Genomic DNA, 143586 nt, shown 5'->3' with positions numbered 1-143586 from the left:
AACCTTATGCCAAAAGTTGTATTCTCCATAGAAGAAGCTCTCTTTACCTCCTGGCTGAAAAGGGCTTAGTTTGAAGTGTGCCCTGTGCAAAACCACCTTGATTAACTATCAGCATCGTTATTGTCTCTGTTAATTATTTCTATAGCTTTTCTCCATTTATAAAGTAGGGATATACAGATTGTGTTAAATCCATTCCATCTGTGTTTCAGGAATTGTCAGGCATCTTTTGTTCTGTCATCAACTCATTGGTGGAATAGGATTTGTTAAATCAGAATGATGTTCTACTTGTGCTAATTCACATTCCCACTATAGAATCCTCAGGTCAGCTTCATAGAAATCTAAACTCATTTAAATGTATTGCAGACTTCTCCAACATCCCTATTATAAAGTCAGTTACCATTTTTATCTGATCTATCCTCATGGTAACCCTGTGCTAACTGATAGTGAGTGGTCCCAAATCATCCAATAAGCTTCACTGCTGATCCAGGATTTAGATCTTCCAAATTCACAGTGAAAAGGCCAGCTACAGCACCATTGCAGCTCCCAGTTAGTTGGAACCAATACTTAAACTACCCAACATCTATGGAGGAACTATGACACTGCTTTTGCTCAGACATAAGCACATGGTAATTTCAATTACAGGAGAGGGATCTTGTGTACTACAAGCCAAAAGAGCCCCAGAAGTCAAATTTAATGGGGAAGGGCCATCCACCAGTGGCAAAGCACATGCTTTGTGTACAGAAAGTCCCAGATTCAAATCTGTGGCATCTCCAGTGAAGGCTGGGAAATGCTCCTGTCAGAAACCTGGAGAGTTGCTGCCCATCAGTGTAGACAAGAGCAAGCTAGGTCAGCCTCCTTCCCACCACGTGCACACACACACCCCTGGTGCCCTCCAGATGTTTTGGACTACATTTGCTATCAGCCCTAGCCAACATGGCCAATGGTAGGGAATGATGGTAGGTGCCATCCAAAACATCTAGCAGGCACCAGATTGGGGAAGGCTGAACTAGATGGACAAATGGTCTGACGGTATAGGGCAACGTCCTATATCCCTAATGTTGTCCTTTGTGCTTTAATTGAAACTGAGTATGAATTCATAAAATATGTGTAAATGATATCTTTCTTTTAGCTTGGGGGGGGTGTCAATTTGTTTTTTATATTTTCTTCAGTTATGTTGGGGTGAAAATCAACAACTTTAGAAAGAATTCAAATTTTGTTCTTGCTTTTTTTAATGTAAAATTTATACCACAAAACACATGAAGTTGTTAAAATGTCCTCCAGGTAGCTGCCTATGGTGTGATTTCTTTTGTTGCTTTCTAATTATTATTATTATTTACTCATTGATGTTGTTGTTGCTGCATTATTATTATTATTATTATTATTATTATTATTATTATTTACATTTCTGTACTACCCCATAGCAATGGTTTGCAAAGGTAAAATGTTAAAAATACAATATGAAAAAATTTAAATATAAACAAAAACACAGTATACACAAAGACAACATATATCTAACAACAACTTTGGGCAATCAGCCAAACCATACAACAAATCCAGGATCAATTAAAGCTCATCACATGCTGCCAAATGCCTGGGGAAAGAGAAAAGTCTTGACCTGGTGCTGAAAAGATAACAATGTTGGTGCCAGGCAGGCCTCATCAAGATCATTCCATAATTGGGAGGCTACCACCAACAGGGCCCTCTTCCTTGTTGCTATCTTCTGAGTCTCCCTTGGTAGTAGGCACCCGGAGGAGGACCTTAGATGTTAATGGGTATGTTTGAGCTGGGAGAAGTGCTCCATCAGGTATTGCGGTCCTGAGCCATGTGAGGCTTTATAGGTTAAAACCAGCACCTTGAATCAGGCTTGGAAACATATAGGCAGCCAGTGCAGGCAGGCCAGAGTAGGTTTTATATGTGTGGACCTCCTCATCCCCATTATCAATCTGGCTGCCACATTTTGCAAGAGCTGAAGCTTCTGAGCTGTCTTTAAAGGCAGCCCCACATAGAGTACTTTGCAGTAGTCTAACTTGGAGGTTACCAGAGCATAGACAACTGAAGCCAGGTTATCCCTGTCCAGATTGGGGCATAGCTGGGCTACCAACCAAAGTTGGTAGAAGGCATGCCATGCTAAGTGACATGGATGGCCTCAAGTGACATGGATGGCTCCAGGAAAACCCCCAAGCTACTGACCTGCTCCTTCAGGGGGAGCGCAACCCCATCCAGAACACATTGAACACCCTCCATCGAGCCAGAAGAACCACCCACCAACAGCATTTCAGTCTTGTCTGGATTGAGTTTCAGTTTATTAGTCCTCATCCAGTTCATTGTCACAGCCAGGCACTGATTTAGCACATCCACAGCCTCACCTGAAGAAGATGAAAAGGAGACATAGAGTTGTACATCATCAGCATACTGATGACAATGCATTCCACATCTCCAGATGACTGCACTCAACAGTTTCATGTAGATGTTGAACAGCATGGGGGACAAAACGGATCCCCATGGAACCCCATACTGGAGAATCCACAAAGCCGAGCAGTGTTCCCCAAACACCACCTTCTGGAACCTACCATCCAAGTAGGAGCAAAACCACTGCAATGCGGTGCCTCCCACTCCCAGCTCAGACAGTCATCCCAGAAGGATACCATGACTTATGGTATCAAAACCTACTGAGACATGAGGGAGAATCAACAAGGTCACAGTCCCCCTTTCTTTCTCCCAACATAGGCCATCATACAGGGTGAGCAAGACTGTTTCCATGCCAAAACCAGGCCTGAACCCTGGCTGAAATGGATCCAGATAATCATTCTCATCCAAGGGTGTCTGGAGCTGGCTCACAACCACCCACTCAAGGACCTTGCCCAGGAATGGAACATTTGCCATTGACCTGTAATTATTAAGATTTTCCAGGTCCAGGGAGGCTTTCTTCAGGAGTGGTCTCGCTACTGCCTCTTTCAGGCAGCTCAGGACCACTCCCTTTCTCAGAGAGGCATTACTCACTTCCTTGGCCCAGCCGGCTGTTCCCTCCCTGCTAGTTTTTATCAGCCAAGAGGGGCAAGGATCCAGTACGGAAGTGGTTGCACAAACACAAATGTCCAAGCACCTTGTCCATGTTCTCGAGCTGTACCAATTGAAACTCATCCAAGAAAACTGGACAAGGCTGTACTATGAATACGTCACCTGATTCAGCTGCTGTAATACTGGAGTCTAAGTCCCGGTGGATGCAAGAGATTTTATTGTGGAAGTGCCTAGCAAATGTATGACAGCAGGCGTCAGATGGGTCGACAGTGCCCTTGGGGCCAGCATGTAATATTTATTTTATTATTAATTTTATTATTAAATTTATTAATCACCCATCTGGCTGGTTACCCAGCCACTCTGGGCGATGTACAACACACAATAAAAACAGTTTAAAACAATAAAATTCTACAATAAAAACATTTTCTAAAATACCCTACCCCACCCCAAACGCCTGCCTGAACAACAGCGTTTTTAATGCACGACGGAAGCTCATTAAAGAGGGGGCATGACGGAGGCCCCAGAAAACTGAAAAGGCTTGCTGGGTGGCAGATAGATGATTCAATCGAGGCAGCAAGATACTGGGGGGTTTTGCTGCCCTCACTGCTCCTGAATATACTTTATCGTAGGCACATGCCAGTGTTCGATTGCATCCACTAGGAGGTCTTCTCCATCTGCACTCAAGCCATCTCCTTTTTTTTTTTTTTTTCATTGCTCTCAGCTTGGGTATACCATGGAGCAGTTCGAGCTCTACTCAGGAGAGGACTGTCAGGAGCATTTGTGTCAACCGCCCAGGTCATTTCTGCATTCCACAGATCAACCAGGGTTTCAACAGGAGAGCCCGCCATATCAGCTGGAAACCTCCCCAGAGTCCTCTGGAAACCATCCAGATCCATTAGCCTCCGGGGGCAGACCATCTTAATAGGTCCCCCAGCCTTGCAGAGGGGAGCCACTGTTAGTCTAAACCTCAGCAGGCAATGGTCTGACCATGACAAAGTGACTGATGCAAAGTCCCCCACCTTTAGATCACCATCTCCATATCAGTTGAGAAAACCAGGACTAGCGTATGCCCCACTACATGTGTTGGGCCAATTACATGTTGGGACAGTCCCATGGTTCTCATGGAGACCATGAATTCCTGAGCTGCTCCAGACAAGGTGCCTTCAGCATGAATGTTGACATTCCCCAGATCCAACAGTTTGGGGGATCTCAACAGTGCACCCAAGACCACCTCCATCAGCTCAGCTAGGGAGTCTGCTGAGCAGTGGGGTGGGCAGTACACCAACAGAATCCCTAATCTGTCCCGCTGGCCCAACACAAGGTGCAAACACGCCAAACCAGTAGTCACATGGACAGGGAGCCTGCATTGGAAGATGGAATTCCTAAAGACCACAGCAACCCTCCACCCCCAGCCAGCAGGTCTACCCTGATGCTGAACCAAGTACCCTGCTGGGCAGTGGGCATAGCTGGGAGAGACAAACTCCTCCCTGCTCACCCACTCAGGTCTCAGTTATACATGCCAGATCCTCTGCTTCATCCACTATTAAATCATGGATAAGGGTGATCTTATTCTGAACCGATCTGGCATTTATAAGCAGCATCCGGACGCCCAAGGGCAGGCTGTTAGGGCAGCCACCATGCCTGCAGATGAGGGGAGGGCCAGAACACAGCACAGACATTAACTGTCTGGGCCGTGTTCCCTTTACATGGCTAGCCCTCCTCCTAATGCCGTTTCTCCCTTGACCCTGGAAGGTATTTTAGGACAAACAGCCAACCCCACACATAAAAAACTGCAAGCCGGGTGGCCCTTGCCCTTGCCGTCCCCCTGAAATGGTTCCCCCCAAAGGGTGAGCCTGCTTTTGGCATCCGGCAGGCTCACCCTTTGGGGGGAACCATTTCAGGGGGACGGCAGATAAGGAGAGCAGTTCCAAGCACCTTGAGCACATCTGGCCCAAATCAGCTGTAATTTGCCTAGGAGACTGGGGGGGGGGGTTCCCCTTCAGCTCCAGCCTTGGGGGTAGCTTCTCACAGTGCCAGGCAGTGCCAGAAAGATGGTAAGTTGGCCCACCTGCTGCTGTTGTAGGATGTCCCAGCTGCCTGGCTCTCCTTGCTCCAAATATAAAAATACAACTTTCCCGCACTATAATAGCATGGTTATGGCTTATCTTTTCAGGATCAAGCAGAAGATTACAACTTCCAACAAACCTTTAAGTATACAAAGGAAGATACCTCCTTTGTCCTTACAAAGCGTATACTAGATACTAACTTTCACTTAAGGCCTTTGATTGACATAAAACTCAACAGTAATTTCCTGTTCCTGTTCACATGCCATTGCATAAAACCCAGGAAAATGTCATTATTTGGCTAGAAAGAGCACATTTACCAGCACAACCTCTGAAAGCCAGGATGTTGTACACACAAGTAGCTTGAAAATCAAAGCAGTCGACCTATCCACAAGAACCTGGGAGCAAATCCTATACCATTCAGTGGAACTTTCTTCTGAGTAAACATGCATAGGATTGCACTATAAATTCATTTATTCTAATAGTTGTTGCAACAAGATTTCAATGCTCAGCTCTGCAGCAATCTGATTACCAGTACTAGTTCCAGGTTTGGTGGGGGGAGGGCATGATCTTTCAGTAGTACTGTCTCCCTCCTCACCACTGTCACCTCCCAGAGAGGGAGAACAAGGTGTGTAGAAGTTACTGTGCCAAATTGTGCAACGGGCATAGCTCAGTCGTAGAGCACATGCTTTGCATGAAGAAGGTACCTGGTTCAATCCCAAGCATCTCTAGATAGGGCTGGAAAAACCCTTGCCTGTAACCCTGGAGAGCTGCTGCCAATCAGTGTCAACAATACTGGGCTAGACTGACCAATGGTCTGACTGAATATAAGGCAGCTTCCTACATTCCTGTGTTCTTCTCTCTGCTTATTCATTTAGAGAGGGCAGGTGAATAGCCAGCAACAGCAAGGTGCATCAGGGCCAGGATGCTCCACGGATTGGCAGAGGGGTCCCTGGTGGGCAAAGCCAACCCATGACACCGGCCCTGTGATCATCTCCCAAAATATCTCTGCCAAACATCTGATATATTATATCTTTAAAATGTGCCAATATTCAACAGTTTCTCTTTTCCGCAAAGCTAAAAATAAACACAGTAGCCAAAAGCTAGCATTCCTGTGTGTTACATAGGAATGTGCATGCTTTATTCAGTGCAAGCAGGAGAAATAAACTGGAGCTGTCAGTAATCAGTCTTTTAGAAGTAATTCTGGCCCACCTTTCACAGGTAGGGTGATCAGTTTGGAGCATGCAACAGAAACTATAACTGGGAACCACTGTTATAAGGCTGCACCACTCCCATTGCTGTCAATTCTTCCCTACAAGAGAGTTTCATACACATTTATGGAGGCAGGTGATGGGTGGTTTATTTATTTATTTGATTTATATCTCACCTTGATTTATATCTCACAAAAATGGCACTCAATGAGGCGAACAATAAAATCCAGATTAAACACAACATCTTAATTCAAACATAATATAAAAACAAATACATTAAAGACACAACAATGAAAGAAATAAACAGCAGCAACCCATTAAAAATACCCTTGGGCAACCAACCAGTTTATATGCCAAAGGCCTATAAGTCTGTAAGAATGAAAGAAGCATCTGCTGTAAAAGTGGCTACAGTGATTGTCTATAGTGCCTGAGAGTAATGTCTGATGCTGTTATCCAGGCTGTGGTCCCCTTTCTGTCCTCAAACACTGAACCGTTGCATTGTGGCACAGGCTGGCCCTGTCATACAGCTGGGTGTGATCTGCTTCAGGCGGCACTGTCAGAGGAGGATCAAGGAAGGTAAGAAATGTAGTCTGGATAGTCCAGAAAGGCTTTTTAAAATGTTGACCATGGTAGGACGATGCCATTTGGGCTGTGCTTCAATCGGCAAAATGTCTTGGGCCAGCATTGTCTTGGCCCCCAAAGATGGCGAGGGAGTACATCTCATGACTACATCTGAGAGCCATCTTCCAAGTTTAGTTTTAAGTCAGAACTCCATTCACATCCCAGGACTTCACTGCCACTTATCCAGACAGCAGTGGGGAATTATGAGGCACACAGGCATACCTGAACGCAGCGATAAATCCTATTATCTATCTGTTTTAAAGCTTTAGGCCATAGCTTTCAGTCTCTATGGTGGCTTACAACACAGTAAAATAAGGAAAAATGAACCTAGCACCTTTGTTCCTCTGACCCAGGGGTGCAGAACCTCAGGCACTGAACCCAAATCTGGCCCTCCTGAGGTGCCCACCCAGCCCACAGGGTTCCCCAGATAGCCATGCGCCTCCCCCTGACCCCACCCCCTTTCTCCCAACTACCACTTGTTTGATAGTTTCCTGACTTTTGTGCAGTTTTCCCCGTTCACCCCCCGTCCTTTACAAGTGGAAATGTAGTAGGGATGGCAGAGAATTCCGCCACGGATCACGGTGAGGCCGAATGCCAGTGCATTCGGCCCCCCGAACTCTATGGCGGAACGGCCTGCCACCCCCCTGCCCCCCACGGATCTCCCCCGGGACGAGACTCACCTGGGGTGGATCTTCCGGGCGGCGGTGGCAGCAGCATCGGCGGAGGCGGCTCTGGCGGTGGCGGCTGCAGCCGCTGGTCTTCCGACCGGCTTGCTGCCACCGCCATTTCCACTCTTGTAAAAGAAAAAAAAAAAAGAAAGAAAGAAAGAAAGAAAGAAAGAAAGAAAGAAAGACAGACAGACAGACAGACATGATAGGCTACGTAAAGATTTACGTAGCCTATCATGACTAGGTTTAAAAAAAAAACACAACGTGATAGGCTACGTAAATCTTTACGTAGCCTATCAGGGCTGGGTGGGTTAAAAAAAAAAACGCCTACGCAAATGGCGGCGGCTACGGCCGCTGCCATTTGCGTTCCTTATTTTTGTCCTCTTAATCTACGTAAATATTTACGTAGACTATGACGGCGAAAATCAAGGGGAACGCAAATAGCGTAGCGAACGCTATTTGCGTCCCTTTTTGATTCCCCGTTTTAGCCTATGTAAATATTTACATAGGCTAAAACGGGGAATCAAAAAGGGACACAAATAGCGCCCGCTACGCTATTTGCATTCCCCTTGATTTTTGCCGTCATAGTCTACGTAAATATTTACGTAGATTAAGAGGGCAAAAATAAGGAACGCAAATGGCGGCGGCCATAGCCGCCGCCACTTCTGTACGTGTTTTTTATGTTTTGTTTTTTACCCAGAGCCCTCCGCAGCTGGAAATCCGGCTGCAGATGGCTCTGGCCTGGCCGGGCCTGGCCGGCTGCTCCGTGGAGCTGCCGCGGAGCACAGCCGGCCTCGGAGAATTCCGGGGGGGAGGAACGGAGCGCCTCCCCCCCCGGCGAGGATTCCGGGGGGAGGGACAGAACGCCCCCCCCATCAACATAATCCGCAAACAGGTAAGCGACTTTCGTACATCCCTAAAATGGAGATCCTAAGCCTTAGTTACTGGCAGTTAGCGCTTTAAGATAAAATATGCTAGCATGTTTTTGTATATGGGGAACTGCCCCTTTTTTCTTTGGCCCTACCCACCACTACAATGCAGCTCCCACAGGCTTTTCTGAAATAGTGGGAAAAGCCACAGTCTCCTCCTCTTGTTTCGGCAGTCCCAGGACAACTGGCTGTTGCAGCCGAGTATTCCTCCTGGCCAGGAGAAAGGAAGCTGAGATCAAGCTGGCTTCTCCTTGCCTTAGAGGTCTTCTTGGGAGGCAAGGAGTAGAACTCTCAGTGGCTCTTGGTCCCCTGCCTGATGATGGAAGCTACTGGTTGCTTCCCATCCATTCTGCAGTCGCAGGCCAACTGACGGTGGAGTCTAGTGTTCATTCCACAGGGAGCGAGCAGAAGAAGTGAGCCGCACCTTCTCTGGCCAGAGACTGTTTCCCCTTGCCATGGTGTTATCCCTAGGAGAGAGGAGATGCAGCCTCCCAATGGTTGCATCTCTGAATGGCAACAAACTATATAGCTTGCTGAAGTCTCTCCCACCGGCTACTGCCATCAGCTGACCAGCCATTCTTCTATCCCACAGGTATTTAAGAGCGGGGGCTGCCAGAGGCACGCGCCTCAGCATTACACAAAGTGCGACACTCAGTCAGGGTGGAGACTGAGCCAATAGAACCCCAGAGCAGTTCTGATTCTGAGGAGGATCAGCAATCCATGGGAGAGGAGCCAGCTCATCCCTCACAGGCACAGCAGCTGGCAGAGATTCCTCCTGCCAGCATTCCTGAGATAGATAGTGATCCTAGCAGTGAAAAAGTGCGGGAACGGGGCTTGCTAGATGCTCAAAGCAGATGCAGGGAGCGACGAGCGAAGGAGGGCGCAGAAAGGAGGTGTAGTGCCCGTTTGACACGCAAGCAATGGCCGCCTCCCATGGACCCAAGGGAAAGAGGGAGGATCTCTCCCTAGCCCATAAGTTCAGGGTCTTCAAGTGACTCTCCTTCAAACGGGGACCAACTGCCTACCCGGAGCATAGGCTACTCTGCTGTTCATTGCTTAGTCACTGGTGATTAGCATCTGAAAGAGTCATTAAGTTGTAAAAGGATTAAAGCCTTGAAAAGAATCCTTTCGTCTGTGTCTTGAGTTGGCTATTGGAGTCTACTGAAAGAGGCCACTAGGGCGCTCCTGACAGCGTCGCACTTGGAGACACACTGACACTGGGGAGTATATGCAAGACCTGCCCACCACCTCTCCAGAGATACCTGCAACCAGCTAATAGCAGCAAATAGCAGCAGCAGGGAGCAGCAGCTTCATAGAACAAGAAGGGGCAAATGCAGATCTTCACTTGCTCCTTCTTAGCTGTTGCTCTCTTATACTGTTTTATATTTTATATTTTAACATTTTTAATATGTGCCTGGGAAATACATGGAATAACTCAGGGGGCCAGGGGGGGTGCCACCATAACTGTGATCACGGGTAGGGGGAGGTATGGTTTTGGGGATTAAGAGGCCAGCTGAGGAGAAGAGGAGCTAGATACCTTATGGCTATGCCCTCTTCTGGTTCTTCCCCCAACGTGATGGTTCCTGGAGGCCTCAGGTCTGATGGTGCTGCTGCTGAATGCCAAGTCGGTCCAAAATAAAATCTCCCTCATCCATGATTTGATTGTCGATGAGGGGGCCAACCTGGTATGTATTACTAAGTCCAGGATGGGGGAACTGGGAGCAGTCACTCTCTCCCAGCTGTGCCCTCCTGGGTACTTGATGCAGCACCAATAACAACTGAAGAGTCGGGGGCAGCGGTTGTGGTCTATAGGAATTCTATCTCCCTCTCTAGGCTTCCTGTTCATTTGAGCGCAGATCTTGAGTGTCTGTACCTTGTGTTGGGTACCCGGGACAGATTAGGGATTCTGGTGGTGTACCACCCACCCATTGCCCATCAGACTCCCTGCCTGAGCTGACGGAGGTGGTCTCAGACCCCTAGGATGATGGTCCTGTTGAGGACCCCTAGGATGATGGTCCTAGAGAATCTCAACTTCCATGCTGAGGCCGCTGTATCCGGGGCAGCTCAGGACTTCATGGCCACTTCATGGTTGGGTTGTCCCAACATGTCATCAGCCCAACACATGTAAAAGACACACGCTTGATCTGCTTTTCTCAACTAGGCAGGAGGATGGTGATCTGAACATGGGGGAATTAACGTCTGTCCCTTTGTCATGGTCAGATCACTTTCTACTGAGGTTTAGATAGGGATGTACAAAAATTCCGCCACGGATCTCGGGGAGGCCGAATGCCAGCGCATTCGGCCCCCCAAAATCGGTGGCGGAACAGCCCCCGCCCCCCCGCGCCCCCCGCGCCCCCCCGCGCCCCCCCGGGACAAGACTTACCTTGAGCGGATCTTCCTGGCGGCGGCTCCAGCGGCAGCTCCAGCGGCGGTTCGGCAGCGGCGGCTGTGGCAGCCAGTCTTCCAACCAACTGCTGCCGCCACCATTTCCAGTTAAAAAAAAAAAAAAGTGATAGGCTACGTAAACATTTACGTAGCCTATCACAGCTAGGTTTTTTTAAAAAAAGTGATAGGCTACGTAAATGTTTACGTAGCTTATCACGGCTGACTTTAAAAAAAACAACAATGCGCGTATGCAAATGGCGGCGGCCGTGGCCGCCGCCATTTGAGTTCCTTATTTTGGCACAACTTAGTCAACGTAAATCTTGATGTAGACTAAGACGTGCTAAAATAAGGAATGCAAATGGCCGTGGCCGCCGCCATTTGCATACACGCGGTTTTTGTTTTTTGTTTAAAGTCAGCCGTGATAGGCTACGTAAACATTTACGTAGCCTATCACAGCTGACTGCAGGGACACAAACGGCGGCGGCTATGGCCGCTGCCATTTGCGTCCCTGCTAGCAAGCGGCCGGATGTCCGGCTGCTGGCAGAGCCAGCTGGCGGCTCCGCAGAATCCCTGCGGAGCACAGCCGGCCGGCCAGGATTCCGGGGGGGGAGGAACAGAGTGCCTCCCCCCCGTCCAGGATTCCGGGGGGAGGGACGGAGCACCTCCCCCCCCCACCATCAGCATAATCTGCGAAAGGTAAGTGATTTTTGTACATCCCTAGGTTTAGATTGTCAGCAGCCTTTCCCCTCTGCAAGGGTGGGGGACCTATTAAAATGCTCTGCCCCTGGAGGCTAATGGATTCTGATGGATTCCAGAGTGGTCTGGGGGGGTTTCCTGCTGGTATGGCTGGTGCTCCTGTCAAAGCCCAGGTCACTCTGTGGAATGCAGAGATGACTTGGGCGGTTGACATAATCGCACCCAAGCACCCTCTCCCTCTGATCAGAGCCTGGCCAGCTCCTTGGTATACACCTGAGCTAAAGGTAATGAAGCAAGAGGGGAGATGGCTAGAATGCAGGTGGAGGAGAACTCATGCTGAGTCTGACTGAACACAGATTAGAACTCATTATTGAGCCTACTCTGTGGCAGTGAGGGTGGCAAAGAGACAGTTCTTTTCTACCAGCACTGCATCTTCTCAGTGTCATCCAGCAGAGCTTTTCTGAGCGGTTCACGGACCGTTACATTCTGGGCCAGGGAGAGAGACTGTGGAACCCTTGGTAGCACGCTGTGACGAGTTTGCACGGCACTTTGGAGATAAAGTCGCTCAGATTCATCATGAATTGGACACCACGATTAATGCAGTTCCATTAGTAGAGGCGTCCAGAGCACCATCTCTATTCCAGTTTTATTGGATGAGTTTCAGTTATTGAGACCTGAGGATGTGGACAAGGTGCTTCATGGCTTATTACATAAAACAAGGAGGGGATGTCTGGCTGGGTCCAGGAAGTTGTAAATGTCTCAAGGGGAGGGAGTGGTGCCGGTAGGGATGTACGAAACACTTACCTGGTTTCGTCCAGGGACATCCGTGGTGGGGGGGAGGCATTCTGTCCCTCTCCCAAAAATCCTCGACGGGGGGGGAGACTATCTGTTCCTCCCCCCCGGAATCCTGCCAGGCCATGGAGCTGCTGGCTGGGCCAACCCGCAGCAGGGCCTGCAGCCGCTGCCGGACTGCTGCGTTCACAAATGGCGTCCTGAGTAGGGGACACCATTTGTGTCCCTATGGTAGCCCGTGATAGGCTATGTAATATTTACGTAGCCTATCACGGCAAGCAAAAAAAAAAAAACAGCGTACACAAATGGCAGCGGCTACGGCGGCCGCCATTTGCATTCCCTTTTTTCCGCTGTTTTAGCCTACGTAAATATTTACGTAAGCTATTACGGCAAAAAAAAACAGCGGACACAAATGGCATAGTGGGCGTCCCTGCGTTAGCTGTGATAGGCTACGTAATTATTTACATAGCCTATCATGGCTATGATGAGGAAGCAAATGCTAGGAATTGAACCTGCGACCATTCGGAAGTCAGCGCGGACAGCACCAGGTAAGTGCTCCGTTTCGCACGCCTTTCGTGGGGGGGGGGCTTCGTTCCACCATGGATTTCGGGGATTCATTCGGCCTCACCGAGATCCGTGGCAGAATTCTCTGACATCCCTAGATGCCGGCCTCTTTAAAAGAGGTGGTAATCAGGCCACTCCTGAAAAAGCCTAACCTGTACCCAGAGGATGTTAACAACTATAGGCAGGTGCCCAACATCCCCTTCCTTGGCAAGGTGCTGGAGTGGGTGGTTGCAGGACAACTCCAGGCACTCTTGAATGAAATTGATTATCTCGGTCCATTTCAATCAGGCTTCAGGCTGATTGAAACAGCCAGGCTTCTGTTTTGGCTTCTGTTTTGGAACAGGCTTCTGTTTTGGAACAGAAACTGCCTTGGTCACCCTGTGGGATGACCTCTGCAGGGAGAGGGACAGGGGGAGTGTGACCCTGTTGATTCTCCTGGACCTTGCAGCGGCGTTCGATACCATCGACCATGGTATCCTTCTGGATTGGTTGTCTGGGTTGGAAGTTGGAGGCACTTATACAGCAGTGGTTCTGCTCCTACTTGGATTGCTGATTCTGAAAGGTGGTGCTGATTGCTCTGTGCCTTGACAATTATGCCATGGGGTCCCACAGGGCTCTATTTTATCTCCTATGCTGTTTAACATCTGCATGAAACCGTTGAAAGTGTGGGCTGAGGTGCCATCAATATGTGGATGACGCCCAGCTCTACCTCTCTTTTTCATCAAACCCAGGTGAGGCAGTGGCTGTTCTGAATCATTGCCTAGGCATGGTCATGTACTGGATGAGGGCCAATAAACTGAAAGACAGTTTATGCAGACAAGATGGAGGTAGTGTTAGTGGGTAGTTTGTCTGCCTGGCTAAGTGATGTTCAACCTGTTCTGGAGGGGGTTCCACTCCCCCTAAAGGATCAGGTTCATAGTTTGGGGGTGCTCTTGGACCCAGAACTGTCACTTGAGGCACAGGTGAACTCAGTGGCATGGAACACTTTTTATCATCTTAGGCTGGTATACCAACTACGCCCTTATCTGGACAGAGATAGCCTAGCTACAGTTATCCATGCTCTGATAACCTCTTGTCTGGATTACTGTAATGTATTATATGTGGGGCTGCCTTTGAAAATGGTCCGGAAACTTCAGCTAGTCAAAAATAGGGCAGCATGATTGTTAACAGGGACTGGCCAGTGAAATCACATTATGCCAGTACTTTTCCAGCTGCACTGGCTGCCAGGCCATTTCTGGGCCCGATTCAAAGTGCTAGTATTAACATTTAAAGCCCTAAACAGCTTGGGGCCAGGTTATCTGAAGGATCGCCTCCTCCCATATGTGCCTATCTGGACCCTAAGTTATCCTCAGCAGTCTTTCTCCATGAGCCCCTGCCAAAGGAAGTGAAGCAGGTGGCTTCCAGGAGGAGGGCTTTTTCTACTGTGGCCCCCCAGCTGTGGAATGAGCTCCCTAGAGAGGTTTGCCTGGCACCAATGTTGTTTCCCTTTCAGCACCCGCTGAAGACCTTTTTATTCTCCTAGTATTTTAGCATTTCAGCTTCCTAGCTTTGGAAGCATTTTAGCTTTGGTGTTTTAAATCTGTATTTTAAATCTCTGCATTGCTGCTAGGTTTTATTCTGGTTGTACTGTTATATTGTGGTTTTAAGCTTTCATATATTTATATTGTTTTATGCTGTGCTTTGTGGTTTTAATTTTTGTGAACTGCCCAGAGATCTTCGGCTATTGGGCGGTATAGAAATAAAATAAATAAATAAATATGTTCCTCTGAATAGCAACAAACTATGTGGTTGCTGCTGAACTGTCTGCTGGGGCCAAAATATGACCCTGAATCCACTTTACTGGAACGTCTGCTATTCCTTTCTGAGATTCAGTGTTGTATCTCATAATGTCCCATAATTTCATTAAAAAAAAACCCAACCTTCTGCATTTGTTCTACCTTATACCAACCATAGATCATCTAACATGGTAGTCCTTTTCACACACACTGTAGCAGTGTAAGAGCTATTTCCCCGTAGAGTGTGAATTAAGAAACCACATGGGCGGGGCCAATCACATGCGTCTTTACCACCTGCAATTGGACCCTCCCATCAGCAGCTCCATCCATGTCTCAAAAGTGCCAATCAAGAACTATGAGGACTGTAACAGTCAAGCAATGACACACACACACACACACACACACACAGCCTTGTATCTAGTTTGAAACCGTGGGACAATTTTTCTCTTTATATAAATGCCTCCTACTGTGTCTAAATAGATACTGGGACATCGTATTGTGGCATCTGTGACAATATATTGATAGTAGGGAGTTGTGACAGACCATATACTTGTCAGTAATTGTTTTTGTTTTCAACAACAAAAAAACCTACAAAGAACTTTCTGTGGCCCACATTAGGGTTTGTTGTTGTTCAGTCGTTCAGTCGTGTCCGACTCTTCGTGACCCCATGGACCATAGCACGCCAGGCCTTCCTGTCCTCCGCTCTCTCCCGGAGCGTGCCCAAGTTCATATTCATTGCATCGGTGATGCTATCCAGCCATCTCCTCCTCTGCCGCCCCCTTCTCCTTTTGCCTTCAGTCTTTCCCAGCATCAGGGTCTTTTCCAGGGACTTTTCTCTTTGCATTAGGTGGCCAAAGTATTTGAGCTTCAGCTTCAGTATCTGTCCTTCCAATGAGCACTCAGGGTTGATTTCCTTTAGGAGTGACTGATCTGACCTCCTTGCAGTCCAGGGGACTCGTAAGAGTCTTCTCCAGCACCACAGTTCGTAATTTAATACCCAAATATCTTTAGTATTTATTGTATAAGCTGAAAAGATTTAACGTATGTAGTGATTTTCACCAAGTAACTTCAAACCCTTCCTGAATACAAATATGCTATTTGTCACCATTAATGCAACCTGATTAAAATAAAACCTAGCTACTAAGTCATGCAAATCACTTCCCCCTCCCCCTTAAAAATGTAAGCGCAAACATAATGCTTTGTACTCTCCAAAATGCTTGCAAATTGGTTCTATATCTCCACTACTGCCTGAGTCTGAAACTAGATGCTCTGGGTACAAGAGGCTGCTGCTGACCCACATGTTCACACTGACACCTAGTAAAACATGATGCCTACCATGACATCATCACAGTCGTTGCCTCCTCCCTCCCTCCTCAAGCAGCAGTCAATGAAGCAGAATACGGGTGAAATCACTCTGAGCATGATGATGTCAGGACGTGTGTCATTTTACTTGATGTTACTAGGAAGCTGCCTTATACTAGGTAAACCATTGGTCCATCTCACTCTGTATTGTCTACTCTAACCAGCAGTAGCTCCAGAATATCAGACAGGAATCTTCCCCAGCCTTACCTGGAGATGCTAGGAATTGAACCTGCGACCTTCTGCACGCAAAACCTGTAGTCTACCACAGAGCTATAGCCCTTCCCTATATCACTACTAGGCAACAGCCATGTATTCCTTAACATCTAGTTTGGGTCTGATCAGAGCATGCCATTGTATGAATAAGAAAAATGTAATCAAAGACAGTGTGTAAGTAATTGAACTTTATTATTTTTTAAAAGAATTCGAATTAAAAAATATGAATCCCAATTTCAATGCAGATAGAATAAAGTAATAAGTACATGTAATCTTTTTTTTTAAGAGAGAGAGAGAGAAAAAACTATGAAAAATTACACTAAACTGCTGAGAAAAGGGCAGAAGGTTTGTATGCTTTAAGAAAAGTTAGTGCTCTCCCAAGAATACCACAACAAGCTTTTTTTAGAAAGGAATCCATAAAACAGGAAATTTACCGTAAAATTGAAACTGTATCTCACATGGGATTTAGTGGTTGTTTCAGAGTAACTGTACGTGCTTGATTTAGTGAAGGAACTATAGAAAAACTTAGTTGTGACTTGAGAGTGGGGGTTCCTGGCGTGGGAGGAAAGCAGCTTCTCAGTTGGTACAATGCCCCTATTGCCTTAGGATGCTTCCAAGCTAATGGCAGGTTAAAGCAGCCACTTTGGGGGGATTAGATTTGCATATATATTATTCATGTATTGACACTGCACGCTTGCTAACACAAAGGCTAAATTCTGCTTTGGTTGTGTAAGAGAGATTCTGATTAACATCAATGAAAATTGTGAAGAAAGGCCAAATCCACACTGTATCTCCCTGAGGTCACTGTAATGTATGTCTTAACGTTGGTGAAAATCTCCCTCGAATAAAAATGAAAGTCATAATAGAAATGTTTTATAATGAAATAACTGTAATCTCTAGAGGCCATAAGATCACATTCTTTGTTTCCCCTGAAACCCATTAAGTAAGTGTTCACTTCTTAATGCTTTCCATTGTTTGAGTGCTTGTGTTTTTCTAGTATCTTTAAACATGACTCAGTAATTTGCTGGTTGAGAAACCTTTAAAACTAGACAGGTATCTATGTTTTTAAATATCTGTCTATTAAATATGTCTGAAGATGTAGATATATACAGAACTGGCAAAGAATAATGGCTACGAGACAAAACTATAACTCACAAAGTCGCTGGTTTGAATATTGCCTCTTCCATGAACTCACTAGGTGGCCTACTTAGGCAAGCAATTCCCTGTCAGCCTCAGTTTCCACCCCCATCTGCAATTCAAGGGTTAATAATACTGACTTACCTTACAAGATTATTGTAAGGATCAAACTAGGACATGCATGTGGAGCACTTTGAACACTTGAAAGTGTAATACAAATGTCAAGTATTATTACTATTATTAATAATATTATTATTCTATTATTATTGTTATACTCAGACGGCAAAAAATACTGGTGAAATATGAAAGCCTTAAATAGATCTCATACAAATAGGAATGCGTGTAGAATAACTTCTGTACTACAACCGTCCTCAACGAGGTGCCCCCCAGATGTCTGAGACTATAACTCCCATCATCCCCGGCCACTAGCTATGCTGGCTGTGCTGATGGGAGTTGTAGGCCAAGACATCTGGAGGGCACCAGATCATACTATAACAGCTAAAAGTCAAAATATTAACAAAGAATAAACCACATATTCATTTGTCTGCATTGCTTTGAATTTACAAACAGAGGGCACGATACAGTCAAAGCTAAGCATTTTTAAGTCCTATTAATTTCAGTAAAAGAAATGTAAGCAGCTTTTTAACTCTTCCACTCAAAGTAGTAGGGCTTAAAGGGTCATAACTTTGGCTGGATCATAGGCTGCAAATCTGTCCATGTACACTTACTTGGAAGTAACCCCTCTGACCTCAGTGGGACTTGCTTCTGAGTAAGCATGCAGAGAGTCAGGTTATAATGTTTTAAAACCAGAAAAATAAAACACCAATTTATTAATTTCCTGCGGCTATTCCAGAGAAACTTTCTGGGTTCCAGTTTGCTTGTTTCTTGCAGTGTTTTGTGCTATCAAGAAAGATGATTCATAATATCTGGAAACTTTGATGAAATGGGGTGAAAAGGTTCATTGGACCATCCTAAAAGTATGCACTCTGTCAGTGTTGTCATGGAAATATGGTAAGCACAGTTCTTACAAGATTTCTTTTCTGATACGTTTCCCATTTGTCCAGCCAAATAAAATGGCATTAAACAATCCTTGCCAGAAATACTTGCTCATTTAAGTTAAGAATGCATTTCTGCATGCAAAAATGACTGTTTCCCAACTCCAAACAGTAATTACTGAACCAGCGATATGGCATTGCAATGGTTGGTTCATATCACATGCCATACAGTACTAGCCTTGGGGAGGATTTTTCATTAATGAATAGTGATTCTGGGGTGAAATTTCCTTTCTAGAAATGAAGAGCTTTTTGCTCTTAGTTTCAGCGTCCATTTTGGCATCAGGAATATGATGAAATTACTGGAGGTTCAGATATGTTAGAATAACTGGGCTGCCTTAGTGGCTTCGAGGTTTCTGGGAAGGAAGTCTCAGGCAATGTTAGCTTATTTCTTGTACTCTGCACTCCTGAGGGAAAGTTGACCTTATTTTCATTTTCCCACTGAATGTCTCTTTGGTGTGCTGTGGAATTCCAGGAAGAGCATCCTGCAAGAGAACAATATTTGGCACTCATTTAGCTGACTAAGTAAATGAGCTAAACGCTAAGCAATATGCTTGCACTAAAGGAGAGGTCAGACTCTCAACAAATCCTTGAAGATAAAAACCAAAAACCTTTCAGGAAATATGCAGAGGGTTGAAGACTCTCCCTGAGGTATACAGTATAAATAACAAATGGACAGAAAGTTCTGAACAGAAATGAGTATAATTGCTACTATGTTACTACTAGTTGTGGCAGTACTACCATAGTGCTTTATTGAATCTGCGATGTTTACCAGTGTAAAATTAAATACACGTGTGTTGTTGTTTCTAAAGGCTTCCAACAATTTTCAGATTTTAATTTTGGAAGGTATTTTGTTATAGATACAGAGAAAACAGATTATCTCTAAAAAAAATACTGTGATTATCAAAATGTCCATATATGTTCTGCAGTATGGAAACAAAAAATGTGGTATAGCCTATGTTAAGTCAGTCATGTACAGTTTTTATGACTTTACCACATCCATGGTTCATTCATATGGACAAGGCATAATGGTGATTCCATCATGTAAAATCAGTTCAAAGTCTAGTGTTTTGGCCATTCAAACAATACATGTCAATATAATTAGAGAAATGCTGAAAATTAGATCATAGTGATGATCCAATCTTATATTTAACTCCAGCTAGTGCTCTTTTCTTATCACCCAGCGATATGTAACAGCAATGCCACATGCCACAAACTCATTATTGGACTATTCGGGGTTACCACAGTAGTCATTCATAACCTCCCTCACCCCTATAAGATATCCAACAGATCCATTTTCAGCAGTCTTCAATAGCTAAGAAAAAAGAGTCTACCATACATTTGTATGGCCCAGCATAAATTCAGTTTTAACTTCCTGGATCCCAAACCATACAAAGTTAAGGGCTTCCAAGACAGATGGAAGTATCAAATGACTGAGGACCATACAAAATGCCATGGGCAGAGATGACCCAAGTCATTTTGGTGCCTGAGGCAGAAAATCTGAATGGCACCCCCAATGGTGGTAAAATTATAAATAATAATTGGCCATTTCCTTCTCTTTAACTTATAGATTATTTGTGAAGATGGCATGACACCTTTACTGTCTAGTCAATGGCGAATGCATTTATGTATTTAATCCCAACCCTTCATCATCAACGTCATCATTACTATTATTATTTACACTTTGATACTGCCCCATAGCCAAGGCTCTCCCGGCAGTTTACAAAGATTAAAAACATTTTTAAAAGGATACAAAAGTTTAAAAACAATTTACATAAAACACACAAACATTGTACATGAAGACAACATATATCTAAAAACAATGTGAACAATCAGCGATAATGATAAGATAAATCCAGGACTGACTGAAAGCTTCTCATATGCTACCAAATGCCTGAGGAAGGAGATAGGGCTTAACCTGGTGCCAAAAAGATAACAATGTTGGGGAGATCATTACACAGTTGGGTGGCACCACTGAGAAGGCCGTCTCCTGTGTTGCCGCCTTCCAAGCCTCCCGCAGAGGAGGCACCTGGAGGAGGACCTTAGATGCTGAGTGTAGAGTATGGGTAGGTTCATGTCCCACAATGGTGGGACATACACAATGGCAGGATGTGGAAGAGGGTCTTCTCTGCTGTGGCACCCCGGTTGTGGAATGCCCTCCCCTTGGAGGCCTGATTGGTGCAGACGCTGGTCTTGTTTTGGCGCCAGGTAAAACCATTTGGTTTTTTTACCAAAGCCTTTGAGGGCTAAGTGCATTCCCTAGCACATTGTTTTAACTGTTTTATTGTTTTAGATATTAACTGGTATTAACTTAATTGTTTAATATGTTTTTAGGTGTTTAAATTATTTATTGTTTTCTACTGTTCAAATTGATTTTATCTGTACGCCACCTTGAAATCTTAATGATATAGGGCAGGATAGAAATGCTTAAAATAAATAAATTCAGGAGAGGTGCTCCATCAGGTATTGCAGTCCTGAGCCATTTAGGGCTCAGGACTGCAAGGCCTCAGGTCAAACAGCAGCAATTTAAGAAAAATCTAAAATAGAAACAGAACGTCATATACATATTGGGTAGTATCCAATGCTGCTCGTCACCAGTGGGACCCATTCCTAGCGCAATGGGACGCTAGCGGTTCGTAAAGCAACTGAAAATGAATAGAAATGCTGGTTTCCAAAAGGGGCAGGTCAGTGGAGCTCGCAGAAGGGAGCTCTGCTGACCTGTCCTGATCTGGAAATGAGAGTTTCTGCTCATTTCCAGGATTGTTTCAGGAAATGCTAACTTCCCATTGTGATAGTGGTGGATCCTGCTGGTGAAACAGAATGAGCAGAAGCTCAGCGTCAGTATTGGATACTGTCTCCTAGACTATGATTGATGGTGTCAGCTGCTGTAAATAGACTCTAGAAGGAGGGCTCAAGCAAGTTTGGCTTAGTGGCTTGTACAGCTACTCCATTGCTGTTCCTTAGTCAAGACAGCCGAGATTGTTTTTTGAAGCCAGAGAATAGCTCTTGTTTGGCAATAGACTTGGGCCCTGACACTAGGGAAGCAATACCTAATGCTGACCCAGTTGAAAAAGTAATGGAAAATAGTCTATGTCCATAAGTGAAAAGTTTAAATTGTTCTGGTGACACACTTTGAAAAGAGGCACGTTTGTTTAATTTAAAGTTAGTTCTTCTCGGAAAGAGAGTCTAAAGCACCATCATTATATCACCATGTTTCCTTCACATCCAGCTTGCACTAAGTGTATGAATGAGAACCTAGCAAGGACCACCAGAATAGGTAGTGCCTAGAAATGTCTGTTATCTTTTTTCAAACCTCGTAGCACCACCATGAGCCTAACTTCAAGCAGTGAAAATCATATGTTTTTCCTTGTAGGTCTGAAAAAGATGCTTACCACAGTACCATCCCCTTGACATTTCCATTTTGAATTTAAAATCAGAAGGCCGTTTGAAAAACTAGAAACCTGAGCATATTTTTATAGTCAGATCCATGATGCATTTGCCAGGCAGATATGAATGAGCAAGCCTGCACGATTGTGCTACATTTTCCGTTTCAGGCTCTTCAGAAACAGGATTAACTTGAATGTTAATGTCTTACTTGATTACCATTTGCGTATCTTTTAATTTCAGCATTTTAAACCTGCCTTTTAATGTGTGTGTGTGTGTGTGTATGTTTGTTTGTTTGTTTATTATTTATTTATTTATTTTCAAAGTGGCAAACATACATGCACTTTTTTTTACTAACAGTTTTTTGCACCTGGCAGGAATTTCCTTCAAGGCCTTAAGAAAGGTATGCACAAACTGGGAATAAGCTCCCAGGACATGAAAGTCTGAAAGCATGTTCAAGCAGCCATTTTGCCGAAGGTAAGCCAGTCTGAGGATGGTCAGTGCCTGGCTGGAGGATTACACACAAGAACATAAGAACAGCCATGATGGATGAGACCAAGGGGCCATGTCCAGCATTCTGTTCACACAGTGGCCAACCAGGTCCCTGTGGGAAACCCACTAGTAGGACATGAGTGCAATAACACGCTCCCGCTCATGTTCCCAGCAACTGGTATACAGAGGCATACTGCCTCCGATATTGGAGGTAATTTATTTTTGACCATTTGTTGTGGGGAGGGGTGAGAAGGAATTGCACCTGAAAATTGTGGGAAGGGGTGACAATTTCAGAGAATCTTCTCAGTTTGCAGGGCTTTCGTGTTTACCTTACTGTGAGGAGGTGGCTGAGGGTGGTGGTAGTAGTGGTGTTTGCGCTCTTTGTTTTACAGCTTTTATCCCGTTCCGTCCTTGCAGCCTCTCCAGCTGCTTGTGCTTTCTGAAAAGCCCCATATAGGACTTAATTAGGGCCCCATCTATATGGCACCGCTTTGACCCCCCACCCCATCGCAACTGTGCAGCAATGCGGCTTTGAGTCAACATGCCCTGCGATACACTCACAATGTACTACGCACTTCCCTAATCGACTCTCCGTGCCCAGGGTTTTTTTGGTCATTTTACTGAAATGCGCAGCTGTGCAGTCCCTTGAGTGTGGGGGTGTGACACTTCAGTGGTTGTTTTGTATTTGAGGGGCTCTGCTGTGTCTTTCCGTCCTTTTTTAGGTAAAAAGTGGGTGTTTTGTGCTCCTTCATTTCCACACCATCAGTTTGACAGTTCCCCAGCCCGGGATTCTCGTGATGGTTCACACCCACAAGCGTGAGCGCTACGTGCCTAGCCATCGCTTCGAAATGGTGGCCAGAGCAATGTTGGTCCTTACCCAAGACACACACACACACACACCAGCCCTTGGGTACCGAGTCCACAACCACTGCGAAGATACAAAGCTGCAAAACTGTGTGAAAGTGTGATCAAATAGATGAAAACGCCCCTCTGTGCCTCTGTAACTGCACAGCTGCGAAGGGATGGGGGGAGTAAAGGGGCGTCACAGAGTGATGCAGGCACTACGCACGCCTACAATACTCCCACTGCAAAATGCAGTAAAACGACTCCTTGGAACTCCGCATTTTCCGGGCGAATACCACGGATGGCTCTGAAGTCGCAACTATGTCATCTATCACAAGGGACCTCGACTCGCACCTGCCCCAGAGTAAATGCCCAGTCTAGATGTCTTCCTCCTTTAGGGCTTTCCAGTGCTGCTGTCTACTGAGTACCTGAAAGCTGGGTGAGGAGTCCTTCTCCTTCTTCTTGTTAAAAGGACTACTAGCAACAACAAAACCAAAATCAAAATTCTTCACTCAGGTTTCAGGCATGCTGTATACATGCCAGTGCTAGGGAAGTGTTTGTATGCATGTTAGCTTCCCTGAAAAATGAAACTGAACCAGCTAAAGATGCACACTTTTATATCCAATTTATTTCAATATTATACATGGTCATAATGCTGCCTTTGAAATCAGTGGAATCTCTCCCCTGCTTTTTTTTAATGCTGTATTCCATGTAAAAAAAATGTCCCCACTTTCTGAAGCAAACTTACTCCTGTGAAAGGAAAAAATCAGCAGAATGGAGGGCAGACTAGTAAAATTCTTTGGAACTGGATGCTCCTGAGCCTTTTCAGGAGGCTTGTTACTGCTGAGGGCCAAAACAGATATTACTTTAATTGTGTGTCTAGCACCTATGTCTTCTTCTCAGTTTTATTCTAGAGCAAAGTAGAGTAGAGGTGCAGGAGGTGCAGGGGGGGCCAATCCAGTTCTTAAACGCCCCCTACCCCTCCTTGCCAATGCTATGGTCTCAATGCAGAGGCCTCTACACCTACTCTAGAGTAAAAATGAAAAAGAGGCAGTTGCTAGATACACATTTGAAGTCATATCTATTTTGGTCCTTAAAACTATGGTTTCCAGTGTCTTGTGGGCCAACTCATTCAAAGAGGAAGCATTGAAAACTACAATTCCCATGCATCCCAGCAATGGACTCTCCTGAACATGCTCTGGAGCATCCAGGCCTTAAGGATGAGGCCTAAAAGCTTGCCAGCCCCACCACTGTTTTCCCCTCTTCACAAAGGTAGCTTTGCCTGGGAAAGGGGGACACCAGAGGGGAGGCCCGTCCAGCAGTGAGCCCATTGTGAGCTGAGCCCAGACTTCCTTGGAACTATGGGCTTGTCTTGTAATGGCTTTGTGTCTTATATTCACCATTATGAGCCCCCACATTCCAAACTTTGAGTGCATCACCAACTGTGACTCCCATTTTTGCAGGAAACTATAGTGTGAGGAAGTGATGTTGTATTTTTTATGTTCTTATTTACTGGATAACTTGTTTTTGTTGTCTTTTTCCATCTTTATATGTTGAGTAATGTTACAGGATATATATGCTCTGAATGAATGGCTTCTCCTGAGAGCTCATATAAAGCGGATTAGAGTTTAGTTGGTTCTTTTCCATTCAAGGTATTGTAACCTGTGCTTTCAGACAGAAAGGAATGATATTAAAATGTGCAAAATGGTAAAAGCCTGGAAACAGTGATTGCTCTCAGCTGAGTTTTTAAAAAAGTGGAACTAAATAGCACAAGGCAATTGAGTCATAGGCTGCTTTGCTTTAAAGGACATGCCTCTCTTTAAATTGACATTGGAAGTTGGATTAATAATCAGAGCTCCATTGCAGTAATTATCTCAAACCAAGCCTGGGAAGGTACAAGTGTTCTAGAGAGAGCAGTTGCCCTTGAGAGGAAGGAAGGAAGAAAAAATGGATAAGATACCCTCCTGAACCATAAGCATATGCTTCTTGCTGGGGGAGGTGGGGAGACTGCCACTCTCACAGCTCCCCTGAAGGTGAACAGCCAGCTGTGTAACCCTTTGAAACCTGGCAGGCACTTTCTAGGTGAGGTTAATAAAGAAGCAGCCATCTAGACAGAACGGCTGCTCAAACAATCTGCAGCAATTGCTTCAAAGTATTTTTGCACAGCACTTCTCCCTCCTTCGTTAAATATGAAAATCTTGTAACATCTTGTATATTGCACATGCTTTAATTTACTATAATACTACCACCAATTAACTCTCTTAGAAGCCCCATTTCATAACTGAAGCATTACGAAAAGAACAGGCTGCTTCCTACATATGTTTCTGGGCTGTATTTGCTTTTTTTTTTAATAGCTATGGTTAACTATGGTTAGCATGTTAGGAACTCTAGAGAGAAGGCTGTTTTTCAGCAAACAGGTATTCCATGTAATAGAAAAGAAAAATCAGTATGTGTATGTTCATAGTGCTGTAACTATCCCTAGTTATGTACACAGCTCCATATCCTTTAAACAAATTCATTACATTCATACGTCAGTTATTCTTAAACAGCTTGGTTAAGAGCTCTATACCATTTGTAGAAAAAAAAATTCCAGCTCTCCCAGAAGCTCACATAGCTCACATCTTTAGTCCTTAAAGTGGATGAGATATGTGTTACAAAAGTTTTTGAAATTCCCAAATCTTAGCCATCGGATATGGGGCAGTATAGAAATGTAGGGCTGGTTTCTCTATCATCCAAAAGTTAGCAACCAGATTTTTTTCCCTGCTACATGTAAATAAAAGATGGCCTCAGCCTTACAGCACTCCTTAATATTATTGGGATAGGCTAACAAAATTACTCTTGGATTATGTGGTAGCTCAACATAGGCAATTTCTTTTTGGATCGCTCCCTGTAATAGCAAGCTCAGCTAGTGAGTACTGATAAGGCTGGAGCTAAAGTGGGGGTCACTGAGAAACAAGAGGAAGACATCAGCATGCTTGGGGCAATTCCCAGATTTAGGGCACAATCTCATGCATGTTTGGACATAAAAAATAGCTGACTGGGGCATGCTGGGAGTTGTAGGCCTTTTTTAAAAATCTCTAAATATGCACAGGATTGCACCGTTATAGAAGTTTTTTAAAAATATATATTTTAACATTGCTGGGGGCTGGGATTTCAAAACAGGCCAAGGAGGACTGAGCACATTTAGTAGTCATAGAAGATGAACATAGAAAGATGCCTTACACTGCATCAGACTATTGGTCCATCCAGCTCAGTACTGTCTACGCTGGCCTCCAACCTAGTGTTCTCCAGATGTTTTGGACTACAACTCCCAGGGTCCTGACCATTAGTCATGCTGGTAGGGCTGATGGGTGTTGAAGGCCAAAACATCTGGAAGGCACCAGATTGCGGGAGACTGATCTACACTGACTGGCAGTGGCTCTCCAGTATTTCAGGAGGGAACCTTTCCCAGTCCTATCTGGAAATGCCACCGATTGAACCTGTTACCTTTTGCAGGGAAAGCATGTGCTTTACCACTGAGCTATGGTCCTCCCCCCCTCCAGTGTTAATTACCAGTTTAAACAATAAAATAGAAAGGGGATGGTGGATTGTCCTAGTTGAACCCCTGACAGCTCCTGGCAGAGGTGGAGGTGATGGTAGGAGTTTTGAGCATCCACAAGTATTTTGCACACGTGCACTGAGCACACTCCAAACCTCAATCATTTATATGATCTTGATTGGATGGTGCACAAAGGATCAAGCCCCAAGGTGAGCAGAGGGGTGCTTATGTCAATTATGTCATGCATCCCTATTTGTATCTATTCTTCCAGATAGGAAAAAATATCAAGGACTTTTTCCTATGTCTATTTCTATCAGCCAAACCCCATTCTCTATATTTTCAGAGGGTAATCAGTTCCTATTGCAACTTCTTAAATAATTTTCTAATTAATTTACCATAAACCATATGAAGTTTATTTGATCAGTTTCCTCAAATTCATTATTGCATAACCAATCAATTCACTGATGTAGATCAGGGATAGGCAAAACATGGATCTCCAGAAGTCTTAGACTTTGCCTCCCAGAAGCCCTTGCCAGTATGGCCAATGGTCAGGTCTGCTGGGAGTTGAAGACCAAAACATCTGGAGATCTACTTTATGCCCACCCCTACTGTAGATAATAATCTTCCTTCATCTACTTAGGCTACAGACCTATTCAACCTACCCGAGTAAGTCCCATTGAACTCAATGCAGCTTATGTCTGGGTAGACATGCATAAGATTGCACTGTCAATTACTTATCCTATTCAATCAAGAATACTTGGACTATTCAATGCTGGATTATATTAAACAATGAATGAAAACCATAATTTCCTTATTACTATTTCACGTGTTATTTTATACATTCACACAGACAGATCAGACAAACTGAGGCTATGTTCATCAGGTCATCTGTCAATCATTTAATCAAATAAAATTACATATTATTAATAATACAATCTGTGTGCCCTCCTCACTTTTCTTTAGATAAATACTGGTATCCAACCTATTTCTGGAAAGGCCTAAGAACCAGAATTAATAGCACATCTTTGCTGTAAGATAGTGGGTGTCTTACAATTGCCATAGCCCAAAGAATTCATTCCTGTTGTTGTTATCTTCTGTGATTGTGCCTGCTGTCCTAACTCTTTCCTGATCAGTCTCCAAAGACCTAACATTTGGTGTAGCCCTCTGGCACTACTCTGCAGCTTATGGCACAGCCTTAGTCCATGAGCAGTTTTTATAATCGGGACCCAGCAGAGATTCCCATAATCAGGGCCGATGTCCCCGCTTTCTTGACCACACACACCAAGGATTGAGAGAAAACTCTGGGACTGTTCACACAACACACTAACCCACACTCACTGGTTGAGTGTGGGTTGTTATTGAACCGTGGCTTGTTTGTTGAACTGTAGGTTAGAGGGTTGTCTGAACTCAGGACATTTTTCACCAGGGAGGCTTGTTAACCATGCAGTGTGGCTTTTTAGCCACCCTGAATAACCCAGCAACAAATCATGGGTTCTCAAGGTGGCTTGTTTGAGAAAAATAACCCAGTCTCTGTCTCTCAACTACAGCAGCAGCAGCTCAGGGCACCATCTGGGGAAGGCTGCTGATCGCTTCAGCAACAGCTCTTGCCTCACAGTCTTGCGTTTTCCAGAGAATGCTGACATAATGTGTGGTGGGCAAACTGAATCTGTAATTTCTTTAATGAAACATGCAGCAATCACTAAGGCAGGTCTGCACAACTTGCAGTCCACTGAGCTGATCACAGCCCACCAGGAATGTATTGTGGCCTGCTAGCTTCTTGAAAATCCTGTTGTTTCTTTATTCCCTGACAGGCAGCGCGCGCTCACACACACACACACAGTGCATTTATTGAGGCCATGGTGAGCTGTGATGCTCTACTGGGGTGGGGGCTGTGTTTGATCAGTCAGTCACAAATTGTTTAGGCCTCCACTAAGAATAGTATCCACTGGAAAGTTTTCCAGTACACATGCCTCACTGAAACAAGTGGGGCAATGCTAAGAGCACTACAATGCTGCAAGCTGTCTGCTCTTACCCTGCTCTTATCCACTGAAATGAATCTTGCATAGGAGAACTTCCCAGCTGATTCTGGCCAGTAACTATGGCTGTTAACAAAAGGTAATTTTAAATCGGGTCAATGAACCATGTGGGTGTTAAATACTTCTGCAGGCAGGCAGGCAGGTCTGTTCACCGCTCTTCTGACCTTTCCAGCATTTGTGACATATAAATTATTCAACTCAAATTTCTCAACAGCTAAAGTTTAGAATACGTTGCTTACCCTAAATCCTAAAAAATAAACCATGTGAAAATGACAGCCGATCCTGTTTTTAAGAAACGTGTCACTGTCACACACAAAAACTGTGCAACACCCGAGCTTAATGATGTTTCTTACAACTGTTTTCCAGCATATTTTTACATTGCATGCATTTTCACTTCCAGCAAAAGCCATGAATCTAGTATTTAACAAGACAGAAAATTAATAATTCAGCTCAGCATACTACTACCAGGTAATGCAGTAACACGGTAAAACTCACTTTCCCTTTAATCTCTAAATGGGAGTCTGGAGCAGTAAAGTGACCACAGCCATTTCACTGTTATGTAATATTAACGCCCAAAAGGTACTTTTATGTAACACTGATAGGGTAGAAATCAACGGAAGTGGAAAATTTCAAAGCTCACATTCTATCTATAGCTTGTTGCACGGTGCTTCTTTCTGCAGCACATATGGCACTAGCTACTGAAGAGAAATCTGCAAAGATTTCAAGCTAGACATTCAAAAGAGTTGTTTGGGTTTTTTTCTTCCTCTTGGAGTACTCTGATTTTTGTGAAAATTTAGCTATATAGGTGACATAACAGGGGAAGTCAAATGAAATTAATCAATTTGTATCAAGCACACAAATATACACACACATATACAGTGTGTGTGTGTGTGTGTGTGTGTGTGTATATATATATATATATATATATATATTTCCAAGTGTCAGCTATTGGAGTGGGAACATTCCATTTTGAAAACATTTCGGTACTTTTGAAGGAGAAAAGGCTTGGGGTTTTCCCCCTTGTCTTTTCTTTCTACAGCCTCGTGTGGCGCAGAGTGGTAGGCGGCAGCATTGCAACCGAAAACTCTCCCCACGACCTGAGTTCGATCCCAGCGGAAGCCAGGTCTCGTGTAGCCGGCTCAGGTCGACTCGGCCCTCCATCCTTCTGAGGGCGGTAAAATGAGTACTCAGCTTGCTGGGGGAAAGGTAGCCACGACTGGGGAAGGCAATGGCAAACCACCCCGCTACAGTCTGCCATGAAAACGCCAGCGAAAGCGGCGTCCCTCTAGGAGTCAGCAGTGACTCGGTGCTTGCACAGGAGGAACCTTTCCCTTTTCCTTTTCTTTCCGCTTTCTCACTTTAATACTTTCTGATTGCTGAAAGCTTGAACTACAAACAAACAAAAGTTTTTAAAAAGGAACACTAATACGTTTTTGGAAAATGAAAAATTCAAGAGTGTTGAGTGTGAGCATGAAAATGTGTACACAGATTTTGAGCATATTTCAATTACACCATTTAGCCATCCCTCTCGATCCAATATACCATTTCTGAGCTTAAATAAAGGATAAGATCTTTCAAATCTCCTAATTTTGTAGTTCACAATTCTGGTGGGTACTAGGTGGGAGAAGCAGGGCCAGCCCTCCCATTTGGCAGAGTAGATCCCCTGTCTCAGGTGGCAGAACAGGAGGGGCGGAGCACCCCACCCACCTGGAAGGCCCACTGCCTCCTGGCCAACTCCACTCTCCCACTGTGGCAAATGCAGCAGGGCCCTCCAGAGCACCTGCCTGCTGGATCTCTCACTCCCTAAAGGGGTCCTCATAGTGAAAGATCAGGCAGCTATTGTGGCTTCCGCAGTCAGTACCCAGGGTCACTTCATCTACAATGCCTCCCTCTGAGGAAGTACCTTTGGGCCTGGCCAGCTCTCCAGAGATCCACTTAATCTCTTGCTCTGAGGGAGTCTTCAGAGCAAGATGGGGGGCATGTGGGGGAAGCAATGGCACGTGATCTCCTTCCTTGAGCAGTGGGACATCTTGCACCATCACTGTTGCAAAGGCTGACCTAGACTAATGTAACGGAATGCCCACTCTGTCCTGATTACCCAGCACCCAGTACGGACACTCTAGGTTGAAGAGGAACTTGATAGGAGTCCAGGCAAGCGGAAAAAAACCTTAGAGGCCACCACCACCCCTTTGCTGGCATTGCACAGAGAACCCAGGTGGGCGCAGCTGGGAGACATCACTTCCTCCTGGCTCATTCCCCCCAGATCTCGGTAATGCATACCAGGTAGGCAACAGAATCAAATTGTGTGAAACTGATGTTTCTGTGTAGACCAACGTGACATTTAGCAGCTGCCCCACCAGATCTAATTTTGGTATGAGGGGGAAAATTTTCCCCTGCTAGCTGACGTGAGGAGGCTTAGATTATAAAAATAAACTATTGCTACTGCTACTGCATTGTTTCAGCAGCTCATTAAAAGGCATCAAATCAGTCCTAGCATTTGGAAATGTAAGGAAAATATTGTAAATCTTTGAAATCACCCATAGTGTAAAACTACTGTTTGTACTGAATTATCATTAGGGACAAAATATAAAGACACAGTAATGGTCATCAGTAGATGGCCATTTATCACAGGGGCTGGAAAAGTCATCTCAGAAATGCCAGTACCTGTACAGCGCTAAGAAGCAGCACTCTTCTATAACAACATTCAAAAGATGGCCCATTTACATAAAGTCCTAATGCATGGTAATACATGTAATATAACTCAGTCAAAGGATGAATGAGATGAAGCTGTTTCCTTGGCTCTGGACCGCCCTGATGAGGGTGTTATTATCACACAAATTAGTATGACTTGAATGTCTCCTTTTAAATGTATTAGGATAACAATAAAGACAGTTCACCCTAACGTGACCTCCTTCTTCCATAACATTTAACACAGTCAAATTAAAAGTGCAAATCTGTTACCACTGCCTATAAAAATAATGTACCTCATATTATTTTAAGACTCTATTTATTTTTGCAAAGAATAGAACAGGAATGAATATAAAACCGATCTCCTTTCAACTGCAAAAAAAGTAATTTACAGTCTTTGAACACAGATAGATGCCATATTGTTATGTATAAGGTTTGTTGACTTTTAATAAACAGCCTAATTAAGAATTCATAGTTTTAAAATGCCGGCATCACTTCACTTCAAGTAGCAGCCACTTTCTATGTTCCTTGCTGTGTTTTAAAACATTTTTACTTTTATTTCATTTGCAATTGGTGCTAAGATTTTGCTTTTTTTTTCCTCAGTGAAGATGGACAGTCCAAAAAGATTCTAATTTCTGTGTTAGTATTCCTTATCGAACATAAAAACTTTGTGTTGAGGCCTTCCCTAGCAGCCAGGCACCATGGAGAGTCAACCTCTGTAGGACAACCCTTGCCTACCACTGACACCACCAGATGGAGGGAGAACTCTATTCTTTTCACATTCTGACATTTTAATTTCTCACCCACAGGAGGGGGTGAGGGAGCCAGCAGATCATGGAGGAGATGACATCCTGAGGGAAGCAAGTAGGCTCAGAAGACTGAAGAAAAAAGTATGCAATGAGCCCTGGGGGAAAAAATCCCCTTTAACTGCTTGAGCCAGTGGTCTAGAGAGAAAGCTCTTAAGTGCTCACAAGATAATAACAAGGCTGATTTTATTTCTGAAAAGAACTAGACAAATAATTCAGCACTTCGGTAGTAGCATTTTCAGAACTTTCCGAGTGTGCTAGCAAAGTGCTGGGCCATTTTCTAATCCTTTTCAGAAATAAAATGCATCCTTCTTATTACCTGGAAAAGTCTCCAGAGTTGTGCCCATCTCTGTAGACCACTTGCTCAAAGCAGTTAAAAGGGGTATGTCCCCCACAGCCTACCCACTAAAGGTTTAAAAAAAAAACCTACAAACCCTCTGAAGATGACTGCAAACTAGTAGGTGTATATTCATGGAAGGGGGATCAGGATCCCACCTAAAAAGCACTTTTGCACAGGGACCTTGGCACATACAGCCCACTGTACTGTAGGCACTAAATGCATAACCTGTATGCTCTGTTTCTGCATGATACAGATTATAGGTTCAGAGTGTTTGTGCTTAGACCATTGTGCAGAAGTTGTGATCTGGTCATGGGAAGTGCCAGAAAGCACAATTCCTCCCACACATTTGTTCCCAAGTTAACCATCTACACCAGCCTTGCCCAGCCTGGCTCCAGGCTAGCATCTCTGCAGAGGGAGTTCCACAAACTTATCCGGGAGTACCCCCAGACTGCAAACTCATCCAGGATCAGCCCTGGATTGCAAATTTATCTAGAAGTACCCCTGGATTACAGATTTATCCAGAAGTATCAGATTTATTAGAGGCAAGTCTCAAATTCAGCAAATTTAACTCTGGCACAAAAAATAACACAAACTTGCACCATTTGGCATCCTAGACAAGACACAGAGGAAGAGATATTATCTAAACTCTGTTGGGCCTAAGCCATTGAGGGTTCTACAGGTCACAACTGCATCATTAACTGTGTCCATATTTTGGAACTTTGGTGCTCCTGGGAATCTGCACCTCTGAGAAGTGGGGTGGAGGGTTGCCATGTTCTGCACCAGCTTGAGCTTTCAACGAATTATCAAAGGCATCCTCATATACAGTGTAAAACTGCCAAGTTATTGTATAAGCGAGTACAGCACTTACTTGCAATTAAGATTTATTTTATAAGGAAAGGGGCTTCAGGATTTGCATTAGGGAAAACATGTATGGCTGTGAGAGCTGGACTGTAAGGAAGGCTGAGCGCCGAAGAATTGATGCTTTCGAACTATGGTGCTGGAGAAGGCTCTTACGAGTCCCCTGGACTGCAAGGAGGTCAAATCAGTCAATCCTAAAGGAAATCAACCCTGACTGCTCATTGGAAGGACAGAACCTGAAGCTGAAGCTCAAATATTTTGGCCACCTAATGCGAAGAGAAAACTCCCTGGAAAAGACCCTGATGCTGGGAAAGATTGAAGGCAAAAGGAGAAGGGGGCGGCAGAGGATGAGATGGCTAGATAGCATCACCGATGCAATGAATATGAACTTGAGCACACTCCGGGAGAGAATGGAGGACAGGAAGGCCTGGCATGCTATGGTCCATGGGGTCACGAAGAGTCGGACACGACTTAACGACTGAACAACAACAACAAAGGAGGGGGGATGATGGTGAACTCCTGTAAAATCCTTGCACAAAACAATCTCCCTGAAGTGAACAGGGCTGAAGGATTTGCAAAAATGGTGTTGGGGGGGCGTCATCCTTGTCATGATAAAATACGCCATTTTTATGCATGAAACAGCAGCATTTGAATAGGACTCCTTGAGGGTTTAAATTTATTTTATTTATTTATTTATTTATTAAATTTATTAATCGCCCATCTGACTGGTCACCCAGCCACTCTGGGCGATGTACAACCCCCATAAAACAATTTAAAACAATAAAATTTTACCATAAAAATTTTTTTTTTAAAATACCCTAACCCACCCCAAATGCCTGCCTGAACAACCACGTTTTTAATGCACGACGGAAGCTCATTAAAGAGGGCTTAAATCATTAAATTGACTTAAAGCGCTTATGGAGAACTCTCAGAAAAGGCCCATGGTGGGCCTTATAAAATCAGTGCCAGCAGATGGACATTTGGCACACGCAAATTGGGCAATCACATGCCTTGATACCCATTTGCACATACTATTTCCTGATTTGTACTTTTCAGGACAGGCCTTGCAGAGTGCTAGCGTGGGCCTAATGAGAGTCTGGGATGATGAGGCCAATGGGCACAGCATCAGGCCCTGACGTAAGACCTGCTCTCATGTAAAGTATATACTAAATATATATATCCATCATAATGGCACATGTTTAAGAGCTCACACATGGATGTTTGCCCCTTAAAGACACTGAGGCGTATTACAGCCACACTGTAGTTGTTTCCAGCATCACTTCAAAGTGTAAAATATTTCTATTAAAACAGCACTATGTCTGGCTAATGGCTTTTAAAATGATGGAAGATGTTTGGCTTTTCAAGAAAATCTAAGTTTAGAAAAATATGGCACCGTTTCTATGCTCTCTCTTTTTTAACAGTCATATGCTACACATTTCTGCAGTCCAAGGCTGAGATCAGCCCCACCTGTAAAACATGTGTAATGCTCTGATAATTTTAAATCACTTTGCAGAGTCCCTATCACTTTCAAACTGAAACAATTTTTATAAATATGCAAGGTTCCAATAATGTTAAATCATTGTATACTGTACATGCTCTGAACCAGAAATGCTGCCAAATTCTAGGGCATATAAAATTGTGAAAAGCTTCAATTGTTTTAAATCACCCTGTGCAGTATTAGAGAGTGATTTAAAATTGTTGTCATGCCTCACATTTTTAAAGCACTTCAGTTTGGAAGTGAGTCAAGCAGCAACCTAATACTGGAGCTCAAGACATATTGGACTTGGAATCTGCAAAGTAACCTCCAACAGTGGAAATTAATGGCAACGACGGCTCATTTTAAAAAAAGAAGTAAACATAAATTGAAAGTAGTTATGGTGCCTATTCCACATATTGGGCTTTGAGGGAGGGAGGGCTGAAAGCTTTAGTCTGTAATACTGTACATACTGACCTGGGAGTAACTCCCATTGAGCTCAATGAGGATTACTTCTGAGTAGACATGTATGAGATTGCACCCTTTATCAATTTAGTCAAGTCAAGCTTTAGCTGATCAGCGCTCAGGACCGAGATTTAAAGACAGTTGTTTCTCCCTTGATGCTCTTTTGGTACTGACAGAAGGGATGAAAAAGAAAATCTGAAAGACCGCATCTACTATTAAGAAAGAGTGATCACTTTTGTTCACTGAGTCATCTGTTACCTCATGTTCCCTTCAGTATTTCAGATAGGCTCCTGCATTGACATTTTGGCAAAAAAATGCAAATTTATTTAAATGTACTCAATTAATCATCTACCTTTTAAGTGATTACTCATCTAAAAAATCCATAACCAGTTAAGAGCCATAGACAGCATGGGGGGGGGGGGGTGCTGTTGGTGGTATATGCATATATTATTTTTAATGCCTTATTTTATTCATTACTTGGCACAAAATTGTGTGTGTGTGTGTGTGTGTGTGCGCGCGCGGGGGGGGGGGTTAACTTCGTATTTGCCTCTGTGCTGCCTCTGGCTTTCACATCGAGCTGGCACTGCCCAGCAAGCAAAGCATTCTTCATAATTCTGCTTCACTGAAAACATACTGTCCTGCAGTTAGTAGGAAAAATGTAGAGAGAGGGTGGGGAGGGAGAGCCTGAAGGCACTGGAATAATTAAGCAAATGCATTGACAGCTGTGGCAGGTCCTGGGCAGGACTGGCTCCACTGAGCTGAATTAATGGCATCAACAGCCCAGCATCTCCATTAACATTTGATCATTAATTATTACCCTCTGACAATAAGATTTGAAACCTTCTTATGAGAGTTCTGTTATTAATCTAGCTTACCTGTCCTGGAAAAAAAATCCAGCATGTCTCTCACCTCCACAGAGTGCTCTGCATTTTTTTTTTCTCACATTGCCAGTTGCTTTCAGAATTGCCTTAGTAAGAGAGAGAGACAGAGAGAGAAAATATATATATATATATATATATATATATATATATATATATATATATATCCGTATAAACACAGCCATGCTTTTAAATTAATCAGGCACAATCTTTCCACATCAGCAAAACTCCTATCACGTTGCTTAACATATAATTGCTCCTGCCTTTATTTTTATTAGCCGTTGTGCTTTTAACATTGCAGAAAGAAATAGACATTTATGCTTCTGAATTGCACATCATAACCAAAAAGGAAAAGGGGGGCAGGGGGCGAGAAAGAAAGAAAGAAAGAAAGAAAGAAGTGAAATAATGTTTGGTTGCTAAGCAAGGATGGGAGTGTAAGTTTACTTTTGCACTAGATTTGTTGCAAGCCAATTCCTAAGAACCAGTGGCAAGAAAGAACAATGTTCTCAACAGTGAGTAGAGAGGACGTGAGGTTAGAGACTGCCAAGAACAGATACTTCCTCAGTAGATGTATGGTTCTTTCCTACCTATTGTCTACTCTGAAGTAAGTCCTACTGAATTCAATGGGACTTACTATCAGGTAAGTGTGTACCAAATTGCAGCCTCAGAGGTCCATTTTATCCATCTCTTCTCAGTGTTAAGAGCAGGGAGGGGGGAATAGCTGGTCCCATAACATGTTCAAATGATTATCGTCTCAAATCAAAATGCCCACGGATTCACAGGCAGGCTTTCCCATTCATTTCACAGAAACACGGAGCAATGGCCCCTCCACGGAAATGAAAGGAGAACTAATCTGTATGTGAACCTCTGCAGCTGATCAGTGGATCAAGGCAGGATTCCAATCACATGGCGAGAGCACTTTGCCAGTTCAGCTGTATGCTCTCTCTATACATTCTAATGCAGAGGGTAGGGATGTATAGATTGTGTAAAATCCATTCTGTCTGTGTTTTATAGATTGTTGGGCGTCTTTCATTCCATCATATGCTCTTCGACGGGATCAGGGTTTTTTGTTTCCAGATTTGCACAAAGTTGCATGTGCAAAAATGCACAAATTCCCCCCAAATGCTCAAATTCCTCCAAAATGCACATTTGCATGCTTTAGCCTATGGGGAAGGTGTTCATTTTTGGCCAGGTTTTTTTTTTAATTGTGCATATTTTTCTGCTATGAAATCTGTGCAAAATTCCCAAATGTTAGAAAAACAGTCCACACGTCTGCAGAATCTGCCAACATTGGAAAAAGCTGGTTTGCTGCAGAATCCATGGGTCAAATTCATAAAAATCCAAACTCATTTGATTCTGTTGCAGATTTCTCTGACATCCCTAACAGAGGGTCACCTGTTGGGGGCCGCATGTCAGGGGTGGATGGAGCCAAAATCAAAAGGCACTAGGGCCACCCCTTTTTTCTCTCTCTTTCTGCCACCCCATTTTCTCACTCACTCTCTTTCTGATACTCTCTTCTCTCTCTCCCTCACCTCCCTGCCTAGCAGTCTTCTAGAACATCACTCTTGCCAGAGATCTGCAATGACCACCGGCATTGTTCTGTTCCTGGGGGGTGGGTTTTTCCATTTCTCCCTCCTGCCCTCATTCTATCCCTCTCTGCTCCCCCATCCCCACCTGCATGAAATGCCCATCCCTGTTCTAATGAATGACCATAGGTCAGAGGCAGAGCTTGTTGCGTGTGTGATGACACATGTACTCATTTAGCCCTACAATAAGAGGGACGTGTGGGTATGTGTAGCAGAGGTGGGCAATCTGTAGCCCTCTAGTTATTTTTGGATTGCAATTCCCATCAGCCCCAGCCAACATAATCAATGGTGAGAGATGATAGGAGTTGCAGTCCAACAATATCTGTGGGACCACAAGTTGCCCACCCATGGCATAGAGGAAGATACAAAGAAAGATGGGGACCAAGCAAGTTTAGAAAAATCTCTAATTCAGTTACACTTTGAAGTGTTATTCCACAACCATACAACTTACACTATTATTTCCCCAATGATTTGGAAATCGAAATTCTCATCATTCCAAACTGAATTGCTGATGACCACCTCAACTGGTAGGGACCCCCAACTAAAGGTATAGCCCAACATCCAGGAAGCACTGTGCTACAATAGGGATTGTAAATAAATTATATATTTACAAATTATATAGGTACAAATTATGTATGCACAATTAAATATATATACAATCATATATATTTGCAAATCTAATACAACAGAAACACACGCACGCACACACAGAGGTACAAGCCAACAAATGCCATTTCCTCATTCAAAAAGGGCAACAGTGATTCTGGAAATCCATAGAAAAAACGAAATTGAGAACTTCATAATCTGTCGAAACAGCTTTCAGCACTGATTCTTTTAAGGCCACTTCATGCTTTACAGTTTTCACTGGATACGTGAAAGGTACTTGGGCATGATGCATCCCCTCCAATGGACACAGCTCAGACAGCAGGGGCTGAGCTATGAACATAAAACAGGGATCCCCGTAGGGCAGTTTTCCCCGTCCTGGTGCCCTCCATAATTCCCCACTGCCAACCTGGCTGGGCATGATGGGACTTGTGGTCCAACCCATTTGGAGGACACCATGTTGAGGAGTCCACAGATCCTTTCCCTTCCCCAGCTTTGGGTGTATCTGTTTCCAGGCTCACTTCAATGTGTTCAGTCATTACTGTGAACGTGAGGCCCAGTGAACCTCACAGAGAAGTATCCAGGTCCCTTGTGTAGAGCAGGGTTTACTTGGGCTCCTATTCAGACTAGCTTACATGTCAGGGCCCTGGAGAGGAGCAACCACATGGAGACCTTTATGGGAGGCTCAGAAGAACCTCTTGTTTGCAGTGATGTCTTTCCCACATGAACATGTGATCTGCCTCATGAACATGTGATCATGTTCCCACATGAACATGTGATCTGCCTCAGAGGCCCTTCTCCAGAAGCTCATCCCATCAGAGGTGAAACAGGTGATGACTGAAGATACAGCCTTTTCCATGGTGTCCCCTTGGCTTTGGAATTCTGTCCCTAGAGATGTTCACCTGGCACTGACTCTGTTTTGCTTTTAGCACAGGGAGAAAACCTTTGCAATCCCAGGCCATTTAGATCTGTGTTTTTAACGTGGATTTTACCTGGTTAGGCTGTTGCGGCATTATCATGGCCAGTGTATTTTATGGTGTTGTTGCTTTTATATTTTATTTACTTATTTGTTTTAATTTGTTTTAGTATTTGGAATTTGCTTAGGGAACTTGTAGGTGTAGTCCAACACATCAGGAAAGCCCTGGATTGGGGAAGACTGACAGGCCATACAGGAAGCTTCCTTCCAAAATATGTCAAAACATGGAGGATATATTATAGTACTGCAGCTGGGATTCAAAGGGCCATCCATGTTGTTTTGCACACGCACTGAGTTTTTCCCATCTATTCCTTCCCGCTACAGCTCCTCCAATCCCTCCCCACCCTCTTGCTCCTCACAAAATGCTCCTAAAGGTGGGATGACCCTCTGGAGCTAAATGTGATGCATCTCTGGGGGAAGTAGCTGGGGGGGGGGGAATCAGCGAAGCTATCCACCCCCACTTCTGTCCATGCATGCAAATGCGTTTTGCATGGGTCTCTATGCATCCTGGCTTATGTTTTATTTTAAGTAACTTTAATAGGACATTTTTACTATTCTCTGAGTCTTCCATGGAATGTAACACCGTGGCTAATTTCTAAAAAGGGTTCTGTGGATCAAGCTTGCCTGGAAGCTATACCCTCTAGCTTGTGGGCTGGGGGCCCTAGTTTTTCATCTTGGGTGCACAAGGGCATGATATGGTTATTCACAGGTGAGGGAAATGCACTCTTCACATGCTTAAAGGCACTGCCTTCTTTATGGTTGGCCCTAGATTTGAAAACAAGTTTTAAGCGTGCGCTCTGGATAGAAACATGTGGGCTAGCACAACCAAACCAAAATGCAGCATAATCAGCAAACCCTTCCTCATATATGAAATGTACTCACCGCTAAACTATAGCAAATCTACCGGTGTTAATATCTCATTGTTAATGTTATGCAAAGCAGACCTGACAGATGTCAAGAGATTTATTTCTGACCAAATGGTAGGGACAGATTGTGCCAGCCCATTAAAGACTGCAGGCCAGGGACTTCTGCTAAGGTCGGGAGCAAGAGCAGAGTTGCCACCTTTGTAATGGTGCCTGATTTGGTGCCATTAATAGCAGTCTAAATCCAGCAAGTGATGAAGTTTCATCCATCATTTAGCGGGGGAGGAATGAGCTCAAATGGCAGCACGTTCACCTTGCTTAACATGCCACATGTAGCAGGTTCAGCAGACAAGGGCTGTGGCTCAGTGGCAGAGCACCTGCTTTGCATGCAGAAGGTCCCAGGTTCGATCCCCGGCATCTCCAGGTTGGGCTGGGAAAGAATCCTGCCTGCAGCCCTGGAAAGCTGCTGCTAGTCAGTGTTGACAGTACTGTGCTAGATGAACCAATGGTTTGACTACATATAGGGCACCTTCCTAAATTCCTGTTTTATCTCAGTGCCAGGAGAAGTTTCATGTGCTTAACCTCTGCATCCCTGGCTGCTGTTAAAAGCCACAGGACCAAGGTGGCAACCTTAGTCCAGCACAACCCTCGCCAACCTGATGCCCTCCAAATATGTTGGACTACAACCTCAGCAATCCTCAGCCAGCCAGCTGAGGGCTGTGGGAGTTGTAGTCTACCACATCTGGAGGGCACCAGGCTGGAGAAGTCTGGTCTAGCAACACCAGATAAATTCCTTCTGAAGCACCTTAACAATTCAAAAGGCAGCTTTTTATTGGATTCTAGAAGTTCACCATTAGGAAGGAAAAGCTCCACCTCATAAATCTTTTCTTTACAAAAAAAATGGCAACTTTTGAGTCCTCATTTCTTTTAGAGGATGTGCCCATTAATAGAAGCTCAGCCTGCATCTAACTTAAACTGCCCAAAGTGACTAGTTAATATCGGGTAAATGAGAAGCCATTGTTCATTGCTCATCCTGTGGCTCACATGTCACCATACATAAAATCTGTTACCTTCTATAGCTCAAGCTTTTTTTCCCCCCTCCTCTCTTCATTTATTATTTAATAAACTGTTTATAGCATCCCTAATTACAAACATTTGTTATAGAGACCCAAGCAGAAATGTGTGAGAATATGCTCGATTGTTTCCTACCTAAAGTTTTAATGAGATGATAATACCTCCGGCCCATATGCTTTGAAAACGTTATCCTCAATTATGTAATTGGGGGTGGGGGAGGTTCATGGGAAAGGAGGGGCTGCTGCTATCTGTTAACAGCGAGAACAGCTGTGGTTTTTTGCTTTTTTCTGCACTGTGCAGGAGAAAGAAACAAGTTTAGCTTCCTTATTTTTTGTTGTTGCAAAACCTCCAGGCTCAAACAGGTGTGTGCAATCACGAACCACAGTGATGAACCCAAACTGCTGCCTTTCTAAAAATTCCACTGGCCAATGACACACTCTGGTTAAGGTTGCACAACCTTGTTTTCCTGTGTGTGTGTGTGTGTGTGTGTGTGTATATATATATATATATATATATATATATATATATATATTTCTGATGATTCATTCCCCTCGTGGAGGTGAATTTCAGTGATCGTTAATATGCTCCTTTGCTGATACAGTGACTGAGAGAGATTCCTCATTTCTCTCCCTCTCCCTCTCCCTCTCCCTGCTTGGGTCTAAACTTTTGGAAAGATGGTAGCCAGACTGTTCAGGGGCACAAAGATCTCACATTTCTCCAGCAGACAACAGCAATATATAAGCCTCCCAGGTGTGTGGGGCCTGATTCATCCCTTCATAGCTTGCAGCCTGTCTGTTTGTCACATGTAGAGCCTACCTTTCATCCAAGGATCCCAAGGCAGTGTACATTATCCTCCTCCTCTCCATTTTATCCTCACAAGAATCCTGTGAGGTAGGTTGGGCTGAGAATCAGTGACTGGCCTAAAGGCACCCAGTGAGCTTCATGGCCGAGTAGGGACTAGAACCTGGGTCTCACCACTCCCAGGCCAACACCCTAACCTCTATACCATGCCGGCTCAGCTCTCTCCTTTGAACTGAGAATTCTTTCAGTCAAGCGCACTCCAGCAGCTGTGAATGGTGGCATGCCAGTAGGGAATTCTACCCACTGCGGTGGTGGCTTGGCACTAACTAAAAGCTCATACAAGGAAGGATGCACAGGCCCTCCTACCCACTGCAGCCCCCTGCACCGTCTAAATGGTGTTCCTGAGGGTTGGGAGATGCTCCAGTGCAATCTGGACTATGGTACGGAGGGCTGCAGTAGGTGGGTGGGATCTGTGAAAATCAGGCACTCCACCTTTACACAAGCAGAAGTGCTTTCTGCTAGGGCAGGCATGGAAAACCTGTGCCCCTCCAGATGTTACTGGACTACAACTCCTTGTAACCCCTGACCCTTGGCCATACTGGCTGAGACTGATCTGAGTTGGAGTCCAAGAACATCTGGAGGGCTAAAGGTTCCTCACTCCCTTGCTAGTGGAAAGCCACCACTAGATACCATCCGAGGTTGCCGGCTGACCAGAACATTAACAGCAAGGCCTGTTCTTGTGCCTTTAACAGAAGAGGGATGTGAAGAAATCTTCAGGTGAATCTTTTCACTGCATGACAGTGGATATCATCATCTGCTAATGTCTGCAGATCAAGGTGCTGTTAAAAAGGCACAGCTATACAGCAGGCAGGTGAAAAGGTCGACCCTATCTGTTTTGTACAGCTAGGCAGCAAAAACTGGAAATTTATTGAGCTCAACAGCCATACAAGGATCATAGGCTGTGTTTAGGGATGCTGGAGAAATCTGCTGCAGACTCCAATGAGGCCAGATTCCCAAGAAATCAACCTGTGGAGTGCACAGCGGACTGCCCCCCCCCTTACCTGCATGTCCTCCAGATTTTGCGCGGGGCAGCTCCAGCTTTATAAAAGGCGAGATAGGTTAATTGTGGCAGCCATCAGCCTATCATGAGAAAATCATGGCTGTAAATGGCATATTTTATGCCATTAGCAGACATAGAGCACTTACTTCTACCTAAATTGCAGCCATAAATGTAAGTTGCAGCCATAATTTCCCCATGATAGGCTAATGGCAGCTGCCATTAGCTATCTTGCCTTTGTAAAGCTGGAGAGCTTCCACACAAAATCCAGTGGATGCACCAGGGCTTTGGGGAATTCCACAGGGCCCCAAGCGGCCTGGATTTCCCTGTGGTGGACACACTCTCCCACCCCCCAGACCAGACACTGGGAGCTTCATACATCCTTAGCTGTGTTCTCTTGATGAGCCACAAGTTGCACAGGTCTGGCATAAATACAGCATATCTGAGGCAGTAAGGTTTTCAGGGCTCACAGTATGCCCTATATCTAACATTCCTTTAAAACAAAAAAAAACCTCATAGGTTACTTGGATGGCTGGATGGCTGGATGGATGGCTGGATGGATGGATTTCCAATATCATCCAGCAATGGCCATTCCATCAGTCTCCATCAGGCCAAATTCCATTTCAGACAAGTTTTCAGGGGCTGCATTTCTAGTGGTGGGCTTGGCCAAGGCAAAAGAGGCAAGGCTAAAAAGACATAAATGCCAAAAATCCCAGCATATTTTATCTTAAAGCTCTTACTGTTAGTACCTAAGCCTTAGGAGAGGCATTCCAACCTTTTAGAATGGGGAAAATTCCTTTTTTCATGTACAGTGGGATAAAATGTAAATAAATAAATATTGGAACTGCCCACATTTACAGGCTCAATGGAAGAATGACCTTGCTTGGAACACACATTCAACTGAAAGATCAGCTAGATCCATGCTAGCGCTTTTTATCAGTATTGAAGTGCACTAATGTGTTGGGGCACATTACATATTCCATATTATCCAGAATACTGCAACAGATGTCATTGTGTGTGCCACGAGGTACAAACGCACAAAATGCGTTACCATGACGGGTTCATATCGGTATGGCATAAGGTGTAGATCTGCTGCTCTCCCATTTTCTTCAGCATGGTACCAACATCCAGACGGGGCACGCTGGAATTTCAAAGGCACTCTTAGTGTCACTTCTGAAAAAGCCCTGAGTCCTTTGTTCTACTCAAGCTGTAGCACATGCATCCATTTATTTCTGTTTCCTTTCATCTTCTTTTCACTTCTGACTTTCAAGAAATTGGAAGCACACAAGATATTCAGATGCTGTGAAGTTCAGCTACATGAAGGAAGCTGCCCACAGAAGACATCAGTTGCCCAGAATTTGCACTTAAGAGCCCCATGTGGCCATGCCCCCTTCCCCTGGCCCACCCCCTTTCTTTCAACATGCTGGTTGGGGAATGCTGGGAGTTATGGGACTTCTTTTCTTCTCAACGTGCATAGGATTGCCTTCTTAACTTCCCTGGACAAGGAGTCTCACAACCTGCTACACAGAAGGCCCTGTCTTGGGTCCCCACCAGCCTCACCTCTTGAGGAGGTGGGACATGCACAGGGCCTCAGGTGGAAAACATAGGATCCAGGCAAGTTCGGAGGGGAGGAGGCCATCCACACAAGATGGTTTAGACGTTAGGGGCATTTGTTCACTCTAAATAGACAAAAGAGGTCAAAACTCCCAACCAGTCCCACACACATATTGATCATGCTAGTGCACTTTTGCTTGATGCAACTGAACCAAAGAAAGACAACCATCCCCTCCAAAAATGGCGGGTGCATGAAGCCTGCATTTTGATTTCAAGGGGGATGATATTCAAAGAGGGAAAGCTAATGGGCAGGTCGTGTCACTCTCAATGTGACAAAAAGTAAAAAAAACAACAACAGTACAACTGAAGTACAGAGAGCCATAGAAAGGCAACATACTGAATGCTTGTCCATATTCACCTAGTCAGCCTGGATTTTTTGAAGCAAAAGATTATAACAAAAGGAAGAAACGGAGCATTTCAAGAAGAGCATGTTTTAAGAGCCAGTGGCCCATTCCTCCCGCAAGTAGTACATTTTCTGTCCCTAATCAAAACGGGCTTTCTTGAAAACCATGTGGCCTGCACACCTCTCATCAACAGTTTCCTATAAAGAAGGTATGTGGAAATCGTTGCAGAGTGGGGTGGAGAAGAGTCCGTTCAAGGGAAGCTGGATGGCAAAGTTCAGTATGTCCAAGAAGAAGGAACAGAAACTTTGGTGTTTCTAAACTCTTCTCTTGAAATCTTATGACCTTCGATTTTGCAAGCATTTCAGGAAAATTACGTGTCTGCTGGGTGTAAAGCTGGAGAACCTGGCTGTGATTCACTGTCTTACAGTCTGTGTAGTTAACTCCTGAATCATTGCAGGAAAGTAACTCTTTCAACTCATCTCTGTCTAACAGCCCCAAAGTCAGATAAGCAGCCAGAAGATCAACATATGCAGAAAATAAGTTTGAATCCCAGGGGGATCCTGGGCAATTCATGGGGGACAGCTAGCTGCAACTTCTTTTCCTTGAGATTCCTTCCCATATTATCACTTGCGTACTAACTAAAGCACACAAGAAATTTATGCAGTATATTCCCTCCTCTAGTTTACCTACATGCACCCTGAATCACTATGTGTACATGCTTTTATTAGGGGGCATATTTTTAATCATAGCATTCCTGTATACATCTCTCACATTTGGAGCAGGGTGTGTGCAGGGTGTGAGATAAATAGAAAACTCACTCGACCTCTGTTTGTCTCTATTGTACTCCCTTTCTGTAAGATTTTCTTTCGAGGGGCCGGATCCCTGTTTTCTTGACAGAGGTCCACATTGCTTATGTGAGATGTCAGCCAGCAGCAGTAACGCTCCTGACGGTATTACTTCAGCTGATGTGGAAATAAAACAGATCAGCCAGAGTTTATCAAGGAAACTGGGATGATGTGCTGTGTGTAATGCAGGTTCATGTTGTGTAACCCAGGTCAGCATGTGTACAAAAGCACCCTAAAGACACATCTAGGGGTAAGCCTAAGGTATTTGTATGCAAACGTGCAGAAATGTGTGGGAAAAGCCACCCTTTTGTTATTCCTCAATGGCCTGATGGTGGCTCAGGCAGGGCAGTTAAAATGTGGCAAGAGGCTGAAATGACTGCTCTGTTGGAACGTGATCTTGGCCACATGCCCTTAGGAGTGAAACCCCTTGTTAGGAATTAGAAATGAACTGATCTATGTTCGTTTGTTTGTTTGACGGTATATTAAGGATGGGCTGCAGCTCAGTGGTAGAGCATAAGCTTGCAGACAGTATTGCCAGCATCGACATCAGGTTCATTCCGTGATATCTCTGGGTAGGGCTGGAAAAAGCCGCTCCCTGAAACCCTAGAGGCTCCAGGTTTTGAGGACCCTTGGGCAGGACACCCTCAGTGGGCCCCTTCCCTCACTGAGTCAACCTTCTCACTGCTATTCTCACAAGGTGCTGTTGCTGCTCCTCCTCTTTCTCAGCATCGGCTACTGCATCTATGGCTCCTCCATCACCACCATTGTCTGGGCCAGAGTGAGAAGCAGGTGAATGTGCAGGCTGCAGTGGTGAAGAGGGGAAGCAACTCCAGGGGACTCTTGTCAGTGGGCCCCTGCTGGGGTGTGGGCCCTAGGCAGGTGCCCACCATGCCCACCCTTGATGCCAGCCCTGCTTAGAGAGTCACTGCCAGTGAGTGTGGACACTACTGATCTAGATGGCCCCGTGGTCTGACTTGATGTAAGGCAGCCTCCTTTGTTGTGTTTAAAATACTGATATCACACCTTTCAGTTTTCAAAAAACTTTCCAGGCAGCTAACAGGTGTCGTCTTTTACAGGTACATTGCGTGGAGCAGTTCTCTCCAACTTGATGCCCTCCAGAAGTATTGGACTACAACTCCCATCATCCCAGGCTACCTGTGGATGATAGGCCATGCTGCCCAGGGATGATGCCATGCAGTGGTGGTGGAGGAGCCTTCTTTCACATAACACTGAAAAGTCTCTTCTCTTCTCTTCAGATCAGTTCTCTCACCTGCTCAGTTTGCTTTTGAGCTCCGAAGAAGCCTGCTTGCCTTCTCTGTGGGTCTGCTCCACTGCTCCTCTGCTCGCAGAGAAGCGGTGGGACGTTCCGAGCAGATTGCTGAAGGCAAACTGGAGGAGTAGGTCCACTTTTCAAATATCAAGCTCCTTGTTTTCTCTTTCCCTACCTGAAGTGCAGGTCTGCAAAGCTGGCAATTTAACTATGCATATGCGCTGATTGGCAGCACTTGGCACTGTGAAAGGTTATTTATTGCTGGGAGCTGGGAGTAAACAAGGCGAGGTGGATCACTCCAAAAATGCCCTGGGGCTCATGAACAGACATGGAGTAGGTAGACGTGACACATGTCATTGGATCAACTACGGTCGCTGAAAGCCAAGCTTGCCTACCTCTTCTCTAAGCACAACGAGAAGCAGAAATAAGAAAACTGCAAGTATTTATATAGTACCTTCCACAGAACACCCAAGTTTGCTAAAACAATGCAAGACAGCTTACAGTATTTGATAGATTTAACAAACAGACAGCCTGACTCAGAAGCCAGTAATGCAGTACATGGATTTAAGCAATTTTGCCCGCTGAAGACTAGTTAAAGGCCAGCATTCTACTTGACAAATTTTGCTTGAAAGGGATTTGTTAGACGATAATTCTTCAGAAAACGGACGGGGGTATGACAGAGCTGTCATTGTCTGCAGTTTCCATGTTTGTCTTTTCTGTCCAACAATGTTCTCTGTCAAACAGGTTTGCCAGGTTTTTGCCAAACCCTGCCAAAACTGCTTCAGCAGAGACCTCAGTGAAATAAAACAAACAAAAAATGTGTGTTTATGGGTAAATTATCTAAAAACATAGAAAGATTCATGCTGAATCAGACTAAGGGCCTATCTAGTCCAGCATTCTGTTCACATGGCCAACAAGATGCCTATGGGAAGCCATATATATCCTCATAAAATAAATTTAGGTGTTTCACATTTTAAAATATCATCATCATTGTACAATTAAGACTGCAATATTTGCTTTCCCTTTCCTACCTGAAGTGTAGGTCTTCTGCAAGTCCTGCATGAAGGTCTTTTCCAAGTGTCTGAAAAACTGATCTGTGTACACACAGCCCTTAACACATTTATTCAGCTCCCATTGAGCTGCTAAAGTACGCTGAGGATCATAGCCTTTTGTTTGAGTACATCAACCTCCAAGCCTTGACGCCATTGCTGTGGCAAGCTAACTCTAGCATTTGGGGTTGAGCCATCTATGGTGGTCACTTCCCAAGGAGACCTCCTCTGCTGCTTACTGTGAGGAAATGCTGCCCATCCAGTTTGCATGGGCTTACCATTGTCTCAGGTGTCTTCTTTAACAGCTAGGATGCCACATAAAGGGGCAGGGCGTAGCTCAGTCTTCTACCACTGGTGCTCTGCAGGAGCGCCTCTGTAGCACCACTAGAGCAAAAAAGGGAGGGCTGATTCTGCAGGCTACTGCCAACCCAGCGGCAGGCCTGTAGACAAACATTCTCGGGGGGGAGGGAGTAGCAGAGGCAGTTCATCTGGTCTGCAGGCATTTCAAAGACAAATTTGTAAACTGTTTTTTCAATTGTTGGTTTGTAAAATATTCTGGGGGGGGCAGATAAAATTTAGGGAGCCCCCCCCCCCAGCTACAGGCCTGCCCAGTAGCACAGATGGCCACTGCTGTCCCAGCATCTGGTCTATGACCTGTTCATATACTGCTGAATGAAAGACTCAGAGAAGACTGATAGACAAGGCTGGAGACTTCAACACCAGGTCAAAAGATCAGATCATTCATTTGTACATAGGCATTTATCTGTAAATTCAGGATCTAATTTAACTTCAGGCATATGTTTTTATTCTGCTGCTCCCCCCCCCCTTTTTTTTTTTTTTTAAATAAATCGGTCTAGGAGTTTGGCCTTTCTGTGTCTGCTGATTCTCCCCACCAAATTTACACCTCCTCCCCGCCGCTATTTTTCAGGCTTAGCTCCCATCTTGGAGCCCAGCTGGGGGGAGGGGGGAACTGGTGAAAAATAGGTGGGGTATTTGTGTGGACAAATCAGTAGGCGTGGTTTGTGTTTGTGGACAAATCTCCTGATTTGTGTGGACAAATCAGGAGATGAGGTAAGGCAGCCTTCTCCAGCCTGGCACCCTCCAGTTGTGTTGGACTACAGTTCCCATTATCCCCAGCCATTGGCCATGCTGGAGAGTGCTAGGTTGGGAAGATAGGATTAAGGCAGCACTCCCCTTCTACCTTCTAATTCTCCCCTCTAAATGCCTCCGCACCTCTGTATTAGCATTATGAGGGGAATCCCATATATTTCTCTTGTAATACATTGTTAGCTTCTTAGCCATTCTGAGCAGAAGAGAGACAAATGAAATGAAACAATTGGTTGGATCAGGATTGCTACAGTTATACTCTCCACTTCCTTAGAGGGATTTGAACTCTAAACAGCAATGTACAGGAGCATTACAATCCAGTTCAAATAGAGTAAGCAGCAGTAACCCTGACCAATATTATAAGGGCTTAAGTATATATCAGTTCTATTAGAAGCCATATTTAGCTGATGGTGTCAGCAATGTATCATTCTATCAATACAATACCATATTATCTTATCATGATCACTGATTCACCACTGCTCCCAAGTGCTATGCCATCTGACTTGCTTCTCTGAATCTTACAACATTTCCTTCCATCATGTTGTAACCACCTGTGTCACATCCATCTGTGCAGGTTTGTACCACATTTCCTATTACAAGTTTTATATAAACAACCTTTCTTCATTAACCCTTGAGCTACAATTTCAAATAAAAAAGAGGTGTTGCTGCCAAAGAAGACCAGCATACTAGAGTTGCTAGTAAGAATGTGAGCCTCTGACATGAGCTCATTAGGTGAACTTAGGCACGCTGCCATCCCTTGTGATAGTGGCGTAATTATGCCACCCTACGAAACAGGGTTGTTGTAAAGCTTTCTGAAGTTTTTTGAGCAATTAGGAACAATTGCTCAAAATAATAATAAATATATTATTCCTACATATTAATGCCTAGGGGTTAAATGCCAAGGTTTCCTAGTTCCTTGTACTTCATCAAATTGCTTTTCTGTACTGCCTGAGTCATTTCTTGAGTTCTGGAATCATGTTCATTCCTTTAGATGTGACATGCTATGATTTGGATGCAACACCAAACATTTTTGCCTGAGGCAGAGGACAAAATGGCACCCCCTCCTTTCTATCTATGGAAGCTAACCAGACTGGCAGTTGAATCTTATTCAATACTGGTGCTGGGACATCTTCCACCTCACCTGTACACGCCTAAGCTAGCCTACTGAAGGCAGTAGGCTAGCTTAGGAGGTGCAAGGCAAGATACATGGAACACACAGCTCCCTCCTCCAACGTAGCGGGATGGCCAAGGGCCTGCTGCCCTCTCCACACCACCCATCATCTGCCACCCGAGGTTACCACTTAACGCTGCCTAACGGTAGAGCCAGCCCTATTTCGATGGTGTGGTTTAATCTGTCCAGGAATTGATGTGTTGCCTGGATATTCATGTGAGAAGGATGTTGTCTAAGGCAAGATCTACACTACTGCTTTATGGCGGTACTGAAGTGCATTGATAACTGTTGGGGCACATTACACATTCAATATACTGCTTTTGTTGTGCTATTTCCTGGTTTTTAATCCACATTATCCAGTATACAGCAGCAAATGTCACTGTGTGTCCTAAGAGGTATAAATGCGCAAGAGGGATATAGCGTTATCATGATGGGATTGTAATGATACGACACAAGGTGGAGATCTGGCCTAAGGCAAGAAGGCAAACTAGAGGCTCTTCGCGTTACTTCCTGGCCTCTGATTCTGGAATTCTAAATGTGATGCCTCCACACAGATGATGGCTATCCAAGCCTGCTAAAAACTACTCACAGAGAAACTCCCCTTGGCATGAGTCAGTATTGGGTTTGGCAAACCAAGTTATTTTCCTAGACAATTGGGAAATGGTTTGTTCTTCAAGCCCAGTTCTGAATTCAGAGCCCATCATGCTCCTGATGACATCATTCATCGTGCGGTGAGGATCCATATGCCTGCAAACCCCCCACTGCCAGAGCAGGGAGGGAGGGAGGGAAGTACACCAGCTCAGCTCATGATCCAAGATGAAAAATAATTTCAGAGGTAAATGGTACTCAGGCTGAAATACAGCAAGGCGTTACAAGATGGACAGATTCATGTTCCAGACCAAGCAATTACAGATTTCAGCAACATCACTACTAATACTTTGTTTCCCAGATTATACCCTTTTAGAACAACATATGTGAGACGCATAAATTGTAACTGCTAAGTTGTGCCCCAACTCCCAAATAGTTTAACTTAAAGGGCCCCTCAGCAGTGATGCACATTTCTCAGGATTTCGGAGCACAATTCAACGCACGCTTAGCTTCCCCTTCAGTCCATTGGACAAGCATGCTTTGTTGCAGTGGATGCACCCATGAACTTAAAAATATTGTTGACTTCAAGCTTTGTCTATCAAGCCAGTCTCAGTCAATGCACCTAACAGTATTTATCCATCTGTTGAGAGAGGCAGTCTAGCAAGTACACTGGAAAAAAAGAAAAAAATATCCTCAAATTTGCTGTGCCAACATAGATTTGGAACATTGATTTGATCGCTGGGCCAGTACAATAGCAGAAACCATGATGTTAAAGTAGGCACATATACAGTCCCAAATTTACTGCTGCTGTAGACATACATACTACCTCCCAAATGTCTGGGATCAGAAGAACTAGTAGATCCTGTATTGCCATTCCAGTGCAGGGCTCCACAGACACGTGTTCAATCCCCCACATCAGCCTGTTTGGAAGTGTATTCCTATCACTGCTCCCTAAGATCACCACCCAAATCAGTTCATTATTTCCTATGTCATATATAAATGACAACCCATAACAACCCTTTCGACTGTCCTACACAATAGAACAGAAACACAGCTTGTTATACTTTGGATTTCTATGTCTTTGCATGACTCAGTTTCTACCTTACTGCATGTTCTCATCATTGCTTCCTCCCTACTTAACTTCAACTGGCTGCTACAGCCTCTTGCTATCTTACCAAACAATGGCCTTGAGGGCAAAATTAGGGTGGCCATGTGTCCTCTTTTACAGTCCTCTATGTGAAGGGCTACCAGAAGACTGTCCTCCATTTTCAAGGCATCCACTATTTGAAGGGCTGACCAGACCACATCTGGTATATAAACCATCAAAAGGAAGGAGTTGGCCTTATAGTTGCCCATCAACAGCACTTGGACAGCAGACTGAGCAAGGCAGGCACACAGGTCACCTGGTCACAGTGTTCTGCACTACGGTGAGATAGTCTGTATTCAGTTATAATAATCATTTCTAAATCTGCATCGATATATAAAAATTAGCACATGCACATTTTATGCAAATTGGTACCCTTTGTGAGGGGTGATGCATGTGGACTTGGTGATTCAGAAATGGCCATGCGATCTGCAATACAAATGGCCACTCTATCTGCCTCTGGCACTAGACAATAAGCATGTCAACGTTCTGTTTTATGGGTGGAACACAGAAAGCTGCCTTATACCAAGTCTGACCATTGGCCCATCTAGCTCAGTATTGTCTGCTCTACACTGACCGACAATGGCTCTCAAGGTTTTCAGACAGGGATCTTTTCCAGCCCTACCTAGAGATGCCAGGGATTGAACCAGGGACCTTTTGCAAGCAAAACATGGCTCTGCCACTCAGCTACAGCCCTTGTCCATTGGCTAGTGGTGGGCAACCTGTGGCCATACAGATGTTTTGGCCTACAACTCCCAGCATCCCTCACCATTGGCTATACTGGCTAGGGCTGATGGGAGAGGTAGGCAAAGCAGCTGGAGGGACACAAGTCACCACCCTTTCTGTAAGCAAGCCAGCTTGTCTAAGAGCACATATGACAGAAGGAAAAGAATGAAAGAGGAACCACTTCCTTTCCTGTATTAATTCCATACACCTAGGACATTTCTATCCGTTAGCTTCCTCCTGCTCATATGTACTCAATAGACAGACTTACCAAATGGAGCCAAAGTTGATTTCAGCCCTATTTCTCTCTCCCCCACCTCACCCCACTACTTTGGAGAAATGGCATTGATGTTCGGGGTATCTTTATTTCCCAGGGCATGTCATTACCAACCTCTATGTTCAATTATATTGTCTCTTGGCATTTTGAAGTGGAGGTTTTAAAAAGACAGCATAATCACAAGCTCCGAGATCAGATAGATGGGATCATTTTGGGCAGCAAGTTGCCAAGCTAGTTTTCTGGCAATGGACAAGAGAAAGGAACCTCAAATAAATGATGGGTGTTTGGAATGTGGCAAAAGCAGCAAGGCCTGGGAGCCATCCAAATTGTATTCCTGTAGCTTGGCTAATTTCTAAATTGTATTACGCAGTATTGTGTATTGCATTCCATAAGCATGCTATGCTATTGTGGAAGGTCAGAAGTAGGGTATTTTTGAAAGAACAAGTATCCCTTTGGAGAACAAAGGCACCATGGCTTCTCTTCCTCTTTATAGATTCCATTAGAACAGAGCAAATGTCAGTAAGGTGTATTTGCACACATCTTTCACACAAAAAAGAGAGCCACTTTGAGTCAATTTGGCTACATCTGTAGCAATGTGTAAGTGTTTGTACTGTTGGTTAAATTCTTTGATTACTTCTCATTAGGGATCAGTGAGTAGCATTTTAGTATTTCAAACAGTCCAAGTTCAGGCCAAAATCAGATTTATGTCAGTCTAATGCAGGATTTGTGATTCAATTTAACGCCATGACTACGACTCACAAAACTCGAGGTGTGTGATCAGATTGCATATTGGGCACCAAATTGTGGAAATGAAGCTAGCTGTACGACATCAGCTTTGCCATGAAAAGGAAGGGCACAAGCAATTTTGTTGCCGTTACCTGCTTCAGAATTTGGCTGGCAAATTACTGCATGCATACAACCCATGCTTAACTGGCCATATAAAATTATCTCAAGCAAATCTGGTACTTTAGATATGAATTTGGGGCAGGATTCAGCCAAAGTTAAGTGCATTTAAAGGTGCACTCCTATGCAAATACAAATCACCTTTCATGCAAATGTGCTCAGAATGGGGTTTTTCTCATTGGTTTTAGTATTCAATGGACAGTTCTCATAAAGTAAGCAGTGGGGTCCCATGGTGAACTGCTTTGGAGATCTCCAGTGTTATTTAACTTGTTCATAAATGCTCTAGAGTGAAAGATGAGAAGTGAGGCAGTCATATTTGCTGACCACACAAAATTATTCAGAGGGATTAAAACAAAAAGGGATTGCGAAGAGCTCCAAAAGGATCTCTCCAAAGTGGGAGAATGGGCATCAAAGTGGCAAATGCAGTTGAATGTTAGCAAGTGTAAAGTGATGCGCGTTGTGGCAAAAAATCCTAACTTAACATACAGGCTTATGGAGTTTGAGCCAGTGGTAGGGATATCAGAGAATTCTGCGACGGATCTCGGTGAGGCTGAATGCCAGTGCATTCTGCCCCCCGAAATCCATCGCGGAATGAAGCCCCTGCCCCCCCCAACCCACAAAAGGTGCGCGAAACAGAGCACTTACCTGCTCCCATCCGCACTGCTTTGCGAATGGCGGCCGTCCTGCAGCCACCATTCGCTTCCTCCTCTTCATAGCCGTGATAGGCTACGCAAATACTTACATAGCCTACCACGGCTAACGCAGGGACGCCATTTGCATCCCTGCGGAGGCTGTGATAGGCTACATAACTATTTACATAGCCTATCACGGCGGGGGGGGGGGACTCAGCGTACGCAAATGACGGCAGCTACCGCCATTTGCGTACGCTGGGGTTTTTCCCCCTGCTGTGATAGGCTACGTAAGTATTTACGTAGCCTATCACGGCTCAATACAGGGACGCAAATGGTGGCAGCTATGACAGCTGCCATTTGCGTCCCTGCAGGACTGCCCAGCAGCCAGATGTCCAGCTGCGGGCGGCCAGGGCCAGCCAGCGGGGAGCGGAACTGGCCAGGCAGAATTCCAGGGGGAGGGACGGAGCGCCTCCCCCCTGTTGAGGATTGCCTGTTGTGGAGCCAGGTAGGTGTTTCATACATCCCTAGCCAGCAGGAACTGACCAGGAAAGGGATCTTGGGGTGTTGTGCTGACAATTCAATGGACGCGTCAGCGCAGTGTATGGCTACTGTGCAAATTCCATTTTGAGGAACATTAGGAAAGAAATTGAAAATAAAACTGGCTGCCTCAATTGCCATTTTTTGGTATAATGGGAGGGTACAAATTAAATAAGTAAATAATAAATAAATCACAATGCCTTTATACAGTTGGGGTTACTGTGCCTCAGAAAGGATATTGTAGAGTTGTAAAAAAAAGTACAGAAAAGGGCAACTAACATGATCAAGGGCCTGGAGCAACTCCCCTACGAGAAAAGGGTATTTTTAGCTTAGAACAAAGTGGACTGCAAAAGAGTTCCAAAACGACGTTTCCAAAATGGGTGAATGAGCAACAAAAACAGAACAAAGCACATCTCATGCAAGGTGCCTCTTCCCAATTTTTGGTGATCCCCCCCTCCAGCAGTACCCATGCCTCATCCCATCCCATTCCAGAGGGCCATCCCACCCCAGCAGCAGCTTGGGGGGGGGGGCAGACACCTGCGGGGAAGAGGAGGGATTGGACATTTTCCTTCTGCAAGCTTCATTTGATTCATGGATCTCAAGATCCAACCCAAAGTATTTGAAAACAATGAGCTGTATCCAGACTAAGTTGGCTGAACTTAAATCCCATTGAAATCAATGAGACAAATTAGTCATGACTTATGTCTGGTTGAATTCAATGGTAACTAAGTACAACTAACTGAACCTGGATCCAACTCAATATATTTGTTAGGGTTTTGTTGTTGTTGTTAAAATATATAATGTGAACAATAGATGAAACACACTTAGGGTCAAACTAGATGTTGTAAATATGGCTTCGAAATTGCACCCCAGTGGGTAAAGCTGTGCCAAAAACAAGGACCACAAACTCAAAATTGAAACTGAATTGAATTAAATGGTGTACTGAAGCACAATGATCAATACAGGGACAATAAAGAAATAAATAATGAAGCAAATAGAGCCAATAAAGAACTAGTTAAAAATCCAATAACAAGACAGTAGATGACAAAATAACCAAACAAATAAAGACAATAAAGAATTCATTATCAACAAAAGTCATGCTGACCCTCAGTCCGCTTCTCTGTAGACCAGGGGTGGGAGGGAACATATGGCCCTGGAGACCGCAACTCCTATCTGCCCCAGCTAGCATAGCCAATAGTGAGGGATGATGGCAGGTATTCTCCATCTCTGCCGTAGAGAAAGGTTACACAGAGCCAAACCTTTCCACTGCTGTCGTCTATTTTGGTTCGTCATTGGATTGCTAAATCCAGTGGTCCTTCAGGCCTGGTAGGGCTGGATTAATATAAGCAATGTTAATTACATGAATGCAGTTGACATTCCCAGTTCTGTTCTTTGGTTTTTACATGTAGATAGGAGCAACTGGGGGCCTGAGCAGCTTTGGGACAGTGGAGGGGGAATGTAACACTTTCTCCCCCTGCCACAGTCCCAACAAAAATCACCTCTCTGAAGCTGCTATTTCAAGGGAAGCGCCCATCAGTGGTTTTTGTCAAGGCTGCAGCAGGGAGATCTGCGCTTCAGCTCCCCCCATCCCACAGTCCTGAGGCTGCTCAGGTGTTGCCATGCCTGCGATTTACACAGCATGCTGCTAATATGTTTAGTCTTTCGATTTCTGTTGTTTTAAATCTGTTACTGTATTTTAAATCTTTGCACTGCTGCTAGGTTTACTTTTGGTTTTTATCTTTATTTTATACTGTAATTTAAACCTTTAATATTATATTCTATCATGTTGTATTTTATGGTTTTAATTGTTGTAAACTGCCCAAAGAGCTTCAGCTTCTTCAGAAATGTAATAAATAAATAAATAAAGATGTATTTTTAATTGATGAGATTTAATGTTTTAATGATACCTCTTGCTATTTTATCTGTATTTTATTGTTAGCGGCCTTGAACACTATTTTTAGTGGAAAAACTGGAAATAAATTTAATAAACAAACATGCACATTAATTGTATTTACATAATTAAGAGATTTTTTAAAAAAAATATGGTAAGCGGTACATACATCTATTAAATATATAAATAAAGTAATGCCTAGATTGGCCCTTAGTTGACTGACATCTTTATCACTAATAAAAAATGTATATTAACCTAAGAGAATAGGCATTCTGAGACACTGGAAGGGACAGAATTGTCTACCAGCTGAATTTGTATAATGATTGATAACATGTCCCAAATTTTACCTGAAAGATCTTTGATATATGTATGTCTACATGAGGGTGCATAGAGAGTGCACTTTATAAAGGAGTCTGCCAGTATTGTATTCCCCATTAAAAGCGGAAAATTGACCTGGTACTGGCTGGGGACCAAGCAAAAGTGCTCTATTGACTCCACAATGAACAAGTGGAAGAATGGAAATCAGAAATAAATCTTATGTTCCTTCAAAAAATATCTAGAAATAATCAACTGCAATAGGTTGTATTGCAGTTAGAGATGTGTGAGATATTTGTTTCAGTTCAGTTTTGGTGAGGATTACTAAATTTGTACCTCCCAGACTGAACCCAGACTTGAACACAATCTGTGATCAAAGTCTGTACATTTCCGAGCTTGTAATGTGATTCACAGACCCCAAAAATGTGTTCAACAGCGTGCATACTTTTGGAAAATGCACACAAAAGCACTTAAATCCATGGAAGAAGCATGCAGGCATTTCAAAGATGTGCACAACTGATGCATATATTTGGGAAAATATGCAGGAAAAGACACATCACTTTTCATGCGAAAAGAAAAAAACAAAACATTACAATCTGAAATGGACATGAGACAGAACAAGCTTCAAGGTGGAATCTGGAGAACATCAATAAGTTTGAGTTTTGTTTGTACTCTCATCCCTAATAGCAATACATTCACAGGCTCAATGTCTAAGCCTGATTCCCACTCGCAAGGTATGCCACTTTATACGATGCCTGAATCTACGATACTCACATGTGGACTTGGCAAACTGTCTCAGTCAAAAATTACTGTGCACATAGAAGAGCTCTGCTATTTATTTGTTTGTTGTTTGTTTGTTTATTTATTACATTTATATCCTGCCTTATTTATTTATTATAATAAATAAGTAAATAAATACAATTTCTCTATGTATTTATTTCAGTTATTTATATCCTGCCTTACAGGAGACAATCCTACCAAGGCAGGTTATAAGTAAAACAGCAATACATTAATAAAAAGCAGTATAAAATGATATTAAAAATAAGCACTCATATGGATCATTCCCACAGGAAAAGCCCTGTTGGGACAGTCCAGCTGGAGGAGTGACCTGAAATGATCTTCTTAGGGACCGATCCTATGTGGATAGGTATCTGCCTCCAAATTCGGAGGCAACTGCCTATCCAATGCAGGATGGCTGAAGCATGGAGGGGATCTTCTCCTCTATGCTCCAGCCACCCTGAATTACTGGCTAGACAGCCAATTTTGCCTGTCTAGCCAGAGCGGTTCAGGGCAGGGGAGGGGATGATGGACAGTGCATAGGAAGCCTCATAAAGAGGCTTCCACCATACCCGCCCCTCCCTGCCTCTGGGACCCCCCCCCCTTTTGCCCCACTCCATGTTGCTCTTACGAGCACGGAGCACAGGGACATTCCGTGCTGCCTAGAAGGTGGTGGACGAAGGGGCGGGGAGGCAGTTCTCCAGGAACTGACCTTAAAGCACGGGCTCCGGGGTCAGTTCCCAAAAACAGACCAAGCCTATGGCTGTCTAGCCTTTGTCTAGCAGCCATAGGATTGCACCCTAAATATTGCATTTATCGTGCAATAAACATGAACAGGTGGCCATACATTCAGGGCTAGTTAACATGTGCATGTTCATGACTTGATGACTACAGCTTCAAGTGATGACTCATATGTCTGAATCAGCCATCAGAGATCTAGCACCATAGACACAATTTTCATACTGTCCAGTGTGTCACGTCAAATGCTTTTCAATGGGTCAGTTCACATGACCAGCCAGTCAGTCACCAAGTACTGAAAGAAATCAAGGGTGGAACCCAACTAGTTTCCTTCTACAAACAGAAGGCTTCAGCCAGCAGAACAGGGAGGGAGGGGGAAAGAGATTCCCTCTACTCCCCACAAGACCTTATGCTCTGCAAAATCTGTTCCAGAGGGTTGGTGAACCATCTGCAGCAGCTTGTGGAGGGAGGTGCTGGTGGTTGCAGAGGAAATGGGAAATTGCTGAAAATTGTGAACCTTCCTGTTCTGCTGATGTTGACAAAGGAAAACTAGTTGGATTCCATCAATGTGCATGCAGGTGTGAACCATCTCATAGACTATGATTCCGCAAAACAATGTATTCCAAACGATTATGATTAGTGAAGTGAAAAGAAAATTAGGTTATGGAGGGAGGGTGTTCAATGATTTTATAAATATTGAAAAGTGCCAGAAGAATAGTGCCAGAACATGTGTACACTACGATTCTGCAGGAGACCCCCCCCCCCAAATTGAGCAGTGTGCTCATGAATTCAGCTTCTAGCAAGGCGGCAGCAGGCTCCAATTCTGGCATCTTCTGGGTGGATTAAATGGCCTGAGCTTTATAGCTTCACATTGACACCCTTGAGAGTGGCAGAGAGACTGCAGCTGGTCAGCCCAGTTGGATCAGGTGATATGGAGAACCAATTGGGGCCCTTCTGGCTTTATACAGCAACTGTCCCATGCTTGGCTTCCCAATCTCAGCCACCTGTCACAGAAAGCAGCAGTACCACCTCACTATGCCTCACCTCAACTGCCTTCCAACGCCAGACCTCCTGCCTCTCTTGGACCCACATCACCTGTCTGTAGACCTTTGCACATGACCTCTGTCTTTCCTGGGCCATACTGCTTGTGTCTGATCCCACTTGACTCTGACACTTTTACTTCTTTTCAAAGACCAAGTTCGAAGATCAGTTTGTCAATGTTTGCTGAAAATCACAGATGCCAGAAGGGTGGCTGAATAACACTTTTAGCGGTGGGTGGAAGGCTTCAGTGTCCTTATCCCTCCCATGACTAATAAAACCATGACAAATTAGGTAAAGTAGTTTTAAAAAGTACAGCATATCAAATGAGAAATTATGCTAACTTTCTTAGGCCAGATCCATACCTTGTGTCATATCATTACGATTCCATCCTGGTAACGCTATATCCCTCTTGCACATTTATATCTCGTAGGACACACAGTGACATTTGTTGCAGTATATTGGATAATGTGGAATAAAAAACAGGAAATAACACTACAAAAGCAGTATATCAAATGTGTAATGTGCCCCAACAATTAATAGGTCACTTCAATACTGCTATAAAGCGGTAGTGTAGATCAAGGCTGAATCTACACATAGCATTTATACCATTATCAAACCATTATCATAACTATTGGTACACATGACACCAATGGGCACCAATGGTTATGAAAACAGTATGATAACATTATAACTGCTATGTGTAGATTCAGCCCTAGCCATAGTTTCTTTAATTTATACAGTTATAATATATAATTAGAATTAGAATCTCAAAATTCTTCATGAAAAATCTGGTTTGTATTTGGAAATTGAATAACGTTGTTGTTGTTGTTGTTGTTGTTGTTGTTGTTGAGCTCAAACAGCCCTGACACTAATTCACAGTATTTACTGATGTCAAAAGAATGTGAGAAATTCAAGAAAAGGCTGAACAATATTTCGTGAGATCTTAAGAACATACGAAGAGCACTTTGAGCTGAAACCATAGGACCATCTGGGCCAGCACAGCAGTCTATTCACACAGTGGCCAACCAAATGGCTGTGGGAAGATCACAAGAAAGACATGAGTGCAATTGCACCCTCCTGCTTGTGTTCCTCAGCAACTGGTACTGAGAAGCATACTGCCTTTGATACTGGAAGTAGCCTCATGACTAGTTGCCACTGTCTGATCCCCTATTAAAGCTTCCAAGTTATGACTCAATGCTACATCTTGTAGAAGTGAATTCCATTATTTAACTATGCCACTGGAGCACCTTTCTAACCTAAGTCCTTGGCCTAGTCATCACTGAGGTCATAAACTTCTGTCTGGGCTGTGCTACTTCAGACTGCAGGTGGGAGCTCACATGACAGAATGCTCTATACAAAGAAAAAACCCTTCACATAGAAAACTGGCATGCCAAGGCTAGACAAGAACCCTTGACACTGGCATCTAGTTTTCTATATGGAGGGGATTTTTTTCTATGGAAAACAATACAGCCATCTGAGCTCCTATCTGAAGTGGTACAGCCCTAACACATGTTTACCCCCCAAGTGGTACCTAGGCCAATATTGTGACACTCAATTTACTTAGCTTCATTGTGTCACCTGAGAAGAAACACAGAACAAAATGTTAATGGTTTCAGAAACAGAGCAGTTCAGTTGTCTCCATCTAGTTAATGCATACTAATTATATTTAGAATTTATACTCGTCATCCCCCTGATCCAAGTTCAAAGGTAATTAGGGATGCTGGAGGTAATGGGTTTCTTTATTAAAATATTATCAGGCATCTATATTTAGAGTTGCTGCTTTAGACTGCATCACAATGACCAAACAAAAGACAGGGAACATGGGTGATAACTCTTTGTTGTTGTTGTTTATTCAGTCAGTCGCTTCCGACTCTTCATGACTTCATGGACCAGCCCACGCCAGAGCTTCCTGTCGGCCATCGCCACCCCCAGCTCCCCCAAGGTCGAGTCCGTCACCTCCAGAATATCATCCATCCATCTTGCCCTTGGTCGGCCCCTCTTCCTTTTGCCTTCCACTTTCCCTAGCATCAGCATCTTCTCTAGGGTGTCCTGTCTTCTCATTATGTGGCCAAAGTACTTCAGTTTTGGCTTTAATATAATTCCCTCAAGTGAGCAGTCTGGCTTTATTTCCTGGAGTATGGACTGGTTTGATCTTCTTGCAGTCCAAGGCACTCTCAGAATTTTCCTCCAGCACCACAGTTCAAAAGCATCTATCTTCCTTTGCTCAGCCTTCCTTATGGTCCAGCTTTCATAACCATAGGTTACTACGGGGAATATACCATTGCTTTAACTATGCAGACCTTTGTTGTCAGTGTGATGTCTCTGCTCTTAACTATTTTATCAAGATTTGTCATTGCTCTCCTCCCAAGAAGTAAACGTCTTCTGATTTCCTGGCTGCAGTCAGCGTCTGCAGTAATCTTTGCACCTAGAAATACAAAGTCTGTCACTGCCTCTACATTTTCTCCCTCTATTTGCCAGTTATCAATCCAGTTGGTTGCCATAATCTTGGGTTTTTTTAGGTTGAACTGCAACCCAGCTTTTACACTTTCTTCTTTCACCTTCGTCATGAGGTTCCTCAGCTCCTCCTCGCTTTCAGCCATCAAAGTGGTATCATCTGCATATCTGAGATTGTTAATGTTTCTTCCAGCGATTTTAACTCCAGCCTTGGCTTCATCAAGCCCAGCACATCGCATGATGTGTTCTGCGTACAGGTTGAATAGGTAGGGTGAGAGTAGGGATGTACGAAAATCACCTACCTTTCGAGGATTATGCTGATGGGGGGGAAGGCGTTCCGTCCCTCCCCCAGAATCCTCGCCAGGGGGGAGGCGCTCCGTTCCTCCCCCCCCCCCGGAATTCTAGCCAGCCGGCTGTGTTCCACAGCGATTCTGCGGAGCCGCCGGCCGGCTCCGCCAGCAGCCAGACATCCGGCCGCTGGCTAGCAGGGACGCAAATGGCGGCAGCCATAGCCGCCGCCGTTTGCATCCCTTCAGTCAGCCGTGATAGGCTATGTAAATGTTTACATAGCCTGTCACGGCTGATTTTTTAAAAAAAATGTGCGTACGCAAATGGCGGCGGCCATTTGCGTTCCTTATTTTGGCACGTCTTAGTCTACGTAAACATTTACGTCTACGCTATTTGCGTTCCCCTTATTTTCACCGTCTTAGTCTGCGTAAATGTTTACGTAGACTAAGACGTGCCAAAATAAGGAACACAAATGGCGGTGGCCATGGCCGCCGCCATTTGCATATGCGCATTTTTGTTTTTTTGTTTTTTAAGTCAGCCGTGATAGGCTACGTAAATCTTTACGTAGCCTATCACGTTTTGTTGTTGTTGTTGTTGTTTTAACCTGGAAATGGCGGCGGCAGCAGCCGGTCGGAAGACCAGCTGCCACAGCCGCCACCACCGAACCACTGCCAGAGCCGCCGCCGGAGCCGCCAGGAAGATCCGCCCAAGGTAAGTCCCATCCCGGGGGGGTGGCGGGCCGTTCTGCCACCGATTTCGGGGGGCCGAATGCACTGGCATTCAGCCTCCCCGAGATCTGTGGCAGAACTTTCGTACATCCCTAGGTGAGAGTATACAACCCTGCCGTGCTCCTTTCCCAATCTTAAACCAGTGTGTTGTTCCGTGGTCTGTTACCGTTGCTACTTGGTTGTTATACAGATTCCTCAGGAGGCAGACAAGATGACTTGGTATCCCAAGAACTTGCCACTATTTGTTATGATCCACACAGTCAAAGGCTTTAGAATAGTCAATAAAACAGAAATAGATGTTTTTCTGAAACTCCCTGGCTTTCTCCATTATCCAGCGGATATTGGCAATTTGGTCTCTAGTTCCTCTGCCTTTTCTAAACATCCTGTTGCCCTTGTAACAGTGTTGAAGTGGAATCTGTAATACATGTTTTGTTCACTTGCTGTTACTATCAGGGAGTCAGAGATGCCCTGATACTTCCAATTACTCAATATTTTCCAGGTCGATCTTCAGAATTTCTTATGTGTATCTTACTCAAAGGATCCACTCAAAGGTTAATTACCAAGTGAGTTGCTAAATTTTTGAACGTTGCTATTTTAATTAGATCCTCTATGGCACTGTGACTTAATCCTGTGATGTAGAACAATATATTTTATTGTTATCTGTGTATATTTTGCTAGTGGTCAGTTGACCGTAAATAAAGGATTCAATCATTCTTTTTAATTCTTTAATTTCTAATAAAAGAGTTTATTATTAATATAAAGAGAATTGACTTTGTTTTCTGAGATGTACTTTATTGTCCACACTGCAGTTCCATTTAGATGAAGCAGTGGAAAGATTATTTTTTTAAAGTGTTGTAAATAAAACACACAGAGAGTCTTGGATTTATATCTTAGAGGCAGGCCAACCATTCTGAAAAATACCCAGGCAAATGGACAAATTCGCTGGGCAGCAGGGCTGAATTCACCACCCTTGACAAGACTGCATACCAGTTTGTGTGTGTCTCTGATCCTGTACAGTGCAGGCATTGGCACTGTGTCAGGTTACATTGTGTCGTGTCTTGCCTATGATGCGACATAACGTGACATAACTCAATGTGATGTGATGCACAGAAGAGTCAGGTGCCCACAGGAAGCGTATATGCTCTATGACTACAAGCAAGTTGCTCAACCCAGCAGGTAAAGTGCTCTGAGCCTGTTCACACATCCATTGATGTAGATAATTAGTATACAAAGCAATGCTAGGACTGTGTGCTCATTCCAACTCAGCTGCTTTTCCCATAAAACATACTCTTAAAAAATATTTTATGGTGGCTGTTAGCTGAGATTATTTCACATTTGGGTATTACGATACCATTAAGGGGAGTGAAATCGCCTGCATCGATATACAGTGACGCACCTCAATCCTTCTTCAAATGCTTGTATAACAAGAAGGGTGTACTCAAGTTCATTGGGGGGGATCTATTATGGTCTGGAAAACATGGCAGCTTTATAAGCCTTTTGCTATTCCCTCTCTGAAAGACAATTTTGTTAAGCCACACAACAGCCAGTGATTAGCCCAGAATGGCAATAGCCATTAAAACAAATACACCACAGTAATAACATCAGTGAGGCATCATTATGATCAAAGATTATGTTGGAATGAAGCATGGGAAAGAGACTGTGGGAAGGCAGAGGCCACAAAATTTGCAGTATTTAATTTTTATCTGCTGGGTTTTCTTGCTATTATGCTGGTGCCACTGGTTTCATTGGTTGTGTATTTTAAGCTTTGCAGTTATTATAGTGATGAATTGATTTCTTCTATTTGCATTGTTTTGGTTGGGTTTATAAGCTGCCTTTGAGGCTCTGCACATAAAGGCAGGATACCATTTCTTAAATAAAATACTGATCAGGTAAAAATAAACAGGGAAAGGAGGGGGGAAATCTTTAGTGAAGACAAGGCCACAGGTACTTTTACATGATGTAAAAACTAGTCCCAGAATATGGATGGGTGAGAATTTCAGTTCAGTTGTCTTTTTGATAAGCATTTCCCAAAATTTGCAGATTTCTCCATATTTGGGACAAAAAGAAGTTGAGATTTCAAACATTTGAGTTTGGGAGAAACTGAAAATGACAGATTCGTCCATCCAGGCCCAGGGCTTTGAGTGCTTTGCTCTTATAAGTCTGGGTTCGAATCCCTGTGTATTCAAAGTTGTTAGTGCCTAATTAGGTTTGCCAGCTTCTTTTCTGACAGGCTTCTCATCCTTAAGGGCTATATGGCAGGCAGACACCTTATGGTCCTCTCCATGCTGGGAATAGCTGCACCTACTTCTTTTGACTGGTGCAGATGGGTGAGAATCTCGTTTCAAATCTTGATCAGAATTTATCAAAATGCACAAATTTCTTCATATTTGGGACACAAAAAACTCAATACGTAAATAATCCAAATGTGGGAGAATGCAAAACTGACAGATTCACCCATCCCTAACCCAGAATGACACCAACCTGGGGGACTGCTGAGCATCTGATGCTCCTCTACTAACACCTTACGGCACAGTATGAATTTCAAGTTTGAATTCATAATATATAGAGAAATGGTGCTATAGTCTGTAACCGGGTTCCCAGATTAAAGACAGCTGCCGTGACCCAGTTTATCCTTAACTCCCTCCCACTGGAATCAATAGGCTGTCCCAAAACACCTTCACTTGGGTTGAATCATGACCATTTTTTCCCAGGCTTCCCTAAAATGTCTCTGGAAAAAATATTGGAAAATGTTAGACCTTAAAGCCATGCTGATCTTTTATCCAAATTATAGCAAATCTCTTCATTTTCATTTTAGAGGGTGTTTCTTCCAATATTCCCTCAGGGTGGGAGACTTTGATAGCAATCACTCATTACTATATTTTTCTCCTTTTTAAAACTTTTTTTTCATTTCAGAGGGAGACATAAAAATAGGGGGCATCTCTGGAGAAAATTACAAGTATTTCTTTCTCTTGCCTCTGTTTTGGTAGGGCTTCACAAAGGTATTTAACCATGTGTGTTTCGGAAAATGTGATTTACTGGGGAAATGGACAGTGTGCAGTGACCCTCAAACATACCACCTGTGTGTAATGGACTATGGTCAGGACATTAGCCCATTTAAACACACACATACAGAGTTTGACTGAGACCTGCTTCGAAGTGGTTATTTTTTTCTTGCTGTGTGTTCCTTGGCCTCTCTAAGTGTACTTCATGGCTCATGAATTTGTAGAAGGGAGGAGAATAACTTTGAAAAATGGCTTAATACAATGTTCCAAATCCACATTTTGTAGATTATTAGGACCAACCAAAATTCCACAAAACTGTGCAACTTTTTCTAGTTCTTCAGAACTTCTATCACTTCTAGTAAAAAAGTGGGATTCACATCAAAATGTTGTGAAGTTGCCCCCTGTTCAGGATTCCAGCCACTCCTTTCCATTCCTATTTCTTCCTTCTCCCTACCCCACTCACCTTTTCTGTGTTTTTCCTCCAATGGTCTGTCAGCATTCTGCAGCCACTGAGCATGCTCAGTACTTATATATGTATCTGTTTATGGCATTTTTATACCACTGTGGCCGCGGTGGCTCAGTGGTTAAGACGCTGAACTGCAGACTGGAAGGTCGGCAGGTCAGCAGTTCGAGACCCGAGTGCTGCGTGACGGAGTGAGCTCCTGTCTTCAGTCCCAGCTTCTGCCAACCTAGCAGTTCGAAAGCAAGAAACTGCAAGTAGATAAACAGGTACCGCCTCGGCGGGAAAGGTAACAGCATTCCGTGCACCTCGGTCTTCAGTCATGCCGGCCACATGACCACGGAAGCGTCTTCGGACAGCGCTGGCTCTTTGGCTTAGAAACGGGGATGAGCACCGCACCCTAGAGTCGGACACGACTGGTTGGGGACACCTTTACCTTTTTTTTTTATCTGTAAATACCTCCAAGGTGGTGAATAACCAATCAAAAAAATAAGAAAAACATCATTAAACACACACACACACAATAAACCCTCACTAAAACATCACTAGTAAAATAATTTAAAAGACCAAGTTAAAAAGATGCACCTTGGCACCTTTTCTAAAAGCAGAAAGACTAGGGACCAGTCATAACCCTGAGTGGAGTGCATTCCTCAATTTGGGAGCAATGCAGAAGAAATCCCTCTCACCTATGCCGATTGGGCAGTTTTGGGGGTATCCCACACACTTAGATGTTTTCTTTTTCCTTGAAGGTTGGTTGTTGTTGTTTTTTGTATTTCTGCTAATCTCAGGGTTCCCCCAAACCTGCTGCTTGTGCGTGGATGATATCACTGTGCCTACATAAGCAATGACACACTCAGCCTGGACATGAGAAACAGAGCAAACAATTCTGTTGAGATGCTACAGTGGAGATAAAAAGATGGAAAAAGAGCAAGTGTGTTTGTGTGGAGCGGTAACAGGAATAGGCAAGGAAGGGGTGATAACAGCTTGAGTTCATGAAGCAGTCAATTCAAGGTGCCCTTGTTTCATAGTTAGGTATTTCTAGCCAATAGATGTTCATGTTTTTCTGCTTAGGTATTTCTTGCCTATAGTTTTATAAATGTGTGTGCTCGGTGAACAGATATAGATATCCTTAAGGGGAGATGTTTGCAACAGGCCAGAGGGGCATTAGCGATGTAACCTAGCATGACAAGGCCGGCTAGCATTACTTCCCCACAAGAGATGGAAAGAGGTGGATGGAAGAGGAAGACTTTGAAAGGTATGTAAAAGGCTCCAAGGCCTGGCAAGCCAAGAGTGAAGAGGAAGCTCAAGCAATCCAAGATGCAGCTCCAATAAGTTAGGAGTAGCTTATTCCTCAAGGATTTGTCTCAGCAGTCATGGCAGCCCGTGAAGAGAGTTTGATAATGCTATGTACTGGTTTGATGACACCCTTAAAGTTCAAATGGTTTCTGAACAGGGAATTGTTTCAGTTGGTCCAAGAGAACCATGTTGTATTCACCTAGCTGTAAAAGGGAAATGTCTTTCAGGCGTGCCATCCTAGAATTCAGGAAATAGATTGGAACACTGAATGACCAACATACTGGCCACTAGGGATGTCAGAGAATTCCACCACGGATCTCAGTGAGGCCGAATGCCAGTGCATTCGGCCCCCTGAAATCTGTGGCATAACAGCCTGCCACACCCCCGCCCCCCCGCAGATCCCCCCCGGGATGAGACTTACCTGGGGCGGATGTTCCAGGCGGCAGAGGCTCTGGCGGCAGCTCCGGTGGTGGCTCCGGCGGCGGCTGGTCTTCTGACCGGCCGCCACCGCCGCCATTTGCAGTCTGGGTTTTTTACAGAGATGTGAAAGGCTACATAAAGATTTACGTAGCCTATCACAGCTGGGTTAAAAAAAACAAACGCATACGCAAACGGCGGCGGCTATGGCCACCGCCATTTGCGTTCCTTATTTTTTGCCATCATAGTCTATGTAAATATTTACGTAGACTATTATGGCAAAAATGAAGGGGAACGCAAATAGCGTAGCGGGTGCCCTTTTTGATTTGCCGTTTTAGCCTACGTAGCCGCCGCCATTTGCGTACGTGGTTTTGGGGGGTTTTTTACCCAGAGTCCTCCGCGGCCGGAAATCCGGCTGCGGATGGCTCTGGCCTGGGCCTGGCCGGCTGCTCCACGGAGCCGCCGCAGAGCACAGCCGGCCGTCGAGGATTCCGGAGGGGAGGAACGGATCGCCTTCCTCCCCGTCGACAATTCTGGGGGGAAGGACAGAACGCCTCCCCCCCCCACCATGAACATAATCTGCAGAAAGGTAAGTTACTTTCGTATATCCCTACTGGCCACACAATCTGGCCACACCAAATAAGCCCCTAATAATGACACACTTCAAAAACATCATCATCAATACTCAAAGTACCTCATAAACTTTGTCTGGTAATATGTGCAACAGCCCTGTAAGGTAGGTCATTATTGTCATCCACATATTCCAAATGGCAGGCTGACGGAAAATCGCGTAAAGCAACACAAGAGGCAACATTTGAGCGGTGAAACGTCTTGATTTATATCAAAATCTCTTAGCCGCTATGCTATATCAGCCTTCTGCAGATTCTTGCTTTTGAAACCTGTAGCTTATATGCCTCTGAATTTTTTTATGAATATATTCAGTATGTACAATATATTCTGCACTTCTATACCACATCCTATGGTAGAGTGAAAGAAGAGGAGAATCGAATCCAAATAGTTTTCTAAAAGCAGAGCATGGGCTGTTAGATTTATTTATTTTTTTACTGATAAGAATTCCTGTATAATTTCAATTCATTGCTTTTGAACTCACACAGCCAAACTTTTATCGATTTTAAAGGAGATCTAGTTCTCCCCCTAAAAAGCAGATTAAACTATTTCTGGCTGTAATTTTCTCTGATAGTTCTGTCGAACATTTTAGACACATTTTGGTATTTGCTGGTATGAAATACCACGGGAAAGTATCTTCCATTTACAGAAGCCACCTGCTCCCAACAGCTTTTCAGAGATCCCTTTTTTAAAAATGTGTAATACAATACAAACATGTGTGTTGCATTAAGTCAGGTTATACCAGGTCATGCCATATGACACAATATATCCCAGTATAATCTGATGCAATGCAAATCACTCACTACAGCATAAATTTGAAGAAAAGCTTTTTTCCCAACTCAAACAGACAACAGCTGCTGTAGATAAAGTGTCCATACTATCCCACATGGACAGGTATTCATGACTTGATATTATCTGAATTAACGATAGATGGTTCTGCTTGGCTGTATTAACTCCCCACTGTAAATCCATTTAGAGCACTGTGATTGCTGCTTTTAAAAAAAAAAGTTGTGGCGTTAATTTAAAGAGATATTTCATATCAAGCCTTTGGAGTTACAGCTTCAGCTCAGTGTGTGATGTAGAGCTCAGAGCAGCCTTCCCCAACCTAGTGCTTTCCAGATGGAAAACTACAACTCCCATCATCCCTGGCCATTGGCCATGCTCTTTGGGACAGATGGAAGTTATAGTCCAAAATATCCAGAGGTCTCCCAGACTAGGACTGGGGAGACCTGGGTTCAAATCCCTACTTAGCCATAAAGCTCATTGGGTAACCTTTGGCCAGTCACTATCTCTTAACGTACCTCAAAGGGTTGCTGTGAACATAAAATGGCAAGAGACAGTCATAGATACTGTCTTGAGCTCTTGGAGGAAAGGTGGAATATAAACATAATCAGCAAATAACTCTTCTTTCCACGATTTGTTTTCAAAGCCAGAGCTCAGCCATGGAAAATATGAAGACAGAATATAATGGCAGTGAGCATATGCAGAGTGCCTGTCTTCATCACAGAAGCCTGGCTTGCATATGCATGTTTGTCACAGAGTGATGATTTGCATTTGTGTGAATGTGGACCACCAATGATAGAACTTTCAAATTGTCTTGAACATAGCACTTTCAATTTTAGGGTCAGACAGGGCAATCCTATGCATGTTTACTCAGAAGTAAATCCCTCTGTGGTCAGCGGGGTCTATGTCCTTGTAATTTTGTTTAGGATTGCAACCTCGGGGTCCTGGGACATTGGTGGGGTTTGGGAAGATGTCAAACTGATATTAAAACTTGGAAATCCCACTCTTCACCTGACATTGATGACCAGACAGTGACATTGTGAGAACAAGTAAAATATATACAATTAAAGTATATAAACACCTTGCATAAATTTAATGGCATATGGGATGCTTTACTGGAGTGCTTTGACAGCAACACTATTGTCCACCCCCATCCAGACAACACTTGCTGCAACATGTGATCTGGTAATCTGACTCCTTGTGCAGCTGATGCTCACAGAAACATACCACCCATCCCTTCCTTCCCACCTCTTCTTTCCTTTCTGTCTTCTTCTGCCTTTTCCCTCATCTTTCTGCTTCTCTGACTGAAAATAGAAGACCAGATTTCCAATAATTCCACTACTGTAATGAGAGGGGCATAATTTAATTATCAGAAGCCTCTTTTCTTCCTGATAGGTGCCACCCAAAAAAGACATATATAGCTATATAGATATAGATATAGATATACACACATACATATACATATATATATATATATATATATATATAATGCACAACTTTTAAGTTTTTGTTCTAATTTTAGTTATTCTTCTCCTTTAGTTCTTCCTAAATGATGACAGAGCAACAGCATGGAACCAGAGGCCTCCCTTCTCCCTGAGGAGCGTGCCCATTTTCTTATATCATCATCTGAAGTCCTATTCCAGGTGCCCCTGCCTTCACGGTCATGCAGTTGGTAGCTGGGAATTGGGCCTACTCTGTTGTAGCCTCCTATCTTTGGTACAGTCTCCCCAACTGATCGCCATAAATGTCCACCTGGACTCCAAGGAGCTGGGAGGGGAGGTGGGGACTGAGTTAGGTGAGTAGAAGCAAATGGTTAGGATCCAGAGGACAAGCTGCAGAGAGGTGCCCAAGGGCCTCACAGTGTGTAGTGGAAAGAAATAACCTGTCCTGAAAACAACCATGTGAGGAAAGTTAGACTGAACCTCATTACTGAGTGGGGATTTGAACCTGGCTTTCCACACTCCTAGCTCTCATCCTGATTTCTTACAAAATTATCTGAGGCCCTGTTCCCAGTGTCGGCTGGTGGCTCCAATATCAGTGGGGCAGTGAATCTGCTCTGGGTTTCAGTCAGAACTCTAAAGGAGCTGGTTCTGACTGAAACCCGGAGTGGATTCACCACCCCACTGACATCAGAGCCACCAGCTTCCACTGCCTACTCCAGTTGTCCCTCCCAAGTCTTAGGGCAAAACTAAACAGTCTTCTAAATGTTTATTTACTTCAGAGTAAGCATATATGGTCCTGGGACCATGGTGCTCCGGAAGGGGGGTTAAGCTCCCCGCCCCCGTGACCCATTTCCATCCTGACATTCCACCACAGCCCCATAGTGTGGGGGCTTTAAAGAATGCCAATGATTCCAATGGAAGAATTTTTTTAACCCCCCTCCCGCACGGTGAGGGGGAATTTTGGGATGAAAACGGCTGTGGGGGAAACTTAAACCCCTCCTCCTGGAGCACTGCAGTCTCAATCCAAGTCAGGGATACTCTGCTCTGTGTGATTAGAAGAATAAACTGAATAAATTAGAAGAATAAACTGAGGGCCAATAAAGTAAAACTCAATCCAGACATGACAGAGGTACTGTTAGCGGGTGGTTCGTCTGCCCGGCTAGGTGATATTCAACCTGTCCTGGAGGGGATTGCACTAAGAACGTAAGTACATAAGAAGAGCCCTGCTGGATCAGACCAAGGGTCCATCTAGTCCAGCATTCCATTCACAGTGGCCAACCAGCTGTCAACAAGGAACCCAAAAGCAGGGCATGAGCGCACTCCCCCTGAAGGATCAAGTTCGTAGTTTGGGGGTGCTCTTGGATCCAGAACTGTCACTTGAGGCACAGATGAAAGTCGCACGGAGCACCTTTTATCAGCTTAGGCTGGTATACCAACTACGCCCTTATCTGGACAGAGATAGCCTAGCTACAGTTATCCGTGCTCTGATAACCTCTCGTTTGGATTACTGCAATGCATTATATGTGGGGCTGCCTTTGAAAACGGTCCAGAAACTTCAGCTCATCCAAAATAGGGCAGCAAGACTATTAACAGGGACTGGCCAATGAGCTCATATTACGCTAGTACTTTTCCAGCTGCACTGGCTGCCAGTCCATTTCCGGGCCCGATCCAAAGTGCTGGCATTAACATTCAAAGCCCTAAATGGCTTGGGGCCAGGTTATCTGAAGGATCGCCTGCTCCCATATGTGCCTGCCCAGACCCTAAGATCATCCTCAGGGGTCCTTCTCCAGGAGCCCCCGCCAAATGAAGCAAGGCTGGGGGCTACCAGGAGGAGGGCCTTTGCTGTTGTGCCCCCCCCCCAGCTGTGGAATGAGCTCCCTAGAGAGGTTTGCCTGGCACCTACGTTGTTTCTCTTCCAGCATCAGCTGAAGACCTTTTTATTATCCCAGAATTTTTCTCTCATTTTAGCTTCTTAAGCTTTTAGCTCTGGTGTTTTAAATCTGTATTTTAAATCTCTGCATTGCTCTAGATCCCCTTCATGGATGGATCACTGCCTTGTTGTGGCGAAGGGGCTTGCGTAACTCAGTGGAGCCATAAGCTATGCCATGCAGGGCCACCCAAGACGGACAGGTCATGGCAGAGAGTTCTGACAAAATGTGGTCCACTGGAGAAGGAAATGGCAACCCACTCCAGTATTCTTGCCAAGAAAACCCCATGGAACGTATCACAAGGCTAAAAGAGATGACGCCGGAAGATGAGCCCCTCAGGTCGGAAGGTGTCCAATATGCTACTGGGGAAGAGCAGAGGGTATTTCCAAGTAGCACGAGAAAGAGTGAAGCGGCTGGGCCAAACCCGAAAGGACACTCAGCTGTGGATGTGTCTGGCGGTGAAAAGAAAATCCGATGCTGTAAAGAACAATATTGTTTAGGAACCTGGAATGTCAGATCAATGAATCAAGGTAAGCTGGAGGTGGTCAAACATGAGATGGCAAGATTGAACATCGACATCTTGGGAATCAGCGAACTAAAATGGACAGGAATGGGCGAATTTAATTCAGGTGACCATCATATCTACTATTGTGGGCAAGAATCCCTTAGAAGAAATGGAGTAGCACTCATAGTCAACAAAAGGGTGGGAAAAGCAGTACTGGGGTACAATCTCAAAAACGATAGAATGATCTCAGTACGAATCCAAGGCAAACCATTCAACATCACAGTAATTCAAGTCTATGCCCCAAACACTGATGCCAAAGAAGCTGAGGTTGATCGGTTCTATGAAGACCTCCAACACCTTCTAGAACTAACACCAAAAAAAGATGTCCTCTTCATCATAGTGGACTGGAATGCTAAAGTAGGAAGTCAAGAAATCACCGGGATAACAGGCAGGCATGGCCTTGGTGTACAAAATGAAGCAGGACAAAAGCTAATAGAGTTTTGCCAAGAGAACACGCTGATCATAGCAAACACTCTTTTCCAACAGCACAAGAGACGACTCTACACATGGACATCACCAGATGGTCAATATCGAAATCAGATTGATTATGTCCTTTGCAGCCAAAGATGGAGAAGCTCCATACAGTCAGTAAAAACAAGACCTGGAGCTGACTGTGGCTCAGATCATGAGCTGCTTCTTGCAAAATTTCGGCTGAAATTGAAGAACGTAGGGAAAACCCCTAAACCATTCAGGTATGACCTAAATCATATCCCTTATGAATATACAGTGGAGGTGAGGAATAGATTTAAGGGATTAGACCTGATAGACAGAGTGCCTGAGGAACTATGGACGGAGGTCCGTAACATTGTTCAGGAGGCAGCAACCAAATCCATCCCAAAGAAAAAGAAATGCAAGAAAGCCAAGTGGCTGTCTGATGAGGCTTTACAAGTAGCTGAAGAAAGAAGGGAAGCAAAAAGCAAGGGAGAAAGGGGACGATATATCCAACTGAATGCAGAGTTCCAGAGAATAGCAAGGAGAGACAAGAAGGCCTTCTTAAATGAACAATGCAAAGAAATCGAGGAAAACAACAGAATGGGAAAGACTAGAGATCTCTTCAAGAAAATTGGAGATCTCAAGGGAACGTTTTGTTCAAAGACGGGCATGATAAAGGACAAAGAAGACAGGGACCTCACAGAAGCAGATGAGATTAAGAAGAGGTGGAAAGAATACACAGAAGAACTATACAGGAAAGATCTTAATGTCCTTGATAGCCATGATAGTAATGTCCTTGATAGCCATGATAGTGCGGTCACTGAACTTGAGCCGGACATCCTCGAGAGTGAAGTCAAGTGGGCCTTAGGAAGCATTAGTAACAACAAAGCTAGTGGAGATGACAGTATTCCAGCTGAGCTATTTAACATCCTAAAAGATGATGCTGTTAAAGTGCTGCATTCAATATGCCAACAAATTTGGAACACTCAGCAATGGCCGCAAGACTGGAAAAGGTCAGTTTACATTCCAATTCCAAAGAAGGGCAACGCCAAAGAGTGTTCAAACTACCGCACAATTGCGCTCATTTCACATGCCAGCAAGGTGATGCTCAAAATCCTACAAGCTAGGCTTCAGCAGTATGCGAACCGAGAACTACCGGAAGTACAAGCTGGGTTTCGAAGAGGCAGAGGAACTAGAGATCAAATCGCCAACATTCGCTGCATCATGGAGAAAGCAAGAGAATTCCAGAAAAACGTCTATTTCTGCTTCATTGACTACGCTAAAGCCTTTGATTGTGTGGATCACAACAAACTGTGGCAAATTCTTAAAGTGATGGGAGTACCAGACCACCTTACCTGTCTCCTGAGAAACCTGTACGAGGGTCAAGAAGCAACAGTAAGAACTGGACATGGAGCAACCGAGTGGTTCAAAATTGGGGAAGGAGTACGACAAGGCTGCATATTGTCACCCTGCTTATTTAACTTATATGCAGAGTACATCATGAGAAATGCCGGGTTGGATGAATCACAGGTCGGAATTAAGATTGCCGGGAGAATTATCAATAACCTCCGATATGCAGACGATACCACCCTAATGGCAGAAAGTGAAGAGGATCTAAAGAGCCTCTTGTTGAGGGTGAAAGAGGAGAGTGCAAAAGCTGGTTTGAAACTCAACATTAAAAAAACTAAGATCATGGCATCTGGCCCTATCACTTCCTGGCATATAGAAGGGGAAGAAATGGAAGCAGTGACAGATTTTACTTTCTTGGGCTCCAAGATCACTGCAGACGGTGACTGTAGCCATGAAATTAAAAGACGCTTGCTCCTTGGGAGGAAAGCTATGGCAAACCTAGACAGCATAGTAAGAAGCAGAGACATCACCTTGCCAACAAAGGTCCGTCTAATCAAAGCTATGGTTTTCCCAGTAGTAATGTATGGCTGTGAGAGCTGGACTATAAGGAAGGCTGAGCGCCGAAGAATTGATGCTTTCGAACTGTGGTGCTGGAGAAGACTCTTACGAGTCCCCTGGACTGCAAGGAGGTCAACTCAGTCAATCCTAAAGGAAATCAACCCTGAGTGCTCATTGGAAGGACAGATACTGAAGCTGAAGCTCAAATATTTTGGCCACCTAATGCGAAGAGAAAACTCTCTGGAAAAGACCCTGATGCTGGGAAAGACTGAAGGCAAAAGGAGAAGGGGACGGCAGAGGATGAGATGGCTAGATAGCATCACTGATGCAATGAATATGAACCTGAGCACACTCCGGGAGAGAGCGCAGGACAGGAAGGCCTGGCGTGCTATGGTCCATGGGGTCACGAAGAGTCGGACACGACTGAACGACTGAACAACAGCAAATTGCTCTAGATTTTATTCTGGTTGTACTGTTGTATTGTGGTTTTAAGCTTTTATAATTTATATTGTTTTATGCTGTACTTTGTGGTTTTAATTTTGTTAACCGCCCAGAGATCTTCAGCTATTGGGCTGTATAGACATTAAATACATACATACATACATACATACATACAAATGTTTAGTTTGGCCCTCAGTCTCTAGGGTACTACTGGACAGTACTGAATGGGAAATCCTGTTATGTTACTTCAGCCACACTATGCAAAGTGATCAGGCTTATGTCTGTGAAGATAATAAGGCTGATCAAAGGCCTATCTACTCAAGTATTCTGTTCCCACAGTGGCCAACTAGATGCCCATGGGAAACCCACAAGCAGAACATGAGTGCAACAGCACCCTCCCACCCATGTTCCCCAGCAACTGGTACTGAGAAGCATACTGCCTCCTCTGATACTTGAGGTAATATGCAGCCATCATTGATAGCCTTATTTTAATTTCTATTTATTATTTATTAATATTTTTATACCTCATTTACACAAATGTCACCAAGTTGATGTACAACTATTCAAATGAAAACAATAATACATAAAAACATATTAAAACAGCACTGAAACATCTTTCATCCTCCATGAAGCTGTCTAATCCCTTTTTAAAGCCATCCAAGTTGGTGGCCATCACTACATCTTACAGGAGCTAATTCGTTTAACTTCCTCCCTATCCACTTTTCTCACAAATGAATACTTTTATACACTTCTACCATGTCTCCCCTTATTTTTTTCTAAGCTAAAAAGCCCCAAACATTGTAATCCTCATAGGGGAGTGGCTCTAGGCTCATGAGCATTTTGGTTGCCCATGTGGCATGAGATCACCTGAGGAAATTAACATGGTTATTTACCAGGATTAAAATAAAAGGAAATAATTTTCAGAAATTAGACAATTAAGCTGCCAGCCTTGCGGGGATGTGAGATTGTGGAAGCCACTATATAGCTGGTTACTTGAGGAGGGGTTTGTAAATATTCATTCAGGGCCTTTTTCAACACAAAAAAGCATACTCAATTTGTAAAGTCTGTAAAACAGTTCCAGTTATTGGGGAGAGAGGATTCTGCCTGGCAATCAGTGCTGTGCTCGTCCCGTTTGTGGTGTAGATGCACAGAAACAATTTTCCCTGTCCTCAACTCTGAAACTAGCAGATACATGGGACCAGAATGTGGAGGGTGTGCTTTCAGAATGAGTCAGCTGTACATTCATACAGTTAATGCACATGAATGTACTTTTGTATGCACTGTAGAGAAGCAGAGACTGGCATATTCACATCACACCTTCCATGGTTTCAAGTTGCACTCAACTTGCTCCAGAGAAATTAATTTATCTTTTGTGGATTATCTCAGGAAGGAACGGTTTATAGATTGAGTAAAGAAACAACAACCCTGTGCTGTGTCAGAATAATGGCTGCAGAACCGGAAGCAACACATTTGCAAATGTAAACTCTGGGGGTGGAAAACAGATATCTGAGTGATAGTGTTATACTGTACAGATCTTCCAGAATTGATAGCTGAAACATGTTGCAACTGTGGTCATCTTTTCAGTTCCACATTTTCTAAAACTATCCGTTGTATATTGAATACTAGACAGTCCAATGCTGACTTTAATTTAATTGCCCACAGTCCTGTGGTTTATGGTAACAGAAGTTTTTTGTGTCCAGGCAAGAGCAGGATTCTGAAGGAACAATATAACCAATGCCAAAATAGACAATTATTGGCATTCTCTAAGATACGTGTTCCCAACAGCCAAACAGCAACCGCCCACTCGTGATTTAGATTTATGCCGCACAGCTAGCTTTCAACTCAAATTCACACTAATGCCTGCACTGTAACTACAGCTTGAACCCTTAATTCAATAATGAGCTCAACAATTACACTTAAGATTACTTACTCCTTTGGCAGTGTGAACACAATCCTTGTGTGCAGCAATACTGTGCTATTCATTATCTTGTCTGCTGATTAAGCAGACTGAAACTCACTTGTTAAGCGATTATAAAATGAGGTGTAATATTTATGCTACCTTCTGAAGACGTCTACAAGCAAATTGGTGTGACCCAAAGGTAGAAGGGAAAATGCTTTCAATAGCTGTTTTTTTTTTTTTCTCTTTCGTAATACTAAACTGGTTTTACAACAATGACGGTCCTGACCCTGAACCTGTATTATCTAGGAACCTGACATCTGCGTGCCTATACATATTAAAATATATGTTTTCTCCTGCTAATTTGGCTTCATCCCCTTCATCTTATTTCCTGCAGCCAAATGGGGACCTGATACTCGCAAAACGCAGGGGGATCGGAGTGGATGTGCGGGAGCTTTTAATGCAATAGAAAGCAAATGCAATTATTTGATGCAGGGACTTGAGAATATCCTAAGTTGGAAATATATCATAAAGACATTGTGCTTGGCAACTGATCATGTAAACATTTCCACAGATTGTCTTTCATCATATGCAGAGGATGCTTCCTCTGACCGATATTGTCTCCTTTTAAAATGTCAGCCCTGCAACTTTGATGCTCGTGCGCTCTTTCTGTAAGTGTCTGCTCAGGCAGACAGTTTACTAATTTGAGGCTCAGCAAACCTTTCGCTGCACGGAACACCTTGAGGTTAGCGCATCTCTAATCATTATTTGATAACAGAAATCTGTAAGCATCACATCCCTAGTAACGAGAACATTGTATCTTAGCAACCAGCCTTGATAGTCAAACAATTTCATTAAAGCGTAGCACCTCTTAGCAGGTGGGTGAGTGCGGGTGTTGATAAACATTTATAACATGATCAGCCATTGTGTTTGCCAACACTATAATCAGCATGACAAATTTATGAATTTGTTTACAAGCTCTTCAATAGCCAAACGAAGTTGGAAAACTACCTTTCAGGCTGGTTGCTGCTGCTGTAGAGGCATTCAGAGATGGGAGGTTTCTTTCCATCACATAGATAGGATGCAAGGGCTGGCAAACAAGCACAGAAGCAAAGAACACATTGCACCATATTAAAAAAAATCATCACTTAAATTACAACACAAAAGATGTGCAAGAGTGAAGGCAAGGATTAAATTTTAAACCCCCCAAGAGACGAAGGGAATTTCAAGCTGAAACCTGGCCTATTAATTTATTGCTGTCTTTCTAGTACTGCAAGTTTGTAGGAAAGAAAATCACACATATGGCATTCACAAAGGTGGTTCACACATGAACAGGAGTTTGCGGTCATTTGTTGGCACAGGATTCCATGGTGCGGCTTTCCTCGACCTGATGCCCTCCAGATGTTTTGGACTACAACTCACAGCCTTCTTGACCACTAGCCATGCTGGCAGGGGCTAATGGGAACTGAAGTTCAAAACATCTGGAGGGCACTGTTCCAAATCTGCCTTCTAAAAGCGCATCAGGATGGATACATGTTCTGTATCTGCACTGCCCAAGAATTTTCAAAATAAATAAAACAAGACAAATAATAAAGAGTAAATGGCTGTATTTCCCCAACCCTTGAACTTGGATTATAGTTTGCAGTATTTGTCCTAGACTGGTTTACACATTCATGCTCATTGCTCGATGACTGCAACATCATCATGATTTGCATGCATCACAGATCATAGACTGCAGATAGCACATTTATGTCACCTGATATTTCTTGAAACACAATCCTTGTCAGTGGAGTCAGCTCACATATCCAGCTACCTTCCATGAACTGGAGAATATCTACAGAAAGACAAATCATGCTGAATGATAAATGCATGTGTGGACTGGAGCAGAGGCATATCAACATGGGCATGATGATGTTGCATCCCTGCATGGAATATCTTTGTCATATTTTCACCAAATCCCCCTTCCCTTGTTCCCACCCCTAAACATTGCTTTGAAGGTTTGGGAGATCCTCTTGAGCACCTTTGGGGCTGGGGGCTGCAGGGGAGGGGGCCCAGTAAAGATCACCTCCCCCTCTACCATTCATGGTAGCATCCACTGGAAGTTCACAGAAGGACTCATTTCATGAATGGAAGGGCATCTTTGGATCCAACCCCCTATCTTTAGACCAGGGGTGATGTGACCCTGCAGATGTTTTGGTCTACAATTCCTATCATCCCCAGCAAGCATAGCCAATGGTGAGAGATCACTGGAGTTTCAGGCCCAAACATCTGCAGGGCCTCAAATCGCCCACGGACAGAGCCAAGATGGGTAGCAACATTTTCATGGGTTTACCTCCTCATTAAATTATCAGTAGGTTCTAGCTGAACTGCACCCTGATATAACAACTAGCTCCCAATCACCCAAGCAAGGCTTGTGAGGGACTGAGCACACTATATCTGCAAGCCTTATATGTCCTTCACTTTCCCTACAACATTGCACCATGCAGTGCTTCTTTGTAGATGAAGAACAGAGGCCGAGAGAGAATGGTTTGCCAGAAAGATCCTAAGGCACACTATTGGCATGAATTAGGAGCATTCTTAAGCCAAAGAAGAGGTCAAGGCATCTGCCACATCACCATCATGTCAACATGGTTGTGAGAATCAGATCACAGTGAACTCTATATTTGATTAGCAGAATCAGGGCGTTGGGAAGGAAAAGTAATGGAGAAAAGAGGTACCAGCCAAACTATACATCAGAAATTAAGGGAAACACTAGCTGGAAAGGGATTGGCCACATGAGGGAAAGGAGCAGTGTAACAAAATGTACTAGAGACAATATGCCCCTTTCACTACCATTGTGAATAGGAGATTCTATGAACAGAAAGAAAGCATGTTTTGAAGATTTAACGTGATGTATTCTTCTTTTTAAAAATCTTCGTAAGTGCCATGCTGTATTATGCAGTCGAAGAGTACATGCTACATACAAACAATAAAAGCAATGTTTGATCCACACTGATCCCCGCAAGGTGGAATCCAGTCCGCTGAAGCAAATGGCAAAATTCCATGTGGTGTTATTTGTTGTGCTTTGCATGGTTTGCCTGCCCCAGTTTTATGGGCCCAGTTTTTAGGAATTTGGGAGCTAATAAGGATAATTAATTTGTGTGAACAAGGCAACAAGTGCTGGACTCTTTTCCTTAGGTTGCAGTCCTAAGCATATTTATGTACTCAGTAAGTCCCAGTATGTTCAATGGGGCTTACTACCAGGTAAGTGTGCATAAAATACAGGCTCAATGTGTTAGTTTGCCAAGCTTCCCTAAACTTGCAACAGCTATTTTAAACCTATTAAAACCACTCATGTGACTACTGAACTTGCTACAGTTTGCAAAACAGCAGATTACTCATGACCTATCTAGCTCTTACAAGGAGAATTTGATAGCTCTGATCCAATCCAAAGCTGCCACCAGGTAACATGGAACATGAACCCTGCCAGTTCGGCAAGTTAATTGGTTCTAGAAAGGCACAGATGAAACTGCTAGAGCTTAATATACAGTAGACAAACTATCTACTAATAGTTTACTCATAAATGTATTGAACAATGTAAATCTTTTACATTTCAAGAATGTGGTTCCTTTTTCTGCTCCTTTAAAAATCATATAACTATTGCTCACCTCACAACTAAGTTTTGTCTCTTTTTAAATTAACTTCTTATTTCATTTATTGGGTTGCAATTCAAGAATACGAAAGAGCCACCTGAGATGCAAATAATAAGTCCCATACACAGCATGCAGGCTCCAGGTTTCTGAGGGCCCTTGGGCAAGGCAACCTCAATGGGCCCCCTCCCTCAGTGAGTCCACCTTCCCACCCATTGTCACCAGGTGCTCTCGCTCTTCATCCTTTTTCTCATCATTGCTACCACTTGCTTGCTCGACAGGCTGTGTCACCTACTGCTCCACCTTCTCACCACCACCGTTGTCTGGGCCAGGGCGAGAAGCAGGTGAACAAGCAGGTTGCAATGGTGAAGAGGAGGAGCAAATGCAAGGAGCTCTTGTCAGTGGGACCCTGTTGGGGTGTGGGCCCTTGGTAGATGCCCCACCATGCCTACCCTTGATGCCGGCCCTGTATGCACTCTCTGTCCTGCTTTTTCTCCAGGTCCAAATTCAGTTTAAGAGGGAACTACTAACATGAACAAAACATCATGTCAACAAAAGCAAGATAGGAAAAAGGAAGGGAGACATAGGGGCCAGAGGGACCAAATGATCACGACCCAGTTAAAGTAGGCAAAATGATCACAACCTAATTAAAATCACTCTAGCCTACTTTGTTGTTCAGTCACTCAGTCATGTCCGACTCTTCGTGACCCCATGGACCATAGCACGCCAGGCCTTCCTGTCCTGCGCTCTCTCCCGGAGCGTGCTCAAGTCCATATTCATTGCATCAGTGATGCTCTCTAGCCTACTACACCTTCCTAAAAATGCTCCAGAAAAGGAGTTACATATATCATGAAATGTTTCCAGTTTGTTCCCTTTAATAAACAAGTATATAAATTGGTTGAGAAATGATTGATTGATTGATTGATTGAATACATTAAGGGTGGATTCCAACCAAGACAATGCATTGTGCTCACCCTAGATGTACTGAGGGCTATGTATATGACTAAGTAAATAGTCCTTTCCATAGTGCCATCTCACAGCTGCTTGGTAGGAACCAAACTGCATCTCTAGCAGTTTCCAATGAAGACAGATACAAAAACACAACAAATGTGGAAAGCTGATTTTCTTTAGAAATAGGTTTCACTTCTCACTTTGGTTTCGCTCTATAGGATCTGCAACTTGCCTGATCAGCAGGACTGCCAGCGTCCCCTTTTTTGACACTGTATCACAAATGAAAGTTGGGCCATTGATCTACACTAACAAAGTTGAGAGGGAGGGAGAGAGAGAGAGAGAGAGAGAGACTATGAAGAACAACTCAGCACCACGGTTGTGAAGCTGCTCATTGTGCAAAGATGTCATCTGGGCATGTTTGGAAGTTATTATTTATTTGTCTGTTTATTATATTTTTAATCTGCCCAATAGCAGATGTTCTCTGGGTAGATTATAAAAACTAAAAGAATAAACTGTATTGTAAAACCACAAAAGCTATAAGTACAAAATACAATGCAAAACAACAAACGGCATAGGAATAAACATAAAATATGTAAAGTCTGCCATAAAATCTAAAACACCTAAACTCTAAAATGCCTGGGAGAAAAGAAAGGTCTTTGCCTGGCACTGAAAGGAGAACAATGTAGGTGCCAGGCAAACGTCGTTGGGGAGTTCATTCCATAAGTGGGGCACCTTTCTTGTAGCCATGTGCCCAACTGCCTTTGGTGGGGGCACCTGGAAGAAGGCCCCGAAGATGACCTAAGGGTCCAAGTAGGTACATACTGGAGGAGACCGTCCTTTAGATAATCTGCAAACCCTTTCGGTGCTCTGTTGAAATACATATGGTCTGAGTCTGTGCATGAAATGCAATGCAGTTTTGCCTGTAAAGCATATTTTACTTACCTATCTGCACTTTTAGCAGGGCCAGCCCAAGATATTTTGCTGCCTGAGGCAAAAGACAAGATGGTGCCTCTCCTTGTTCTAGGTACAGAAGCCAACTGGCCTGGCCATTGACTCTTCAGCACTGCAGATCAGTGTCCTCCAGTACACCTGACGGCAGCACAGTAACTTAGGGGGTACAGAGTGGGCTGCATGACATACACAGCAGTGTCCTCCATCCATCACCTTGCCATTGCTCCCTACCCCTCAGCAACTGCTGCCTGAGGCAGCTGCCTGCTTAATGCTACAGCCAGCCCTGACTTTAGCACTCCTTTCACATCACTAACCTGATTCCCCAGTCATGTTGGATATATCTCATTTCCACCTGCAGCAGCTTCAGTGGGTTAAATTCTGGTCCTCCTTATCTAAGTGCAACTTATTTGACTCAAAGGGACTGTGCCGTATGCACCACAGCTGCCTGATAGGCATGAAGTGAAAATGTATGGCTAGGGTTGACCTCCATTTCTGATCAGCATACAGTGAAAATATTGGGTGGGGGGCAATTCCAAAGGCCATTGTACAGGTTGTTGGGTTTTATTATTTATTTATACCATTTCCTTTTAAAATAACAAACAAACCAATGCCCTATGTTACAAATGGCTTGAATTGTTTGATGTTTTTGGTGTGGGCAATCATTATATTATGGGAGAACAGGGTCTGTATCCCAAGTGAATGAGTGGGGAATGCATTTAGAAGAATGCAAGCTGTAAGATCATGTGTGGGCACAGGGACCTGGAGTGGGGGGAGGGAGTCGAAAACTTAGGGTAATAGGTTTGTATTTATATTGTCCTGTTTTCATTGTGTTCCCATTCCTTTGTCCCCTTCTTTTCTCAATCAGGTGTAGATTGTGAGTCTTTGGATCAAAGAACTGTCTTTTATATATGTGTTTGTACAATGGCATTTTCCACCTAGAGCCTTGCCATAAGATGGTCTGCCTGTCTAAATAAAAATATAGCCTTTATTACAAAGATTGAGGTCTGGATAGAGTCTGTTGTCTCTTAAAACAGTTTGTAACTTCTGATGTCCAAGCTACAGGGCTCTGGGTTCCTCTGCGCATGGAAAAGCCCCATGTGCATATGTCATGATGTGTGTAGGGGGGCATGACCAACATGTGTCAAGGGGTGTTGCTAGCTGGAATGACACCACCCCCTCCCAACCCCATCATTCATGCTTTCATTGCATAAAGCAGTTCATATGAACCCACCTGCTATTATGCGTATTTGAAGAACTTGTTGGGATTTGGCCCCATCTGTCCTCAATTATTACAATTACTAGTGCCTATAATTGAGAGAGATATGAAGTTAAGATATATGATTGATCAATTGTACCTGTAGGGCACAAGCAATCACTTGAATTACAGTGCCTAAGAATGGCTAGAGCTTTGGCTTTAAGGGTGTAATCCTAAGCACGTTTAGACAGAGAAAAAGCCTGCAACTCTTGCTGGCTGGGGAATGCTGGGAGTTGTAGGCCTTTTCTCTGTCTAAACATACATAGGATTGTGCCCTAAATGTTCCATCACATCCATCTCTTTACTTTTGTGCTTTGTGTAGCTGCACTTTCTCATCAGCGTAAGCCTTTTTGTAATTACTCAAGTTCAGTGTCAGAAAAGCTCTGAATAAAAGTCCTATCAATAATATCAACACTATCATGTCTGTGATGTTGTTGCTCTTGATTCATTTAATACATTTCTGTCCCCCTTTCCAGACAATTTGAATCCATACAATGTAGGCAATTACACAATCACAAGATGATGATGGTGATTCATAGTCCAAAACATACACGAAACTGCAGAAGCAAAACACTTCAATCCCTAGAGGCAAGATGAAGACAAAATGCAAGATAGCGGCCAGAGTGGGTTTCAATGGGGCAGCACTCCACAAACGGGATGTGACAATGAAAAGGTCCTACAAACCTTGCTTTACCCAAGGAAAACATTCTGGGCCCCACTGATGGATTGAAGTGTCCAAGGAGATTCATATAGCAAGAAGAAATCTTTAAAGCAGGAGTGGGCAGAAGGTAGATCTGGCTCTACTGGTAGAGCTCTGGGTGATTTGCAGAAGATTAGCAAGGATTTCTGATGCTCAATTATTGAACAATAGCAGCAGCGAAATGATCCCCCCCCCCCTGATTATATTGCTGAAATGAAGAAAGCTGTGGGTAGCCAACAGTGGATTTTTGTATGGAAGGACTATGAGCTCAGTTCAGTTATGATATGCAGAACACATTCCTGGGCTCCAAATGCTTTAATTCTAAGGGTGCAATCCTATGCATATTTAGACAGAAAAAGGTCATACAATTCCCAGCATGGCTGGCTGGGGGTTAATGGGAGTTGTAGGACTTTTTTCTGTCTAAACATGCATCAGATTGTACCTTTAGGGTGCAATCCTATGCATGTTTAGGCAGAGAAAGGTCCTACAACTCCCAGCATTGCCCCGCCAGCTAAACGTGCATAGGATTGCACCTTTAGCATATGTCTTTTGTACCAGGCTCCAGTTGGTGGTTCTCGGAGTTCTAATAAAGAACAAAGTAGATCCCACAAGACTGAAGTCTGCCAGAAAACAAAGGTGCTGCACTTGCTCTAGGAACACTGGTGGATGGGCTAAGATTGTTTAAATTTTACCAACCATCTAAACTCTCATGCAAAGACGAAAGGAAAAACAAGAGACTTTTAAGGTTAGAAGTTTGTACCTTGTACCTGTGGCATCCAAGGTAACATCCCTGCATCACTGACTTTGCACTGTAGAGTGAGACATTAATCTACCTGAAATACCTGTGGTGAAGTGAGGCATTCTAGAATAGGTAACAGAGACTCCCACCTTTGAAACTTAAACCAGTCACTATGAAAAACACATTTATTGCTGACGCGTATTTCTTCAGTGTGTGTTTAGTTTGCCTCCCATCACCAAGGACTTGACAGGTAATAAAGTCAGCAATGCACAGTGGAGCTGGGAGAGATAACTCACCTGACAATTAAGAGCAGTGTTTTTACATAAGCTCCCAAGGCTTGTAAAACCAGTGGGAGCGTAGTGAATGTCACAGAAGATATTAAAGGCAGGCTACACCAGTGCCCAGGAATGAGACTGGAGAAATTATTCCAAGTATTCCTCAAGTCACTGCCCACACACACACACACACACACACCCCCAAACCGCACAATAGGAGGAAGAGAAGGATCTTTCTTGTGCATGAGGGGAATTTGAGTCAGACCGTTTTGATTTGCCACAGACTTCCTGGCAGTGTTGAGAGATCATGTAAGAAGTGGTGTCCAAAGATGAACACTTGCCTTCCCCACTTAGTCACTTGACAACACTTTTTTGTCTACATGTTTTCCTGAGTAGTTCTGTGCCAGCGTTCTCCACATCTCCTGGGACCCCCAGTAAGCAAACTCACCAAGCTGTGAGCAATGGTTGGGGTTTTTTACAGCGGCCTTCCATGGCTGCTCAGACTCCCAGCTCTATTCCCTTGCCCAAAGGTATTTCTTCTTCCCCCACCCTCCATTCCACTCCAATCACCTGTCAGACTCATCCAGTGACAACACTCTTCCGTCTCTGCCATGCAATCAAAGACAGCTGGGATGGGAGATGGCAGTGCAGCACTACGGTGGCCGAGCAGCTTCTCTCTCTCAATCCTCAAGGGCTTGGGTGCTCTTTTCCCTGACCCTCTAAGGCCAATAGAGAGTGTGTGCAGCTGCCATAGCACTGCGCTTCTGGAGTACCGGACTATCTCCACTGCATGCCTCCACTTTAAACATCCGTGCCAGAGAGGGAGGATAGTGTCGTCCTCCACCAGGGAGAAGGAAGACAGAGTTGCAAGTTGCCACTAGTTGTTGCTGCTGAGCTACGACTCAGTACAGATTTCCCCTTTGATTTACGTACCATAATTGGAAGTGGGGGGCAACTGATAGTCCCTTGTACCTTTTAGGGAGACAAGTTAGTAGGGAAAGTCAGACTATGAGACCTAAAAATGCTTCACACCCTAGGCTACCCCCTGCATCATCACTCAGCAAGCACAGAGGTTGTATAGCATTGCGGAACACCGCCTAAAGCTTTAAAGTCTGGAGTCTACCCTTTCCTAGATCAGCCTTCCATAACCTGGTGCCCTCCAGATGTACTGGGCTGCAATTCCCATGGTGGCAGAGAATTATGGGAGTTGCAGTCCAACACATCTGGAGGGCACCAGATAGGGGAAGGCTGACCAAAGGAGCCAAAGGAAGGAGCCACTTCAGCCAAAGGAGACATTTTCCACAGGCTTCTTTCCACAGAGCTTTTATCCTGCTATTGAGATTGGTTACTCACGGAAGTTTGCGGGCCCTTTTGATGATGTTGTCAACCTCCAGGGTGTCTCCTGCACTAAATGACCTTTATTCCATTTTTTTTAAAAGATCCAAGATAATGAGCTATCAAAGTACTGCGCCTGAGGTCCCTCTGTGAAAAGAGGGACCCATTGCAATAAGAGGAGCTGGACCACAGCACCACCTAGCAGCTGCATAATGAAACATATGGAAGGCTCAGATAAGGGGGGAAAGGAGCAGGGGAGGAAGTGCGTGTAAAGGGAGTCCATCGTGATCCTGCATTTAAAACAGAAGCAGAAAGCCTCATTTTAAATGCAGCATTTTAGGCTGGTGTAGAGACGCTCACGGTGATCTCTCCCAATAGCTACTGAGTTTGAGCCAGGGCCAGGCAGTGGGAGAAGCTGAATGCTTCCTGCCTCTCTAACAGGTGCACCTGTACCTGTTACAGGGCACCTTCCTTTCTCCTCCTTTCCTTCTCCCCCTTGTAAGGCAGCCACCTGCAAACACCCCCCACACACACACACACACACACAGCCCTACTGCCCTTGCACTGCACCACTTTTGCCATGCCACCAAGATGGGGGAAATAGTAGACGTTATGGTGCACAGTCTGTCTCCTTGCACGAAATGGCTTGAGTGACAATCCCCTGGGAAAGACCCATGTGATCTGCCTTTGAGCACAAATGGCCTTTCAAAATTCTCAAACCTATTTGTGGGCAGAGAACTGGAGTGACAATTTCACTGGATTTCTCCATGGGAAGGAAGAATTATCCAACAGTTTCTCAGAGGTAAGGCTCTCCATTGGCAGGGGTTGTAGCACAGCTTTCTTTTTTCATAAGGGTTTTGTTTTTTGCAAATGGCAACAGCATCCCCTGTGTTGGCAGCCTGGCCCTCATTTTGCATCCACCACAATGCAGGTGTGTGTGTGGGGGGGCAGTGTTGTGTCAAGTTCCAGGGATTAGGTGGAACTAGTGCTGTTCCAAAATATGTCTTCCAATTTCCTGAACGTTTTCTTCCCCATGAAAGAGGCTTCCATCATTCTGCCTCAGTCTCAGAGTGTTGTATAACTTATTTCTGTGGTGTTTTTGAGCTTGCCTAATCACTGCAAGGCAGCCACGGTTGCTGTGTGTGTATTTTATCTTTCTATTACACATCACTCCATTGCTGTGCAGTCTCCCAGGCTGCCTGAACTTCCTGATCTGGGAGGAATCACCTCACAATGTCTTCCCATGAGCTTTAATTGAAGTGTCCAAGGAGGCTACAGGCTGCTGGAGAGGTGATTGTACAATGAAGGACAAGAAGACACTCACGCATATTCCTTGGGCACTTCCTAAGTAAAGTAAGCACAGGAAACCCAACCCCAGCCCATGAGAATTTCTCCAAAATGTTCTTTGAATTTCTTTTTGAAAGCAATTTCTTTTCTATCAAATTGAATGAGAATGGTCCAAAAAAATGGGGGAGAAATTTTCAGCACAGCACTAGTCAAAACATCATAATGACATTTAGGATATTTTAAATGTTCAAAATGCTTCCTATACACCAGGGTTGTTGAACCCCTGTCAGCCCAAGGGCCAAATTCCATTTCAAAGAAGCTCTCAGGGGCAACATCCAGTGAGGGGTGGGCCAAAGGCTGCAACACGTCACCCAGGGTGGCTCTCCAGATGTTTTCGTCTACAATTCCCATGATCTTTCAACAACGGCAATGCTACCTAGGCCCGATGGGAGTTGTAGGCCATAAAATCTGGAGAGCTGCATGTTGCCCACCCCTGATGTAAAGAGAGAAGGTTTTCCCTTCTCCCAGCATGCCCATGGCTAGTGCATGGACATCCCCTAATTGCTTGACAAAAGAGCATGTGTGTTTATCTCTAGCTTCCTGAGGTCTGGAAGTGAAGTGAGTGATTCACTTGACACCACATAATGACAGGGGATCTCTACCATTCTTTCCTTCCCTGTCCTAAAAGCCCATTTGCATCCTTGATTGTCCATACCCAGAGAGATTGTATTCATAAATAAGATAAACACTTTAAATAGGGCACTGTTCTATCATCAGGGGTGGGGGTGGGGGAATCTTCCCAACAACAGAATGAGAAGCACATTGGATGATTATATGGATTTTCATAGAATCCGTTTTCGTCTGTCAGGGACACAGAAAGCAAGAAAAGCCGAGTGTACCATACCTTTAAAATCTGCTTTTCGCAAGTCACTAGGGATGGGGGAGAAATCCTCCATGGACCCCAGTGAGGCTGGATTCAAAAGAATCTGGCCCCCTGGAGTCCGTGGAGGATCAGAAGACTTACCTCCGCCTCCTGAAGAAATCCTCACAGGCTGGATCCTCCCTGCCGGCCGGCTCCGGAGCACCAGCGATACAGCCGCCATTGCCATATTGCTGGCTGAGCTGATTAACTGCGGCCGCAAATGGCATCCGGGATGCCATTTGTGGCCGTAAAGGCCTTAGTTTAAGGTAAATGTAGCCGTAAATGGCTGCATTTACCTTAAACTAAGGCCTACGGCCGCAAATGGCATCCTGGACGCCATTTGCGTCCATGCTTTTACTTGACGCGATAGGCTACACAAATATTTGTGTAGCCTATCGCATAAAAGCAGGGACGTCCCTGCTTTTACGTGATAGGCTACACAGATATTTGTGTAGCCTATCGCGTTAAGTAAAAGCACGGACACATTTACGGCTGCATTTACCTTAAACTAAGGCCTTTATAGCTGCAAATGGCGTCCCGGACGCCATTTGCATCCACAGTCACTTCCCTCCCTTCAATCAGCGATACGGCATGGTGGCCATATTGCTGGCACTTTGGAGCCGGCCGGTGAGGATTCCGGGGGAGGAGGGACCTCTCCCCCCCCCATGGAGCCCTGCGGAGCCCAGGTAAGGGGATATCGTACACCTCTACAAGTCACACAGTGATTGAAAGCATCACACTTCTGGACTGGGAGGGGAGTATAACTGAACGTCATTAGCCCAGCAGGTCCTGCTCAACCAATGAGAGAGGCTTGTTTCCTGCCTGTCTCCAGGTTCCCCCGCTCCCAGCTACCACATTATTATCCCCGACAACATCTGCAGGCTCCCCATGAGAGCACCCCAGCAATGCAATTTTGCTCCATTCCAGCCAACGGTCAGGGAGTTAGAGCTCCCACCCCCTTCCTCCTTTTCCAGGGAGTAAATACAAGGATCTAGCTGCTTCACCCATTGACAGACTGCAGCCTGTGCTGTCCAGTCATAGAACCCCAGTTGCGCACTTCCAGGGGGTAAATACAGCAATCTACCTCTCGTTTCCATCTGCACATCCCAGGAAGGCTATGGAACTCTTGAACCAGTGTCTGGAGGCTGTTTTGGGATGGATGAGGGTGAACAAGCTGAAATTTAATACAGACAAGATGGAGGTACTGTGGGTTGGGAAACCAACAACTTCAGATGGAGGTTTACAACTGGTCTTAGATGGGGTTGCACTCCCCCTGAAAGACCAAGTGCACAGACTGGGAGTCCTCCTGGACTCTGAGCTAACTGGGGAAGCCCAGGTGGCTGCAGTGTCCAGGAGTGCATTTTACCAGCTTAGGCTGGTGCACCAGTTGGCCCTATCGGGAGAGGGCGGATCTTGCCTCAGTTATCCACACACTAATCACGACTAGGCTGGACTACTGTAATGTGCTATACATGGGGCTGCCTTTGAAGACAGTTCAGAAACTCCAGCTTGTGCTGGAGAATGCAGCTGCCTGACTATTGGTGGGGGCGAGGCGATTTGATCACATAACGCCTATACTGCACCAGCTGCCCTGGTTACCAGTGTGTTTCTGAGCCCAATTTAAAGTGCTGGTTTTGACCTTTAAAGCCTCAAATGATTTGGGACCAATTTACTTGAAGGACCGCCTTCACCCATATCAGCCTGCCCACACTTTAAGATCAGAAAGAGAGGCCCTTCTTACCTGCCTACCCATGAGAGCAATTAGGTGGATGACCACATGTGAGGGGGCCTACTAGGTAGTGGTGCCACACCTTTGGAACAAGTTGCCATCAGAGGCCTGCCATGCTCTGTCATTGCAGACTTTTAAGAAGGCCTTGAAAACATATTATTTTACCACGGTCTTCTCTTGATCTGATTGCTGTTGTAGCTGTTGATGGTGGTTTGATTGTCAGCTTTTATTGTTGCTTGTATAACTATTTTATTGTGTTTATGCTTTATCACTTTGAATATTTTAACTGTTGTTATGTATTTTATTTCTGTGAGCCACCTTGGGAGGGCTTCTGCCCTGAAAGGTGGCTAAGAAATTCTATAAATAAATAAATAAATAAATAAAGCTGCTTCACACATTCTCAGTCTGCAGCTTCTGTTGCCTGCTTTCCTCTCGCTCAGAATCTGTAGTGTCTCTTTCCCATTGAGAAAATCAGAGCCACCCTGTTTCAAATACTAGCTATCTAGCAAGAGGTGGCGGCCAGGAACGGGAGCCTGCAGCCCTGGTATTTCACTGTATCAATACCGTGATACACTGAAAATGAAAGAATGCAGAGAGGGAGGAGAGGAGGCAGCCATTAGAGGCAGAGGCGGCAGCAGTGCAAGCAGAGGGAGGCAAATCCAGCCAGCCCTTTCCCTCCATGTAGAGAAGCAGCATAGTAACACAAGCATCAGAGAAGGCTGTCAAGGGGGCTGGGCTGGGAAATGGAGGCTAGTTACTCCCACTGGCGAAAAGGAAGTACAGCACAATTCTGAAGGCATGAAAGAGCGCTGTAGTGTTTTGATGAGTTGGAAAAGCAGGCTAGTTACTCTAGTTACCTAGGTTACCGAAGTCACAGCCAGGTGAAAGACACACCCCTAGGAATGCCTGATCACACCGAATTTAAAGCGGAGGGATGGGCACACAGCAGCTGAAGCTCAGGGGAGCCAAATTAAAGAAAAACAACGGAGTAAAAGTACTCTGCAAAAATGTGGCTTCCCCACACATAAACTCCCGGGTGGCTCCACACTGGCGACGACATCATGTGCCACAAAGGACCTCCAAATGGTCCCAATCTGCAGCAAATCACCCATGAAGACAGGCCCCCGATTGTGATTATCCCACAACACTAAAATGGAAGGTGGATATGCCTACTTTACAGACTGAGAGCTGAGACTGAAAGGATAGCAACTTATTCTTACCTAGGGAGGTAGTGGGCTCTCCCACACTGGAGGCGTTCAAGACGAGGCTGGACAGCCATCTGTCAGGGATGCTCTGACCTGGATTCCTGCATGGAGCAGGGGCTGGACTCGATGGCCTTGTGGGCCCCTTCCAACCCTGCTATTCTATGATTCTATTCAAGGTAAGCTGAAAGGAGATATGAACCCTCCAAGTAGCTTGGCTCTCAGTCCGACTCGCCATCTCCCACACCACACTAACTCAACTCAGTATTGCCATAAGCAAAACAAGACCTGGAACCGCAATCCCAAATACATGTACTCGAAGGTAAGTCTCATTATTGCATGGAAATAACATCCAGGCACATGCGCTTAGGATCACGGCCTCCCAGTGCTGTAAAACTATTGGTAATAACAGTTGTCAAGACACATCTTTGAAGAGCACTTTCACGGCCAACAAAAAGCACTTTCTAACTACAAAGTATTACTGAAGCCCTGTTTCTTATTTATATGTCCCCCTCTTAGCCCCAAATTCAAAAGACAGCAGGAGCAGGCGGCACAGGGATTGTTGTGCAAAGGGGCCTGAAGCAGGAAATATGCTTGCAACTTGGTTTAACAAGGCACAGGAGCTCGATTCTGCCTCTACCAGCAACACTGTATTTATACTTTTGGTTGCAAAGGCATCGTAAAAGTTGTTGGGGAAAATGTTGCATTTTCCCTTTCCCTTCTGCCACCACAGCCCTTATTGTTCAACCATGGGCATTTATTTTAAGCAGTGAACAGAAGGGAGAAATGAAGAGATTTGGTATCTTAGGGCAGCCAGTCAGATATCCTCATCATGGTGATTTGAAACTAAAGGTGCTTCCAGACAAAGCTTTTATTCTGCAATTGCACTGCTTCAGTCACATAATTTTAGGGGAGGGGGTCTAGATGAGGGGTAGGCAGAAAGTTAATCTCCAGATGTGTGAGACTTCAACTCCCAGCATTCCTGACCATTCACCATGCTGGTAGTGGCTTCTGAGATTTGAAGTCCAAAACATCTGGCAAGCTACCTTCTGCCCACCCCAGTCTAGACGATGGTGTTTTCAGTTCAAAGCCCGCCCATGTTTTCCCACCACTTCTTTTGTCTTTTTTTCTTACCAGAAAAAATAAAAATAAGAAAAGACAGAATAGCTGCACAATGCCTTTGAGTGTTAGCGCTAGGAGCCCTCCATATGGAAACACCCAAAGTCCTCCAACCAAACTAGTCTTAACTTGTGAGCTCACAGAATGCACTTAGCATTCCTTTAGACAGATACAAGCTTTTTTCCCACTAGGATTGCTCAGAGAACTGGAAATCTGAAGTCTGACAAAATATATTGACATCACTATAACATCATAAATTATTCCAGCAATTTCTACAAGGAAGTAGAAAATGTAGAACAAAAGGTTATAACGTATGCATGCCATGATGTACAGTTTCAGACTAGAAAACTCTAGCTACCATACAGTTGCCCCATCTTGATGGTGGTGGTCATCAAGACAGAGGAACTATGATATCTTGGTGCATTCTTTCCTTATAAAAGCATTCTGCAAGTATTATTGGATCAACCATTGTGTAAACTATGCTACAAAAAAAATTAAGAAGTATTCTCCCTGGCAATTTTACTATCCTTTTGGTTGCATGGGGGAGGGATGGATGGTAAATACGACATCATGACAGCCTTGCATTTCATGACATTGTATTCTCCCTGTCTGTGTAAGGGTACAATCCTTACCTAGGAAACAACCCCATTGAATTCAATGGGATTGCTTCTGAGTAGACACATATAGGGTTGTGCTGTAGCTCTGTGCCAGCAGAACACGCTTCAACAAATGGCTTCCATGTATTTGCCCACTGTAAATTTAAAAATACAGCAAACATTAGAAGCAGTCCCAGTTGCATTTATTCCAGTATCAGTCCCTAAAAGTTTTCGTTAGCTTGGTAACCCATAATGATTGGCGAAGGTCCTGCCTGTTGCTCCAGCAATTTGTGAATTTGGGGAAATGGAGCCTGTATTGTCTTTCACAACCCATTCAGCATGATTTCATCATTCAATACATTCTGAGTTTAGAATGCCATTTTCATCTTTTAAAGAAACAGAAAGAAAAGAAAGATACTTCAAGACATCCAAATATTAGGAAAGACATTGTGTGTGCTGCCCTCATCCTCTTCATGTGGATGAGGTTCAGTTACAAGGAAAAATACGGCCCAATATGCATTCCTCACAAATGGAATACAAATGTAAAACTATCGCTGCTTCATTGCCCTGTATATAGTGGGGCATTGTGGGACACTAGGAAACATTCATTTGTGGAAGGCACCAATAGACTTGGAGCTATTGGTAAATACTTGATGACTAGCAGGTGACTGTGTATGAACTGAACCCTTGAAAAGCACTATGTTTGAAATATGTATGTTCTGCCTGTGACATTGTATCTGAGATGACCCATTCACACATGCAAGTCATCATCACTTGATGCTGCAGTTATCAAGTGATGGCTGCAGAACATATATGTGTGAACTAGCTCAGAGAAGACTTGGATCGGCTGGACCTGATCAGACTCTAGCTTTTCACCTCAATGGACATTGAATATGGATCTCAAAGAAGAAAATTACTGACTGCTCTAAAATCAAAAGCAAGGAATTGTTCACACATAGATATCCTACCCAAAGCAGCGTAATAAGCTAAGGAGGGAAAGATTTCAGGCTCTGTTCCCATACCGAGCTTCTAATCTTAACAAACGCTTGCTTTCATTACAAAGGTTCTGAAAACTCAAGCAGCATTAAAATCAAGAGATATAAACCCTGTGCAGATCTTCTAAATACAGGTATGACCAATGTGTAGAAGAGGAAATCATTTCGACCTCTATGTGCAGTTGGAGACCCAGGAAAATGGCGGGTCCTAGATTCCACCACTGTGGCCTACATACATTCAGGTATGAACATGCAGGCTCTGTACACAAAGTCTGATCAATGCATGGAGGTCAGGGACAGGACCTGCCACCATGATCCTCCTCCCCTTCCATGTGTTTGATCATACTTGGATTTAAAATGTCTACACAGAAAACCTCTGAGAGTCAGAGACTTAAACACACCCTACAATCCGGCTCCTCAGTCAGTTTGTCACTCACCTTTCTCGAGAGACACCTTAAGTAAAAGACTTTGAAAAGAAAGAAGAGGATCTCAAGTTTGAAAAGCATATTCAAGTTTTAAACTGAAGAAGCAAACATTATTGTAGGAAAAAACACTATAGAAATCAGTGGCAAATTGGCTGGTTTAGGCTATCATTGTTTTCTATATTTCCTTTCTGATGCCCCACCTAATGTTTAGGGGAAGTAGATATTTTTAAGTGTGGTGGTGGTGCTGCTGGTGCTGCAGTGATGGTTTGCTTGGGATGCAGTGTGATTGTCACATGAATGCTATAAAATTGCTGCTACGCTAATAGGGTGTAATTGGCAAGCAGTCTGGAATGTCTCTTAATAGTCCAAAGCACAATAGTGAAATTGTTTGACTGTGAAAGTCCAAGTGAACTTTGTCTTTTCCAGCCTCCAAAGAATGCTTCAGCCATTTATGACTATAAATCAGAATTATTTTTAACAGTGATTGTTATGGGTTAGAGAAAATGGCTTCCACCTTTGAAAGAACAAACCATCCATCTGTTTACTATGGGCAGTCTTCACATACTTCAGTGTGTCTTGGACAACAAGCTTCAGAAGTCCCACGGAACTAGCCAGAGGTTGTTTCAGCATCTGGTGTACTGTATTCCATCAGTCGACCCAGCCATCATCAGTTCTTTGTAGGAGTATGGAATTGCACACAAAGCTTTCCTACTCCCATGAATCCCACATTCAGTTCAATTGAGTGCTCGGCTAAGCATCTACATAGGGATGCATGTATGCAGTTCCTTTGTCCGTTGAAATTAGTAGGAAAGGCTATTTATGCTTTACTTATTTAGTACACTGCTATCCCACCTTTCCTCCATGGAGTTCAAGGCAGCATACATGGTTCTTCTTAGCCTCACAACAACCCTGTGGGGTAGGTTAGGCTGGGAACTGGTGACTGGCCCAAGGTCACCCAGCTTCATGGCTAAGTAGGGATTTGAACCTGGCTCTCCCCAGTCCTAGTCCAACACCAAATTTTTGATTTAGGCCAATGACTGAAACAATATAAATTTGGAGCCTGTATATGATATACTTCTGGTTACACCAATTACTAATCTCATTAAAAGGCTTTAAAATGACTAATTATACCAGACTAGCTTACTTCTTGAATATGGTCACAATCCAGCACAGACTCACTTCAGCACAGTTATGCCCACTGAAACCTTTGGGCTTAATCATACCCAGTTCTTTGCAGGATCATGGCTGGTATCTATAGTCTGCTGCATGACCCTGTCATATGCAACCTTGGGCATCCTGAAGCATCCATTTTTCATGTCTTTTTTCTCAATTGCACGCCTGACCTAGAAATTCTTAATTTTCCTCTTAATTCCCCAAATAATTGTAAGGCTATACATGCAGAGCAACAACAACAACAACATGTTTTTCTAAAATCTATTTGTTATTATATATAAACACTCTGTCTGTTGTTGTAAAGCAACCCTCAGACATATGTAGGTAAATAGAATACCAAATGTTGAATGTTCTCATATAAGAGTTGCAATCTTTACATTTGTATACTTCTGTCATCTTCTGCAAACTAATGCTAAATCTTCATTTGACTCTTCTGCATCCCCACTCCCATTAGATCTTGAGTGCTATCTATAACTTTTTGCTAGTATCTTTACACTTTGGTATTTCACAGGAGATCCCCTTGCAACCATACCTAAGGGATCATCAAAGAAAGCAAAAACCTCACTTTCCTATGTATTTACTAACTGGAGCATGCATACAAATGAGCCTGGTTTGTAGGCATGCGGGCTTGGTTAATCAGCCATGCAGTTTTCTCAACCTATCATTCCTATTGATATTTCTAAAATTCAGCACCATGTGGTCAGAGTTTTGCTACATATCGGAGCAATGATTTACCTGCATTAAAAAAAAAAAATTAAAAAGCCAACAACCCCCAAAATGCCAGGGTTCATGATAGAATTTGTCCCTTGCTTTTTATACTTGGTACGATGCATCTAAAAGAAAGAAAATTTATTGAATCAAATTTAATGACATCATAAATTCTCCCCCTACAGACAACGTGGAGGCTTAATTCACTCCTGCACTTTAAGCCTTTGCCTTTAGCATCAGATGGGTCATTAGTCTGTAATCCAGCAGCTAGCCTGTTTGGAATCTAAACTAAATCAGCAAGTACCATATCAGTAGTTTCTGAAATATGACTGACAGGTCAAGTGTCCTCAAAAAGACTGCCTGGGGCAGTTGAGATTCTGCTAGGGTATGACTAGAACAGAAGCAGTGATGAATCTGCGAGCACAGACTCGCAAAAGACTTCATTCATTCTAACTCACTAAACAGCAGCTCTTTAAGTGATTTGACTTCTATTTGTTGCTGTTTTTAACCAGTAGGTCATGCAATAAAATTGTCCTCCATGTGCCAATAGGCTTAACATACAGATCAGTGGTTTGTGGGTTTTGACTGAGTAGTGGTGTGAGTGTGTGTGTGTGCGCTCATTCCACCCTGCCCACTCCATGGAAGTTTTATCCCTACAAATTCCCCTAGCAGAGCTCCTCCCACCATTTTATCCTCACAACAACCCTGTGTGGTAGGATAGGCTCAGTGACCATCTCAAGGTCACCCAGTAAATTTCATGGATAAGTGACAATTTGAACCCAGCTCTCCTTATATTTAATCTAACGATCCATCCACTAAGGTACACTGGATGTATGCACTCATTTGTTTGTTTAGAACAACACACCAGGTACAGATTCAATAGGATTCAGTAGGATTAAGGAGAGTTGAGGAAGTCCCACAAGCATGAACACACGAACTTGTCTGCAGAAACCAGTCTCGCTCCTACCTAGAGATTAGGGAATTTCAAGAGAACTTGAACTGCTGGCGTTGAAAATGACGATTGCTGTTCTATGGGAAAGTTCCATAGCAAAGTGATAGAGGTTTGCAGGGATCCAATGCCAGTTAAAGTACAGTCGTTGGCTCCATTAACCATTGCTCTGACTCATTATAAGGACTGATGGGTAAACTTACCCCAACTGAATTTGTTATTTCCTCGGAAAGGAACATATTCCCCCTCGTTAGCTCAAAAGGGAGTACTCCTTTAATATGAACTCTCATTCCATGTATATGAATTTTTGTGCATGAGCAATACCACAGTGCATCTTGGGAACTGTAGTTTGGAAACAGGTAGTACAGCATGATGTCATGCATCACCATATTATATACCCCCTCTCTGATTAGTTGTTTTTGTGTGGCCTGCCTATGTGGTGAGAAGTTTACTCCCTGTCACTGATCACTAGTTTATGGAAGAAAGAAGAAGACGGACCATTGAGTCCTCCGTGTCTTTGTCCTCATGGAGCCCTAGCTGCGGTGGTGGCAACAATGAGGGCAGCAGCAGTGGACACACCAGATCATTCAAGGGTTGAACCAACCCACTCAGTACATGCACAGAAGTGGCATTGTTTAGACGCAGACTGGGCATGCTCCAAAGCTTGCAATCAATTCCAAATTTAATAGCAAATACATTGATCCAGGCTTGCTACGAAAGTGAGCATTACAAATGCATGAGTTTCGTCCAACAAGCCGACAAATTACAAAATTTGATGGCATCACTACTTTAAAGGCTAACAATCCAATCCTGTGCTGTTACTTTACAGAGGACAGTCCTCTATTTGAAGGTGTCCTGTATTTGAAAGGCTGACCAGTACCAGTCATGTTTAAAGGTAAATAACCATAAGAAACCCTAAGGAGCCTGGGGAAACAGAGGGTAAGGGGTGACATGATAGAGGTCTACAGAATTATGCATGGTTTGGAGAATGTGGATAGAGAGACACTTTTCTCCCTCTCTCAAAATACTAGAACCCAGGGTCATCCCATGAAGCCAATTGGTGGGAGATTCAGGACAAATAAAAGGAAGTACTTCTTCACACAGCACATAGTTAAACTATGGAATTCACTACCACAGGATGTAGTGATGGCCACCAACTGGGGTGGCTTTAAAAGGGGGTTGGACAAATTCCTGGAGGAGAAGGCTATCAATGGCTACTGGTCTTGATGGCTATGTGCTACCTCCAGTACCAGAGGTAGTGAGCCTATGTACACCAGTTGCTGGGAAACATGGGTGGGAGGGTGCTGTTGCACTCATGCCCTGCTTGTGGGTTTCTGGTCAAGAACTGGTCAGCCACTGTGTGAACAGAATGCTGGACTAGATGGACCTTTGGTCTGATCCGGCATGGCTCTTCTTATGTTCTTATGAAGGGAGAGGAGAGACTTCAAAGCTGCCAATCAACAGTTAGCACCTGGTCAGCCTTCCCCACTATGGTGAGATTCATTGTATTTCAATTTAAATTACAGTAACTATTTCTAAATTTGCAATACATGTAAATTAGCTTATGCCATTTTTGGTGCAATGTATGTTCTTTTCTTTTCACAATGTGTAACTGGCCACCCTAATTCCTGTGGGCCTGGCTGGCAAGGGACTTCAGTCCCCACCAGACCACACAAAAGAGGACTCTATGCTTTGCAGAGTGCATGTCTGTCTTCCTTCAGTGGAGAGCAGAGGAAACACACACGCTCCAACGCTCATCTGGAATTATGGAAAGGAAATGCACATTTATTGTGCAACTGCCACCACCCAGATTGTGCAGAAAGAAAGCTTAAAACAAAAAGAAGTGCAAAGCGACTGTTTCTGAAGAAAACAACAACTGGAGGTTTGTTTGTTGATTTCAAAAATGTTTTGGGCTGCAGTCCTATGCACACTTACCTAGGAGTAAGTCCCATTGAACTCAGTCGGTCTTACTTCAGAAGTTCAGAGTAGACATGCAGAGAACTGCACTAATATATTTTACTTACTCTTTTGAAAAGCGATGCTGAATTTAAAAGATACTATATACAATTCATGATTTTTATTTCACTGCATTTGTCCTATCAACCTAGAGCTTTCTTTGCAATCCTTAAAAATAGTTTTTGCTACAGGAACAGAACTACATAAAAAACAAAAGAGAGATTCTAAATCCCAAAATACAGCAATTCGCAATCCATTTCCTCAATATAACAGTATGGAACACATTTTCCCCTCACCTTTAGTTACTAAAGATGGAGAGATTTTAAAATCCAGCAGATGTTTCAGGAATTTGGCTCTTAAAATATGTTTGCTTTATCTAATCAGGAGGGAAACTCAGGTGTTCACTTTCTAAGCATATTGTTACCTTCTCAGCATATTGTTCTGTTTTCCCTTTTGAAAAGGAAGAGGAAATCCCTTCAAAATTTTGATCAAATTCCAACCAAGTACAGTTGCCTATTTTTTTCCTGACTAAAACACAAATACACACACATACACACAAAATGACACACACTTGCACACACTCCTTTTATACACTGTATAAATTTATTCTTTCATTAGACATGAGCTCCTAGTTTGGCCATCTTATTGTAGATGTTTCATAAGCATATCAGTTATAGACTAAGAATGATAACTCATGAATTCCTTTGTTTTTTTTAGCGATCTTGATTTATTTTTATATATGTTCTTTTTGTTGCCTTTACTTTGTTAACTTTATTTTGAAAGAAAATAAAATTTCATGTTAAAAAAAAAAAAGGAAGAGGAAATCCTACCCATCAGAGCTACATACTTTAGCTGACACAAACTGTTGCTGTTCAGCCATATGGCTTGCTAGGGCTATGTATCAATAGAGCAACATTCTCTCCCTGACACATGCATGCAGATACACACACAGTGAGTGGGGTAAAGGTATTTAGAAAAATGAAACTTTTTTTTTAACCTTTTATTTAACTATCAGAAATGCATTGTCATTGGGGATCTTCTCTATATTACAATCTTTGTGTGCTTAGATACTTTTTTTGTGAGCCCAAACCACTAAGTTAAGATTTGCATTATAAATGGTGTATACAAAGAAAGATTTAAAAAAAAACTTTTGGTTGATCTAGCATATCAAAGCATATATTTTTGTCTCTTTTCTCTGCTACTTCAGTGAATGTATTGAAGTGAATTAAAAGGATTAGCTTGAAAGTGGCAAGAAATCCAGTATACACGCACGCGCACACACACACACACACACACCATTTATTTCATTTGAACTTTTCTTTATATGACCCTATCCTTTTCCTGAAACATACTGTCCTATCTTTTTCTTATATTAAATTCTACTTTGTTGATCCCAAAAAGGTGAAAGCTAAATTGTCAAAAAATAAATCCCATAATGGTCCCTGTAGTCTCCATGGAGTGTACAAGTTTTCTAATAATATGATACATCTTTAGGACAGCTACCAGGCATTACACAGTTAAAAATGGTTTTTCCATTTCTGTCATGTCCCCACATTTCTCTGGTGTAGTGGTAAGAGTATTGGACTGAGAATGGGACGACCCAGGTTCAAATCCCCACTCAGCCATAAAGCTCCTACTGGGTGACCTTGTGAGAATTACAAAGGAGGGGGAACCATGTATGTGGGCTTGAGCACCTTGAAGGAAAGGATATATGTTCAGTTAATTAATTCTGTTACACTCCAGCATTCAATTAATTAATTAAGGATGGAGCGTAACAGAAGTGAAAACCCATTGGGGATAGGTGATGACCTCTCTGCACAAAAGCACAGTAGCTTCCCACATTGCTTCCTTTCCCTGCTGCCCAATTCTGTTTATTCCCACAGAATGGAGAGATCCAGGTTCAAATTCTCACTCAGTGATGTAGCACACTGGGTGTGGCCTTAAGCCACCCTCCCTCCCTCTCTCTCTCTCAGCTTAACTTACCTCACAGGGTTGTTGTGAGGACAAAACAGGGAGATGGAAAACATCAGGGCCTCACTCAGAAAGTGGTTTCATTACACCGAAACTCAACAAATTCAGCGTGATGGGAAAGAAGGGTTTACTTGTTCGTTTTGGAATTAAAAAGTATTACATCAATCCCCCATTCCCTCTAACTTTCTGTTCTGCTGCATTGCAAGACAGCTAATAGTTGCATGGGTATTCCAGGGAGCAGCACCAAAAGCTTATCAAATCTCAACTGGGTCAGACGGTTCCCAGTGATAAAGTTTTTTATTGCTCATTTCTAACACTGTCTGAAATAATCCTAGATTTCATTTAATCTTCCTTCTAGTGCTAAAAATAACAGGTAGCAGTAAAATCTTAGTCAGTGCATATTGAAAAATGAGTGTTTAGTCTTGTTGATTAAAAAAAGGCAATCCTCATCTCAATTTCGGGGTTGGATTTCTCCCCTCCACACACACACCCCTTTAAATCTGGGATGGGGAACATGTGGCCCTCCAGATGTCATTGGAGTGCAACTTCCATCACCCCTCCCATTTGCTATGCTGTCTAGGGCTGAGGGAGGTTGTAGGCTGGCAACATCTGGACAGCCACCCGTTCCCCGCCCATGCTCATTATATCATGCCTCATTGAAGTGCTACTCTGAAAATGCTGCCTTTGCACCCAAGATGGAGAGACTCCATTTTAGCCTTTAAGTATTTCGTTCTGATGCCTCTTGACTTGTAAAGTGATGTAACTGTCAGAGGTGTGGTTGTCAGATAGTTTCTCTTATTAAGAGACTCCCTAGATTTCCACCTGCCTCAGATGACTTAAAATGGATAAATGGAAGTAGGGTAGCTTCCTTGCCATCTTGGCTGCCTGTTCCTTCTTGTTTTTATTTCTTTGGTTTCTTATTCTTCAATCATTCTTGAGAAGGGGCCGTGGCTCAGTGGCAGAGTGCCTGCTTTGCATGCAGAAGGTCCCAGGTTCAATCCCCAGCATCCCCAGGTAGGGTTGGGAAAACTCTGGTTTGACACCCTGGAGGAACACTGCTCCCAGTTACTATAGGCCAGGGTTGGGGAACATGTGGCCCTCCAGATGCCGACAGCAACTCACATCAGCCATAGCCAACATAGCCAATGGTGAGGGATGCTGGGAGTTGTGGTCCAACAACCCCTGGAAGGACACACGTTCCCATCCTATAGACAATGCTGAGCTAGATGGACTAATGGTCTGACAAAGTATAATGTGGTTACCTGGGTTTCTACCCTTTGTATAAATCTTTGTATACTTATAAGGGGCAAAATTTGAGCATCCGCCCTTTTTTCCATAAGAGCTAGGGGTGTACAAAACCCCACTTACCTGGCTCTGCTGGGTTCCGCAAGTGGGGGGAGGCGATCCGTTCCTCCCCCCTGGAATCCTGCCTGGCCAGCTCTGCTCCACGGCCAGGCCGCAGAGCCGCCGGCCAGGCCAACCTGCAGTGGGGCCTCCAGCCGCTGCCGGGCTGGTGCGGACACACATGGTGTCCTGAGTAGGGGACACCATTTGCGTCCCTATGGTAGCCCATGATAGGCTACATAAATATTTATGCAGCCAGAGCCGCAGCCAGGTAGGCTCCGTTTCACGGGGCTTTCATGGGGTGGAGGGGCGGGGGGCTCCATTCCGCCAAGGATTTCGGGGGGGCCGAATGTGCTGGCATTCGGCCTCGCCGAGATCCGTGGCGGAATTCTCCGCAATGCCTAATAAGACCACAATGAGCATCTCGCATTTTGGGAAAGTCCACAAAGAACCATCGCCACTGCTCTACAATATCCCTGGGCTGATCTACATTGCGCCCGCCATCGCAATGAATTTGGATAAACGCTCTTGCATTAAAATATGATTATTCACACTTACCAATTTTCCACATTGCAGGGCTTCATCAAATGCGTGAGCTCGGTTCACACTCGAGCGCTGTGCTGTTTTTCTGCTGTTTTCCTGCACGCGCTTGTCTGATCTCGGACGCTAAGCGGGGTTGGCCCCAGTCAGTAGTTGGATGGGCCACCGCCTGGGAATCAGGCTTCCTGCATTGAGCAGAGGGTTGTTCTATCCCTTCAAATGAGACTAAGTTTTACCCCCTCCTATCCCCTGCTCCTGTTTGGGTTTTTTTAAATTAAGGCTTCACAACTTCGAATCTTCAAAGATCATGGCTGAATTAGAAAAAGAAAACATTGCAGAGAAGCAATGATTCTGCGAGGATAACACCTTAATTTTTTTAAAAAAAGAAGAAGAAGCAGGGGATAGGAGGGGGTAAAACTTAATCTGATTTGAAGGGATAGAATAACCTCCTGCTCAGTGCAGGAAGCCTGATTCCCAGGCGGTGGCCCATCCAACTACTGACCGGGGCCGACCCCGCTTAGCGTCCGAGATCAGACAAGCGCGTGCAGGAAAACAGCAGAAAAACAGCACAGCGCTCGAGTGTGAATTGAGCTCACGCATTTGATCATTTGATTTGGCCTCACCGGGGCCAACCCCACTTAGCTTCCGAGATCAGACAAGTACACGCACATCCAGCCCTTTGCTTGTCACTGAGGAAATGGGGGCTGCTGAGGAAGCTATGCGATCGGCTGCCAGAAGAAGACATGGGGCCTCTGAGAGCTGTGATTGGACAGGAGGGAAATACAAACATATGGACAGGCGGGGAGGGAACTACGACTGGATATGGTAGCTCAGGTGGAAAATCAGAGCACATTAAGGGGAAATGCCGGGATATTAGGGTATTGAAAGCGGGAGCACGGAAGTGGGAAATCCCGGTTCCAATTCGAGGCGGGTACCGCGTAGTGTGAAAGGCGGGCGGTGAAACCTCATTGGAAGCGAAAAAAGGCAGTAAGTGTAGATCCAGTCCCCGGCTTTAGAAATTTTGATCTCGCACTAAAAATATGAGACGGCCGTAAAATCTGGGATGGTGGCACATGTATTGCAAGAACTGGTGATCAAAATGACAATCCCCTGTCTCAGCACCAAAGAAGAAACAGGGAAGGAAGCAGCCTATTCCACAAAATGCTTACTTTGTCAATTATGTTTTGTTTTGTTTTTCTGGTGGGATCTTGTGGTGCTCCCACCTCCTGTCTCCACCATGCAATCCACTTCTTCCTCATTTTTTTGCCTTACTGTTTATATTCCTGCATTTTAAGATCATGGTACAAACACCAAAGAAAACATTTTCTTCCTTTTTTCTCTAGTTAATTAGCATTTTAGCTCAGCCATATTTTCTTGCAGATCTGCTGCAGCTTCTGTCCTTGCAGAGGGGGGACTCCGCAATCTGTTACACTCCCCCCCCCCGCTTCTCCAGCTAGTTTGATCATATTTTCTAAAACCACACAGTTTCTTGGACATAAGTCCTCTGTACTTAATCTCTTGTCCTCAAAGGGCATTTCATAATCTCCTGTTGTCTACCGCCATTTTTTATTATTTTATTAGACTCGGGGAATAAAAAAAAATCTCTGATAATAGAGTCTCATATTATTCATAGAATTTTTTATGGATTGAGGAACCTTGAAAGCAATGTCTCCTAAAGCAAGACTGTGGGTGAGTTTTCCAGTCCCACAAAGGAATGTCATTGGTTCGGCCGCATCTTGCGTCAGTTGCTTTGTAATGTGAATGTAAAACCTATGGTGGACAAGAAGCATATTTACAGAACAAATGCCTCTTGACCGCTCCCTATTTCCCACTCACAATGATCTCATAAATAGTGATATTTAAAAGCGATTTAAGCCTCATGTATGAAAATGCTCTAAGGCCGTGTCCAGAACGCAACCTCCTCTACAAATGATGTAGCACTGTGGCATTAAACCAGATGTAGGATGGGAGCTTTATTAGAAGGGTCAGAATATCTATCCATCTTGCCTAGTACTGACTGCTCTCTCTGGCAACAGCTCTCCAAGGCCTCAAATGGAGGCCTTTCCCACATCCGCTACCTGATCCTTTAAGCTGTAATGGCTACAGTGGAAAAGGCCTTGTCAGTGGTGGCACCTGGGTAGCAGAACACTCTCCTCAGGATGCTTGCCTAGCACCTACGTTGTTTTTTCAGTGCCAGGTGAAGACCTTTTTATTTTCTCAGGTCTTTTAACTCCACTTCAGCTTTTAACTCTGTGTTAGCCTTATTGTTTTATTCTCCGCTTCTTGTGTTTTAGGCAGCATTATTTTTCACTGTTACTTATTAACTTTATTGAATTTATGTTGTTAAGCCAGCCGAACAACTTTTTTTTTGTTATTGGCTGGCCAATAAACACTATAAATGAATAAACAGGCCAGGGGTTCGATTGAACCTGGAGGCTTCTGCATGCAAAGGATGTGTCCTACCAACAGACCTCCCTGCCTTAAAATAAAATAAAGTGAAGAAGTATAGTGCAGGGATCTGATGCAATTGAGCCTCTTTTGGACCATTCCCTGATGCTGACCTTCTAGTTCCTAGACTGCCATTTGGGATCAGCAAGGGATTCATCATAATCCCTCTATGGCTTGTGTGGGACAGCCACAGTGAATCATAATCTGTCAGGTTTAGTTCAACATAGGCAGACATTGAGGCACTAACTACACATGAGGTTGGCACAACCTGTGTGTTTTCCAGATGGAGGGCTTCTAGCATTACCAATCAAAAGGCATTGTGAAGTTATTCTGTCTTTTCCTGGTTAATAGATATTTTTCTCTAAGAAAAAAGACAGAAGAAGCAGTGAAGAAAAAATGAAAGGGTTACAAATGATAGACGACAATGTCTGGATTCCCTCATAGCATTCTGTGTTTGAAGCAGCATGATTGCAGGATAAAAGGATCATCTGGAAGCACTCTTAGAAGGTAGGTCACACCAAATTCATATAAAATGGGGGAATTAAAGTGGAGATATGGCAGGCAGGAGGAAGCATTGAACACTTACTCCTGTTTCCTGCCATTTTGGGCTTGGAACCTCCTCCCCTCCCCTTCTTAAAGGCTTGTGGCCTAGTGGGACTTACTTTAGTTTTGCAGCCTCGCAAGGACAAAAGTGACAACTAATGGAACAGGGTTACATGCAAAAAGTGGCAGGGAGGGGAAAGGTTGAACATCTGCCACTTCTCCACCACTGCTTTTATACAAGCACAGCAGCAACCTGTGCTTGTATAATTACATTCTAGCAAAAGCAGGTTACCTAGTGCCATGCATAGTGAGACACCCACTTTCTTGCAAACCTGGCAACTGCTGGCTTGGACAGAGCACCTATACCTGTTAATACCACCATATTGGTATGGCTCCTGAAGGTACAATTACTTCGTCAGCACTGAGGCTAAAAAAAGCTACACTTACTAACCAAAATCTCTCCTTGCCATTCAAGCTGTTAAAGACTCCTTTAGAGGCTGCTGTTGAAAGCCCCACTGAGATAGCTTTGTTTCCTGAAGATTTATTGGATGGTGGGATCCATTGTATAGATGGTTCATCTCACTCAAGCTTCATAGACCAGTGGCAGCTCAGAAGGCAGATCTCGCCATCATGAGAGGCTGCCACTGCTGTAAGGAGAGGAGACCAAGGACACAGGGAGCCTCATGGCCGTCACTTAATGGGCGGCACCATAAAGGTCCACAGCTGTTCAGTGTCCAGCAGCATAACCTCATGGTGTCATAGGACCCCAATAGGTGCTGCTGGCCATTCAAAAGCCACAGGTCTGTCAGATGCTGCCCAAGCCACATCCTGCTTCAGCTGTCACCAAGTGACACTGCTGGGTCCCTTTCCCCCAGGCACTGTTTAGCAGAGCCTTCCTCTTGCTAGGGTGAACGGGTGTCCTACTTGAGAGAGGACAGTCCTCTGTTTTGAAGAGCGGGCAGAGGACAGCCCTCTATTCTGTTTGAGAGGCTGTCTAGTCCAAGCCTGCTTCAAATAACCATAAGGAGAGCGCGCAGGGGCCTTGACGTGGCCATCAACAGAGCGCATCTGGACAGCAGACTGAGCAGCCGGCCGCACAGATCACCTGGCCAGTCTTCTCCACTATGGGGAGATGTGTTGTATTTCCATTTAAATCGTGGCTATTATTACTAAATTTGCACCTATAGATATATATCTGCATATGTAAAGGCTATGCAAATGGGTGCCCACCTTTGTCTGCTTTTGGTAATGCCTCTTTTTTGGCACTGCGTGAATGAGCACCCTAGCCAGCTGTCCTTCAGGAGCCACTATAGTCAGCTGCCCCCAGCAGAATCCTTGGGCTACACGATTTGTGACGGTCATGGATGCCCAACTGTTGCATAGAAAACAGGCATGAGCAAGGTTGACCTTGCTTCTTTTCCCCCCTTTTTTTAGCAAAACTTCAAGACGAGGCTGGACAGCCACCTGTCAAGGATGCTCTGACTTGGATTCCTGCACTGAGCAGGGGGTTGAACTCAATGGCCTTGTAGGCCCCTTCCAACCCTACTATTCTATGATTTTATGAAAACAAATCCACATTTTTACAAGCAAGCCATGCAATGTCCCAGAACATAGATTACCATCATGGCTTCAATCCTGCTAATAGAAAATTCTCACAGGCCTCCAGCACAAGTCTGCCCTGTATCTGATTTGACTGAACTAACTGCAGATCTCCCGAGAGACATGTTGGGCCCTGGGGGAGACAAGGCTCCTTCACCTCCATCCAGAAGTCCCCCAGTCCTATGCTTCACCAAGTTTTCCTGTAAAGTAAACATCATGTCGAAGTACTTCCTCTTCCCCTGGCAGCACCCTTCCCCTGAACATCCTCACTGAGTGAGAGGCTGACAACACCATGACAGTGCAGTTGTGCCAGGAGACTCGCCTTATCCCCTCACGTTATGGCTGACTAGTTTGGTTTAACTAAGGCTGCAATCCTATGCATGTTTCATCAGAAAGAAGTCCTACACCTCCCAGCATTTCCCAGCCAACATGGCTGGGGAATGCTGGGAGCTGTAGGCTTTTTTTTTTTCTCTCTAAACATGCATAGGATTGCTCCTTAAGGGGATTGTTTTGCCCTGCGTGTGACTCTGGCATGGCAAAGCTGTATTTCTCGCGGTAGCCATTTGTCTTCAAACGAGGGCAGAACCAGACTTCACAGGAGACAGAGAACTGTTGCCGCTCCCCATTTCTTCTCTTCCCCCACTTTCTCATAACATCGAGTTTAACATAACTTGTGGCATGACGTCATTGTGCTTGTCTGTTGCCAATTCCCATAGCCAACAATGGGATGGCCACGCCTGCCACCAGGCTTCTAAATGGGGCTCTACAGAGCATATCAGTCTGTCAATATACCATCCCCTTGGGCTGTCCATTCATTTCCCATTCTAAGATACTTGCATTAACATTTAAAGCCCTAAATGGTTTGGGGCCAGGAAACCTGGGGGCTGCCTCATCCCACATGGGCCTACTCATACAGTCCAGTCAAAATCCGAGGTCCTTCACTGTGTTCCCCCACCCTCAAAAGTGAGGCAGGTGAGCACAAGAGATAGGGCCTTCCCAGCTATCTGTATGGAAGGTTTCCATGCCCCCTTGTCAGAAGTTGTCAAGAGCGTTCAACACCGGAGAAGAAATGCAACACACAGTTCTGCAATTCATGCAGGAAACTGGGTAGATCATAATGTGAGATATCTCAGTAATTCTTACTATAAACTAAAACAGTATTATTATTCCCATACTGCAATGTGTGTTTTGGGGCTGGGGGGCAGAAAGACTCAGTGGCTTGCCTGACAGTCCTTAGCAAGTTCATAGCTGAGGACAAATTTGAACCAGGGACTTCCTGGCCCACAGCTCCCATGCTTAACCACTATGCAACACATGTTTGATTCAATATTCCTGTCAAAGCATTTAAAAAACAAAAACAAAACACCTGCCACAAACTTATTCACAGGCAGCAAGGAGAGCAAAGCACTGGCTTTGTATTCCAGATCCTGCCCGCTATCTTTTTCAGCTGGCTCCCCTGCCTGCAATTGAGTGCTTTGATTTTGCACTTCTGATCTCAACACATATCCTGGCTTCCTTTAACCATCACAAGCACTAGATGGTTTTTAAAACATATTTGGCAGTTACATTGTGTGGTTTCCCATCACTCCTGGATCAGTGGCCATGACTTCTGTTTTCTCTTCTGCCAACAAACCCACCACCCATCTCTCACTGCACCTTGCAGTCAAGCCCTCAAACCGCCTAGTTTTTCATGTGGTCAGCTCTGTGTCTTCTTTGCTTATGAGTCTTTCATTTCTCTCTGTATGCTGCACCAGGGCAATGCACGTTGCCTTCGCAAGGCACGGCACATCATAGGACTGTAAATGGATAGCATTACAGAGCCAGTGTGGTGTATTGGTTAAAGTGCTGGACTGGGATTTGGGAGATCCGGGTGGACTGGCCCAAGCTCACTGGGTGACTTTGGGCCAGTCACTGACTGTCAATCTAGCCTACCTCACAAGGTTCTTGTGAGGATAAAATTGAGAGGGGGAGGACCAGGCAAGCCACATTGGCATCTTTGCAAGAGGAAAAAAGGCAGGATATAAATGTAATAATTAATAATTAATAAAATAACTAGTTTTGAAAGATTATACAAACATGGACCCTGAATATTTTTGCACCAATAAAGCCATGTCTGTATAAATTCTGTCTATAATATACTGGCATACATTCATTTGTTTTTATTTGTATTAGAATATCTAAGCCACCTTTCTATCATACAGAATTCAAGGCAGCTTACAAGGGAAAGGCATACATAAACTCCCTATTTGCCAGGAGATAAATACTTGGGGTCCTGATGCCATGTCACTCTTAACTTGAAAATCCTCACCCTGTTGAAGCCTTTAATATAAACTCAAGAATTGTTTCTTTCTGAATCAGGAAAGAACCCTGGTGCCTATTTTATTACAGGAAATCAATGTTGAACAAAAATAAACTAGAATCCTTCCAGCATGTGATATTGTATTGCCCCTTAGCTAAGGATAGATTCATTCATCTGCTTTTATCCTTCGATGAAGTATCTTTTATCCTGTGCTGATTAGGCTGCATCAAACATTCACACACCTCAATTTTGGGTCAGAAAATAGAGCTTTCAGGAGTTAAACTAATTACTGAAAAAAACCTTGAATTATTAAGAATGCCCACTTTTTTTTTTAGACTGTTCATAGCCATTATTTCCCTTACTGCTATGTCAGTGCCATATTTTCTCTTTAGTTAGGGCTTGTTTTCCCTCCATAAATGTATCCTAGCCAATCAGGGATCACATAATGACTGTGATGACATCACAATGCTACATAGCCAATCAGATTTGCATATGTGCTGATGTTGCTCAGGGCAAATTAATTTCATTTAGAGTGAAGGCAATGTATCCTGTACTGATCTAAACTCACTTTCACATCTTGTCCCTAACAACTGTTCTCTGTGTGTCTGTGTCTGTCTGTCTGTCTCTGTCTCTCTCTCTCTCTCTCTCTCTCTCACACACACACACACCTGTCCAGAAGCAAGCTGTCCTGTATTTAGTTTATAGTTTATGATTAATAATTTCCTGTGCTTCATGATTTTTATCTCACGTATTTGTATTCATTTGGAGCATCACCAGGTGATTGACATGTCTCAAAAATCAACCAGCCATCTCAAGATGGGAGAATGTCAGCCATTTTATCTTAGCACTACATCCAGGTACCCTCTTGTATAGCTTCTCTGTCAACCATATTATTTATTTCCTTGCTAAAGTTCAACATTTAATTTCTAACACAGGTTACTTACAGCGATAAAATGTATAACATTTAAAATGACAAGTTGAAAGATACAATTTTTTAGAGCCATGAATTAGTAGCCATATATGTCAGGGACTTTGAAAGTGCCAACTTTTTTATATTTATAGATATATTATTGAAATGTTAAAAAATGAAGTGAAGAAAGAGAAGGGAACTAAGAACTACATATAATGAATCAAACATACTTAACAAGACATGTTCAGACACCTTAGTGCACATCTCTTTTATTGCATTACATTAATCAAATTCAACGGAAGACATCCATCTGAGAGAAGTGTCACCAGGATATGCTACAAAAACATTTTCTTCTGGGGGGAAAAAAGATTGCCCTATCAGCTATATTGTATTAAGTGATTGTCAGCACCACATTACCCAGAAATTAAGAGGAAGTACATTAAATGCCTCACAAGACTACCCTAAAGCTAGCATTCTGTAGGAAAACCATAATTTAATTTGGAGCAAGCGTACATATTCTGATAAAGGCACAATGATTTTGCTCACAGAGAAAGCATGAACTGGGGTGTTTCCATTTCATTATCCCTTGCTATGCAGTTTTAGTGAGCATATTTCAATAGTTTATTGCTGTTTAGGCCAACTTTTCTGAGGTAATCCATCTCATGAATGATTGAATCATGGCCAGCCCAAAAAACAATGTAGTTTAAATCTCGCTCATTTATACATTTGGTACATCTTTGCATACCAGCAGGTAACACTAATTCTGTCAAGGAGTCCTGCAGGATGTGGTTATCAGTGTTTGCTAACATATTCTTCACTTGAAAGATATCAACAGCATGGGAAAAGAATGAGATAGAAGGACTCAAATTTGCATCTTTCTGAATTTACAACTATAAAACAATAACCCAGGCCATACCTCTCAGCCACTCCTATTTTAAATTTGCTTTTGTCTGCTCTGTCACTTAAAAATGACTCTGCATTTTGCATTTTGCTCTACTTTGCCATGACAAACTGAGGTTGAAATCTCCAAACCAACCAACCTCCTACTGAGCCACAGTTAAGGTGCCCCACTAGTGCCTGGAACACATAACTATGGTCTGCAGTGCACACATGTTTAAAAAACCAAGGAAGTGCATGTTTCTTTAAAGCAGTACAGAACCAAACCATCACTACATGTAATTCTATATCACTTTGGACAATTGGAAGCTTCTTTAAACATGTGCAACACAAATGGAGGGATTATTGCAAAGGCATGTGAAGTTTTTTGAGCACTTAAGGGAACGTGCTATAGAAATGCTAAATGCTCCACAACAACAAAACCTTGCCCCTTCACATGCCTTTGCAATAACCTTTACAATAACCCTTTAAAACCCTAACCTTCACAATTACCCTGTAAATTAACCCATTAGTATGATCTCCATATTATAGATGAAGGTCTGAGCCTGAGAGGCACCTACATGCCTAAGGCTAACCACTGGGTTCATGAATAAGGCGAAAATTGAACTAGGGGTACGGGATTCATAGAATGCAAACTGAGTCAGACTGTCTCAGGCTGGCTAGATCCTCCCCCCACCCCAGCTCTCCATAAAAGAAAAACAGCGGTTAGGCAGAGGGGTGACAGGAGGGGTGTAGTTTTGTGGCTGACAGTTCTCTCCACTTCCAATCACAGTGCTTTTGGAAGGGATGTAGGAAAAAACTTATCAATTGCTCTCAATTGAGCAGAAAACAAAATCAAAGCCTCTGTTTTCATTCATCCTAACCCCCTAGTCCCTGCACCTAACCTTCTGAAAGTTTACAGGCTACTTACCATCTTACATTTCTGTGATGTATGCTATTTTAATATAAATTTTCCCTCAAACCCAAACAGTTTCCCCAAAACCTATCTGTCTGAAATTTTGCAGGTCACTTACCTAGGGGAACCTCTGCTATGTATGCCATGTTCATATGAATTTCCTACAAAACAAGACGGGGGGGGACACAATCCCTCTTTTACTGATACAGAACGCGGCAGCTCACCTGATTAAAGGCAGCCGCTGGCAAGATCACATCACTCCAGTGCTGAAGGAGTTGCACTGGTTACCAGTTGTCTTCCGGGCCAAATTCAAGGTGTTGGTTTTGACCTTTAAAACCCTATATGGTTCCGGCCCAGCCTATCTTAAGGAGCGCCTCCAGCAACACCAGACAGGCCACTTAACAAGATCAGCCTCAGATGGTCTTCTCTCTGTCCCATCAGCCAGGACAGCTAGACTTGTGGGGATGAGGGAGAGGACCTTTTCTGTGGTGGCCCCCATTCTGTGGAACTCCCTCCCTAGGGAACTCCGCCATGCCCCCTCTTTAATGAGCTTCCGCCGTGCATTAAAAACGTGGTTGTTCAGGCAGGTGTTTGGGGTGGGTTAGGGTATTTTAGAAAATGTTTTTATTGTAGAATTTTATTGTTTTAAACTGCTTTATTTATGTTGTACATCACCCAGAGTGGCTGGGTGACCAGCCAGATGGGCAATTAATAAATTTAATAAATAATAATAAATAATTTTAACCCCTGCAAACTAGTATAAAAGATGTACTTGCACAAAAAGCCCTGCACCTATCTGTCTGAAATTTTGTGGGCTTAATTTCTTCAGAGGAGACAACTATGCCTGCACATTTCATCCAATTCCACCAAGAAATAAAAAATTATAGGCATCCCCTTTACACTCAAGCTGTAAAGGTGCCTAGCACAGAAACCCCTGCAACTGGCAAGCTTCATCCATCAGAAAGAGCTACAGTGCCTGCAAAGTTCATCCAGTTCTGTGAAAAAGTAAGACAGTAATGGCCCTTTGCCTATGAAAATCAATGGGGAGAGACATAAAAACCCTGAGATTTTCCAAAGCGAGTCTCTATCACAGACCCAAGGTGAAGCTCATGTGCATCATGTCGGTAATGGTCCAAGCTGAATCAGCCCACTTTCTAAAGTGCTGAAGCAGGGTCTGAACTGAATCTTGTATGTGGCACAGACCCCTAATTTGATGCAGGGATTTCTTTAGTCATAGTTCATGCTCTTAATACTGTGCCACACTAGTCCTTAAATGCAGTCTATGAGGGGCTGCCACACCTTCTTTAATGAACAAACAACAGGAGGTCTGTGTAAAGAGGAAGGTAACAATAGGGCCTCATAATATACCTTAAGGATGTGAGGGCGATCTGGCTGCGACATCTGTCACCCCACTGATCACCAGGATTGATTCGGCTGATCTGGCTGGCTAGGCAGGTGTCCCCTTTCTCCCTCACCACTCCATGTGCGTCCTTCCTGTGATGTCCTCAGTGGAAAAGGGCGACCATCCCAGACAGAAGGAGTGTACCATTCTTTGGTCCACTGTATAATAGACGTTAACATGTTTTTGAAATTGTGTCTATGCCAGCAACTTACAGAAATGTTTTACAATGGCACACATATTATTATTATTATTATTATTAATTTCATCTCTATACCTCCCAATAGCCAAAGCTCTCTCAGCAGCTTACAACAATTCCTAAGACAATAAAATAAGCATAAAAGTACAGCATAAAATACAGCATAAAAGTTTAAATATACAAAATTTAAAACAGGTTAGACAGCTAAAAACAGTTTCAATACAATACTAGACCTGTTTAGACAACGGGCATGAATGCCCCATCATATGCCATTAAATGCCTGAGAGCAGAGGACAGTTTTAACCTGGCACCAAAAACATGACAGCGTTGGTGCCAGGCAGGCCTCTGACACATATACCAGTCGGAATTGAAAGTAAGCAATGCAACACAAATTGTGAATTCTGTATAGGAAGTAACATCTCCCTGATAATACATACTATACTTCCTCAGAAGCTCCTTTTATTATTATTTGTTCCATGTCTTGTCAGCCTGGATGTCTTGGCAAGTGTTCCAGCCTCCTTCGCTATCACAGTCATGCGAAAGAATGATTAAGGGGAAATCTGATTAACAACCATTATTTTTACATGATTCCGCACATCGTTTTTCCCCCTGTTTCTGATGTTTCATGTGTGATAATGTGAGCTTCCTCAGAGGTATGTTTTCATCTAATCAGAACTCCCCACACATCAAGAGAACATATCCCATGTGGTCTAACAACCAAAAAGAGAGGGGGGGGAAGTGCTTCATTAAAAACCGTGGAATTAACCTGCTGCATGTTAAATCTTAGATTGCAACAAAAGTCCCAGGAAAGGTGAAAATTAAAACATGCCACCTAAAGAGCTCAGTAAAATGAGAAATAATTTAAGGGCTTCTGAAAAGCTCTCCAAAACAGGATGAGCTAGAAGAGGAGGTGTCTTTCCAAAATTATCAGACAAAAGAGAGGAAAATTGCCTTGCTAAACTTCATTCATGAACTGTATTTTCTCCCTGTCATTCAGTTTTTTAACTGCATGAAATGGAGAACGTGTGGTGACAAGGCACAATACATAGTTTCTTTGATGCTTGAATACATGTTTGCTTTAAAAGAGATGGCTTGAAAAATGGTAGGGCTGAGCGTATATCTACACTGTAAAATTATATTGGTTTTATACCACTGTAAATGGCATTGCTTCCAGCAAAGAGTCCAGTGAACTGCAGTTTGGTAAAGTTGTAGAGAATTAGACCATAGAAGCTGTGCTACACCAAGTCAGTCCACTGGTCCATTTATCTCAGTATTGTCTACACTGGCTGGCAGCAGCTCTCCCAGTCTTCAGACAGGAGCAGGGCGGGCCCTACCATTAAGCAGAGTGAGATGGCTGCCTCAGGTGGGACATGCTCAAGGGCAGAGACAGGCAGCAAGGTGTTGGATGACCGATCTGTGTATGCTACAAGGCCTCACCTGCCCTCAGGTGCAGTGGACCAGTCCCACCGCCAGTCCTGAAATAAGATTCAACTGCTCGTCCAGTCAGCATCTGTGAATGAGGTGGGGGAGCGCTATCTTGTCCTTCACCTCAGGCAGCAAAATGTCTTGGGATGTCCCTGGACAGTAGCATTTCCCAGCAATACATGGAGATGCCAAGGATTCAACCTGGGACCTTTTATTTGCAAATACACATGCTCTGCTACCGAGATGACCTTCTCTCTTATGAGTCCCCTATTTGCCCCCCACTTTCTTAGCATTCCCTGGGATCCCAGTTTAGATGGCCATGCTGCCATGTTGTCCTGTCTTAAAGCCACAGTGAGTAACCCTGAAATTGTTGTATATTTGCATGCAAAGGTTGCATACTACCCACAGAATCCCTTAATTCTCATACATCAGTTCTCGCACTCTGCCTTCTGAAGAGGCTGGTTTCAAAGCCACTTTGGGCAGTCCACAACGTTGTGTCTTACTACATTTTTTGGCCATAGCAGTGCTTTATGGCAGGATGCCAACACTACTGAGTTCAAGCAGCTTTACAGCAGTTTTGCACCACTATGGTTCATTAATACACATGCTGCCTTCCGGCAATAGTCAGTTGCTCCATCACATAAAGGACACAGGGCACGTTAGGCCCCAAAGACAAGCTAAGTGTTTTGTTGTTGAATTGTACTGGTCCACCACTGCCATAAGGCCACTTGAAACAATAATGTCTAAGAAGGGCTAGAGCAAGGGTGGGCAACGTCCGGGGCCCAGGGCACCATTTCTCTCCCTGGAACCCACTGGAAACTGCCCCCACCAATTCTGTGTTACCAAAATTTGCTGCCAAAATTCAACATCATGGCAGCAAAGGAGGCAATTGTTCTTTAAAACTGCCCTTTTTTTGTTCCTGAGCCACCATGCTGCCTAATTTCGGTTGAAAACTACTACTTTATTTTGCTGCCACGCCTTCCAGTTTCAGGGGTACATTCTGCAGCAGCAGGGGCTATGAAAAAAGCCAAGGGACCACATGTGGTCCATGAACCACATGTTGTCCACCCCTGAGCTACAGGCTGGATAAAATAGTGCACCTCACTTTGCCTACCTGCAAAGTAGGAGATTAATGTTACTCATTCCACAGGAGATTTGTTGGATCAAACCTTTATACTAAGGGAAAGTAGGTTATTTTTTAATGATATAACTGTCAGAGTCACTGTCATCTCAAAATGCAGAATATAATAAGAGGAGGGAAATTCTGCTAGAAGCCAATATTGCAGAAGCATTTTGTAGGAAATTCTGTATTCAGAAGAAACCACGTTGCATCATTTAATACAGCTCTTAAAGCAGTTATTTTGTTATACAGATAGAGTTATATGTATCTCTAATTAAATGAATTTACCTTGAATTGTCTGATTTCCAGTGGTTCTTAATGAAACTTGACTTTTCTCTGTCCTAATCTGCCTCGTGAGACTCAAAATGGCAGCCTTCTGTCAAATTATTACAATTGTAAAATCATATTTAGCGAATTCCCCCCGTAATTGGATGCAGTGGTTAGAACTGCTTTCGTAATTACACCGCAGTTTTCCTTTAAGACACACATATGAAAATTCTTTCTTTTCAAGCCCTTGGCACACTCAAAGTTACTGTTCCCACTCACAGCTGTCACTACCGTGCAAACTTAATAAATTCCATCTATGCATGACTTACTTAGCTAACCTCCATCCACCAGAGATATTCACATCCTGCTCAGGCAGGCGGGGGGGGGGGGGGGGGAGAGAGAGAGAAAGAAAAAGACAAAGACAAAAGACAATAATAGTAAACCTTCTAAACAATGGCTCTCATGTTACAGTTTTATATAATACAGTCAAAGCTTTGCCCCTCAACCCAACAAGCATCTGCCAACAAAATAACTTCCCGTAATAACTTACCTGTTGAAATCTAGATTTTATTCAGTTCAAATAAGTTATAAAATGCACAGAAGCATCATTTGTTAAAGTACAGCCTTTCAAAAAGATAAAGACAATCTAAGACCTGGCTCAGATCACCAGACTACATAATGGTGTTATCAAATACCAGATTGTGCTCCCAACCACGGATAGGGAGCCTTATAACAATCTCTTCGAACAGAGGCACTTATTTTATTTATTTGTTTGTTTGTTTGTTTATTTCTATCCTGCCTTTTTTATTTCATTTATATCCTGCCCTGGTTTGCAAGGAGACCAAGGTGGCTTACATGATTGTCCTCCTCTCCATTTTATCCTCACAAGAACCCTGTGAGGTAGGTTAGGCTGAAAATCAGTGACTGGCCCAAAGTTACCCAGTGAGCTTTGTGGCCTAGTGGGGACTAAAACCCAGGTCTCCCGAGTCCCAGTCCAATGCTCTAACCACTACACCACATTGGCACTGGAAAAAATAGATCACGTCCATATTTTGTAACCTGCCATGAAGTTACCAGGTGTCCTTAGGCAAGCCACTCTCTCAGCCCCATTTCTCTCCCTCACCCCGCAGTATGTGGGATAAGAATACTGACTTAACTGTAAAGATTACACTTAAATAATGCACGTGAAGCCTTTGGAATACTTAAAAGTTCTATACAGGTGTTAAGGTTGTTGTTTTTTTCACACAGTCATTCCTTCTCAGTAAAAATATTGGTAACAGATATCAAAGTTTGTAACATGGCGCTGGATTGATAATAGTTACTTGTCATTTGATGTGATACTGCCTCTTGTAGCTCTGACCCACAGAACAAAAACCAAGAGAATCTCCACACTGAAAAGGATAAAGGGCAGAATTCAGAGGTCACTCATAGGAGGAGCCATTTTGGTCTGGACTTGTGGTCTAACCTCTTGTCTGTCAGACATTTCTGAAAGGGCAATGCATGACAAGCTAAGCCACTGGACAGAGGAGAGATGTTACGCTCTGATAAAATGACTAGAGCCAGACTCTGAATATGAAGAAGCAAATTCTTCATGTTCACTACTGAGTAGCAGATGATGATGATGATATTTTGTAGCATCTATATAGCACTCCTGAGTGCCAAAGCACATACATTAGACAGGTGATTCTTATAACAATTCTGTAAGGTATGCCAGTTTTATCATTCCGTATTTCAGATAGGGGACTGAGGGTGAGCTGATAGAGGTTTGCATGAAGCCACCTGGTGAATGTGTGACAGACATGAACTTTGAACTCGGGATCTCTCGGCTCACTGTTCAGTCACTTAACACTATGTGATATTCACTCTAAAATTAAAATATAACAAAGTAATAAAATACAAGATACTTGTGATGCTTTAGAGCCAAGTTCTGATCTCACGTTATACGGATGTGACTTCAGTGACTTTGTTGACACTTCCATATGGCTGCTTCCCACACCATGTGACAAGGACATCACATGGGATGGGCATGTGGTTGGTCTCCAAGCTACGCTGTTCTTCCGAGGGAGACAATATTTGTGTGAAAATTAACTGCGTCATACCCTTCTTCCCTGTGGCCTGAATTTGCATGGGAAGAAGCTATGGAGAAGCAGCAAATATTCCACTAATATTACATCAGAACCTGTTGCATGTTATGTGGGATAGCAAGGACTCTGTGCCATTCAGGGACTTCCCAAGACATTTTGCTGCCTGAGGTGTAGGACAAGATGTGGCTTGTTCTAATCCTCAGCATGTGCCAAGCACCATTTCCCTAATTACCCACCTGAGAGCAGCTTGTTGTGTCGTCCAAACCCAGGCAGCATGGCTTTTTTGAGGGGGAAACAACCCTCGAATAACACATGGGCTGTGGTAGGGTTAGTTGAGGATTGTTCCCCCTCCAACAAGTCATGCCGCCTGGGTTTGGACGATATGACAAGCCACTCCTGGGTGGGTAATTAGGGAAGTGGTACCCAGCACACGCTGGAAATTAAAACAAGCCACCACAGCTTATTTAAGCCATGGTAGCTTGTTTTGATTGTGCAAACTGGGTCAGTGTCTCCCAGCACGCCTGAGAGCAGAAGGCTATCTTAAGGAAAACAGGGCAGACTGTGTGGCACAAAGAGCTCTATCCTGCAACACCTTGTCAGTGCTCCCCACCCACCAGCATACACCGCCTGAGGTAGCCTCCTCACTCTGCCTTATGGCAGGGCCAGCCAGGCATCATTGCGCATAACCAGGTCTATTAAGAGTCTCATAGTTATTGAGATGAATCTCTACTGGAGAACAGAGTTAGCTAAAAATCCATCAGGTTTACTCTCCCCCTCCTCCTCCCCCCACCCATAGCAGCTGACATATTCCTCTGAGGTCCATTCTGCCATGTGTTGAAAGCCCCTCCGTTCCTAATGGGCTCTGTGAGGGCACTCATTAGTATGCTGAGCATTAGCATTCAGCATCTTGCAGGATTCAAAATCATGTCCAGCATTAAACAAACACCCCTGACTGCCAGGTAAAATGCTCATCATCCTGCATCAGCCATCCTTGCAAGGTATCTGGAGGCGGAAAAACAAAGTAGACTTCACTTTGCATTAGAAAGGGAATGCACTGAAGCCTACGCTACAAGCAAGAGTAAAACGCAGGATGCATCCATTTCTTTGAGAGCTTTCCTGATTCCAGTTCCTGCCCTTGCGAAGTTGGTGTGCTCTACACTTCCTTGTCTTTTACCACCCAGGAAGACAGAAAAATTGGGCTACAGTACAGGAAACAGGGAATTGCCTCTAGGGGAGTATGTTGCAAACTATATCCCTCTCCCAGGGTTTCTGAGCTGACGAAAGAAGGTGAAGAGGGCTTCGGAGAGATTTATTTGGGGAGGTCAGGAGGTCTCGTATGCTCAATTTGACCTCCTGAGCTGGATCCTCGACTGACAGCATTGGAGCTGCATTGATTTACACCACCTAAAGATCGGGCCCATTATGTTTGAATGCCTTGTCATAGCCTGCAGCCTTCTGTTGGTTCTTTTCGTTTTCTCCCCCTTTTAGGAAAAAAAAGGGATGATAATAGGATAAACCCAGCACAGATTTTTGACCCCTCAAAAGGGCATAGATTTTAAAATATCATATGGATGTGAAGGGAGCAAGGGGAGAGGAAAGCAGCTTTGCACTGCAGCTGACTTCAGTATGAGCTCTCCTGTAGGAGGCTCCAGCATAAGGATGAACAAACAGCGGTTCATGTTTCCAACGGCTCTGCCTTTTCCTTCACCTGCCTAAGGTGTGCCTGGGGGTGGGGGCTGTAATGAGTTGGGACAACTACTGCCCAAAGTGCATGTTATATATGCACACAGATACACCTGTAGCATAGGGCTTCATCTGCTGGCACTACCATCTTCCAGTGGCACACCTCACCTTCCAAAAGAGACGTTTGCATCACCATCATCATTGATGTTGTTATTATTGTATTTTGTATATCTCCATGAAACAGCCTTAATGAACTCTATTATACATGTTCAAAATAGTCACATCATTTTTTGCTCTTAGAATTTCAATTTCTAGTGCAGCAGAGACGAAAATAAATAAATAAATGCATGCATGCATACATACATACATACATACATAAAGGCAGGCAGTAACAACAAGTGGGTCCTACAACAAAATATTGTTGTACTCTACTCTACAGGAGTAGAGTGCTCCTGTTCAGAGTTCCAGCCAGCCAGCCATGCCCTCTTCCAGCATATGCCATTCCCTGCAACCAAGTTTCCCAGTTTCCCCCAACTCGGTGAGCATGCTCAATCACCATAGGGCTCTTTTGTGGGGTGGTTCTCCTCTGTGGGGGACAGGAGTTTTTTATATATTCTGCAAACCCTAGGGTTCCCCCAAGCCCGCTGATGATATGTAGTCCAAATGATACCTACCTCATTTGGACTACATACAGACTGGCACTCGGAGACTGAGTTTGCTATTAGTAAACAACAACAACAACTTCTTAAGTGTGGAAAGAAAACAAGGCTCTGTACAATATAAACGCATAGGGTGTTTCCAGATGTAGCCATACCTTGAATACAGCCATGGAAATCGATGGGGCTCCAGTTAGTCATGGCTAATTCAAGTCCTATTGATTTCAATGGGTCTACTCCAAGTATGACTAAATCTGGAACCAGTCCATATAATTAATATGCAACAGAATCCTGCCCACAGGCTCACAATCTGAATAATTATTTATATGTATCTTTCAAAGCTATCTGAAATGTTATTCACCCACCCAAGTTGAGGCCACAGGAAAGCTCTTGAAGCCAGCTCATTATACACAACATTAAATGCTTCTAAAAAAAATATGCACAGCCACCACCACCCCCTTATGCAAGTGTATAAGCACCTATATTTGGTCTATATACACTGCCCACAGTTACCTAATCTGCAGATATCACAATAAAATATTGATCTGTTTAAACAGAATTCTTTTTAAAATGTATTCTGTCTTTCTTGATAAAGGGAAAAAAAGAAACGAATTGCACAGCAAGCAATGAGCGTCACTCATATCATGAAGGTATATTTTATAACTGATCTTTCCTTAAGTTGCCATTTATTATTGCATATTAATAACATTAAATTCCATTATAATCTCAATTTCCATTCGGAAAATGGATGTCATAAGAGCATCTATAAATTATTCACATCTTTACTAAATGAAGGGCCATCAAAAAATTGTCACATGCAATCTATACTGTATATGACTTGTGACACAACTGACAACGTAACTAATATTTTTAATACTCTCTGGTTACTTCTTAATTAGGTGAGCTCAAATGTTTTACAGCACTTCTTCTAAGTTTGAAATGAAAATATAGCTTGGTGAGTTCGCCCTCACCAAGTCCTCTACTCGCGTATGTGCTTGCTCAATGATTTCATTGTAACTATGAGCCCAAAGTCTTGGCACTTTCTCAAGCTCAATCCACCAAATTCTATGAGTCATCGGCAGGGCCGGCCCTACCATTAGATGGAGTGAGACAGCTGCCTCAGGCAGCAGATGCTGGGTGCCAGGGAGGGATGGCAAGGTGTTGGAGGACAAAGCTACATGTGCCAGAGAGCCTGCCCTGCTCCCACTAAGGTAACCTCTTGCCTTTGTGTGTGCTGTCCCATTACCAGTGTTGGCATAAGATTCAGCTGGCAGTACAGTTGGCTTCTGTATGTGGAAAAGGGGCAGGGGCAGCCCCGGTTGTTGGGTTCCAGAGTTGTAGTCACGTGCCCAGGTTCCATAGAGCAGGGGTGAGCAGCAGATTTATTGGTAGATCTCTGGGGTTTGAAGTACTTCAGCAAGGCTCTCTACTGTTTAACAAACAGCAACAACATAAAGGCTTTCCCCCTCTAAATTAGGCTGCTAAAATGATGAAAGATTGAAGGAAAAACCAAAAGTGGGTTTTTGTGTGACAGGACTGTAAGCTTGGTTCTGGTAGTGAAAACAAATTCTTCGGCTGGGCATCTACTCAAGTCATCTTGCTACTCAATTCCAAATATATGTCCACCCCACCACAGCCCAGCCCAGCCCAAACCAAACCACACTCTTACACTTGGTTCAGATTGGCTGACCTTAGAATTTCTAGGGGGGGAAGCAAGGTAGATTCTATAAACCTGAAGTCACAACTCAGCAGGGTTGGGGGGGGGGTTGCTTTTGTTTTTTACCAGGGCTGAGGGGCTTGTGATTTTACTGAAGGTCTTAGAAGCTATTCCAGCAGTGACTCCTGTATTGTGCAACTTTCCCCCGACTTCTGTAAGAAGAGAAAATATATGTTACTAGACAAGGTGATATTATGGGAATTCAGCTATTCAGGCTTGAATTAGTTTGTCAAATCACTATGAGCACAGACTACTTCTATTTATGTATTTATTTGATTTGTATTCCACCTTTCTACCAAAAAATGGTGCTTAAGGCTGCTAACAATTACAGGATCTTTAAAGCAGACAAACTACTGTTACGGGCTGCGTTTATGTAACAACAGCAAATGCTTCCCAGTAATTCTACCTGCCACTGTTATTCACTGCTAACCTATCCTGAGAACCTCACCTGCAAATTAAAGGCCTGGTTTAAGATACTCTTCAGAGTGCAGGACATATTAGGAGACTTCCTTAGATGGAGGAGCCTTCTGGGAAGTAGGTGGTGTACCAGCCCTGGAATAGGGCATGAATGGAGAAAATGTTTTAGGTGGCAGAGCTAGTGTGATATCTCCTTCACGAGAAATGCTTGCCACTTCCCTTCAACTCAGAATCTTTCATTTCTCCTTAAGTTCCACCTGCAGGAATATCTGTTCAATCAGGGCAGTTTGCCCTCAGTTAGCTTCTTGCTGCTGGATTGCTAATCCTCAGTCCTGCTTTTCTTTTGGTTTCCTGCTTGTAACTCTACCCACCTGGGTGGAGCTTCCTCATAGGATGAGAAAGCAAAAGGGAGGAAAGAATCATATCCTGAACACAATCCATTATGTTTCAAGTATTTCTAGCTGAGGCCTCTATTTTTGTGGAAAGTCCCCCGCCCCATAAGCCAAACACATCCCAACAGTAATCTAAGGCAACTCACCAGTGTCCATGGTACCTCCTTTACAGAGAGGAGAACGGTCTTCTATTCAAAGGCATCCTCTACTTGAAAGGCTGTCTAGTCCAACTCCAAATTAAAGATAAAGACAATAAGAAGGGAGTGACCAGGTGCCTTGAAGTTGCCCATCAACGGGACTTGAACAGTAGAGTGAGCAGTCATACTATTCATCTGGTCACGGTCTTCCCCACTATGGTGAGATGTACAGTAATTCTATTTAAATTGTAATATTTCTAAATTTGTGCATATATATGCATAAGCAAATTTAATGGAAAACTGTGTTCTCTTTTGTCCTCTTTTTGAATGAAGCCACCTTACTGACAGACCTCCTATTTGTTGTTACTGATATGGGGCTTCTTCCCACGGAACTTTTATCCTGCTATTGAGACTGGTTACTCACAGAAGTTTGCGGGTCCTTTGGATGATGTCATCAACCTCCTGAGCATCTCCCGCACTAAATGACCTTTATTGGATTGTTTAAAAGATTGGAGAGAATGAGCTATCAAATTACATTGCTTGAGTTCCCCTTGAGTTCCCTCCATGAAAAAGGAAAAGCTGCAATAAGAGGAGCTAGACCACAGCACCATCTAGCGGCTGAATAATGAAACATATGGAAGACTCAGATAGAGGGAAAAGGATAGGGGAAGGAAGCACATGTAAAGGGAGCCTGTTGTGATCCTGCATTTAAAACAGAAGCAGAAAGCCCTGTTGTCAGGAGTGCCCTAGCTGCCTCTTGCAGTCCCCACCAATAGCCAACTCAGGACACAGACGACGAGGATTCTTTCTGAGACTTTATTCCTTTATTACTTTATGACTCTTCCAGATACTAATCACTAGCAACAAAGCAAGGAACAGCACTGGGGAAAGATAGCAGAGTAGCCTAAGCTCCAGGTAAGGCAGTTGGTCCCTGTGTGAAGAAGAACCACGGGAAGACCCTGAACTTATGGGCTAGGGAAAGATCCTCCCTCTTTCCCTTGGGTCCTCAGGAAGCGGCCGTTGTTTGAGCGCCAAACGAGCAGTACACCTCCTTTCTGCGCCCTCCATCTGTCGTCGCTCCCTGCGTCTGCGCCTTGCGTCCAGCAAGCCCCCCTCCAGCGCTCTCTCACTGCCAAGGTCACTATCTATCCCAGGAATGCTGGCAGGAGGAATCTCTGCCAGCTGCTGTGCTTCTGAGAGATGAGCGAGCTCCTTTCCCATGGATTGCTGTTCCTCCTCAGAATCAGAACTGCTCTGGGGCTCTACTGGCTCAGTTTCCACCCTGACACCTGTTTTAAATGTGAAATTTTAGGCTGGTGTAGAGATGTTCCTGTGCTTAGAAAAACAGTGAGGTTGCCAAGATCCTGAGAGGGCACAATACAAGTCTGGTGAAGTGTATTCCGGTTGGTGGGTCACACATTGGGCAGGGCTGTTCTAATTCATTTTGCCATCAGTCTACAGCCTATTGAGCCAGAAAACCTTTCATCTCATTACAGAGAATTCATTGGATTGCTCCTCATATGTAGGGCACACCTCCACAGCTTCACTCCAATTGGGCATTTAATGGCCATTACCTCTCCCCAGGGAATAACGGAAACTGTACTTCTGTGAGGTGGAATGGGATCTCTTAACAGAATTTCTTCCACCTCACGAAACTACAATTCCCAGGATTCTTTTGGGGAAGTCATGACAGTTAAACTGGCATTGCAGTATAGATATGCCTATAGAATCCTGTCATCAGTCCAGCAAAATAGATAGGCATTTTGACTACTCCTCAAAGTGTTTTTTAGCAAATAGGGGCATAAACTATACTTTTAATCTGAATTTATTTGTATGCTTTTCCCTTTTTTTCCCTCCCAAAGTTTGGATTAATTTGACTTTTCTTCAAGACAACAAAGCTTTTAGCCATTGGAAAACCATAGACAGTAATTTACAGAACTCTCCTTTCCTTTCCCTTTTAATTCAGCTGCTTGCACGAATCCAAGTTGAAGCACTTCTCGGACTGCAAATATAGCAATTATCCCGAGTAATGCTTTGACACTGTTACCACAGGCAAGTGGCCAGAGTACATCAGCAGTTAAAATATCTAAGCAAGTTAACAAGCTCCTTTTACTCTCCATAGAACAGGGGAAGAAAGGGAATCTAACCCTAAGAAATGTTAAAACAAAGGCGCAAAAAAGGCTTCTGGTGTTTGTTAAAGAAAATGGTGCCACCGTCTCAGCCTGATCAAGGTGTAACATCTGAATCCCTGACAGATGTCCATGGTAGAATTTGACAGAAAAGGGGGGGGATGTTGAGGGGTTTATAGTTCAGATCTGCTTTCTGTTGTCTGCTAATGAATCGCAACAGTCCACAAGCGTGTGTGTTCAAACTACACCTAGCATGCTTGGCTTGGTTGGATCGGTATTGTGGATGGAGGGCAGGGGATTGTTTGGTTTGGTTTTGAACTCCTCTTCGCTTTGCCCCCATTTTCCCCCTCAGCTCTGTTTTCCAAAATGCCCCCACATGTACCATACAAAAGACATCTCTGAACTCATGAAGTAAATTCCCAAAGAATTATTAACAAATCATTTTCTGTCAGCCAGAGATATCAGACTTAATTAGGTGCTTGGTGTTGATGGGGTGCAAAAACAAAAGCCATCTCCTGTCTGAAAATGTCCAGGTCTGGTATATAGGCTCCATTCTTCCTTGTATGGCATAGAAAATAATTGAGCTTTAGTGTGTGTGTGGGGGGGGGGTGATTCAGACAAAAGCTTTTGACTAAGATTTGTTTTCCTTTCTCACCAGGTAACTTTAAAGGGTGGGGGTGGAGTTGATTGTACATGCCAGTTATAAAGAAAGAGAGCTATAACCTACATTAAGAACTGAATGCAAAGCAGTTCTAACAAGCATAATTTTTGCAAGCGATTAATCAAAATGTATTTAGCAAGTCATTTCTAATGATAATCAACAGACCTGCTTAAAACAATAACCATTTGGCAATGACAACACCATTCCTTCTGATGTAAGTGGGCTTTGAGGCTTGAAATAAAACACAGTGCTTCCAATGGCTAAACTTTTTCATAATGAATTATTTGCCCAAGAAAATGCCATTACATGGATTGAGAATTAAATATATGCATCATAAGCCTTATACACTGCAACACATTCAAGCATCACAGTGCAGCAAAGGGTTGTTCTCTGCCTTCTTTTCTTTTACTTTTCACCTTATAGTAGTATTTTCAACAATTGTCTTTTTCAAGATGGTTATCTGTGTATTAGAAATTATTACCCAGCTACTCAGTAGCTGATTAGTATTTGGCTGGGTGTTCTCTCTCTCTCTCTCTCTCTCTCCAAAGAAATTCCTCACACAAGTGTATAACTGCTATACTCATGGGAAAAAAACCTATCACACCTCTAAATTGAGAAGCTAAGGGAGTCTTCACTCTTGCTAAGTCTTTTTAGTATTGCACAAAGCTTGTGTGAAATCAGCATTAATACAGAGTAAAGAATCCAGACTGCAATCCTATGCGCATCTGCTGAGCAATAATGTCCATTATATTGACCAAGACTTCGTTCCGAGTAAATATGCATAAGGTTGATTTGTAAGTATCTCTTCTCTCCTTGCTTCTGTGTTTTAATTGCCTCTGCAAGAAAAGGCAAAGTGATCAATTGTTTTTCGTTGCTTCGTCTATTCCTTGTCTTTCCTGGAAATGTCAATTGGCACTGAAGGTGCAGGGTGTAAATTGTGAAAATAAATAGAAATAAATATTTTCTATTGTTGACTAGGAGGCACTTCAGTACAAGTCCTTGGAACCAACATTGTCTTTAAACTGAGATTTTCAAAATCAGGTGCTCCAAGAATAACCAACTGATCCTATAATTATGAGGAAAGAATCATTCTGATTCTGCTGTATCATAAAATTTACACACACACACACACACACAAAACCCTTTTTGGAACTTCCACAAACATTGTCTTAAAATGCCATCCAGAAACTGTCCTTTGCAGATGTTGAAATGGCCACTGTATCCTAAAACTTTCTCCAGCAATTTGGGACATGTTAGGACTTATGACCTGCAGTATTTTGTCAGAGTGTGAGAGTCACAATGATATTATGTCTCGCATCACAGGCAAATCTGGTCTAAATGTTTAGTATCAGGATGCCTATATAGTCCTGTGCAACATGTAGGAAAAACTACAACAGGCCTAAGAACAAGATTCTGTAACCACAATTCTTGTTTAAAAAAGAAAAAACTTAGAGCAGCCTATTGCAAGACATTTTAACCCACATGCACATAGAGCATTTCTACACCAGCCTAAAATCCTGCATTTAAAATGGGGCTTTCTGCTTCCGTTTTAAATGCAGGGTCACAACTGACTCCCTTTACAAGTGCTTCCTTTCCCCCCCTCCCCTTCCCCCTTCCTTCTCCCCATATTAGAGTTTTCCATTATCTTTCATTGACGTTGCTCCTCTTCTTGCCACTTTTACTGTTTTGACGGAGGAAACTGAAGCAGAACACAACGGGCTAATTTTGATAGCTCATTATCTCCAATCTATTTAAAAATGGAACAAAGGGCATATAGTGCAGGAGGGTCATGGCAGGGTCACAGCATCATGTAAAGAGCCCGCAAACTTCCGTGAAGGAGCAATCTCAATCTCAGAATAAAAGCTCCGTGTGATGAAGCTCATAGTCTCTCAGGCTTACAAATGCTTCCAACTGGAAAAAACCCCCAAAGAACACTGACATGCTTGACAGAAAGGTTAAACCTCTGGATCCACAAACTCAGAATTCTATGGCTTTAACCTGGAGGACAATGCATAAGCTTTATACCACTCACACCTCTGTTTTTTCCTTCTTAGTTCATCTCCCAGCGTTCCAAACTGCCACGCTTGGTATCCATTTAACATGGCGGCTACTCATGAGGGAGGAAGCTGAAATGTTTAGCACTAAATATATGTTGAAATTACTCCATTTTAAGTCTGTCTTTCTATCTATCTTTCATATACATACACGTACACACATTCACAGACACACACATATGTATATAGAAACACACAGGTGTGTTTTTATGTGGAGGGGGGCGTTATGGCTCAGCATGGAAAGCATTCCTTTTCTGGAGCTCAGAAAGTCAAGAAAAATAATTTGGAAGTATTTTAAACTTATTTTATCTGACTTTCTGACAGTTAATTTGGTGTGAAAAACTGCAACAGTAGAAAACAGATGTTAAGGGGCCAACATATAGTTAAGGTCAAAGCAAACATAAAACACAGCTTTTCCTTTCTAGGGAGGAAAAGGATTTGTCCAGCAACAGGTTTTCTACTAAACCTGACTTTTTATTGTTCGCCCATGCTATCTGCAGACTATACAATGGAATACTGTCTGCCATAGTGCAATACCTCTCAGCACTAGTAATTTAAGACTTTCTTCTCTGTAATACACTAAACCATCATAACCTGTCTCTTCCTATTTAGTTTAACCTACAACCACCACATACTGATTTGGCTGTGTGTGGCTTTCTCTATTGCCATTTATTACTCTGCTCGACTCCTGAAATTCTGTTTGCAATTTAAGGCCACAAATTAGAAGCGTAAGTCATCTGTTTCCTATAATCCTCCTGTCAGGGCTGGAATCACATTTGGAGCTCAGCACCATGGCTAGTCCTGGGCCCTTAAAGCCTCTCTGATTGGTTAAGCAGGCCAAGAGCTGTACTCTGAATAAATAAAATACACTGAAGTGCAGGGCTTAAGAAGCAAAGGGAAAGGAAGAAAGAAAGAAAGAAAGAAAGAAAGAAAGAAAGAAAGAAAGAAAGAAAGGAAGGAAGGAAGGAAGGAAGGAAATATCACCAATACATTTATTATTTTATCATATGCAGAACCAATGGCAGACATAGAAATAATAGTTATATGTATTACAGTACATTAGATAATATTAATAAGGCAGTTGGCTAGGATTTGGGGGGCCTTATTAAAAGTTACCAATTTCTATACAAATATAGAAATGTTGTCATTCATTCCGCCTTCCATGCAGTACACATTTCATTAATATTTCCGCCTTTGCTAATCTGATTAACCATCTCTTCCCTCCCAATGTCACTATGAAACTTAAACTACACTCCCTTCTGTCATACATTTATTCTAATGAATCTCTGCTTTTCTCATTTATGACTGTAGAGGCTATTTTAAAGAAGATAAAACATCTTTAAAATGCTTTGTCCCCTCCAGCCACCATGTAACCACCCTGACAAAAGTACAGCACGATCTTCTGCATGTCTACTCAGAAAAGGAAGTCTCATTGATTTAAGAACATAAGAAGAGCCCCAGTCGATCAGACCAATAGCCTATCTAGTCCAACATTCTGTTCCTACTGTAGCCAAGCAGATGCCTATGCGAAGCCCACAAGGAGGACATGAGGGCAAGAGCATCCTCCTGGTAATGTTCCCCAGCAACTGGTATTGAAAGGTGCATTGCCTCTGGTACTTGCATTTATCTAAACCCCTTTTAAAGATGTCCAAGTTGCCAGCCATCACTACATCTTGAGGTAACAAATTCCACAGTTTAACTATGTGCTGTGTGAAGAAGTCCTTTTTTATCTCCCAGATTTTAGCTTCATTGGGTGACCCCAGATTCTAGTATTAAAAGAGTATTTGGTGCGGTAGTGTCTAGTATTAAGCACACAGAACTTTCTATCCACTTTCTCCACACTTATTCCCAGTTAAGAATTGCAGCATTAATTAAATACAGACCTTTCATGCAAACAGCTAAAATGGCCATGCGAATGCTATTTACCTGGTTACTTGAAATCATATTAATAGCAGTCAGAGGCAAACCCTATTCTTAAGTCTCTCCATCTCACAGTATTCCACTACAGAGGAAAATAATGACTTCTTATACATTATTTTGAACTTTCTGTATTTAGCACTGCATGCTGCTAAAAGAACAAGGTTAAACAGCTATTTGAATACAAACAGAATAACAATTTGGGCAGGAAATATGCCTGCCCTCACCAGTATGAAGAAGTCCTCTTAAACAAAAAAAGAAAACAATTAAATAACATACAGAACAACATAAGCAATCATGCCATATAGTCACCCTGAGCCTTCACTGGGAAACTAAAGAAATTGATAGAATATTCAAAATACAGATGATTTGTTTTCATGCAAAGACAACAATAAACTCTGCAGTGTTGAAATATGTGATCCAGGCTGAATCTCCAGCGGTATATTTTTCATAGATTTTGGAGAAAAACTATAAAAACTGTTACAGTGTTTAAAAGTTACAAGAATTCAAAAAAAAAAAAAAAGAGCATTCCATTGCTTCTGTAACTTCAAACTTGGCAATGCTTTTAAGTCAAATCTGGCAGGCTATTGCTTTTAAATGAGCACCAAGATATTTGGAAGTTAAAAAAAAACAGAGAGAGAGAGAAGAATTGGCTAAGATGTGATATTTTAGAAGCATCTGCTATGTATGATCCACACTATATCTATCTATCTATCTATCTATCTATCTATCTATCTATCTATATATTAATGGTGCATTCTATGTTACACAAATAAATGTGCATTATGAGCCCTTAGTTGTTGTTGTTCAGTCATTAAGTCGTGTCCGACTCTTCGTGACCCCATGGACCATAGCACACCAGGCCTTCCTGTCCTCCGCTCTCTCCCAGAGTGTGCTCAAATATCGGTGATGCTATCTAGCCAGCTCATCCTCTGCCGTCCCCTTCTCCTTTTGCTTTCAGTCTTTCCCAGCATCAGGGTCTTTTCCAGAGAGTTTTCTCTTCGCATTAGGTGGCCAAAATATTGGAGCTTCAGCTTCAGGATCTGTCCTTCCAATGAGCAGTCAGGGTTGATTTCCTTCAGTATTGACTGATTTGACCTCCTTGCAGTCCAGGGGACTCGTAAGAGTCTTCTCCAGCAACGCAGTTCGAAAGCATCAATTCTTTGGCACTCAGCCTTCCTTATAGTCCAGCTCTCACAGCCATACGTTACTACTGGGAAAATCATAGCTTTGATTATACAGACCTTTGTCAGCAAGGTGATGCCTCTGCTTCTTACTATGCTGTCTAGGTTTGCTATAGCTTTCCTCCCAAGGAGCAAGCGTCTTTTAATTTCATGGCTACAGTCACCATCTTCAGTGATCTTGGAGCCCAAGAAAATAAAATGTCACTGCTTCCATTTCTTCCCCTTCTATATGCCAGGAAGTGATGGGGCCAGATGCCATGATCTTAGTTTGTTTAATGTTGAGTTTCAAACCAGCTTTTGCACTCTCCACTTTCACCCTCAGCAAGAGGCTCTTTAGATCCTCTTCGCTTTCTGCCATTAGGGTGGTATTGTCTGCGTATCTGAGGTTGTTGATAATTCTCCCAGCAATCTTAATTCCAACCTGTGATTCATCCAACCCTGCATTTCTCATGATGTACTCTGCATATAAATTAAATAAACAGGGCGACAATATGCAGCCTTGTCATCCTCCTTTCCCAATTTTGAACAAATCGGTAGGGTTGGCGGAGAATTTCTCCACGAATCTTCGGGAGGCCGAGCGCCGACGCATTCGGCCCCCTGAAAGTGTTGGGGAAATTCTCCGCCGGCCCCCCGCCCCCCCCAGGATGGGACTTACCTTCGGCGAATGTCCCTCTCGGCGGCGGGTCCTGGCGGCGGTTCGGCAGCAGTTCGGCGGGGGCGGGGGTGGCAGCCGGTCTCCTGACCGGCTGCCGCCGCCGCCATTGAAAAAAAAAAAGTAAAATAAAAAACACACACACACACCCGTGATAGGCTACGTAACGATTTACGTAGCCTATCACAGCTAGATTTCCAAAGTCAGCCGTGATAGGCTACGTAAATCGTCCCGTAGCCTATCACGGGTGACTTTGGGGGAAAAAAAAAAGTGCGTACGCAAATGGCGCTGCCGATGGGGCGTCGCCATTTGCGTTCCTTATTTTGGCATGGCTAGTCTACGTAAAGATTTACGTAGACTACAGCGAAAATAAGGGAACGTTATTCGCGTTGCCTTTATTTCCGCCGTAGTCTACGTAAATCTTTACGTAGACTAGACGTGCCAAAATAAGGAACGCAAATGGCGGTCCCCATGGGAGCCGCCATTTGCGTACACGTTTTTTTTTTTCCCCCAAAGTCACCCGTGATAGACTACGTGACGATTTACATAGCCTATGACGGCTGACTTTGGAAATCTAGCTGTGATAGGCTTCGTAAATCGTTACGTAGCCTATCATGGGTGTGTGTGTTTTGTTTTGTTTTTACTTTTTTTTTCGCGGCCGCGTAGATGGGGCGCTCCTACCCGGCCTGAATTTCGCCGGCAAGGGATGGGGCGCCTCCCCCCCGGCCTGAATTTCGGCCGGGCGAGGCAGGGCGCCTCCCCCCCTCGCCTGAACTTCGGGGGGAGAAGCGAAGCGCCTCCCCCCCACCGCGAAGCAAGCTGCGGGACAAGGTAAGTCCCTTTCGTCCATCCCTACAAATCGGTTGTTCCATGTCCGGTTCTTACTGTTGCTTCTTGGCCCTCGTACAGGTTTCTCAGGAGACAGGTAAGGTGGTCTGGTACTCCCATCTCTTTAAGAATTTGCCACAGTTTGTTGTGATCCACACAACCAAAGGCTTTAGTGTAGTCAATGAAGCAGAAATAGACGTTTTTCTGGAATTCTCTTGCTTTCTCCATGATCCAGCGAATGTTGGCGATTTGATCTCTGCCTCTTCAAAACCCAGCTTGTACTTCCGGTAGTTCTCAGTTCACATACTGCTGAAGCCTAGCTTGTAGGATTTTGAGCATAACCTTGCTGGCATGTGAAATGAGCGCAATTGTACGGTAGTTCGAACACTCTTTGGCATTGCCTTTCTTTGGGATTGGAATGTAAACTGACCTTTTCCAGTTTTGTGGCCACTGTTGAGTGTTCCAAATTTGTTGGCATATTGAGTGCAGCACTTCAACAGCATCATCTTTTAGGATTTTAAATAGCTCAGCTGGAATACTGTCATCTCCGCTAGCTTTGTTGTTAGGAATGCTTCCTAAGGCCCACTTGACTTCACTCTCGAGGATGTCTGGCTCAAGTCCAGTGACTGCACTATCATGGCTATCAGGGTCATTCAGATCTTTCCTTTATAGTTCTTCTGTGTATTCTTTCCACCTCTTCTTAATCTCATCTGCTTCTGTTAGGTCCCTGCCTTCTTTGTCCATTATCATGCCCGTCTTTGCACAAAACGTTCCCTTGCAATCTCCGATATTCTTGAAAAGATCTCTAGTCTTTTCCTTTCTCTTGTTTTCCTCGATTTCTTTGCATTGTTCATTTAAGAAGGCCTTCTTGTCTCTCCTTGCTATTCTCTGGAAATCGGCATTCAGTTGGATATATCTTCCCCTTTCTCCCTTGCTTTTCGCTTCCTTTCTTTCCTCAGCTACTTGTAAAGCCTCATCAGACAGCCACTTGGCTTTCTTGCATTTCTTTTTCTTTGGGATGGATTTCGTTGCTGCCTCCTGAACAATGTTACGGACCTCTGTCCATAGTTCCTCAGGCACCCTGTCTATCAGGTCTAATCCCTTAAATCTATTCATCATCTCCACTGTATATTTATAAGGGATATGATTTAGGTCATACCTGAATGGTTTAGTGGTTTCCCCTACGTTCTTCAATTTAAGCTGAAATTTTGCAATAAGAAGTTCATGATCTGAGCCACAGTCAGCTCCAGGTCTTGTTTTTACTGACTGTATAGAGTTTCTCCATCTTTGGCTGCAAAGGACATTATCAATCTGATTTCGATACTGGCCATCTGGTGATGTCCATGTGTAGAGTCGCCTCTTGTGCTGTTGGAAAAGAGTGTTTGCTATGATCAGCATGCTCTCTTGGCAAAACTCTATTAGCCTTTGTCCTGCTTCATTTTGTACACCAAGGCCATGCTTGCCTGTTATCCTGGTTATTTCTTGACTTCCTACTTTAGCATTCCAATCCCCTATGATGAAAAGGACATCTTTTTTGGTGTTAGTTCTAGAAGGTGTTGTAAGTCTTCATAGAACCGATCAACCTCAGCTTCTTTGGCCTCAGTGTTTGGGGCATAGACTTGAATTACTGTGATGTTGAATGGTTTGCCTTGGATTCATAGTGAGATCATTCTGTCATTTTTGAGATTGTACCCCAGTACTGCTTTTCCCACCCTTTTGTTGACTATGAGTGCTATTCCATTTCTTCTAAGGGATTCTGGCCCACAGTAGTCGATATAATGGTCACCTGAATTAAATTCGCCCATGCCTTTCCATTTTAGTTCGCTGATTCCAAGATGTCGATGTTCAATCTTGCCATCTCATGTTTGACCACCTCCAGCTTACCTTGATTCATTGATCTTACATTCCAGGTTCCTAAACAATATTGTTCTTTACAGCATCGGACTTTCTTTTCACCACCAGACACATCCACAGCTGACTGTCCTTTCGGCTTTGGCCCAGCCACTTCACTCTTTCTTGCTCTACTTGTAAATTCCCTCTGCTCTTCCCCAGTAGTATATTGGACACCTTCCGACCTGAGGGGCTCATCTTCCGGCATCATCTCTTTTAGCCTAGTGATATGTTCCATGGGGTTCTCTTGGCAAGAATACTGGAGTGGGTTGCCATTTCCTTCTCCAGTGGACCACATTTTGTCAGAACTCTCTGCCATGACCTGTCCTTCTTGGGTGGCCCTGCATGGCATAGCTTATGGCTTCACTGAGTTACGCAAGCCCCTTCGACAAAACAAGGCAGTGATCCATGACGGGGAGCCCTTAGTACACAAATGCAAAGTTGTGTCAAGATTCATTTACAGCCTCTACTGCGATGACTCCTTAGTAAAGAGATTCTCAATAATGAATGTCCATTGTTATAAATAACCACACAACAGCAAATCATTCACCAAGGACAAAAGCACACCAAAACCATGCCACTTGTTCCAGAGCTGAGGCACCCATGCTGCTGCAATTCAAAGAGCCCATAATGCAGTTGAAGTATTGCCATGTAAATTAGGAGCATACTGAAGACTCCGAGGTTGTGTCTCCGGAAGTAAGAGTTCTGTAGACCAAAATGCTAGAGACATTTCTTAGACTGCATCGGGAAGATAATATTTTTCAGATTACAAACAAGTAAAAATGTCTGAACTACGGAGAGCAGCCTAACCTACAAATTGATGGAGCTGGAGTCTAATACAACTAAACTGGTTTCAGTTCAGGACATTCTGACTGAACTGAATTGCAGTTCTCAGCAATGTGCCCTGATCCAGCAATTCACACAGTGCTCCCCACCTGCAACAGTTTTCTTGTACACTGAAATCAAGGCAGGAGCTCTGAACATTCAAGGGATAGATGGGTGCTGCTTCTCTTCCACTGAAGCAAATAGCAAAGTCCTCTCATGCAGGAGTGTGATCTCCACATATGATCTGGACACTAGTTTGCAGTTATCAGGCCACTGATGTGGGAATGGCCCCATTGGACTATTCTGATATTATGGGGTCAATTTGCCCACTGTTTGTATTAGTTGCAAATTGATACAAATTGAGCAATCTAACCTCAGGTGACGAAATATATGCCAATTGCCCTGCAAACTGTGCCCTAGTGTCATGCAGTTATCAAACCATTCAAAAGGAAAAATCACACGTTTGAGCCCTCTCTTGTTTCCCCTACATGCTCAACACACCACAGATAATCTGTGCTTCAAGTTGCTGATAAGTTACTTGCAATCTGTTGTGTTAGTTTGCACATGGTGATATATGGCAATTGGAGGGAAACTGTATTCAATTTGCCTGTCCTAGAGTAGGCACTTTGCAATACTGCTGCCAAATGATTTGCCATATGCACAACTTTGCAATACAGAGTGGAACGTCTAATTCTGGATCCCAAATAGGCATTGCACATTAAATTCAAGAGTGCAGGCAGCCTAAAGAGTAAATCACTGGAAACCATGTAGTGCTAAGATGTTGAATTGACAATAGATTATGCCATTCAGCTCTAAATTGCTAAGAATAGCTACTATGTGCACAAAACTTCAAAGAGGTTACTATATGAATCCAGTTTTCCAAACTTCGGTTATCTGAAGTTTCCAGACCAGGTTCGCACATGCAGGTTCATCATTTATTTGTTCAATCAGATGTTTATACTGCTCTTCAATTTACTATAATAATAATAATTATTATTATTATTAATTCAGTTTATGAGTCGTCCTACTATAGCCAAAGCTCCCAGGGCGACATACACAATACTAGCAAAAACTAGCACTGTGCCAAACTTTTCGATCTGTTTATTTTCAACCATTCATTGGGGGGAGGGGTGAAAAGAAATTGCACCCAAACATTTGTGGGAAGGGGTGAGAATTGCAGAGAAATTTCTCAGGGTGCAGGACTTCAGTGCTTACCTCACTATAAGGAGGTGGCAGAAGGGAGTGGGGGTGCTCTTTTACCATTTCCCCACATTCTATCCTTGCAGCCTCTCCTGCTGCTTGAATTTCTCAGAAAGCCCCCTAGAGAACTTAGCCAGGACTTCCTTCCTTGGGGCTTCCCTGTGCTGCTGCCCGCAGACTGCCTGAAAGCTGACAGAGGCATTTTTGGTTTTGCTTTGTGGTTATTAAAATTCCTTTTAACAACAAGAAGAAAAATAATAAGAAAAGTAATAATAACTCCTCACTCAGCTTTCAGGCACTCAGGTACCCTGACAAATTTCTCCAAAATTCTCAGCAACCCAACAAAAGAGGCAGAAAAATGACTGCCTCTTTCACAGGGCAACAAAGAGGCTGTGAAAGGGCAGGTGGGGTTTTGGCACAGCCCTACCAAAAACAATACAACCACTGATTTTTTAAAAACCATAATAAAACATATTAAAAGGTATGACTTTAAAAGCAGCAGCAAAAAATAAGCATTTAAGAGAAATAAATAACTGAACAGCTAAAAACAGAGGTTATTTTAAATGCAGTTTCTGCCTGGCACTGAAAAGACATTACGGTAGGCAAGCTACCCTGTGGAGATTGTTCCATAATGATAGCATCACAACAGAGAAAGGCCCTCTCTGATTGCCACCTACCTCAGCTGGCATGGTAAATGCCTTAAGTGCCATTTTTTGGTAGAAAGGCAAGGTATACATCAAATAAATAAATAAATACCCAGAGAAAGACCTCTGAAGACCAGCTCAGTGCACAAGGCACGCTGATGTAAAAGCAAACATTCCTTCAGTATCTGGGTCTAAAGACATGTAGGGCTATAAAGAAAAGTAGCAGCACTTGAAAGGACTTGAAACCTGTGCAGCTCTTTAAACACATGCAAGGGATGATCCCAGTGCTGAACCTAGTTTGCATCCTAATGGCTTCATTCTATCCTAAGTTGCATTTCCAGATGCAAGGACAGCCCCATGATACAATACGATACGATACGATACGATGCACTGCAGCAGTTCAACTTGAAAGTTACCAGGGCATGGATAACCACAGCCAGGCTCAAATAACCTGTGCATACCATCACAGATAAAATACCACAAATAGAAATTTCATTTTGCCTCATGTCACCTGAAATGCCAGTTGCCAAGTGTACAGTGATGAAGGGTAGAGAAATCAAGTGACATATATATGTATGTGAACCAATTGTTGGACTGCCCTGTATATACTTTGATATGCTTTTTTTTAAATAATGCATGGTATAAAATATTTTATAGCTCAGGAAATGTAAACATTGAAGAATATGCAATTTGAATTCGTATATTTTAAAAAATCAGAGAGAAAAATTAGGGCATATCTTTTCTTTCTTTCTTTCCTTCTTTTTGCCATTCCTTCTTGTATCCCTCTACCCCAACTACATGCCTGACTCATGGCAAACCCTTGTAAATAGCATTGCTGTTTATCTGAGCTTCTGATTATTCCAATGGCCCTCCAGGCTATTTGGATAAATGATGCGGCACTGTAATCATTGCAGCGTCTCAGTGATCTAGGAACGTAGTCGTGCTTGGCATTTTAAAGGACGGAAGAACTGAGTCACAGATTCTGGTTCCATCCATGTGCATGTGAATCTGCATTCAATGAAACTGGAATGGTATTAAACAAGGTTAACTGCACCTCAAGGCTACCCCATGACTCAATGGTACTACCAAGTTCAACAACCAGTTGTTCCACAGCCCACTCCAAAACACCAGGTTACCTTAGGGTAATTGAAATGAGAAATGTGGAAGTATTTGCCAGGAGGAAAAACAACAGCAGCAGCAGTGTTAAGAAGAGTCTGCATCGAGAGTCTCAGTCCAGCTGAATTTTTTTCCCCTGCTGGTTCTGCTTTGATCAAGTCAAGGCAACTGCAGATCAACAGAGCTAGTGATGGCTGAACTCTCCTTGGCTCTGTTTGCAACTGAGCTGGACAAAACCAGGCTATTTTCCAAATGAAACTGGGGGGGGGGGGAAGCTATCAAGCTCCAGGGAATTTTATTGGGAATATCCATGAATCCAAGTCCAACTCCACAATCCCCAGGTAATTCTTCTGTAAGCACTTAAACACCCGCCAGTGCCCCATCTCCCGTACCTTCTTGTCATCAGCAGTGGTGAGTCAGCAGTGGCAGCCATGAGAAGATCACGCTTGAGGTCTCCTTGGTGACACCTGAGTTGATATCAGGGATGTCAGATGCCCTGAAAACTAGATTTCTCAGAGCTGCTGCATGAAAACCAGACATGGACAGCTCTGGGCATACTGGGTTAGTTCCAGAGCTGCATGAGTAGAAGGCCACATGCATAACAGGGCTTTGTTTCCTCTCCACTTTTTGCACTCCCAAAAAAGTTGTTCTGGAGTTTGGGGGATCCTTCCCCTCAAAATGATGTGGCAGCAGAACTGCAGTGGGAAAGAGAAATTGATGAAAATCGGGTTCAGGCACCTTATGTGAACGGGGCAGGGAGGAGTGTGGAAAAAGCCCATTATGTGAACACCCTGCCCTTACACAATGCTGAATTCAGACAATAGTTTCAAGGTGCCTTACATCCATAGTTCAGACTCAGGCACGCAAGAGAACTATGTTTTCCAGGCTCCTGCTGCAGCATTCTCAGTGACAGAGAAAAAAGAAAGAAGTGCCTTCAGCCAGACTCTCAGTTGCCACGGCCACCAGGTATGTCAGAAGGGAAGGGAGTGGCTGTGGTAGCAGGTGGGAGGATGGCACTGGGCAAGCTTCTTTTTTTTTTACAAGCAGGTCTGAACTCGATTGGAGTTGGGCCTGCTCTGAAATGGCTTGGGAAATCATTCCTATTGCTGCCACACTGTTCCTTTGACAAATGGTTATTCCATCATTTCATATACGGGACATATACTGACAAGACCAATTTGATGTCCACTGGCTAAGGAGTGGCACTGGAGTAATATAGGCCAAGGCCAAGCTCTGCCTCCAAGTCATGGTATCTTTTCCCATAGCAGCACAGAAAGCAGTCATAGCTTCACTAAATTCTACAAAGATTCCATACATCAGAGAACCCATGAACAAGAAAAATAGAAATGTATCTGGATAAAAGAGGCATCAAACTACAAGCTGGGTAGCATAGTTTGCCTCAACCTAAATACATCACAAGAAGAAATCCAACAAGGAATCACTGAAATTAAAACTAATGGGAAATATCCAATTCAGCGCTAGCGCTAATGTAAATTTCATTGCTCTCGTGTAAGCAATCTCTAACGCAATGCCAGTAACATTTGCTGGCATGAAGGGTTTTCTGGGGAAACCTGTCATGCCAGCAAATGCTATTGGTGTTGCACTAGAGGTCGCTTACATTTGTTCTGGTGCTGAACTGGATGCTGCCCATTATAGCACCAGGGTCTGATGCCTTCACAGGAGAATTCTACCCAAAAATTTCAAGAACAACTAGTTCCACATTGGATAATGTTATTTAATAACATCTTGAAAGAAGAACCAATTAC

At 43.7% G+C, this 143586-nt stretch overlaps 1 long non-coding RNA gene across 2 annotated transcripts; it reads right to left on the bottom strand.

Moving 5' to 3' along the window:
• Window positions 1–79131: 79131 nt before the first annotated feature.
• LOC146358397 (uncharacterized) lies at window positions 79132–126934 on the bottom strand. 2 transcript variants are annotated; one of them, XR_014784318.1, is made up of 7 exons: window positions 126730–126934; window positions 125841–125926; window positions 119964–119998; window positions 116593–116784; window positions 115343–115385; window positions 80639–80716; window positions 79132–79972 (listed from the first exon to the last, which is right to left on the bottom strand). It is a non-coding gene; the product is annotated as an uncharacterized LOC146358397 (long non-coding RNA). The 2 variants fall into 2 exon arrangements; XR_014784319.1 differs by lacking the exons at window positions 119964–119998; window positions 125841–125926; window positions 126730–126934 and adding an exon at window positions 117056–117141.
• Between the last annotated feature and the right edge of the window lie 16652 nt (window positions 126935–143586).

Source organism: Heloderma suspectum, chromosome 1, assembly GCF_057233095.1.
Source record: "Heloderma suspectum isolate Gila_16-S chromosome 1, 16-S_ref, whole genome shotgun sequence".
Classification (NCBI taxonomy): Eukaryota; Metazoa; Chordata; class Lepidosauria; order Squamata; family Helodermatidae; genus Heloderma; species Heloderma suspectum.
Note: the sequence above shows the minus strand (reverse complement) of the source record. Positions and strands in the feature narration are given on the sequence as shown.